This window comes from Melanostigma gelatinosum (assembly GCF_949748355.1).
Source record: "Melanostigma gelatinosum genome assembly, chromosome: 4".
Lineage (NCBI taxonomy): Eukaryota > Metazoa > Chordata > Actinopteri > Perciformes > Zoarcidae > Melanostigma > Melanostigma gelatinosum.
The window spans coordinates 7158950-7279110 of NC_136637.1; the positions used below are offsets into that span (position 1 = coordinate 7158950).

The 120161-nt window shown below is 44.0% G+C and overlaps 2 protein-coding genes across 2 annotated transcripts; both read right to left on the bottom strand.

Moving 5' to 3' along the window:
- Nucleotides 1–3887: 3887 nt before the first annotated feature.
- On the bottom strand, nt 3888–25490 carry znf644b (zinc finger protein 644b). The gene is made up of 7 exons (XM_079267587.1): nt 25401–25490; nt 22882–22931; nt 8134–10833; nt 6652–7185; nt 5144–5257; nt 4830–4920; nt 3888–4181 (listed from the first exon to the last, which is right to left on the bottom strand). Exons 3-7 carry the CDS (start codon nt 10817–10819, stop codon nt 4004–4006), a joined length of 3603 nt encoding a protein of 1200 aa, XP_079123713.1. The 5' UTR covers nt 10820–10833; nt 22882–22931; nt 25401–25490; the 3' UTR covers nt 3888–4003.
- A 23317-nt stretch (nt 25491–48807) lies between these two features.
- tgfbr3 (transforming growth factor, beta receptor III) lies at nt 48808–109314 on the bottom strand. Its single transcript, XM_079267397.1, has 17 exons — nt 109116–109314; nt 105557–105727; nt 92192–92364; nt 81249–81386; nt 75581–75764; nt 72819–72981; nt 70981–71128; nt 66953–67142; nt 66420–66706; nt 65060–65215; nt 63419–63568; nt 62728–62916; nt 61476–61769; nt 60763–60892; nt 56965–56997; nt 56186–56293; nt 48808–52406 (listed from the first exon to the last, which is right to left on the bottom strand). The coding sequence occupies exons 2-17, from the start codon at nt 105615–105617 to the stop codon at nt 52288–52290; spliced, it is 2523 nt and encodes an 840-aa protein (XP_079123523.1). The 5' UTR covers nt 105618–105727; nt 109116–109314; the 3' UTR covers nt 48808–52287.
- Between the last annotated feature and the right edge of the window lie 10847 nt (nt 109315–120161).

The window sequence follows — 120161 nt, forward strand, 5'->3', positions numbered from 1 at the left end:
AAAACACAAAGCAATCCAAAGTTTTCCAGTGTTCCCCATTTCAATGTTATAAATCAAAAAGCAAGTGTTGCAGGTTTTCTGTGTTTTCTGCATACAGGGGTTAGATTTGCAGTTTTAATGGAGCAATCTCCAGAGAGGAGGCCCCTTTGATACCCATGGCGATGATAAGCATGCATTGGCTGCCTACCATTGGACCCCCGTGGCAGATGGCGAGTGTGGGTCCTGCAACAACACATTTCTTTATGTCAGCCTTGTCCCTCTCTCTCTCTTCAGCCAGTGGAATAATGAAAAGCCCAATTCTGGTCATGGCTAACTCAATCTCATTATAATCTCCCTTTTTTTATTCATTCAGCCCCTTGGGATGCTGTCTGCCAGCGATGTGCCTTTCAACCTCCAGAGAGAACATCTTTTGAAACAGCCAGGAGACCTAATGAAGTCACAGAGTGGCACAATTATTTCCCAAAGAAGGAGCATTAATGTACTTCAAAATTCCCTCCGGAGACGCGTGATGACAATTGGTTTGTACAGCTTTGATCGCTGCTTTAAATACTGCCCAAGATAAACTGCGGGGTTAGCCCCCTTTGCCACTGGTAAGTAGAAAACCCAGGAGTGGCTATCAAGCGGCGGATACATCAAATACTCAGCCTGGAACGCTAAAAACGGGAGTTTAAAACAGCACATAGCCTAAAAATCACTTCCTGTTGGGAATAATGGTGCAACATCACAGTCAAATCTCTGCGTTTGGCCCAAAACCATTGCAACAAATAAAATAGGCCCGTGTGTTTGAGGACAGGCGGCAACCTCCGGTTCTGCCGAGTGGAGCCAATGCAGTGTCTTAAAACTTGCATTGTCTTTACCGGCCAGCAGTGGACGACTCCTCCGATTGCATAGAAGTTCATGAAAAAATGACTCTACTTCTCACTTGATTTATTACCTCAGCAAACATTGTAAAGTAAAGTTTATGGTCTCAATCTCTAGTCTCAAGTCTTCTTCAATGCATCATAATGTTCATTTAGTAAATCATGGTCCATTTAGAGTCAAATAGACCATAAAGCAGGCGGGCTTACTGTGACTGACAGGTAGTTGCCGCTACCAGAGACGTATACGGCGTCTCTACGTCACTCCTCAGTCATGCCAAATATGGTCACTTTCTGTTCAGCGGTTGCAAAAAGTCAAGATGGCGACGGCAACATCGCCAAACTCGAGGCTTCATAACGGCAGTCCACAAACCAGAGGGTGACGTCGCAATGACTACGTCTCCCGTGTACGGTCTATGGTTGAGGGGCAGAACTTTCTCTTGAGATGACAAGATGCATTTACAAACCCAGTTCTCACGCAAAGCCGCCGTCACAATCCACCAGAATGCATCTTGTTTTTATTGTGCTGAAATCTTTGTTTGATCGTTACTGCAATAGACATACTCCCACACATCACGCTACTCAAATAGCGCCGCCAGTATAGACACTTTCGTCTTTTCTTCATGATGGCGACGTTTGAAGGTTCCTTAAAAAGGGACAGTTCACCCCAAAATCAAAAACACACACATCTCTAGATTGTTTTGGTGCGAGTTGGCTCGTTTTAGAGATGTCAGCCATAGAGAAGTCTGCCTTCTCTTCAATATTACGGGACTCGATGGTAATTGCATGTGCAGTTTTGTGTAGGCACTACAGCTAAAGGACAAATAGTTCCAACATAAAACTGCTCACAACAAGCTCTGTGGATAATCTGGAGCCACCGGGTCATGATTTCTGAAAAGAAGACACTTTGAGCACCACAAACCAGGGTTCTAGTCCTATTGTGTTGTTCTAGTCCTATTGTGTTGGAGAGAAGGCAGACATCTCTACAGCCAATGTCTCTAAAACTCGGCAGGTCACACCAAAATAATCTAGATTGATAAATAGAACTTCAGGTAAGAGGAAACTTCTGTTTTTTGCTTCAGTTTCTGCTGCCCAAATCATAAAATGCATCACTTCCTTTGCCCCCCCCCCCCCCCCTTACAACAGACACTGGAAGTTTGGAGCAGCAAACGTGAAGTCATTACCGTGTTTAAACTCAGGCAGTATTGTCACATCCACGAGTGACTGAAGGAAGCATAATGATCATTTATTGACATGAACATGTGAATTATTATTTTAATACAGATATAGCAGAATAAAATGGAAAAACACTGAGATCATACATTGGGATAACACATGGGAACCGTCTTTGTCCTTCCCATGTGTCTGGTTGGCTCTCCATATCGAGTTTCCAAAAATAAGCCTAATGAGATTAAATGTGATGAGCAATTCAGCGCGGCCGTCCTTTCATTACGATTCCACTGGCCTTCTCATTCACCCTGACCTCGACTGTCCAACCACTTCTGCCTCTAGGTTCTCTTCTGTTTTCTAAATCTCAGACAGCTTGCTCGCTGGAGTCAACCTTTGGTCCGCTCCACCAGCACCGCAGTAAATAACCTCAGCCGCCCTCGGTACCGTTCTGCATATATCCTCGTTATGAAGGGGCCATGGTACCTACATTGCATATTTGATAGAACAAAACATGGCATCACTAATAAATGCTTTAGTTTATCTGGCTGATCTAAGAATAATTCACGTTATTTAAATTTAGTGACACTTTCAAATCATGCAAGTTTACTATTAATGTCACTAATTTCTATATAAACATCTACAAAATGTTGCATTTGAATCTGAGTCTAAAAGCCTGAGTTGGGAAGTGAGATATTTTATAGAAATCCATAATTCTATATTAGGGAGCACTACATGTCTACACATTTTAAAAAGTTGAATATTTAAAAAAAACAAAAAACTAAAAGATAAAATGATATTTCTTTGATTTAGTTAAATCCTTACATTATAGTTGTTATCATGGGATAGGCATTACTGAAATAAATATATACATTCATATTTATATTGGTGCTATAATGTGTATGCATGGTTTCTTTCTAATACTGAACTTTAAACAAAAATAAAGTTGTTATCATAATTGTGAAGTTTGACTCAAAGAAGGACAAACTGTAGCTATGATCTTCTAGTCTTATAAAATCAAAATAGTAACCGACCCGACCAAGAACCAATTTTGAGCTTTCGGAAATACAGAGCTGCCACAATGAGAAAAAAAGAATTCCAACAACACGTTGTTGTTATAACGGGAAAAGGTTTCCCGTTATAACTAGAGAGTATTCCTCATTATAAAAAGATGTCGCTATCGCGGCTGTAATGAGAGCCGGATTTCAGAACCTGCGCTGATGGGTGAAGGTTAAGCAGGAGAACAGTGACAGAACAAGCTGTCCCAACATAATGAATGTCGCTTTGATTAAGAGAGATGCTCCCTCTGATGCAGGCGCAGGGAGGTGAAATCCCACAAAGCATCCGCGAGCTTGCGACAGCCCCGCGTACACCGCTCAACAACGAGAGCGCCGTTTGATTTGACGTCGTCTCTAGAAGAAAGCGAGGTGTGAACTCAATTGCATCACTCGTGTGTTTTGCCAATATATGCATGCTCCTTTCAACTTTTGGTGTTGTGACAAAAACAAAAAAAATCTCATAAAAAGAGAAGTAAGCTATTGAGAAATGTTTCTTTTTATAATGAGAAATGTTCTGTTTATGACATTAAAAAGTTACAAGAAACTGAGATATTTGGATATTTTGTCATTATAACAAAATGCTTTTTAACAAGGCACTTTTCTTTATCATGACAAACACAGGAGAACAATGGTTTTTCTAACAATGGCAGTTCTGCGCTGCCAGATCAGCTTCAATAGCGTCAATAAAGATAAATCCCACAACTTGGATCAGCTCAGTTTATAAGGCAAAGCATAGCATTAAATATCCTTTGTAATGTTTTTGCTCATATATACAATATTATCAATAAACTACTATTATGAAGTAGTCTAGATGAACTCTTATATATTCCCAAAAACAGGACTAGTCTAAAACAATGTGTTGATGATGCGGAGAAAGAATGTGCAAATTCAGGCCGCTGGAAGTTGTCGACGGGTAAAACTCTACTCCAGGTCTGGGCGCTCACGAGACATCCTCGTGTGTATTTTGTGATGAAGACCCAGAACCTCAACCATCCCGGTCCCTGAGTGGGGCACGCTGGTGTGCAGCAGGTGCCTCTGTAAGTGCTTGATCCAGTCCTCCTGGATAGACAGGGGACCCTGGAAGACCAGGTCACAGAACCTGCAGAGAGGGAGAGGAGAAGCCGGTCACTGCTTCTAGAGTCGATGCACAACCCTCTTCTTCAGTGTGGAAGGCTTCGTTTTATTGCATCGATTTTATTACGAGTATCGGGCAAAGGTACATTATAATGTTATCATGATGTGGTCAAACATAATCCAGTCAAATAATATTGACGAAGACGTGGAACTATAGATTGAGACCATAAAGTTATGTTCACAATGTTTACTGAGGTACTAACTCAAGAGAAGTAGAGTCATTTTCTCATAGACTTCTAGACAATCTGACTTCTTTTTGCAACCAGGAGTCGCCCCCTGCTGGCCATTATAGAGAGTGCAGGTTAAAGGCACTTCTACATTGGCTTCAATATTCAGAACCGGAGGTTGCCGCCTGATGCCATCATCATTTCAACAGTTCTGCCAATCGCAATGTGGTTTCAAGCACTTTCTTTAGGGAGCGAGTGCTTGGAGATGCCCAGCGGCAGCTACTCTAACAGACTTCTTGGGTGTCCCAGATAAGGAGTGGCTGGTCAGAGTTTTGACTGCTGTGCTGCCTTACATCTCCTCATCTCTTCCATTTGGGGCCTTGATATGAGATACATAACTGTAGGGAGCTCTCTCGCTTACGTATGTAACCTTCACTTGCATGTACCTGCAGGAGAGCGTGTAAATCTCAGCATTCAAGGAGGGTAGCATCTTCTTCTTCAGCCCAGGCCTCGGCCTCTTCGGTTTATAATCGTAGCCTAAAAAGACAAAACATTGCTTGATCTGAAATGCATTATGTAATCACAGACAAGAGGCATAAATAAATAATCCCAATATTGATATTCACTATTCTAGTCAACATCCATCGAGAGACATCACACGTATTCAATTTAATCCTGTGCTTCCAGCACACCTTTGGTTGCACGGCTCAGGAAACACACATGTTGACATTTTGCGACACGCGGATCGTCATCGTCGTACCTGGTCCTTCAAATATGGCGATCCTCTTCCTTTGTGCATAGGCTGGAAGATGACCAGGAAGGGCAGGAAAGGCGCCGTTACACTGAATACAAATCATATTCGAATCGCATTCCCCTGAAAGATGAAAATGTGTAAAAAACAAAATTAAACTCAAAGAGAACAGGGCAAGTGGATCAAAAGCATTTAGGTTTAAATCATGTGATTGTGTTTTTCTATTTGATTGGATGATGTTCTTATTACAGTTTAGCTGATCTTTTTGAATCACAATGACACTATAATTGCAGGAACAAAGCATTGTGGGAGGGTGTGCGAGATCACGCCGTAATTTTATTATCAAGCAAAACTGTTTCTCCCAGTGTGCTCCTCCGCCTGCTTTCAGTCTAAGCATCTGATTTGCACTCTCCTGTTTGAAAAGTGTTACATGGTGAAGTTTAACACAATTTTGTGTCTTCAGGGAGGGGGGGGGGGGCGTATGTTTTCACATACACCGGAGTCAGAGGATTCATAAACTACTCAAGAATATCACAGACGTGTTAGTCCTCCGACGGTAGTAATCCCAAAAGATCTCTCAAAATTAAAATGATTTCTCTTTCGTTTTTTTTTTGTTCCCACTAAACTATCTAAATATTGATCAAAAATAAGTTCTGTATTTTCATGTAATTTGCGAGTGATGATGCTATGTGAGCGACAACTATAGTGATGAAATAGCATTACAATTTACACCCTAACGGCGTCCGAATAATTGAATCTAAATCAGCTTTTCAGGATCGTACACGCAGAGAAAGACATCTACGGGAGAACATTACAGCTCGACAAAGAGCAACGTGATGTTTACATCTCCATCTCATCTTTATCTCAGTACCCGGCAACGAAAGTTGGATTTGGACAGACATTAAACAAAATTGTGGAAACACGGATGACGGGCTTCCAACTAAACATCAAGAGGATCTCATGATTTTTTAATATGAACTTCAAAAGCACTTTGGCAACATTGAATCGACCGTATTTGTTTTTTCCATAAAAATCAAATGATTGTGAACTATTGTTTAACTGGCATCCAGCTGCAGTATACAGCTGTCTGTGCAGAGATACTGGAAAAATGTATAAAATATTGATGACAATCAGAGGCCTGAACGTTAGCGTGTGCACAACACTGTGATAGAGTGAACGTCCCTGTAGTAGAACAGAGCTAAACGTGTTGAATGTGTGTGGGAATAACACATGGATGATCTGTTGAGTAGTCATGATCTTCCCAGGTAAAGGGTGGGGGAGCTTGTATTGAAATGCTTCTTATATCTTATGAGTGGTTTTGCCAAATATCTACAAATAAAGTATACTTTACATCAAACCATTTTCCACATTGTTAAGATTAGTTTGCTGCTGTACCACCGCTTCCTGTGAGAATCTACTTGCAGAGACTTGTGATGCTTAAACATGCAGAACCAGCCATGTTTATGAAACCGTTGGAACATGAAGTTGCTGCTGTGCCCGTGTATGAGACTCCATACCATGAGCCCAGTTTGGTTCCTCCGTGTAATCTGTGGTGAAATCAGGGAGCTTCCTGGTTGCGTGGGCTTCCTGGTCGCTTCTCGCCGAGAGCTCCATACTTTGCTGTCTCGCCTTGAGCAGTTCAACTAAAGTGCTTGAGGAGGCCTCAGTGCCTCGTTGTGCTTCTACCTGAAGCCTCCTATCTGAGGAGGCCTCTGCTTCCTGTTTTGGTACAAGGCTGTCCAACATGGGACGCGGACTCCTCATCTCAAACTGGATTTTCACTGGGATGCCCATGCGCATCAGGATCAGGCCATCGCTGCTGATCCGTGAGGGGAAGTGGCTCTTGTTGAGGACCTGGACGATGTTCTGATGTTCCTGTTTGTCCCGCAGCAGTTCGTTGAGGATACCCAGCGGGGACTTGCCGGTGCTGGTAACACTTCTACCGATTCGCTTCAGGTGTCCCCTCACGTGGTTGGAGAGGCCGGTCTTAGTATCGAACCAACCCCAGCACAGGGGACATTTGTGTGCTCCTTGGGTTTCTGGCTTAACAGCTGTAATATCAGATGAGATTTGTTTAAAAAAAACAACATTGTAATGAAAGAACAAAAACACTAAGCCAATATTCATGATAGACTGTTTTGGATTGCTCTGTGATGGACAAGCCTTAAAAGGTTCTATAAACGGGATTCAGAGCATTAATATAGCAGCAAACAACTAATTGCTGTGTAAATATAGAGCGGAGGAACGTCCACTTGAGCAGAGTGTCACTCTCCCTCTGTGTGTGTTGTAATCGGAGCTTCTTGTGCTTTGTTTACATAGCTGGGACGTGTCCCATTGGTTAGCCGACGGTCACCGCTCTGCACTGATCATATGACGGTTGCAGCTGATAACGCCGCCCCAACCGACGGTTCCCCCTCAGGTAAACACACTTGTTTGCACTTGTTTGCGCTTTTAGCACCGTTAGCTTCTAGCTGCCGGCTCAGCCGTGCCATGTTGTGCAGCATTAGATGTGCTCTGAATTCCGTAATGACAACATTTAATACAACAGGAGCACGTAATGCAGCTGTTCATCTGAAGCGCCTATAATCGTAATGGAACCAAATGACAATCTAAAAAGGGGTTGCTCATTGTAAACATACAGAGAATTACCACTGGAGCTTTATAGTGAGTTTCTCCCAATGGAAATGCAAACGCATTGAGAAGCGGGTATAATGGCTGTGAACATTTGCCAGTTAGCACATGACACAAATTGCATCTGAGGCTGACGAGAATGTCGTTAGCTTTGCAGGTATTTGGTCATAAACCAAATTATCAACAGGGATATTTCAATCTGAAGTGGTGTGTAAGCGCGACATGTGACAGTACACGATCTTCCACAACCCTGACCTTTGACCTCCAGATCCAAAGTTTGGATCAAATTTGAATACAAAAAGAAGCCCTTTTGTCTTGACTTGTTCGCTCAACTAATCTCATAGTAAACCAAACACTGATACTCGTACCTTTACTCATTCTCCTCGTGCCACTGGGGATCCTTCTGCGGATTCGTGGCTGATGGTCCCGCAGTGCCACTTGCTCCGGCGAGACCATGTGCCGAGCGTTGTAGCTCAAGCCGACTCTGTGGAGGTGCCCTCGCACGTGATTGGACAGGCCCACTCCAGACTCAAACATGGCCGGGCAGTAGGGACAGCGCCTGTGTTCCGCCCCTGGCGTGGGGGAAACATCAGCGCTGTCCCCCATGGACATACAAGGCGACTCTGGGGAATCGCCACACGCTGTGGTTTCGATATACTCCTCCTTGATTACGAGTTGCTCTATGTCACTACAGTCTTCACCTCCATCCTCCTCATCCTTGAGCACACGAGGGCTTTGGTCTTTGGCTGAAAAGCTCTGCCTCTTTGTGAAGTACCTCCGAGCGTACGGGTTCCTCGCATCCTCAGTTTCCAAGTAGCTGCCTGCAGCTCCACTGGTGTCGTCACTGCTGCCCTCGCAGCCTTTCTCCATCTCCTTATCTGCAGACCGTTTCTCGAGCCTCTGGCAAAACCGTGCCGATATAGTACCATTCGTATTGTCAATAGTGTTACGCAAGGGCGTTGGCATGTTTCTCGCTGACGGAGAATAATGATTCGCTTGCGCTTGTAAGCTCCCGCTTGCCGGGTCGTTCTTGCCACCCTGACAGAACATCTGGTCTAATTTAAGATTTCTGGCTGATAGTAAGAAATCGGCGGTCGCAGGACAGGTTGCCTGCTTTGAGCTGCCAAAAGCCTTGCAGTCATTGTTTGCAGAGTCTTCCTCCACGCAGGTGAGATCAGTTGCCACATCTAATTTATCTACTGGCTGCAGGAGTAGTTTTCCATGCCTGTCGACCCTCCACAAAGACGGTGACAGCCTGTTTTCGGCGCAGTCGACCCGGCACTTCAACTGAGGAGAATTTACAGTTTTGTCGTTGGACTTTTGAATGTAAAACTCCCCTTTTTGACGAGAACGCTGGGGGAAATGGGCTGTTTCTCCAAGAGTCGACTTATGCAGATTTGTTCCGGGCTGGTCGGCGACCTTTTTATCATTACCAAGCGAACGCAGACGCTCCAGCTCAGAATGTCTTTGCAATACTTCATCGTCTTTGCTCGGGAAGAAACACGCTTTGCGCCGAAGCTGAACACGGTCCGCTTCCCCGACCTCATTAGCGCGAGTCATTTCCCCGCGGTGAGGCCTGTGCGTGTCGAAGTGCGCGACGCTCAAGTGTGATTCGAGTGCCTGCTGTGTCAGCGTAATGTAGTTACACTCCTCACAGAAGTAGTAGTGCTTCAGATTATCGCACGTCTTGGCGTGCTGGACGGAGATTTTAGGGCAATCGCAACCGGATGCGCACCGAGGGCAGTGCACTGTGGCGCCCCCGTCTTCCAATTCGGCGTTTTTGTGATCTTTGATTCCCTCCAGAAGTTGTTCCAGCCTGTCTCGGTGAATAATGATGTGCCTCATGAGGGAGCTGCTATCAGAGAACAAATGCCCACACTCCCTGCATATAAAGGGCTGCGAGACCTCACTGTTCACCTGATTATGCTTGCCTAAATGATACATCATATGTCGATGGAAATCTCTCCTCTCCTTGAAATTAACATTGCATGTTGTGCATGAAAAGAAAAGCGGATCTCGTTCGACTTGTTCCGTCCTCAACCGTTCCACTTTTGAGCTGCAATTGTCTTCATCTTCAGGGTCATTTTCCTCATTCCAGCCTCCGTGTGCTGCCGTGCTATAAATATGGTGCTGCGAGTCTGACACCGTGTTCCCAGAAAGATCTTTGAGTGGCACCACGGAATATTTAATATCAGATCGGGCACCCAAAGAATCATCTTGGTTGGCGACGTCAACGTTTCCAACATCACTGCAGGAACAGAAACGTCTGTATGTGTGATTTAAGCTGCTGTTAACCTTTTCCAGAGAGCCTGACATGCTTTTTGCATGTGTGTTGTGCTTCCTGTCCCCTTGGTGCATCACTCTGGTCTCCAGCCTTCTGTCATTGTGCAAGAAGAGCTCCCTTGCTGAATCCCACCCGACCGCCTCGGCGTCGTCGTAATCATCCAAGGAGCTCTCTGACCGTTCTACGCCCCGGCGAGATCTTGTTTTCGTGGTCTGCTTTGTCAAAGGTTGGCTAATGTGCATTTGCTCCGTGCCGCCTGCACCCGACAGTGTGGGACAGGCCAGTTTGGACTCATTCTCCTCCGAGTGAGACAGTGGCGTGTTGACACCTGGCTGTGTGGCCAGTGTTTTCACGACGGGCCCCGCTGTGTTCTTCCAAGCGTCTGATTGAAGCTCACTAGGTGGTGGTAACACCTCGGGGCTCGTGTCCTTCCCCGCTTGCCATGCGGCATCCAGGACATTGTTGGATAAAACAGTGCCTTTGTTCAGGACACAGTGTACCTCTGAGGTGGGGTGTGAACCAGGTCCATTAACAAGTGCTCCTGAAGGCAATGAATTGCCTGCATGGGGAACAGCGGGGACCCCGCTGTATACAAATGGATTCGGCTGGGTTCCATTTAAAAGGTTTTCGTGTTCATCCGAGGACAGACCTGCAGCATTGTTCTTCGGGGAGAATGTGTGACTCTGTAATGGCTCCTGAGTTCGACCTGGGCTGTCAGACACCCGTTCCACGTCTTTGTCCTCTCGTGCATTTCGCCCCAGATCAGACATAGCACCAATACGTTCTGAAAACATGAAAGAATATCACAAATTTATCAAGTGCACTTCATATTTCTATTCATTTCAAGCCAGCCGTGCAAAGCCGGCATCGCTTACAAGCCTAATATTTATTTTACTCACTCCCGTGTTCAACCATCCGAAGACAATTTGCAGGAGGAAATAATGCAGATGCAAATTACAAAATGAAACACTCCTGCACAACAGGTTTAATAAAGTCCAGCTTATTTTTTTCACACTGATAATGTGGTGCTGTTAAAAAACAAAAAGTACTTTTCTCCATAAAACAAGAGTGGTATTCTGCGCCGCATTCTGATTTCCCCAACACCCTCTTTCGCCACCTCTATTCACAACAAACCCTGCTGTTAGCCCTGAATACCCTGGCGAGGATGCTTAATTATGTGAGCGTACCTCTGGGACACAACCTGCCCTGCTTCTCCGCCTAAAGTTCTCAGTCGTCTGCTAAAATTGACCAATTTCCATGGGAACAAAGTACACCTCCAATGAGATCATATTGCGTCTTATCACTCTGTGATGGTGCCAACACGGATCCCAGCATGAGACTGTTGTTACTCGAATCCTGACAAATTGGCAGGCACACAATCTGTCTCAAACACAAACACAGGCCCGCAGAAAGAAAAGATTACGCCTTTGCGCACACACATTTAAATCATTTTTTTTTTTTTAACAATGATTTAATAGGATCATAATTAGAATGTGATTGAACGTGTGTAAGCTGCATCTTGTGACAGATGACAATGTGCTGTCCGGAGTTCATTCAGTTCAAAATGTGCGCTCAGTGGGTTTCGACATCCAGGGCGGGTCGCTCTCTACAGGAAGCTGCGTTGCTAACGAAGTGGTAAATTCAGTGTTAATGAGTGGCTTCACTGTTACCACCTCCGAGGTAAAACCTTCCGAGCTCCATGTTCGCCCCATCTGTTGTGGTGTAAAAAGGTTGGAAGGGGGAACAGACGCTCTCCATTTAAAACCGAACTTCGCTGTTACCCCCAAACGGCGGGGTGGCAAAACCATCAAAATATCTTGGTTGGAGATGTGTGCAAAGCCTCATTAGCAGCCAGCTCACACAACACTCGTCTATATATAAATATATATATATATATATATATATATATGTCTATATATAAATATATATATATATATATATATATATATATTTATATATATATATATATATATATATATATTTATATATATATATATATATATATATATATATATATTTATATATATATATATATATATAACGAACAGGGGTTCAACAGAAAATGCAATTCTTTATGAATTAATTTGCTTCTATTCACTTCATTTAGTCGATGTTAAGAGGCTGACTCTGCCTTGCCTGGAGATATCTACAGGGATTATGAGCTTTAATACAGTTAAGCTGTATGCACAGATCAATCTGCTGTGAGCCTTGACCAACCCCGGTTTGCTTTCTTCGGTTTCTGTATATGAGATTTAGGAGGAGCGTCGTTATCATGGTGTTCTGTTAGACAATAGAGAACACAGTTATGCATCAGCACGTCTTTTGACTTTTTCGTTTTTTAAACTTTCTTTTCTCTGTTTGAGAGTTGTTTTTCTAAAAAGACACTGGTACAAGATAGTTGCCAGTTTATTAGGGTCATCTGTGCAATCTGATGTAATCCAGCACAAGGAATAGTTCCATCTTGGTGAAGTTTATAAGGTTCGTCGGAGGCGTTTCTACTAATCTGTCCAGGGTGGACAGTATTAGGGCACAGTGTGATGCAATCCAACAGAACAGATGTGTTCAGCTCTGCCTCTGCGTAGCTTGTACAGTTTAGTTTAGACAGGGTCCATCAGGCTGTTGCATTGGATTGCATTAGGTCGCGCAGGTGTACATGATAGACTGCCGGCTCATAACAATAAAAGCTTTAAGTCAATCACTTTAAGTCATGCAGTTAAACATGATCTTGCGCGGCGCGAGCTGGTGGGCTGGGAACCGTGCCATGTACTCACATCAGCGTGGCTTTGAGTCTGGCACACAACCTCGGCGCATGTCGGGCCCGGTTCTCTTTCATCTTCCAGTCATTCTCTGCTGCGCACAATCTCATTTCATAAAAATGCCATACACTTTGCCTGGAAAAAAATGCTTGCCTGAATTCATTTTAAGTTCCTTAAAAGCAAATAACATTTATTTTTACAATCGTTAAGCCGTAAAGTACACTAAATATAACCCTCTGACAACAGTTAGTCAATGCCATTGTGGGACTTTACATGACATGGGACAAGTGGCCTTTGAGCAAGACCAAAAAAAAGAAAAGTGTAGCTGCTATATAGTAAGAAAACATGCATGACACGACAAGATAGGGGACTGACTGAGGCAGAAAACAAATGCTGGACGATGGAAGAAGTTAAAGGGACAGTTTGGGTCTTTTGAAGTGGGGTTGTATGAGGTACTTATACATAGTCAGTGTATTACCTACTGTAATAGTACTGCTGTGGTCAGCAAAATGTATTTTAGACTTTGTATCCAATATACACCCTCTCCAAAGCCACAAGACTCCATTGAAAAAACAAACAGTAATTTTACCTCGCAGAACATGCCAAACATTTGCTGGTCCCACCCTCTTAAATGAGAGTCTTCGTTGCTTTTATTCGGTTTTATATAATTGTAAATGGAATCTTTTGGGTTTTGGACTGTTGGTTGACCAAAACTAGCCATCAGAAGAAGTCATATTGTGATCCAGAAAATCGTAACGGTCATCTTAAACAAATATTCTTAACAATATATGACAAACCGCTAAGAAAATAATTTAGTTGCAACCCAAGACAAAGTCCTGCCGTCCACTACAAACATAAACAATGAAAAGATATATCCACAGTGACATTTCTTTTCATCAATTATTTAATGCAAACAACGGAAACAGCCAAACTTAAAAGTCTTGCGAGGACAACACACAGATTGAGTTTGGCGCTGTAGGCTCGTAAGGGCTGCGAGTGTCTGAGCAGATTCCTTCTCCTTGTTCGACTGATGGCGCGGGCTGGCAGCACAGTGGAGACAGAGCTAAGAACCAACTGGGACCAGTCAGCCAAGCCACTTCAACCGCTGGAGCTGTCTGTATGGATCAACAGCCAACCTCGTGTTCCTCTGCCATCGCCTCTTGCTGGAGAAATGTCTAAACAAGGGGAGCCGCGGTCCCTCAAGTACCGCACTACACAACTTCCTCGGCTAATGGGATCTATTGATTTATTTGACACAATGTGAATTTATGAAGCTGCCTCTTAAGCGTGAGAGTATCAAAGCGAGGCTCAAAAAACAAACAGACGGAGATTCGGCTTGACATTCCGGTAATCCCAAGGTGAGTACGTTCTTCTCAGAGAAGGTGCCACAGCGGGGGGAAAAAGAAAAACAATGTCACGTTCTTCTTCTCCTCTCTTTGCCCCTGCAGTTCTACCCACAGTATGAAACAGCAGAAGAGCAGCAGGAAATTAGCAAAATACGGCAAAATGCAGATCTCGCTTTCCTCAATGTGACTCACGGAACACCGTGAAGAAACACGGCAACAGCAGATTTCACGAAACACCCCAAATGTCTTAAATTTGCACGAGAGAAAATAAAGAGAGGGGCTTCACACGCTGCCTTTGTCTGGATTACGCACTCTTTTATCCCACTGAATTCTTGTCACCCAAAGGTCATTTCCATAATAATGGACTCCATTCTCCCTAATGGGATTTTGGCTGTGATTATGTGTGCCAGCGTCTTGTGCAGACACTATCAGCCCTGTCATCCTGAATTGCACAAATGTAATTACGCAAAGCCTTTGATAACTAAACAATGTAATTTACTGCTTGAGTGAAAATAGATACCGAGTTATATGACTCAAATTATACATTAAAGGAAAACGTGTGAGTGCCAGAGGTGGTGTGTTGCAAAGAAAATGGTGTACTTTATTGTAAGAAAGTTAAGCGCTAATGCATGCTTTAAGAATAGTTCCACATTCATGGGATATACTCTGATTCAATAACATAAAATAGCAATAATATCCATCTGCTAAATATGAAGTTGCAGCAGCCAGTTAGCCTAGCTTAGCATAAATACTGGAAACTATTGAAAAAAAAAGAACTTCGGTAGAAATTTCATCTTAAAGAGCCAAAGCGAAACAGGAAGCTTCACGTTTTGTTCCAGGAGAAAATCTCATTCAAAACCCCATTGACATTATTTAACGACACTAGTAATCAGAAATCCAGCCTTGGAAAATACTCATACCAAACATTTGACTTTGTGAAAGTCATGAAGGTTTCCATTGCTAATACCGTGTCTAAAGTGTCTAATTCAGTGTCAGAGAAACGGCTCGACTCACCGGCCAATTTGCCTTGTTGTGTCTCATATAGATGAGTTCATTCAGTACAGTTCATTAACAACAATAAGGTGTCATCATCAAGGTATCATAGCCTTCAGAGATTTACTCAGAAAAGGAAAATCTCCCTGCATTTGCCACTTTGTCAGGTGTTCATTTCTGACCCTGGTTGTAGCAGATGAATATATATATATCTCGTGAATATGGACAGAAAGTTTCAAGGAACGTTTCAGTTTTTCTCACAGACTGATGAATGAGAGATTACATTGAGTTACAGAGAGGGAACAGTTGATGACCTCAAGATATTGGCTAGCATGATCTGTCAAAATGTAACAAAATCCACCTATCAGCAGCTCTACAGCTCGTTAAGTAGTTGTTGTCGCAGTATTTTGTTACTTCGGACAGAGCCAGCCTAGCTGTTTCCCCACTACCGATCTTTATGCTAAGCTAAGCTAACCAGCTGCTGGCAGTAGCTTCACATTTAGCAGCCAGATATGAGAGCGGTATCGATGTTTTTCCTTAGCAAGAAAAGGAAAAAGAGCATTTTCCAAAATGTCTAACTATATTGTTTTAACTAATAAAATGTTGAAAAGTATAGAAAAAGGAAGGTACACGCACATACAAAATAAATACGTGCACTTGCAGTGGACATTAAAACAAAACACCTGGAGACAGGACGAGGGTTAAACTGGTGAGAGTGGTGCCTTCAACCACAGGTGACACAGAATCTGCCCCCCCCCCCCCCCCCAAAAAAACAATCCTTCGTCCGACATCCAACACGAACGACACATATCCTAACCACCCTGCCCCCAAACCTGCCCACAACAAACTTCCCATTGCCCCCCCCCCCTCTCCTGAAAAAAAAGAAAAAGGGGGAACGAGCGAGGTGGCTGTGATGGTAGATTTACTGATGAAAAAAGGTGAAGCGAGAACATTGGGAGTGATAAAAGGGGACAGGGAGCGAGTGACAGTTGGGTTAAGACAGAAGTCATGTTCAATAGCAGGTAGAAACATCAAACAGGGAGTTCACAGGAAACCCCATGCAACCTTGTCTTGAAGGAGGATTTTCTGTTGTGTGGAGTAGATTATATCTGTTCAAGCTGCTGACACGGCCTCATTTGCTGCCCGTAGTGTTGGAGGGGGATTAAACGATATAAACTTTAAAGCTTTAAACAATACCTTTCAAAATTAAATGGATTAAGGGAGAGGTGTCTGATGGGGATTTCCCAAGGCTTTGTTAGTTTTAAACTCTACTCCTTTTAAAGAAAAAAGAAGAAGAAATTTCTCAGGCATGTGACCGCTTTAATGAGGCTGCTCTCACGTTGAGGAGGGCAGCGGGCTGCTGAAGCAGATGGCTCTCATAAACATCATATCTGCTCTGTTTAGATACACGACTTCTCATCTCCCGACGCCGAGAGGAAAACAAACCCCGACCATCACCGCCAGCGCTACCCACTTGCCCACTTTTGGCACGCTGCGCCAGCTCGTCGGAATGGAACATTTCCATTTTTCTCGCGTCTTCCCCCCCCCCCCCCCCCCACACAGACACACACTTCGCAACAATATGCATGAGCTGCGCAATTGATACACATAACCTCTAATCTGTTCTAAGTATACGCAGAGGAGCTGCAGAGACGGCGACGCCGGGTATTTTAGTTTGCCGCCAGTTAGGGTGTTGACTTTTATTAAATGTTACGATTAGCATATAACCAAAAGTGTACAAACACGAGGCAAGACAGAAGTTGTTGCTGGGATTGGGCGGATGCTTCCCTCTTCGGTTGAGATGCGTTAATTAATACATATCAAACTTTGTTGCTGCAGACATGTGACCATTCAGATGAAAGGGAGTCGGTGTCACGCTGCTCTCCAAATTGAGGACGGGCTCCACATTGCTCAGCAGACATCAGTGAGCTTAAAATTCGGAGGCATGTCAAGTATCGCAGGTATTAGGATGAAACCTCTCATTATCTTTCTTTAAAACATAATGCGAGTGCACCGCGGCAGGAATGGGGAGAGGTGGGAGGGGTAAAGCAGGGAGCATGGGCCCCGCAGTCACTAATGGCAACCGTAGTGAGCCCCTCAGCAGGCACCTTGAGTTCTATTATTAGACCGGGACAAACAACTCCAAACAGCAGCTGGATCAAGTGTGTCGTGTGCAGCCTCTGATTTGGGTTTAGGGAGCTCGGAGTGGCTCAAACGAGCGCCGGCGTGAACACGCAGGGGTCAAAGAGATGAAAAACGAGGCCGTCAAGAAGTCGCGTGGAATGCGGAGGGCCGACAAAAGAAGCACCTATTTAGCCAACTCCATCGGGGGGCAGCTTGAGCGCCGCGGCCTTGACAGCGGCGGGATTCCCACTTGTCATTTCCCAAGGTCCGCGGACACACACACACACACACACACACACACACACAGACGCATGTAAGGCGATTATTCAGCGCTGCTTGTCAATTGTACCTTTTCAACCCAGATCAATGAGTCGTCTTGCACCAGGGGCCCGTATCAACGCCAGTCATTAACATGTGAGTGCCACTCTATCAGCCCCGGCTCCAAATAAATCAAAGGGGTCGGGCCACAGAAGAAAAGGGGCTAATATTTCCTCAATAACCCCAGAGGGACACCATGGAGAGATGCAAATTGCCTCCCAGGAGACCCCGGGGGATGTGGAGGAGAAGCTCGCTGGGAGGCAACGGGAAGCTAATGAGTATAATGGTAAATGTATACAAGGAGACGGAGAGGAGAAAACCTCCTCTCTATTCATACCAATTAATGCAATCTTATCAATGGAGGTGTACTGTAGGAGGAGGGCCCGTGTCTAACCCCTAACCCTCCTCCCCACTTCCACCTCGCGAGCGTCTGTATTATTCAACGCGGGGCCAGGCTGCGGTCATTAGCCCTGTGGGAGGCTGGGCCAGGCCCGGGGAGTTAAGGAGATTTTAAAAACCACTCACTCCTCACATCAAAACAAATCGGGCCGAATCAAAGGGGCTCAAAAAAAGAAAATGTCCTTTCTCGGAGGGGGCGAGGGAGGGAGTCCGCCATTGTTGTGAAAGCCGGCTTCTGCGGCATCAGACGCACGTAAAACACAAGATAGCATCGGGCAGAAGTGGCTTCGCCAGTCGTGCCGCGTTTGAGGGAAAAGGATTAGCAGTGATTAGAACGTCGTGGCATGAAATAATGTGAATCCAAACCGTGATAGTGTTAAATGTCTTTGCATAATAACTAGACAATGATGGCATCAATACATTTAATTGATTAAATGGAGCTTAGCAACTGTGATATTTCAGCTCTCATTCATTATTTTTCTTTCCTTTATCATTAACAGCATGTTTTTTCAGCTGCTTGTTTGAAAGGAACGCTTAGCTTCGCTGAAACTGGAAATGAATTTCCATGCAATCTTAGCCATTATAGGTTAGGTTGCAATAACTGCTGATACCGCATCAGAAACCTGATCAAGCAAAGCCCCAAAATGTGTATTTCCTTCAAACAAATGAAAAATCCAGGAAACATTATTGTCAAACAAAAAGAAGCTTGTTCGAAGAACTTTCCTAAAAAATCTAAATGTTTCCTGCTGCAGAAATCTGTTTCACTGTGTCTCGTTTGAAATGACTGATGTCTATTTCTAGATAATTCATGAAACAAGTCAATTTGTGTAACCAGGAACCTGGTTAAAAGAATCTCTTTTTACTGGCAGATGTCTACTTGTTGTTGCTATCAATAAACAAAACGTCTTCATAATCTGGAGACTTTAGTTGCGGTGCCTGAACGCACCTCAGTTTTTGTTTTTTAAACAAACATGTTACCCTGTATAGATCAACTGCATTCACACAGCGATGCCAGCCAATAATCCACTAGTAGTCTTAAACTACAAACTGATAAACGGAACGCCACAGATGCATAAATACGTTTATTTCTTGCGTAAAAACACAAAAAGATAAGCTGCGTGACTTGTTTCCCCGTCTCTTACTACGATAACTTTACTTTAGTCACCATGTCATGTTAACTGACTGACACCTTCATTTAAAAAAGGTAATAAAACGCACTAACTTAAAGGTGCACTGTGCTGTGCTCAATGGCGCCTCTAGTGGTCACAAACTACACAGGGGAACTTTAAGTTGCCTCTGAATCGATCCGGCCGCGCGGCTGAAAGGAATTGAAGTGGAATGTAGTTTAAGGAAGCATTTGAACTCGCTGAAAGGCCAAACAAATGCCTCGAAAGCATAAAGAAGAAGCGGGAATCTATCATTTTGAAGGTCACTTCTCAAGGCGGAGGAACGTACCTGACGGCGGGAAGATTTGCCTTCGAGAGATCACCGAGGGGACTCAAATGAAGGTTAATCACGATATAACTTTCTACACGTCTAATCCTGTACTCCACACTTCATTGAGCATAGCTGTAAAAAAAAAGCCCTCCGTCAGCATAATTGCGCCTAACCTGTGCCCCGCGTTGCTCCGATCTCGAGAATATCACATCCAACTCTGAGAATAAGTGGGGAAATTAATGAGGAAAGTGCTGAGCTCAACCTCAGATAGGTATCAGAGGAAGGGTTAGCCGCCTCGCAGCTCATGCACAACAGAAGCTCGCTAATCCGAACCCTCGGAGAAAGATGCTGTTTGGACTTGTGAAATGTTCTGAGGGGATAAATTCTGATTTGACATTCTGATCAGATCCTAAAATAGAATAAATATGTAACCTGGGGATTTAGATTGTATTATTATTTTACTTAATTTACTTCTGCGGCACAGAAAATACAAATTACGCAAATATGTAATCGTATTATGAGTTTTATTATGGTAATAATAGATTCGAATATGCTTTGGTCATAACTGAATGTTATTTTTTCCGTTATATATTATATGCTATATATGATTTCCTTTTATGACAACCCTGTTAATAATAGGTTTTAAATAATAAGCTACCCCCATCATTCCTTTTTATTATTAATTAAATTGAATGATATTACACACTGCACATTTTACTGATGCTGCTTTCCAATGCATCATCCCTTTGAGCGGTGAGGGCTGAGCGCATCAGTGATCATATTCTGCCCCTTAGTGGAGGAAACGCTCCATAACCGGAGTGCCGCTCGTCTGCAGAGGCTGAGCAGCCGGCTGCATTGAAGACATCTGCAGCTCGTGAAGAACCAAAGCGGTCTCACCTACCCGGCCCGGCCCCTTAGGTTTAAGTAGCTGAAATTCTTTAAAAACTAATCCCAGTCACTGTAAAGAGCACAGTGCCACATGATTTACAGAACTAAAGACAACGGGAATCTCAGGTTTGGATGTTGCCGTGACATATACTGGTTTCAAAAGCTGCTGGCTTGAGGGGTTTTGTATAATCAGGCTGCGTCGAGAGTCAGAAAACAGAGAATGAACCCTGATCCCTGGAAATTCATCCAAAGTATGCGTTTCCGCGAATCCCTCTCAGTTGAGCTGCAAGTTGAGGAAGCAAAAACGATCCCTCCCCTTCACTCCGTACTGTTTGCTACTGCGGCAGCAGACCGTGAACGTCAGCTGACGTGAGCTGAAATGCAAAGGAAGGACAAAAGCTGATATTTCAGTACGAGCGTTGAAATTAGATGAGTTAGTTGTGTAAAACCCCGTCTTTGTTCCAGGTCATTCTAGTGGATGATCCTCCCTCATGCAACACATGGATTCAAAATGCATGACTTCATGAGATGGAGCAAATAATAGAAGGCTCCAAATGTATAAAGAGGTGGAGGCCTTGTTAAGGCATGAAGGTTATCCATACATGTTTTACTACATGCATGCTACTTGTATGTATTGGGTTTTGCTAGAAAAATATGAAAAGAGCTAAAAACTGGATAAAGAAAGTTTAGCAGTATTGCAGCTACACGGCACTGTATAAGAAGCTGAACAACAGCTGCAGTACAATGGTTATTTTCATTATCAATGAATCTGATGATGATCTTTTTGATTAAATTGTTATTGTTTTGTTGGTTTTGTGTCTTAAAATAATAACGAATGTCCATCATGATGCCTCGAGACCAATTAGTACTTGTTTTGTCCAACGAACAGTCTAAAGGCCGTTACACACCGGGGACGTCATCAACAAACAGGAAAGTGAAAATGCAAATTTGCCACAGTTGCAACACTTTCAATAAAAAGGTTGTAAAAGATTTGTGAAGGCAGACGACCAACTACCAGAATCCTAATGACCCAGAGCAGCGTCCTGCAGTCGGTCCGAGGTAAACTGGTGTATAAGCGACTGAAAGCTATTTTAGTTTTCTTTTGGTGAAATGCTGTGAGTGAACTTGAGTTCCCTCTGGTAAACAGGTACGCATTGCCTATGTCTAGGGCTTTTATTGTGAAAGATAAGATCTGGTCTGCGCTGCCTTTATCAAGGTTGAAAGCAGTAATAAAGTTTGCTGTCTTGGTTCGGGCGACAGAGCCTGCATGTTGTTGTTCAATGTACTCTACGTTTTAAATATGTCTGTTCCGCACAACGCGATTGGTTGACGCCTTTATTTCTTCGGGTAATATTTGCGTTCTGTGTTAAAGTACTCATGACAAAAACAACTGTTTGAAAATACACATTGAACGGGAAAAGAAAGTCCACAGTGTGTGAAGACCTTTAAACCTAAAGATACTTTACGATCACTGGAGACAAAGAAATGCAGCAAATCTTCATATTGAGGAGTTTCATATCGAGAATCGCAGGTATTTTTGCTTGAAAATGACTCAAACGACTAAAAAACTAAAAATATTTAAAAAAAAGTGGCATCCACAGGAAGTGTAGCCCGTGTAGAGATTCTCATTTAAAGGGCCAACACCACAGAGTAATCATAAGAATACATCCATAAAGTGAAGAGTAACTCCTTACACAGCTTTCTGTGCAACTCTGTGTTGTTTAGTCAATGAACTGTGACACAATAACTATTTAGTCGTTTTTTTTTTGCTAAATGATGCGTGTAAATAGAAATGTGCATCACCTCAAACAACCTCTGAGCAATACTTGAAGCCCCTGATTTAAATGATTAAAATCTCGATGGTACAATTACAACGCGGCGACGGTCTCGCCATCGAAATCCTCGGGAAGCGACTCGCATGTTGAAACAACGACCGGAGCATCGTAAACACTTGTGTGTCAGTGATTTTGTTTCACACCGGAGAATAATCAACAGCCGGCTTGTCACTCCCAGCAACCTGCCAAGTGTAAGGAGGGGAAGCACTGACACATGTAACTGACGTCTCAGATTTAATTTGACTGGTAATCACACCCAGCCATAGTTCCAGAGCGTTTCACACGTCTGAGCTACAGTTTCAGGTGTCAAGCTGGCGAGGAGACGTACGACTGTGCCTCTGAATGATCACACCTCGTCGGAGCGGGGCCACGTTTTAGCTTTACGCTCCGCCATTGTGATTATAATGATGATAATGCTAATAACAAGAACATTAAGACGCCCCCGCACAACATGGATTTTCTTGGCTTTTCAATTTTTAACGCCAATCAACGCTCGCTCAAATACCAGTCATTTCAGTTCAGCGGCTATTTGAAAAAAGGAGTTCTGAACGCGCGCGTCACTTCACAGCGGGGTCACCTTGTTGTGATTCTTGTCTCAATCATGAGCCACGGGCTGACAATAGCACTTCTGATAAGAGACGATATTCTGCTAATACCACCCGCGTTTGAGCGGCGTGGATCTGAATAATCACGCAGAATGTTTAACGAGGTGAAAATGAAATGAATGTGTGCTTACGAGTCTATGTCGAAGCACCGGTTCCACCGCATGGCTCTGAGAAAACACACCTGTAAAACAGAGAGAAAGGGTTCTTTAACTACATAAATGAAGCTGCTCAGATCCCCGTGACTTTCTTTCAAAAATAAAACAGAAAAAAGATTTCATGATTACATCTGATTACATCACAATATGAAAGTTCCTTGTCGTAGTTTTAACTTACATCAAGAATATGTTTTGCCAAAGTAGTGCCTTGACGTGTAATATGGAAACTACAGCTGAAATAATTTGTCAAACAAATCAACAAAAATATGTACCTACAACGATTCTGATAATGGAACTATATTTAAAGTAAGAATGACAAAAAATACCCCCACAAAGCAGTGACTCTTATGTTATCGTGAACTGACCTTCGGACTGATATTCAGAGAAAAACAAGCATTCACTGACGTGACGTTGAAGTCCGGGAATTGCGACGGGAGCTTTTCACTGTTTTCTGACAATTCAATTTGTATTGAATATGAGTGAAAATGCGGGAAACGGAACAGCTCAATGCGTTCTTTAATCGAGAGAAACAACCGCGACCGTTACTCATTTAATGCGGATGACTTAAGGAGTGGAAGGCAGTGATTCAGCCAGTGTGATTCTATCCCCCGTCTCTGATATATTGCTGCAGACCTCAATGTTCTTGGTAGACCCACCTGATTACTAAAATATCCCATCTCTGCAGCTGCTCCTCAGCTGGGTTGCTAATTCAGGCCAGTGTACTCCCATTTAAGTAGTCCCAGGTGTCTTCATTTATAGCTGTGTAAGCAGCCGGCCAGGCCGGCAGAGAACACAGAGCTGTTTGCTATTCAGGAACTTCAGGCATCTTGGTTAAAATATTTGACCTTGTCAAGTGACACATAATCAATGTGTGGATAACACGCCTCGACCATCTCATTTATTTAGTCGAGCGGTTGACTCCTTCACTCTCGGCGGTATGCTAATGCAGCACAATCGACACCGGCCCGTTAAGCTGCCACTGACTCCCTGCTATGGAAACGTAAGCTCGCCCTCAGACACCTGCAGGGAGCGATGGACACTCGCTTATGTGCAGGAGGCCTACGCTTTGCAAACCTCCGTTCCCGGCGCTGACATCAGGGACGTGAAGATGCGATGTCTGCGGTGGAAAACATGGCTGTCATTAGCATCTCCCACCCTGCTCGTTATCTCGGCTGTCAGCTCGTTTGGTAATGATTGACAGCCGTCACAGAAAATCACTTATTGCCGTATTTTTCGGTGTTTGGTGGGCCCATGTGTTACGTTCACTTGATCACGTACAACGTTGTTTTCCCACTGGGGCCTGCTATTGCTATGCATGAGGGGGACAAACTGGGGCTTTTTCGGTCATTTCTGATGGCAATAATTGCAAAAAATAATTCTGCACACATACAGTACACATGTACTTTGATTACACTCGCTAATTAGAACCCTGAGCTGTGTGTCCAGAAATCACTCCCTTGTTTATTCATTGCCTACTCTCCATAATGAGCAGTCATTTTGGACACTTGCTGAGCAACGTCACGTGGGTTATTGCTGACCGGTATAGTATAGCACGACTGTAATTCCAGCATCTATAACAAATGCATTGCATTGTGGGATTGTTAGCGGAAAGTAGATAGAAATAAATGCCATGGACACAGCTTATTTTCTTTTATTTTCGGTTGTGGGAATTCACAAAAAATAAGGGGACGGTAAATATAAGTGCACTATAAAGTATATAGGGGCTGATTTTGGACACATGTTTAGTCGGGTAGAAGTTGGTCGGAGTAACGTCAGGGAACTAAAATTCTCCGACAAGCCGTTGTCTTTAAGTTCTTAGCGTTCGCAATGGTATCTTTATTTTATGCCGACTCTGTAGTTTTGTCATTGAAGAACTTCCGAAAGATTAGATGGTTTGTTTCTGTATTTCCAAGCTTTTGTTTAGGCTGGTGGTGTTTTTGCTGCACTTCTGTCCCTGCAGCTCTATCGCATGTCGACTTGCAGGTGGATTACAGTTGAACTTTGCTTTGGCCACTGGCACCACTTTTGGCGTTTAACAACTTCCATACAATATGGGCATTACAGTGAGCCTCACTCTCACAGTCTCTCTGTTTCTAATGGGCCATAGAAAGGCTCTTTTCCGTGTTGCCACAAATTGACTGTCCAAACAGTCAATACAAACTGGAAATATTTAGCTAGATAGCAAAGAGCTGCCTACTCCCCCTGACGTTAGCTGGGACTATACTATGCGACAGTCAGCTCGCTGCTCTGCCCACAGACTGAGCCTCAAAGACGAAACTGTAACAGCGACGTCTCAGAGAGACACTCTGTGAAGCAAACGCGAGCCAATTGAAGTTGAGGTAGCAGCAGCTTTCCCCAGTTCTCGGTCACTGCAGTGCTTTTTTATTCCCTCACATCAACCCACGACAGCGACACATCCCTGACTAATGACCACACCTGGCCGCGACGTATCCCTGCGCACATCAAAACCGGACAGCGGGCGGTGAGGCACTTACCTCAGGACGACGAGTCGTGTCCTCAGGTTTGTCATTGCACTTGACACCGTTTGCCCGTCTTCCCCTCGTTCAGACTGTCGCCATTTTGCTTTAAAAAAAAAGAAAGAAAATCAGGCAGGTCGCACGCTGGTCCAGAGGAGAGGGATGTTCACGGCGGAGGTGGAGGAATGAGCGTCGCCTAAACTGCACACCGAGTCCTTTATGTCCACTTCAAAGTGTCTCCCCGCCATTCAACACTTACACCAAGTAACTAACTCACGCGACGAATGTGAATTAAGAGGATTACAAAATGTATCAACACGACATCTTTTTTTTAAAAGTTTGTGATGGGGGGGCATGACCTTGAACTGAATGCAATCGAGGTTTGGCCTACTTTCTCGCACTGAGACACACAGGCTTAGCCTAGTTTGTAGACTGTCAATAAACCAACATTTAAACCAACATTTAATAAACCAACATTTAATAAAAAATATTATTGCAGTTTATCATTTATTTAAGTTAGCTTATATGACTATAAACAGGGAAAATAAATTGCTCTCTTCTGGGTTTCACAAACCACAACACTATAGCGTAACTGGGACACAAAGGGTTAAATTCACGTGTTTGTTTTTTTCCTGCCCAAGTGTTACTTTCATGATTCCACGGGAAACCATCAGGCATTTCAAACCTCGTCATGTCAGCCTCGACGTGTTTTTATTACAATGATCATTCCTGGTAATGTTGTTTGACCTCACATGGTCGTCATCGGACTGGAACACAAGCTTTAGGCATGGGTAGCCTCATTTCTGATTGACGCAATGATGAGCCAATACGTTTAATTGTATGTCCCTTCCATCTTATTAGAAGACGATCAAAATGTCTGGATGCATTTTTGTCAAAGGTTAAACTGACTGGAAAGTGGAAGCTTTGTGCATTGGCACACATTGCCACTGTGAGGTTGCCATCACTCCTCTGTGAGTCCACCCAAATGCTACGACAGACCCTGTTACTGTTACACGACGTTCCAAACCATGATATACTTATTGTGTATAACACTCTCTGTGCGTTGGGGAAAACATATTGTGTGTGTGTGTGTGTGTGTGTGTGCAGTGGTTGATTGGAGTGGTAATTCTCATATTCATATACATATAAAACATTGATTGAATTAAGCAAACAACCAACACATCTTTGAATGTGCTTTGCGCCAGTGACTGCTATTATCAACACAAAATAGTCTGCAGACAACTCTCCAAATCTGCTGAATATTTATTAAAGTGGGCAAATTATGACTTATTTATTTTTGCTCAATTATTTAATGTGTGGAATGCAGATCATTCATCATTAATATTGATATATTGAGAGAAACTGTAGAACAAATATTTGTGCATTAATATTCATCCACCGCACGCCAGTGTGTGTTAGCGCGCACTTTAGCTCCTCGTTCAACAGAGATGCGTTTCTTTCAAAGCTGTTTCCAAGTCACTTACTGTATTTGTGCTTGCCTCACTGTGATCTGAGCTTATCAGCGCACCCGCCCAGATGGCAGACAACACAAAGCAATTCCGAGTGCGTTGTCTTTCTGCAGAGAAGATATAGAGATTGACACAAGCCCTCTGTTTTCAGAGCATGAAGTAATTCTTTTAATGGCCTGCCAACTGTGCACTCCAAAGTTTGATTTTGCTCCGCGAAATGAGAGCAAAAATCTCGAGCAATTTATTATGCTGTTTGTGCTTCGCTTCACTGGTTATCGTCTGCAATTTATTTCCTACCTTGGGGTACTGCGAGCCATTTTTCTCCATTTTTCCAGTGGCTCACTTTTCCTTTTTTTTTTCCTTGATCCTGCATGCTGCTGACTAAACTCCTGCCTCCAGCCATGGTGTTGGAACATCACAGAAAACTACATCATTATACTGAAGCTAGTTAACAAAGAGAGGCAGAGAAGTTTAAATCACGGGGGCACAAGCCAGTACGAGGAATTACAGAGTTCACTCACTGGGGCGCAGCGGCCTCTCTCCGGTTGCTCAGGTGAAACGGCTCACTAATGAAAGGCTGGTTCAGGGCTCGGTTTGAATTCAAGGTCGGCACCGGACCCGCTCCCCGCTGCTTGAAATTCATTTTCCCGATCATAAATGATGCCTTCGTTGAAACGTGAGTCACATGTCTGCATCGGCTGAGCACCTTTTTACATTTCCACTCATTGGCATGCGTTATATGCCAAATAGCTGCATGTGCCATAGGAAGGGGAGCCAAATCTGATTGGCTTAGAATCAGACGCATTCTGATCCAGGCAGACCCACAAATAACTGACAAGAAAGATCATACGAATAAAACAAAGTCAAAATATTGCAGGATAAGTAGACTTTAATATTTAGACTTTAGGTTCCCAGTGTGTGTGTGTGTGTGTGGGGTCAATTATTTTCAAACTCAACACACCCAGTTTGTAACGCAGTCTTTCTGAGCCCAAACTTCAATAACCATGAAGATGTTTTATTTTATGTATTTATTGTATCCAGCCCGTGTCACTACGATCAAAATGCCTTTTCCAAGAGAGACCTGAGAGCAAGAAACACTCACGAGAACATAATTGGCAAAACAAAAAACTACACAATAAACAGGAATTCAGTAATTTAGTGACAAGAATCGTAAAAACAACCATTAATTAATAAAGATTTAAAATCTCCAAGGCGGAATGCAAGACTCTAGTCTGAGGGCAGTTTGCAGTTCACTCTGTTCAACTGTGCATCGTAAACCAGTTCTGCCAACATTGGGGAGCAGGAGGGATATCTCAGGTGATGAATTACTGGATCGTGTGCTGCACTCGTTTTCCTGTTTGAATGAGCGAAGACTTGACAACGCTCCCTCAGAGCCGCAGACACATTATAATGAGGAGTAATACTCTTAAAAATGCAACTCTAACATGAACCACGTCAAGTAGTATGTCCTGATACTTGAACAGCCCTTCCTCCCCTGCAGTGGTATAAATCAACCACAAGGTGGCAGAGGGAAGCCTGCTGTGTCCACTCCTGCTATGCCTTTTGAAATGAGTCTTAATACCATTAAATCACTGCTCACAAATTGTATTTTGATATGCAAAACGCTTTTTAAACGCATATTATATGCTGTTTTAATCCTTAATATCAGTAAATATGGCATATTAGGGCTTTTAATATTCTTAAGAGATTACCAGGCACTCGTTGCCTGTGTGCTTATGCAAGGCTTTCAGCACCATCAAATATTAATTCTTCTAAACTTGCTCTTTCAAGAGGACTTCTTTGATGTTGATGTAATTTTTCATCAGCTAAGCAGATCTCAGACGGCGGCGTCTGTTGGAAAGCAGTGGGCCCATAACTCATTGATGAGCCACGTGGGGCGCAGATATCCACATCCCGATGCCCGATGCGAGATCTGAAGCAGTTCTCAGATGTGGGATGGGTTCGGCAGAGTGGCGCGGTGCTGGGCTGCTGGCCGCAATGGTGCCGCGGAGTTAAGGGCTAAGTAGAGGGCGAGGGAAAGTAATGTGTGTGTGAACTTTGTAGTCATTTAAAATGCTTAAAAGTCTTTATTTAAAACTGCGTAGACGTCAGGATGAATGAGAAGACAATCAGGGCCTCAAAGACAAAAGCTTCCTCTCCAAATCTGTTCACAACTGAAGGTGAAAGAAACATTTACTTTGTCACCACCACGAAATAAACAAGCACCACTTTGATTTGTGTTGCTATGGCTGAGCGAGAGAGAAAGAAAAAACTAATCTGGAAGAATATTACAGAGGCAATTATGGCAAAAGAAAAAATTGAAGGTTATCATTATTAAATTATTCATTTTTGACAATGTCGGCCCCTCGGAGTTGGGGAATTAATCTCTCTGTAAACATGCTAAAGCAAGCTAGATTGACACAAATTGCGAAAGCCGGAGCCCCTCTTTTGAGCGCCCATGCTTTCCCTTTCATGTTGCCTCACAGTGGGGGCCGAACACTGCTAATACAAAAAAGAGTGGGCAGACCTTGGGCGAGTAACACGGGCGGATTAGTTTTGCACACTGGAGAGCGGCGGCGCTTTGGAGTTCGGCCAACGAGATTTGTTTGCTTCGCGCAACATATCTGAGAAAGAGAAACAGAGAGGGAATGCTGAAAAGTTTTCACCGACGTGTTTGTTCTCTTCAAAGCGGGAGAGAGAGATCTTACGAGTCCGTGTCAGGGCGTGGTGCGTGCACGCTCATTACTGCAACGAGCCCATTTTGCCTCCCGTGATTGCTCTGTGAAGAGAATAGCGGATGACCCCTGGCCCTGTTGTTAAGTTAATGCTTTTGCACGCGAGGAAAAGAACTGGTTTGTAGCCTTGTTATCCCGGACTAGATGAGAACACGCTGGAGCTGGTAATCACACGGAAGAACAACAAGGAATGTTTGGGTAAAGTTCTTCACTAATGGGATAATTGATTGACAGTCTTTGAGCTTTCGCGCGGCTGATTTATTTACTGTTGCACTTGCATGCTGCAACGCTTTCAATTTAATTGAGAAGCAATTGGGTATGAGGGCAAACACTGCCATGGGGGGTATGGGGGGGGGGGGGGGGGATCAAGTGATGGGACTGTTTTAATGATTCCCCCAATGGAGGAGTTAGAACCACAGTGAACTGAGTTTCTTTGCACTCTGATCTCACAATGACAGCACGCTGCCATCATCGTTTTCTGTGAAACATCCCAGTTGGTCGGATATATATCTATATATATAGATATATAGATATATATGCGTGTGTGTGTGTGTGTATATGTTGGGCAGCTTGTCAATTCCAATATCAAAGATGAACTCTTGTTTCCCAGACAGGCGTGGTGCCGTTTCACTGCGAGCGTGGCAGCATGCGATGCCCTCAGAGGCCTACAGGCCAGATATTCGCCAACACTTCGGCGCGGTGAAGCCGAGCAGCTTCCTGTACATTCAGCCACTGTAATAAATGTGCTACAGCGCTCCGGACGGTCACAGAGCCGGCGTGGAATGCAGACGTTTGGCTCCCACTTGCAGTCTGCACTCCTCCTCACCCACACACACACACACACACACACACACACACACACACACACACACACACACACACACACACACACACACACACACACACACACACACACACACACACACACACACACACACACACACACACACACACACACACACACACATCCCTCTCACTGTCTGTCTGTGCTGGAGGGCTTCGATCGAGTTCAACTACAATCTGAAGGTACACTGCACTGTTTGTTCATGCATTTCAATCGGAGGAGGGCTCGGTGCACTGTGTGCATGAGGTGCACTGTGTGCATGAGGTGCACTGTGTGCATGACTGGAAAGAACACTCTGGAAGAACTGCCTCATTTAATGTTTTTCGTTCTGAAGTTTTAGGTTTAAATTTACTTCTTGTTTCCAACCAAATCTGTGTAAGAGAGAAACCGGGTGTTCGAATGTGCAATATCTGAAAAAAAAGATAAAACACAGTATAATGATATAATGATCCGTGAGGCCACTATACTGCTCCTGGGTAAATTATTTTTCAAGCTGCCAAAACCCAGAATTATAATTTACTGTGACTTAAAACGCTACCATTTCCTTGTGCCCCTTTTATCAGGTATTATACATTATTAGACAGACTGTCCATGCAATAGATGTATGCACACTATGCACTAACACACTTTCTAAATGTGTCAATCACACTAATAATTCCAATGCTTTCTCTTATTGTGTATGATTTTACCACAGCTGAATCGTTTCCCATCATCCTGCTGTAAGCTCACTTTGTTTCCACTAGAGCAGGGGTCTCAAACTCCCGGCCCGCGGGCCAAATCCGGCCCGCTACGTCATTTTATGTGGCCCGCGAATCCGCCAGCAAAAAAAAAAAAAAATCTTTATTTTTTATTTTTAAGTTAGACGAATAATAATAAAAATATCCCCATAGTCGAAATTATGAGATAGAAAGTCATAACTAGAAAGTCATAATTCTGAGATAGAAAGTCAAAGTTATGAGATGGAAAGTCAAAATGATGAGATTGAAAGTCAAAATTATGAGATACTTCAACAGTTAGAAGCAGCTCTTTGACTGGAAATGTCTTGTGAGTACATTGAAGACTACTTTAAACTGTGAATGCAGAGCGTTATTTAACAATATGTTACGAGTGGTGACATTTACAACCGGCCCTTTGTGGGCGACCATGATGCTGATGTGAAGATGAGTTTGAGACCCCTGCACTAGAGGGTGCTGCAGATGAGCGCTTTCCTCTCAGTCGCGTCCTTCTGCATCCTTGCAACGGTTATGAGCAATAAGACCAACAGAGCCGAGCTCTGTGCTGCATTAAGCATAATAAACATGTCTATTATATGGCAGTGTATACTGAATGCATACATTAATGTATGCATCGTTGAATTACCTCCGTGCACCAATGCATATGTGAGCAAGTCCGTTCAATGCATCCATGCATGCACAAATGTTTGCTTTATTGCATGCTATATGTGCATGGCAAGCATGTGTGTGTGCGCGCAACAAAGAGCTGGGCCGGCGACAGCGTGTGTGTAGGTGTGTGTGTGTGTGTGTGCACGCAGCTGAACTTTGCGGCGATGAGCCAAAGTTGTATAGCGTAACCACGCTGGCCTCAAAGAGAAATATGATGTGTGTGTGTTATCTCATCCCACTTTGTCCTGAAGATGAGCTCACCGTGACAGCTTCACCTCCTGACAAGTCTCCCCGCGTCTCCTGTGCGCACTGACACGCGTGGACACACACTTGGAGGCCCTGGTTCCAGCTGATCCTGACAAAGTCTCTGTGACAAAGTCGGAGTTGCGCTCCACTCATCATCTTTTATTAGAAGAGGATTTGGACCAGTCGTGCTCTGGGACAGCTTGGCTCCCTTCTTTTCCTTCCATATAACTCTCCGAGCTGACGGCTTGTCCGCTGCCCCTCCCCCTCCCAGATATTACGCAGGGGGGGGGGGGAGCTCAGCCTGACGTTGCGCAACCCTCTCTGCTGGTTCCCATCCAACACAAACCTTCTCTGCCTCTACAGTGTTACCGCGGCCCTCTGCGGTGCCAACGAACACATCTCAGGCAGCAGCAGAGACCACACTTTGTGCCATTTGTAACCTGGGGGGGGGGGGGTTCTCCGAGCAATGAACACAAGTGACAGCTTCACAGCCCCCTCATAATGAACGGATTTCAAATGATCAATAAACAGGACCTGTATTTGTTTGTGTTGGAACCTGAGCCACGCTGCTCCACGGCCGTTCATGATGCTGTTGAATAGAGATCGCCGGCTGCAGTCTTATTAAGAGTTAATGGCTCATTTGAAGGTGTTGAATAATGCCACGCTGGAGGTACACCAAGCACAACTGGCTTGACTGAAATGCTAGTTTTGGAGCCTGGACTACATCTCCCAGCTGGCCATGAGGAGCAGCTGCAGGAGAAGTACTGTAGATGTGCTGTGTTGCCTTTTTAGACTTTTTCTTTTAGCCCTTTGGAGTCTCCCAGTGAGGTGGTGCGAATATAAACATCTTATTCTGGTTTCAGAAACCCGGTTAAGACCGTATAAGATACATTTGAGAAACCTGGATATGCATTTTTTATGTTACCCATTACTCCATAAACTAAAGTAGTTAAAGCTGCTGTTGGTAACTTTTATTAATATCACATTTGCTCAAACTGTCACGATGTCCCGACAGTACCTACATGAGACAGATAATCTGTGAGGAAACCAGGTTTCTCTGCCGGCTTTTAGTGAATCCCAATGGCTTTTCCAAGAGTCCACCAGATCAAAAGAAAAGCCTCCAATCAGAGCAGAGGAGTCTCAGCTGTCAATCACTGTTCGCAACGCTCATGAACTCCAATCAAACTGTCAAACTAGGCAGCGCTGATCAAACATGGATCAAGATCACGTTACTGTATATTGTCTATTTCTCACCTCAAAGTTTTCAGAAGCAAATTTTAGTTTGCTGTTAAGCTGTACAAAGAGAAAGTTTGACCCGCCCTCAGTGGGCGGAGTTTGTTTTTTTGGCTCGACTATTTTCAACATGGCGGCCAACTTTCACAAGCTTTTTCATTTTTCAGCTAAACGTATACTAAAATATGTTTCTGGCAACATTTGAGGCAAGAAATAGACAATAGAGTAACTGATAGGTTGTTTTTCTGCAGATGTGGAGGAATCTTGCAAACATATCAGGATGAAGTGACAGTTAGAGCAGTGATTCTTAACCCATGGGGCCACGGCCCACGATTGGGCCGCGAGCGCCACCTAGAGGGCCGCAAAAAACTTTCAGTTTTGCATCTGTGGGCCGCGGGACCGCATAGGTTATCAATTGAAGACACCAGAGATATTACTGTTATCCATGAGACGCTCAGTTACAATGTCCTCTCCCCTTCCGTTCCTACGGCTTGTTTACGTAAACTACGTCACAAAACATGGCCGTGTTGGGTATCCCAGCATGCCCAAAATCGTCAGCTTTGCAAAGAAAGCATTGATTTTCTTTCATTTCTTATGGATTTTTCCCAAAAGGAGCCCAAACACACACACTGTCCAAAGTCGCCATAATCGACGGAAAAAGACACATTACAGACCCGACAATGTGCCAGCAGATGTTACCATGGCGCTAGTGGCTTCAGAAAACGCTAGTAGTTATAGTACAAACCTTATCTTCCTCTTCTATAAGCCGTCAACCAACGTGTAATCTTGCGTAAATGTTCTATTCTCATGCTCGATCGTGCGCTCGGTCGCAGCCATTACGCACAGCAAGTCCGCTACTTACATACCACGTCTTCGACCTTATATATATATATATATCGATATATATAAAATTAAAAGGAAAATAATATAATATCAAAATATAAAGGGAGAAACACCTTTAGTGTGTCAGAATATCATGTGGTTACCATGTGTCCATTTGGGTCTCCAAATGTCCTTTTAGAGCTCCGCCTGGATCTCTTCATGAAGAAACACTGTAGAATGGTCATACTTTGTCCAATCTTCTTCAAATTTGAGGCAGTTGTTCACTGATAGTGTAGTTACAGCCCTATACTGTCCTTTACCTGTACAGATACAGCCACAGGCAGTTATTTATACTGAAAGATATAAAGAGATTTTTATTTTATGCGGACAAAACTTCAATTTCTACTGACTCCAAAGGCCCACTGCCTGTTTCTGTTTCTGGGTTTTCATTCTAGAAAGACCGGGACACTTTGTACTTGAAAAGTTGGGCCCCGAGGTCATAAAGGTTAAGAACCCCTGAGTTAGAGCAAATATATGCTCAAACAAATAGTTGTTTTTTTACCAACTGCTGCTTTAATGATGTGCTCTTTGGCCATAGAAGTCTGTTTGCTACTCTGTAGGTAGTAAGCTAGTTAGCAAGATGTGCTAACAATTGCGGTTTAGATACAGAGCAGATAAACACACTTTTTAATCACTCCCTCACACTTCTGCGGTTTTGTTTTGGAGAACTTCTAATTCGCACCATCTTTCTTGATAACACTCTGGCTGGATGGAGGTTTGTCTGAGGCTGATCATCAGACATCCTAAGCAACTCTTTGGCAGCGTCCAATGCGAGGATGAATTATTCCTCTCTGTTCCCACTCCTCGGGGAGTCGCTTCCTCCACACATCTGTGAATCCCTCTTCATTTCTCCATATTTTTCTCCTCCCTCTGACCTGATATGTGATTTGGTGTCTGCTCACTGGGCTTACACCAGGCAGCCAAGTCTCTCCAGGGCGCAGATGTTTTTCGCTGCTCTGTGGGGAACAGCAGGTGGCCGCCGGACTGCAGGTAGACGACCGCAGCTTCCAGAAGAGGAGCAGTCTGGGAAAATGCCATGCGTCGTTTCACAAGACATTTACAAAAACCTTAACTTATACCCAGAAAGGCTTTTGTTGTCATTTTACTTTCACTCTTTTGTTTTTTAATCTTCCTCAGTTAGTTGTGGTATAATAAAACGATACACCTTCCTTCACTTGTTTGCAACTCATGGAAGTCATTGAAAACAATTTGTTATTCTCTTATTCAATTTCCTGTTTACCGTGCTGAATGTGATACCACATGTGAGAGTAGTCTGTCTGACAAACTGAAGACAGCTGATGTGATTTCCTTTGCTTAACACCCTTCTAAGTCACATGAACGAAAATGGCCTCAACCTGGAAACATCTGCGGGGGGGGGGGGGGGTTGTATGTACACCGCAGTTTGACAACAGAACCCGAAATCTTAACGATTGCCCACGTGATTGCGTTTTACCCCTGTGGAGATATGGTGCGGCCCTGCGACCACATGGGCTTCGCCATTAACCACGCACTTTATAGCCAAGGAGGCCCCCATCTGCTCTGAGCCCGCAGTCTGCGTTTTTACACTACATTTCTTTGGCACCGCAGCGTATCAGAAGCTGTGATGCAGACCTGGACTATACCAACATAATGTGAGGGGTTTTTATACGCCAAAATCCTGTTTGAATATTTCAACTAAAAGAACCCCCAAAAAGCGGATTTTTTTAAGTCCATGGGGTTGAATTAGTAGTTGGCAGAGATTGCACATCATGCTGTATGCACATCAAGACCGTTATTTCTGCACATGGATTGTGCAAAGAAACGTATCAAAGTGGACACTTTTTAATTTTAAGGACTAAGAACAAAGTGTCAAAAAAAGTTCACAGTTCAAACGGATCAGAGGGAATATGGGGGATAGTCGCTGAATGTTTGATATAGTCCATGACAGAGACTTTGCATCTGCGAGTAACTGACCACTGAAGTCTCTGGATCTACAGCGGAGCGAGAGATGAAGAGCGGGAGTGATGCTCCTGCAGGGCACCGACGGAGATCTTGAAGGACTGCAGTGGACTGTGCATGTCCCCCATGACGCGGACAACAGAGCTACAGCTCTGTGATGCCTCAAAGGGCTGCTTTGAAATCTCAAGTACACAAGTCATACACACATCAATCTGTGGGCCCACACTATCAGGAGAGGTCCCAACGTGGGCCAAAGCAACATCTTAGTTCGTACGCTGGCAGCTAAACCCTTTGACCTTTTGAATTCACTATCGGTGGTTGTTTGATGATCAGATTTAAGTTCTATTTTAAAGAAATCAAAAAGGATTGATAAAAAGGGAAAATCTGTATCACTCAACTCCAATGTAAAAAAAAAAATCCACATATATATAGGATGCATTCATTCAGTGTGCATTCAAATATATGTTTATAATATGAATCAGGACAGTCTGGTTCCAGGATTATCACCAAGTCATTGGCTTGTTGGTTAGGACAGATGACCAAAGGCTGAAGTTTCAGTCCAATCTTCAAATAATGCAGAGTTCACCTGATTTAACTGACAACAGAAGAAGAAGGATAACAAAAGGACATTTAACTCGACGTCATAATTCCTAATTTCAATAATTAAAAGGTACAGTGTGCGGCATCTAGTTGTGAGGGTGCAGATTGCAAACAACTGAAACTTCTCTCATGTGCGCCGAGTGTACAGGAGAACTACGGTGGCCGGTAGGAAAATGCAAAAAGCCGCCATGTCGAGCCAGTGTTTGGTTTTGTCCGTTCTAGGCTACCGTGGGAACATGGCCGACTCTGTGGAGTGGACCAGCTCCCTATGTAGATATGGATGGCTCATTCTAAGGTAACGGAAAAACAACGGTCCGCACCTTTACATTTTACACTGAAAAGCACAATTAAATCGGAAAATGTGTATGTTAAACTCTCTTATTTTGATTACAAGCTTAGTCTCTTGTATTTACACAAGAATGATTAATAATGCAAAGCAATAATTATATAAGTACTTCACTGACCCACTCATAGCATCTTAAAAGCATTCACCAATTCAGAGAAACTATTATTACTGAAACCCATTTTTTTTGCATTGGATCCCCGGCTGGACGGCTCTTCTGTGTGGAGTTTGCATGTTCTCCCTGTGTCAGCGTGGGTTCCCTCCAGTTCTCCAGTTTCCTCCCACAGCCCAAAGACATGCAGCTTCGGTCATTTGACTCTAAATTGCCCGTAGGTGTGAATGTGCGCGTGAATGGTCGTCTGTCTCTGTGTGTCAGCCCTGCCATAGTCTGGCGACCTGTCCAGGGTCTACCCTGCCTTCGCCCAATGTCATCTGGGAATGGTTCCAAGAAACAGCTATGCGGTGTATATGTCTGGGGCTTTTATTGTGAAAGGTATGAACGGAAGGAGTGGATCTGGGCTGCCTTTGCATTTCAAAAATCACACACACTTTGTGGCTTTAAAGTCAGTTGAACTGCTTCCCGGCAGCATCTGGAGACAGACATTGCAGGAAGCACAGCTCTTCCTCCACAACAATCATCAAAAACATATTTTGTACATTTAGCGCTGAATGTTGTCATGTACAAATGTACAAAAGAGGTCTAAGGTTGTCACATGACATGTCTGGAAAATAAAGAGAAGACCATACTTAGCCCACTGGCCAACGGAGTTTAGAGGACCTTCACGTCAATGGTCATGGCAAACACACAGGGGAACAGCAGGAGAAGATGCTGACAGCGCGGAGAAAGAGCTAACATGATGAGTGCCTGGCCGACAACAGCGGCGAGGCAAAACATAGAACTCAAGAGAGCCAGCCAGTCCGCACTCACACAGACAGTAGAACCGATGAATGGAGGCTCAAGCAGGCTACTCTGTCAAGGTTGAGAGGAAGGGCCGAGGCTGGTGGGAGAGAAATTCAGTCACTTAAATATAAAAGGTATACCGAGCTGCCAGTGGAGATTTTACAACGACAAGACTTTTTTTGTAACTCACGGCAACTTCTAGGAGACTCACCCCTTTCATGGTGATGAAGGTCAGTACAGTTGATGTTTTAGGGCCAGCGAGTGGCTCCGGCTGAAGAAAATGCCGGCTTGGCCATTCAAATATGGACAGTTTTGTCTCATGACCAGAGCAGTGGTTGTACAGTAAAGCTTGTGGGCAACATAAAGCCTTCTGAAGCCTCTGAATAATCACGTTGCATGAGTTAACTTCAAGTCGTAAAAAGTGTAATTTCTAATCATTCGGGCGGTACGAACATCATTCATTTGCAACGATACAAGGCCAGTTGAAAATGTGCAAAGTTTGCCCTTTAAGTCTCATTGGCCTCATTCAATGAAATGCTGTGATCGCACGTCTAATTTTGACAGCTCAACTCATTTTGATAAGAATTGAATACATTTTTTTCTGCTACATCAACTATTAGTGGGGTTTTTGTACATCTAACTCAAGCTTCTGTGTTGAGGTTCGGCCTGGATTATGACATGCAGCTGGTGCAGGCAGACCGGAAGAGTTCAGTGACAAAATGAAAATGCAAGAGCTCACCGGCATGGGAAGCTGGTCTGAACAGAATTAACGGCGAGTCCACCGGTGGACAGGAACCGGGAAAGGTAAGAAGTGCAGGCAGGCACATATTGGGGTCGACAACCCGGCAGGAAATGAGCTGGTTATAATACTACAGGGCTGATGAGGGGAAGTGGAAACAGGTGAGTGGGAGGAAGTGAGAGTCAGGTGACTGGGACAGGTGGGAGGGTCATGTGGCGGCTGCGTGGGGCTGGGGAGGTGGCTGGAGACAGTGGAATAAGAACAGCTGGGACAGACTCTCTGCTGCTCTGGCAGATATTATTCTGGGTATCGCTGCGGTGACGGTACGTCATCTGTAACACATATTTGTGTGAGTTCCATCTATTTTATTTTTGAAGAAGACCCAAGTCTTTCACGAGCCTCGCAAAAACCGATACCAGCAGTTCAATTCCACTGCATCAAGTATGGGGTATGACCTAATATACACCAACACATACAAATTAGGTCAAAAGAAGGATGGAAAATTGAAAAGATAGAAGTTCTATTTCTATTCTAGTCACTGTGGGGAACTTTTAACTGGTTATGAAACAGCCTCAATTCAACACTGATGCCTCTATATGACCTTTTATGGTCATATAGAGGCATATGTTTTATGTTATTATGTCGTTTTGCTGTGTTGTTTTTATGTCGTTGCTATTTTGGATCGTCTTTGGTCAACTGTTATTATTTAGAAATGTGTCTATACATAAATTTGGATTTGGATTCATAGGTTTAAAGAGACCATCAGCGAGAAGATTGTGTATTTCTAGTTATTCTTAACGCTTGTCATCGGTGCCACAAGGTCGGATTCCACACGAAATCCGACGAGATCAAACACGATCATGCAGCTTCACCATTGTTAGGAAACAACGACTGCTTTTCTTCACAGCAACCGCCAAAATGTAAGAGAAAATGAAAGTTCCTCGTATCAACTTTAAAACATTCCAAAAACATCCAGTTGGGATACTTGCTTCACAGTAGCAATTTTGATAAGGCCGACTTCGTGCGAGACCTGCAATAATCCTGTATGTGACTTATTGGACACGGGGGATTTACGACATTGAGATTTGCTCTTCGATGCACACCTACTGTACACGGTGTTTCACTTTCCTTTGTTTTCAGACTGAACTTTTGTGCAGCTGGGCTCCAGCGGACGACAGGAACCTCCACAAAGAAAACGTGAAACCTTGAGACGGTGACACTTCCATAAACAGAGGTCCCTGTGAATCATTCGTTTCAGGCCCCTGGCCCCCGAGTGTTTTTACTACGCTGACCATATAGGGTGTCGACTCTCTGCAGGGCAGCGGAGCGTGGCTGGATCTGTTTACGCCGGAGCAATCAGGCCATCAGGACTTTTAGAAGAATCGGTGGGTTTCTCAGCAGGCGTCAGCGTGCCTCTTGACAGCTTGCAGAGTAAAAAGAAGCAGGCGGGAAGAGTTGGTGTGTCTCCAAAAGCTCACAGAGGGGGGGGGGCTCATCACGAGAGCTGTTTACGCAATCCCATTGCTTGTCTGCAGGATATTATTGATCTTCGGGGGGGAACTCAAGAGCACGTCAAGCCCAGCTGTCAGACCGTATAAACGAGTAGATTCGTAATGAGGAGCTCGGGCAGCTTCGCTTCACCCACGGTCTTCCTGCCAATCCCGGAAGACAAATGGCAGCGGGGCTGGGTATTGTGTTTTGGTGAGAGAGGGGAGTGCTTGCACTACCAGACGGAGACGAGGAGGAGAGACAAACCCTAGCCAGAGTCTGTTATTAAGATTGAGATGAAAACTCCTCAGGGAGTCTTTCTGGTAGCGTGTCTGTGGAATGCAGCTCAGTTCGGCCAACATAGAGGGCCCCTTTAAGGGATGTCTACCTTTGACGATTGTACTCTGATGTTTTTCTTCGCCCGCCACGTGACCGATATTTGGAAGAAAGAAAAAAAAAGAGTTACACATTTTCCCTTAAAGCTACCCTAAAAACAGGCATCAGCGTTCACCTTTAAGGCACCACTTGCTGCTACCAGGCCAAATATGAGCGATGCAGCGCAGAGAAAGGATAAAAGTGAGCTGTTCTTCCCTCTGCAGTTACACCATATGTTAAACATATATGCTCCGGAAGGGGGACAAAGTCACTGTTGCTGCAAATGGCGAGTAAGTCTCAAGTCTTGGCTAAGAGCCTCCGATCCACTTGATTTAAAGAAGTCATCATGTTTTTACGGAACCTAAAACAGTTTGAAATGTTTCAAAATAGGGTTACAGTATTGTCAAAGTACAGAAATAAAGATAGCAACCATTCCGGAGTCAAATGTGTTGCATACAGTCCGTTTTCTTTCTTCACATCTGAATGTGATGATCCGACATCATCTGTTTCTTCCTGTATTGGCCGCTGTTGGAATGATTGAAGGGGATTTTATTTGCACACTTTTCTAATTATTATACATTTTTTTAAATAAGTATAGTTTTTCAGTCATTTGGAACATATCACGTTGAGTCACTGGTGTTAATTATGATTTTTCTCATCAAACCTTTTTTTTCTTCACTAAGGCTCTGGTTCCCTTCTCTCAATATCAGTTGCAGATTTTTTTAGCGGCGCAGCCCACAGCTTCTCTTTCTGCGCTGTGTTAAACTATTTTCTTAAACTACACCTCTGCTCCATTCACCTTTCAGCGCTGCCTCGGGCTGCAAGCGTGATTTCTATGCACACAGTCTGCACATCTGTTTTCTGGATGACAGCTTTCACTGATCAGCTGGGGCTTTCACTGGACCAATGGCAGGAAAGTTCTGTATTTTTCTCTGATTATTAGAGCTGAGGGCATACATCTGGTTGCATTTAGGAGCGGGTACTTGGACCTGGCTTGTTTGGTTTGGTTTGCAGTGCAGATTTGCACTCTGGAGGCCATGGCGAGGCGGTTCTATGTGCAGGATTCTGGATGGAAAAACAAATCTCAATGAGGTCTGGCCTTCTCCCTCTCCCTCCTGCATCTCGCGCTGTGTGTCGCTGGGCGAGATGGCTGCTTTCCATCGGGAGGAAAATTGACCAGAAATCAAAAACATACCTTTTTTATTCATTGGTCAAATTTGAGATTCTGTGGTCTATTTAGTTTCCATAACATGTCTTCTTTCAAACCAGTAGGAATATATAACACCCCAAATATACATTTAGGTGTTGTCTTAACTCACTTCATCTATTTGTGTAATTTTACAATACACATCTTTAAAGGCAGTTTTCTCAAAGTGAGTTTTTTCTCAAACTCTGAGCCAGAAATCTCTGCTTCAGTACTTACAAACACCAAACTTTCCCTTTTGATTCCGGTCTATATTTTGAAGATTTATGCAGAGGGGTTTCTTCATATATCATTCATAGCCTGATTTATATGACCTATTAAAAATGTGGACAAAATTGGAGATGATAGTATTTTCTGATTTATGGAGTGAAAAAAAGAAATATACAAATTCCTCTGCTTAAAACATTTGACTCTAACATGTCAACAAAATGAAAGAATAACTTTGAAACTACGGCTTTAGCCTACGTTTAGAGTTCTGTTGTGGAAATGAATGCAAATTAGCACATATTTAATAAAATAATGCCTCATACATATTCAAACATTTTCAGAAAACTTATACTACAGAAGATAATTGTCTTAATGTAAGTAATCGACAGAGGAAGTTCTCCCCTGTGTCAAAGGTTCTTTTTTGTGTTTTTGGAAGAATATGCTTTCTATTAGAATCATTTGATCTCATACTTGCCAATAATACTCAACCATCACTTCATGGCAAGAGGCCCGATCAGTCATTTCGGTCATGGAACAACCCAAACATCCCCACAGTGGAGACAACCAGTCAGTATCACAGTCTTACAAATCCATTTATTTGACTCTATGCAAGTCTACGGTTGGTTAATATAATGCCTTTCAAAGAGGGATTTTCAAGCAGCCAACACAAGCTTCTGCTGCATGGACCGTCTGCTCCCCAGCTGATGTGCTTGTTTTGGCTCTCATCCAAATGAGCACTGCCAAACGTTCCGCTGTTAAGCACAATTATTCACCAAACAGAGGCATCACAAGAAATAGTGCTGGACCTAATTCAACGATGGTCAAACAAAGCAACATGCATCTACCACACAGCATTGCACCATCAGTGCATAACGACACAGACACTCTGGCGTGTGATATGAAAAGCATTGGCATAGAATCAGTTCAGACCAAACATGCTAAAAAAACTATTTTCCACTCCTCCAAGAATATTTGAATAATATCACAAGAAGCTGTTTTACGTATGAATAGATCTCACCGTGACTAATATAACATGAATCATACACGTAATAGTATTATTAAATATAGGTATTGCTGGGTGATAGTTAAACATAATAACCTCGTGAAAATAATCACAATTACGTCAATGATAATAAATTGATAATAACAAGCACATACTAACTCAAATTCCTCAAAAATGTGGATTATTTTTGCAGTAAAGTTCCGAATTAAATGACGATGATTAATGTGACTGAAATAAATAGAGTAAGACTGTATTCACTCAGATAATATTCACATGCAGTGGTGATGTCTCTGCACAGTTCCACATCTAAAAGAAATATTTTACTGAACTCTCCACGCTTCAATTTAGCAAAATCGATTAATCAAAATCCTGTCGCATCACATCATCATACAATTCATGTGGAAAGAGACAATTGTCGTATAACAGCTTTAACAGATGAACAAACATCTGAGCTTCAGTGTACATTCGCTACAGTAACTATTATTATTACTGAGGAAGCTGTAAACGCTCTGAGACGTCAAATAAGGAAAAACATGAATTTAGTTTGTTTTACCAGGCTGCTGTTCCTTGACTGGTGCCATTTATTTCTTCACTCGTTTTGGTTTCTTCTTCTTCTTCTTTCTCTGTGTTTGTTTCTCCAACAACTTCTCGTGTTTTTTCCGGATGCTTTCAGGCCTCAGATCTCGAAAGAGTTCAGCTTTCCAGCAATCAGGTTGTTTTTGCAGGTCAACTCTTGTGAAGTCCAAATGCAAAGTGAGAAAGTGCAAAGATCTGCTGACCTTCAGTAACCTCGGTCACGTTCTGTTTCCATGGCGACTACTGTAACCTGTAAATGTATTTTCATAAGTAGCCTAATTAATGATAGTTGTCCCTTATCATTTTCCATTGCCTCAAAACTGTCATAAATGAACAGAGAAGATATTGTACCTTCTGCTGCCAATATGTGCACTCATGTTCACAGTATATTGATCCGTCTCACGCAGGAGTGTAAAGTCAAAATAAGAAAGAAATCAAGCCGGAATGAGCTCTTCTAGTTTGAAGTCCAGACAATCTGCTGCCCTTCATGAGTTGTTCGTAGAGGCGGATATTCTTCTGATTGGGGATATTTTGTATCTGTTCTATGGTGTTTACTTGGATATATATTATATTAAAGCGTCAGTTTCCATTCAGAAATGACATTGTAACACCATGTCAAGTTCCCTAAGTTATGTTTTCACATTTATATCTTTCCCGTTATATTTTGTCCCTCACCTCTCCCTCTCGTTTCAGATAACTTCACTTCTTGACCGCGAGTGTTTCCACCCAGTGTGATCACCTCTCCCTCGCCTGATCATCTTCATCTGTTCCCAATCTCCTCCTCCTCAGATTGTTCAGTCTATGTGCTCCCCTTCCTCTGTGCCAGTTTGCCTTAGTACCTCTGTGTCTAACGTTCCAGATGTTTCTGTGATTTTTGTTGCCTGGTTTTTGACTCTGGTTTTCTCTCACTGCCTTTTTGCCTCATCGTGTTTTAGATGAGTTTACCTGCACTGACTGCCTACCTGTGTACCAAACCTCTGTCAGTAAAGACTGCTAGAAGCCTTTTTTAAATTTCTTTCTCTTTAATGCGTCTATTCACTAACAAGGACCACACCAATAACAGTATGAGTTTAGAGAAGTTTATTGCATCGTGGAATGATTGTTAGATTCAAGAAGCGGAAGGAGTCGAGGGATGAATAGATATAGGGTAGGGGTAGAGGGATGAAAGGGAGTAGGGTAGAGGGATGATGGGATGTGGGGCAGGGATGAAGGGATGAGGGGTAGAGGGATGTAGGGTAGGGGTAGAGGAATGATGGGATGTAGAGATGAAGGGATGTAGAAACGAGGAGGGTTTGTAGGACGGAGGTTAGGCGATCGAAGGGGTTGATGTCCGGCGGCTGGCGGGAACAGAGACTGTAGGGTGGGGCAGTGCAGAGTTCCCCGTTGTTCCTGTAATCCTGCGAGCGAGAGAGAGCGAGAGAGAGCGAGAGAGAGAAAGAGAGAGAGCAATAGGACAAAAACGGGGTTGGGGGGGAGGGATGTGAAGACAAGAGTCGAAGAGAAAGTGAACGGGTTCGTTGTGCTTAAATACTCTGCAGAGGAAATGAGCTGTGTTCTGAGCGTGGCCCTGTTCCTGAACAAAGTCTATAAAACTACTTTTTTTAAGGCAGACAGCGTCTGCCTTATCACATGTATCTCTGGAAATAATGATCAGAATGTCACCAAATGTGAACTGGATGTTCACAGACAGCTATTGCATCCAATAAAGCAAATGTTTCATCGATACCTTTGTTCATCTTTGAAGTGTATACAGTGAAACAAACATTCATTATCAGCGGAATATGAATGGAAAAGGCAGTTCCAAATAATACCCGCTTGTATTATGACCACCATGAGACCATCTGACTCGAGGGGAAGAGGTTCCATCAGGCCTGCTATCAGGGCTTCCAGTTCTTTGGCAAAATCCAAGTCGCCCGACTCCGCTGATGCAGCTCAGCCAATCAAATATGAGTATTCTGACACGTTTCCTGATTAGAGTGAGATGAGATGTACACACACACACACCGTGACACACGGGGCTAAAACAAGGATCAGTGAAATTCATTTTTTGAAAATGAATTACTTTATTTTAAGATGCACATTTTTCAAAAGCTTTCTGTTATGTCAGTTATTCTTTATTCCAGCCCTTATTGTACTTGAAATGAGAAGAACATGTATTTATGTATTTCTATGTATTATTTATAATCCATCCAGTTAAATTAAAAAATGTAGAATAATAATTGTTAAAATATAATTGATGTGTACTTTCTTTATTTGATTTGACAGTTGTTGACTACACATACATGTTACTACTACTAGACTTCTTGAATATATATATATAGATATATATATATATATATATATATATATATATATATATATATATATATATGCCACTAAATAGCGTGAGTTAGATATTATTGTAATGTTTCGGACCTTTGCCCGAGGAGATTTTCTCAATCTGGACCTTTTGGAATTTTAGTTGAAGACCCATCCTTTAAGTCATGTTTGTGCACCTATATGCTGAAATTCACGGTAAACGCATTTAAACGGCACAGATCGGGAGCGAGCGAAGGACTTTGAAAGTTAGCGGAAAGATTAACGTGACAACATCCGGTTTCTTCAGACGAACATCCGGTTTTCAGAATAAGATGCCAACAAAATATGAATTATATTCACATGAAGTATAAAACATGCTACCTGCATCTCGTGAACCAAATGTTATTGCCCTTTTGTTCATATAGCAGTACTTTTAAAATAAAAGTGCAAATACACTACTTTTGAATTCATTCTTGAACTTTGCCATAACAATGCGATTAATCGCAAAAAATCCATGCGATCCATTAATCGCGACTAAATATTTTAATCATTGCCCAGCACTGCTATATATATATATATATATATATTTAAAAATAAACAAAAACTGCAAGGTTGGAAGGCAGACACTCGAGGCTCACTTCGCACAACCCATGCAAACATTCTGGGTTTGAGGCACTTTGGGGTTGAGGCCACAAGTTAGCCAAGTGTAAATGAATGATGTGTCTGCACAAGCCACGTGCACCGCTGTGCTCCTCTAAAAAGTTAGGACTTCAACCACACAGGAAACACACACTACCAACCACCTCAGGAAACTGTTGGGTCGATGCAATCAGGCTCCTGCTGTGTGAGGGAAGATGTGGACCGGTGTGAATCGAAAGCGGATCTGGATGAAAGGAGTAGTAAATGATGTCTAGGCCCAAAGTGAGTTTTTAATGGAATCTTTGGACGCTGCCATTGTCCCCTTTCATCGTTGGTGCCTGAAGCCCTCCACTTGAAAAGCAGGAATACAGACAGTTTGTCGTAACAGTACAGCCAGTACTGAATGCTGCATGGGTCATTTTTCCAGTTTGTTTTTGTTGTCCGTTTAGATTTGTGGCTTGGGCAGCAAATGAGTCAGTACAATTAAGTGCATAGGAAGGAATCTGTTTGTGTGTGTGCAACGGGTCCAGGTTGGAGATGAAGGAGAAAGGGGTACAGAGGGAAAAAAAAGACTTAACATTAATTGAGAGGGAGATGTTTGTGGTATAATGCTAGTTATGATTGAGCCTTTTCATTATGACCAATGTAATTTTAGGCTACAGAGATTTTTTCTTCTTCTTCTTTTCTTCCCACTGGAAACACGCAAGTGTTTCCAGCAGTAAGTTCGAGGGCCTCAGATGTCTAAAAAAATACACACATGCTGTACCCATGTGCCACAATGAAAACAGGGTTTGCAATTCAGCAAAATGGGAATGTTTTATGGATTCTGGCAGCAAAATGAAACATAGCGCAGTCATATGTTGGTGCAGCATAAGAACCAGCTGTGATGGGAGGCTAAAGTTAGCTCGGGGGCTATACAGTTCAGCATGGCTAAAAAAGAATAGCCTTGACAGGGAAAAGGATATCAACGAGAGCCGATAAGGACGTCAATGGCTAAATATGTTGTTTTCAACTTGTTGAAAGTGAGATCTGAGGGGAGCAGTGCCTGTACCGTATCTGTATAACTGTGTGAATGTTTGCAATCCTTTGGCCATTGTTGCCGAGTGTTCTTTACAGTAAGAAAATGAATCACTAATGCCTGCTTTAAAAACAGGAACATTGGCTGTCCATTCAAGTTATTTAAGAAAAGATTACTGGAAGTGGTAACTCTAAAGGCATAGTTCATTTGATAAGATAAGATAGCACTTCCACCCGTGAAGCTACAGCCAGTTAGCCTAGCTTAGCATAAATACTGGAAACTATTGAAAAAAAGCTTCAGCTTCCATATTAATGTGAACACGCTTCCGTACTAGAGAGCCAAAGTGAAACAGGAAGCATTGTGTTTTGATCCAGGAGTAAGAAAATCTCATTTTTACGCTGATAACTAAAAAAATCAGACTTTGGCAAACAACTACTAAACGTGGTTTGACTTTGTGAAAGTCTTGAAGGTTGTCATTTCTTACACATATTCACTTCTGATGCTGTGAAGCAAGATCTTCAGAGTCTGTCCAGTCCCTCGCAGGACGTGCTGTTATTGTTCCGACCTCATTGCAGTTATGTGCCATGGGACAGGAAGAGGCGCTGTGAGGGTTAGTGCACGCACCCTGTAAATATGCTCTCATCCCCCTCCGCTGCTGTAAACCAGCCAGAACGTCTCACTTAACTTAATTCAAGTAATCGTGTTCGGAGCAGAGGTCTGCTCTAAATTAGTGCAGCCTCCCCAGCGTCACTGTTTGGAGTCATGTCAGCTAAAATCAAAGAAACCCCAAAAAGCTAGTTTCTAATGCGATCTTGTATTTGTCATGCACTATATTGTCTGGGGCACAGAAATCAGTGACTAAATGGATTAGCTGCGGAGTGTAAAAGCCAAAGCGCTCCTTTAAGAATTCGATATTCGTCATCGGTTTGGACAGGAGAGCGTCGCAGAGCGAGGAGGGCGAGGTGCACTGTGGGGGAACCGAGGTGTGACATCACAGAGGCCTCTAAAGGGGATCACACGGAGCAGTCGACCCAGATCTGGTCTGGCATGACGGGAGACCTCCTGTCCTGTAATCGCGCTGCTTTACAGCCGTCTCCAAGGAGCTGTGATCAAAAACAAAGATGGAGCACATGCCCGGTGGGGGAGGGGGAAACCTCCGCATGGTCTGTATCACGCTATGAGCTCACCAGAGACGAGTCATGACTTCACTGCAACGGAGCCATGCGCCAACACATCATTATTACAGTTCACTGTTCTAAACACAGGAGGTACGCACGCTGTGGAAATCATCAAACAACACTCTCGTATATTATTACACAGACTTTATTGGACATAATGGGGTATGCAGCTATCGTGCGTATTTACATCATATAAAAAGTTTCGAAATCCTGAAAGAAAATAATAACGGCTTATCAAAGTTTGACACATTTACAACGCTCCCCTCCCCGCGAAAACAAAAAGTCAATCTTGGCAACGTGGGAAAGCTCAAACTCTTCATCATTTCCTTTTAGAATGAAAAATAAATGTGAAACTGCAATAAAACCACGCGGGGCCCCCTAATCGCCCCAACTGCAGTATCATCTAGAAGCGTCTCAAGTTCAAACATACAGAAAACACACACACACACATAGCGCACACATTACACATTCACAGAGAAACATGAGGTAGTCAAATGGTTAGAAAAATACAATCGATAACTACATACATGGATTTGTGCTCCGATTACAGCTGTTTTCAGGTCAGCATTAACGAGAAGTCATATCGTGATCTACTACGATAATACTGCTCCCTTTGTCTGATACAGCATCCTTATTTCATATTGCATACTTTAAACACATTCAGGGTCGTGAGGGGCGCCCCAGCATGCACTGGGGCATGAGGCACGGAGGAATGTTGATATTTGAGCAGCAACTCTCGAGAATTGCACGGTCAGTTTGAGTAGAAGAATATCCCCAAATGTTCTCAAATGGGAAGATTAGATCCAGAACATGAGTCGAGGCTCGGCCACTGAACAGTGTGACCGCAGTCGATAAGAGAAAGCCCAAAACTAGAGGAATGCCAGAAAGCCTTCTTGCCACAATGACCGCTGATTACAGGCTGCGGCACATCTCCACTCTGCAGGACACGGATCTTTCCCTGCATGCAGTGGGATACAGTGCGGCGGTTCACAATGATGCTGCTTAATAACGGCAACGTTTCACTGCTGCATATTTACTTAATGACTGAGGTTTTGGCGTGGACACACCTGGCAACCGGCCCGATAAAACAAAACAAAACCAAGTGGTTCTTATGCTCAATAACAATTATTTCTCGAGTGTTATTGAAAACGGTTGAGTTTCCAGAAACACAATAACAGTTGTTTGCTCTCCACCCTCCATTCTTTTTTTTCTCATGATTTAAAGGGGGTTCACGTCATTGTGACAACAGTTTGTGATGTGGGGTTTGTTATGCGACACTACGGTAACTGAGGGGGGACATTAAAGGGAGAGTTCACCACTTCGTATGTGGATGTCCGGTCTGTGTTGATGGTAAATGTCGTCAATTGAAACAATGACTTGAAAATGTGTTAATATTAACGACCGGACTATATCAAATGTAGGTGAATATATCAAAATAATAACAATAATTCTTATAATAATCAGTTAAAGTGTCACAAAACATGCCTGTGAAGCTTTAATTAATAAACGAAATAAATCCCGCATGAACATGTGTTGCGTTTGAGCACATCCATATTTCACAGTACACACACACACATAGAAGACAATACATTTCTCTTGGTAAATATTCCAAAATATAATTTTATACACAAATATATATTTAGACTCTGTTCCCTCTGTAGAAAGCTTTACACATGTTTACATAAGAAAGAAAAAGCGTTGAGATAACATACATTCCGTTACAGGAAGAGTTCAAAGTTAGTCCCACACAGTCCGATATGAAAACACATACAGGTTAAAGGACGGCACTACAGCACACATTCATATCATTCTGAGACGGTGGGGAAGTCGAGGAGTTGCAGTTTAAAAACAACATGAAAATAAAAGTCAATAACAACGAGCTTCGTTTACAGCTTATTCGACACGCCGTCAGTGCCAAGATGTATACAAAAAGATAAGAAACCCCCATAATCTGTACACTGTCTGGCTTTATAATGTCACACGTCGGATAAGAGGACAATCAGCTGAGTGCGTACAGAACAATAATCATCATTTCATGCTAGGGTAGGTAATGCTGACAAACTAGCAAGCGTGCGCTACATTTTTAAAGTGACCCAACTGGAAAAACTCTTTTCTTATGAGAGTAGCTAGCGGCTCCAAAAGTGGCTAAAACCAGCGAGAAATTCGTTAAGTCTGCAACACGGACACCCCGCCCATGTAAGAACATTACCAACCCTAGCTTTAAGTTATTATTCATGTTTAAATGCTGTTTACATTTTCTCAAATGTGAAGACGTGATGCTTTTCTTCTGTTCATGGATGAAGACTCGAAGTAGCAGCTCTACTGTAAAGGGCCGACAGTAGGACCCAAACTCCATCAGCTCTACGAAGCCATGCTTTTGAATTGAGTTCTTTAATTTATACTGTATGTTGAAGTATATCCTTCATCCTGATTCTTATTTCATCATTTTAAAATGAGGGATTGTATTAACTTGCATCTCACACTGATTGATCTCGTCTGATCCAGAAGTACAAGACCAGCATTTGCACAGACTCCGCCTCCTAACAATTTTCAGTATTTACAATATCAACAAAAATATACAGGTGTTAAAAGAATGGTTTGTCATTTTGGGAAATCGGCGTATTCACCTAATTTTGAGCGAGATACGAGGATTGATACCACTCTGTGATGTCTGTAGGCTGAGGAGGTGATTAGCCTAGCTGAGCATAACAACTGGAAGCGGGGGTAAATAGCAAACCCTGGGGAACAGTTTCTCTTGAAGTAACTTGATTTGTTTTAAATGTTGAACTATTTCTCTGAGCTGACTAGAACTGCCGCACAGAAAGCGCTGGTGAAACGCGTCTCACCAGCCCGTGTGTATGAATCCATGAGGAGGGAAGTATGCGTACATTACAAAATGTGGCATTTTTTAAATCAGCATGTCTTTCACATTTTTCTTTCACATTTTTTGCCGTCTATTCTTCTGTATACATTCAATACCTACACTTCCTCGCATCTTTTAATCAGTATCTCTCTCTCTCTCTCTCTGTCTGTGTCAAGATGACGACTTTCGTTCATACTGCACTTTTGTCCGCATGGTAATAGTGGTTGCTTTGTTGCTTTGCTCCTTTGCCACTGTCAGGGTTGCACGTTGTGAAGTGTTACAGTCCAGCCCTTAACGTCTCACTTACTAATACTGACATCACTGCAGCCTGATTGCTGTCCTTGCTACTGGAGTAGACCTGCCTGCTACAAACAGCATGAATCTCACCATTTAGGGTCAAAACAAAAGGCTGTGATTTGTGGTTAGAAAAAGAAAAAGAAAGCATTTGGATTGGAAAGAAATGCCTGAAATCACATTTCTTTCTTGTGGTTTTTCAAACTAAATATGGCGGTGAGGCTGCCAAGCTGGGATTGCTACTGTTTCAGACCAGTAACACCAGGACAGCATATTTGTCTGCACGCACAAAAGGAATTTACACAAGGATCAACGGTGTTATTGTGTGTGTGTTTTTTCAAAATCATACTATTTTTGTTTCTTTCCTTTTTATCACATCTCCTCCAAAAAAATAGTTCCTTGCGTGGAAGGAGATCAACAAACCGGTGACCCGCCGGGTTGCGTCCTGGGCTACGCCGTGCTGCTGCTGGAGCAGGGTGTGCTTTGTGTGCTGCCGATACTGTGGGCCGCACTGCTGTTCTCTGAGGCCGGCTGGGGCTTCTGGACCTGCTGTGTGCCAGCTGTCTCACCTGGACAGCGAGAGAGAGAGAGAGAGAGAGAGAGAGACAGGGAGAGGGAGAGGGAGGGGGGGATTGTACCGAAGGAAGATAGAAAAAAAAGTATGTGTATTACAGAACAGCAGAGAAAGGCAGGAACATGACGACTCAGTTTGGTAAAGCTACAAATTGCAGTCCTCTGAGAGGCAGGAACCTCCATTGTTCTCACTGTTTAATCTCCTACTGTCGCTACTTGACATAAACCATAAACCTCACACTATCTAAAAATAAAATTCTTTATCCCGATGTTTTGGGCAAAGCCTTGTGTAGATTCACACATTTTTATAAAAACATCCAGTTTTCAGCGCAGCGAATACGCAAAGCCACGCAACTCTGGACTTCGTTTGCGCTAACGTTTACCATCTTCGAGCATAATCCGCCACACATTCACAAAGTGTGTTCCAACGCTCAAGACCAGAGAAGCCTCACCTTCACAGAGCCCAGAATCCTCTCTGACAGATGACATTTTGAACCGGAGAGAGAGAAAGAGGCGTTCATGGAGTTCATTTTCTTGAGTAATGTGGATTCAATTAGCCTGGCTTTAGTCGACAACGCAGAGCAAACACAAGACAGGACCTTCTGACTGGAACTCAAACCACTGACTGCCTTATTGTTCTATGACTAAATAAGCATTCATTTGGTAGACTCTCGGGATCCGACGCTTCAATTGAAGAGGCTTAATGAAAGTGCTTACAAATGTTTACGAAAACATCTCTGACAGACAATGATTCAGCTTTTGAAAAAGAGCCAAGTCTGTGTTTAATTTCAGCATTTGGACGCAGTTCTTACTACAGTATTTTCCTTTTTTGCTTCCTGGCGTGTTCTCTTTGACAAAGATTTTCCAATCGACAGTTTGGTTCATACTAAAAGTTGTGTGTGTGTGTGTGTGTGTGTGTGTGTGTGTGTATATATGACAGGCATATGTGTCCGCAGGCGATCTTATATGGCGCTCCCTCTTTCGGGGCCCCTCAGTCCTGCTAATGTTTACCAGAGCGGAGCTGCCAGCATTCTTTTCTTTTGCAGGACCGAGAGCTCTAGCAAACAAAAAGGGGCCTCGGATTCACCTCATCTGTCTGGGGAAATATCAATCCCAGAGTCCAATATTATCTCTGTGGACCGGAGAGATAAAGGCTGCTTTTACGTCACAGAAACATACTGTGTATGAAGACCCGTAGTATCCACTGTGTGCAGCGTGGACCAGCAGCGGCACACTGTCACCACGCGGCTTGAGGAATACTACGGTTGAAGTTTGGACTCTAGAATCAAAGATCGAGACATCTTGTATTATCTCTGACCTGCCTCTGTCTCACATGAAACGTCGTATCTGAATGAACAAGGTGAGACAGAAAAATGGAGAGCGATAGAGAGAGAGAGACATTTGAGAAAACAAGTCTACAGCCATACTAGCGGATTTGTGAGGCTAGATGCTAATGTCAGCATGCTAACACGCTCGCAGTGATGCTAACATGCTAATATTTAGCAGGCACGATGAAAACCGCTTATATCGATCAAAAAGCTTGGGCAGAATCAGTCTTATTTTCGGTCTTTTCATACATATGGAAAACAATCAAGACCATGGTGATTCTATTTCCTTATTGTATTTTACACCCCTGATACTGTATTTTATGAATATGTTTGTTTTCACGCTCCGCTACTAGTTGGGCTTTGATAGCCGACGGTTTATTTTCCTGTCTGTTAAAAATGTAGAAATGCACCGAGACCACTGTACAGCACAATATAATAATAATTTGAACTACAGTAAGCTATGCTTGATATACAGTAATATGTTGTATTATAATGTATTTCAATTATACACAGGACAGTCATTTAATTTGGACAGTAATTTAAAAAGCAACTGTACTGAATTTTGAAATAGTTGATCAAATTCAGCACAACTGTCTGTTAATCGTTGGTTATAGTAAATAATACGCTTACAGTGATCAATTTGATCGAGACAGACGTGAACACTGTAAGAAGTTTGCACTGTATGATGTTTACCTCGATCACTATCCTAGTTTAGCCTCTTAGGATGCTAACATGTGCTTATTAGCACAAAAATGTTGATTTGGCACAAAATTGCAGTTTTGAATCTGAATTAAAAGTGATAATTTATTCTAAGTGGAACAAAACCCCCCCTCATGGTGGCGCTAGAGGAAAAGTCAGCGGATCACCAAAGTCACTAGAATCCATCTTTTGGGTGCAATGAATGTCCTGAATACATTTTCTGTCAATCCATCCAATAGTCGTCATTGAGATATTTCCGATTGAACCAAAGTGGAGGAAGGACTGACCGACGTAGGGCGCTAGTGGGGATTTCAGAGCAGATAATGTGTGAAATTTCTCCCCCTGTGAATTATTCAGCCTGTTTTCACAATCGGTTAGAATTATTCGTCCGTATGTTATTTCACCATTTGAGCAGATCTCTTGCCAGACATGACTGCAGCCCTGGCAGAAAGCAGAGCTTTCTGTGCACGCCAAGATAACGAGCAACATGTCGAAATAATATATCGTGGGGCGCTTTTCTAAAACTCTGATTCTTTTAATTGCCTTTTATGGAATTAAACCGTATCGGATACAAAAAAAAAAAAAAGAAAGTTTCTTTCTCAAGAGGCCATTGTCCTCAGAGCCTGGGGGGGGGAAAGACCCAATTTCGTTTTCATGCTTCATCACTCTAGCTTAAAATACACTCTGGACTGATATATTTCTGGTGGTTGTTTTGGGGGGGATCTACATTCTTAGGGTTTACATGGAACTGCCACTATTGCCATGTAAGGTCATTTCAGCCAAGGAAGTGTAACACGCCCAGCTAAGGCCTATTTTGACATCAACAGGAACATTTTGTAAAAAGTCTTTCCAGTACTACCATCCTCACACCTGTTTCTCTGTACATATTCACTTCTGATATCTTTGGAAGAGCAGCCAATGAGGCACTCTAGGAAACACATGAAGCTTCAATGAAGTGGCTTTCTAAAGCGGAGCCAATACCAATATTGTGATAAAGATAAAAGGCACTAAAAGCTGATCTTTTCTGCTCCGCGAAATCGTGTTTAACAAAACACTTATAGATGTGACTCAGCATGACTGGAACAGTTTAACTCTGACGAGTGTCCGGATCTTTGCCATGCTCACAACTATCATTTACTGATCGGGCCACTCAACGCTGGCTGAATGTGAGCTTCAACTTAAACACTCACGTTGGTGTATTTGCTGAATGACCTCACTCAAACATCCTGACCCCATTTATAAAAGACGTCCATGGCGATCAACAGGTCAGCGGTCAGGCCGAATGAGAACAGAGCAGCTTTATGCAGCGGTGAACTCCAGAGGGCTGCTGGGAGCACACTTCCTCCCAGGGGTCAGCTGGGGTCGGTGGGCTGGGGACGATGGGGAAGATCTTGGCATCTAATGGACAGATTGTGTGCCTTTTCCTGTGAGTGCCGCTAAACCCAACAGGGGGGAATTTCCAACTCGTCTCCTGCCATTGTACTGAGAATATTCGCCGACCACCCCGCAGCTCCCAAAAACATTCAAAGGCAGGAAAGAGAGGAGCCCTCGCTGCTGACCAACAGGATATATTTACAGTAAAGGAGCCAATCTGTTATTGTGAACCGGCCTCTGTCAGCAGCAGGATGTTTGGCATTCCCCGCGGCACATTACTGGCAGTGAGACACTCGGACATTCCTCTGCGTCTTATCTTTTCATTAAGGCAGAGAGGTGAGCCGGGGCCGTGGAGCAGCAGGTGAGGCACCTACCTGTGTGCGAGTAGATAAACCACAGGGCTCCGGTCAAAAGAGCCCCGATCACGAAGGCTGCAAAGGCGATCCCCACCACCGTCGGAGTGTCCAGCACGTACAGCGCGTCTGTGGAGGCAAAGCGGTGCACGGTTCATACACGGTGAGATGTTTAAAGTCTACGGAGCCCCAAAGTGCCCAATATCCAATGAATGAGAAGACATTACAAATAAATAATAACACGAGTAAATTGTGTGATGAGCCAATCATTTCTTAAATAATAATAATAATGAAAAAAATAACCGATGCAACATTTCTTAAATCATTTCAAAATGTCTTGGTTCATCTTAAGCGATGTTTCCATTCAATTGTCAAGCTGATTTGTTTTAATGGGGCCCGTCCTAAGCTGGTATGAGCTGTCCAGCAGCAGAAAGAGCTGATCAGTGATGTGAGTTAATGTTTGCTGTGTCAGAATTTATTCGGTAAAAGTAGTTCCATACACCATTTAACACATCAACTCTTTTTCGACAAAGGCAAAAACCAACGCGAGCGAGCGTAGGCAATCGAGGACATTTCATCAAATTTCTGCCATTTTCACGCAGCTTTTCTCATGCGATACTTTAAAATGTGCTTAGAAATATGTCAATGGAAACACGGCTAATTCCTCACCATTTCATTGTTCGTGTCTTATTTACTTATTTACATTTTGGGGCTCCATATAATTGACATACAAAGACGCACATGTAAATGTAAAAGACAGAGAGAATAATATATTGGGAAGCTTTTGTGAAATAACTTACCGTCATCGGGACGAGCTTGTGGCCTTTGGGTTACTGCAAAACAAAAACAAATCGGGACAATTCAATGGCTGTTGACCATCATGTCTAGTGATGCACATTATACATTTGAATTACTCAGGCCCAGGCTGGAGGATAAGAACATTGCTGATATTGTCCTGTGTTGATAAGCAGCTCTCTGAGGAATGTGACACAGAAACCTGAAGCAGGACAAACGCTGGAGGACAGCAGCTATCCTGTAAGCTGACAGGGTTCGTAAAGGATGAACTTACTGACTCCCTCTGACCGCTGTATTTCAAGCCATCTGGAAGGCTTTCAAAAGTGAACTTGGCTGCGATGATGTCTTAACAAAGAAAATACAAAGGCGCTTGTGTACGGGCAAACTCGAGAGGCGAGCTTGGCTCATGTCCAAGACTCTGGCACAATGGGTGCTATTCTTGGACGGGACACCTTTTGAGTTTTCATATCGCATAATGGATGACGACAGGTCATCAGAGGGGACTTTAATATCAGAGGGGACGATGGCCAGAGGACGTCCTTTTCTGTAAAGCCTCATCACACCGCTGCAGCGTTATCTGTCCCGTGGGACTTGAGCTAAGAGTGCAGAGAGTGGTCAGTAATGCTGTCAGCCCCACGCATAGCAGAGAGCCTTGACGACCGGAGGCCACCAACGTCTTAAACTCGACCTAAAGATTATGTTTAGTGTGGAGAGATTTACATCACTCTCGTCCATGTAGCTTTTCTAATTGAAGCCAATGGGGAACAATACTCTGCTGGACGTCTGTCAGGTCTTTAGCGCCGTTCACTACTTTAACAGAACCAGACAGCACCCTCGGAGCTAAACTCACAACCTATGTTTGCAGCTTTAAGCCGTTGCTGGAGCTGGAACAGTTTGATATCTCTATGAACGGCATTTGTTTGTAGAAGTCTTCTTGCGGTGGAATGAGCGAGCATGTTTTTGTTGAACTCTGACCTCTCCTCACAGGGACGTGGCCTGCTTGCTCGTACTTCTAAAGCCTGTTGCTGCAACAGAGTGCTGCAGGAATGAGTTCCTAAAACAAGTAAATGAGTCAGCATCTTTGCACTTCCGGTTACCTCGTCTCACAGTCGATGGGTTTTTTGAATTGTTTTTTGGTGAGGTGCCTGAAATAAGGTGAAGGATTTTAACGTTGTGTTTCTACGACATAAAATACGTCAGTAAATGCCCCACTTGGGAATTTTGACGCTTTTCAGTGTCTTAGAAAAGGCGGTTGCTAACACCAACTCGTCCGCCATTACAGCCTTGTTGTGTATTCTGGCGCTCATGAGATTGTGGTGTATTTGTTTACAGCCTAACGTTAGCTTTTTACTTCTGCCGATTGCATTTACACTTCAAAAAACATAAAAGTGGTGTTCTTTTGTGAAGATCGTCCTGCTGAACAAAACGTGCTAGTATCAAAAGTATCGTTTGTTCGCCACAGAGCTTAGGTCCTGCAATAATCCAAACTCCAATGGAAGAATCCCATTGACTTTTTGTCGAGACAACCAGTGCGATGCTAACTTCTGGGTCACATATTTCTCTCATGGCCACAGTCTGCTGAAGCCTGAATCCAAACTGCTGTCCGAGTAGAAACATTATTGTCTTTCGAGTTTTTAGAACGATAAGTCTTGACATCAAGCCAGTGAATAGAGCAGCCCATAGTGAGAACAAAAAGACCTGATTCAGCTGATTTTAAGGTGATACATCATCACAGATATCTATCACAGACGAGCAACACCTTCATTTACAAAGTACATTTCAAACACTCGACTTTAGACAATAGACTTTACTACAATAACCCTGTTTTCTTTTGAAGCGGATTACATTACTGTTCAATGTAATGTATTAAAACCAGACTATTTATAGGTTTTCCGTCTTCTTCCTTTACTCTTTGCAGAAGCACTGCTTCTACTCGTGCAACAATACAATCAACGCTGCCAACCTCTCACATAAATGATACTTTTCAACCTTTCGTGAACGTTACCAGATCCAGTAACATTTATTGTGAAGCAGTAAATCCACTTCTGATGGCAGCGCTTTGAGGCCGTTATGGTTTGACATGCTCCAAGTTGGTCAAAAGTGGCCCCGTTTAATTTGTCGATTGAGTGGAGCTCTTTGGGATACTGTCCAGTGCTGAACTGTGGCCCTTGAAAAGCAGCTTGTTTTGTTTACCTTCCTAGCACAAGAGATGCCTTTTAAATAGAGTTGTGTGTTTATTGCATATTTGTGTTTACTTTATCTGTTCCATGGAAAATAAACCCTGCAGAGCTGGCATAGTAATGTGGTGGGCAGCGCCTGTTCTGGACCAGTGTACCTCACTCACTCATTACTGGAGGTTTCACAGTCTCTGTTCACCGATAGCTTCAGCAGCTTCTCGAGCATCAACACTGGAACTTCTGTGCTGAAAAGTGACCATCTAATACCGGCCCAGCCTTGAAACCCTATGACCAGTTCAGATGTAAAAGAAATCCACCCACTTCTGTTCAGCAATGTTCTGTGCAACTCCCTCACCACTCGCTCTACAGCCGACTGTTACCGGATTTTTGAGGCTGATTAGGAGTATTTATCGATAAAAAATGCAAATAATAACCATAATAAATCCATTATGTGGCCAACATAATGTACTGAGCGTATGGCTACAGCTAAAAATGATTTCATTCCGGATTAATTGATTCTTCTTTATCGTAATCCTGCTCGTCAGTGCTGTCTGGGCGGCCAACTATGCAAGTGATAAACTCCGCGTCTTTGTCACTTCTCGTGAATTTTATCAGTTGATGCATAAACCGATACAACATATCCACACCAAGCTTAAATAGGCCAGTATCGGCCGTGCCGATACATCGCTCAGGCTCCAGCTCACACTGATTCAAATGATGTGGTGTATATTAAAACCATGAGTCAATGCAGTCGACTCAAACTGACCACTCGGCTGATGTTGATGTCATTGCTCAGAGGGGATGCTGATTCGAAAAGCTCTGGCAGTCCACCAGAGATCGGGCACTCATGATATCACCCCATCTCAGTTTAGGTCATAATTAGTCAAATGTGACCGTGGTTACCTCAGTCCTCCCCCCACATCTGCAGGCTGCTCCCTCCCTCCGATCCCACACTCACAGCCCTTAGAGACGCCGCAACACAATGAGAGGCTAAACAAGTGATGATCGAGGGGCCTTTAGGCTCTGGCTGGACTCCCAAAGCCAACAAGAGGACCTCCACTCTCCTCTCACACACACACACACACACACACACACACACACACACACACACACACCTCTAGTGGAGAGGGGAGGCTACAGTGACGGTCCTAAGTGAAAACAACTGGATCTTGGTGCTGTATGATTCCTCTTTTTCCACCTCTCCCTCAGCATGGACTGGTCCAGAGCAGCCGAGCTACGCCTCAGCATTAGCACCATCCCCTTTACTGCAGTCCACCACATGCTAGTATGTGCACGCACACGCGCGCACACACACACACACTCTCTTGTGTACGGATGTTAATGTAAACAGACACGTGGGCGCATACACAGTCACACACTGCAGTTAATGGTGACCAGATGTGGGGAAGTGATGTGCAGCGTTTTGTGGTTTCGGTCTAAGTATCGGACCGAGCTTTCTCTCGCTGCTTTATACACTTTATACTCAAAACAATGTAAGTCAGAGCTGAATGTAGCGCTGTTAAAACCAAAAAACCAGAGTCACAAGACATTTTCAAACCCACGTGCATGTTGAACTCGTGCCATCTGAGTAGGTGTAAAACGTGTTTTTCTTTGCTCTCAACTAACCTGTCTCCTCTGATTGACCACTTCCATCCACCACGACCAGCGGCTTGGTAGACGTCTTGTGGTTCATCATCATCATCGCCATGACGTTGTCCCCAGAAAGAGAATCGCAGGGCTCCCTGGGGTGTAAGCACTGTGTGGACAGAATTTACTTAAACTTAAAACTTACAGTGATGGAAACCCCCCCCCCCCCCAAAGAAAAAAGACACACGTCACTCTGTAATAAAAGGATTGAACGCGCTGCGATTCTTACAGGGGGAAAAAAGTAAAAACAAAAGCAAACATTCACATTTCTGTAAAAAGGAGTATACACTTGGAAACCAAACAAATGACAAACTTATGAGCATGAACCCAAACCTGATCGGAAATCTGAGTATAAAAATTAGATTCGCTGTCACAAGTCAGCCACAACTTCTTTTAGGTGAAAAGAGGTCCAAAAAACTAAAAGTAGAGGTAAAATGAAAGATGCTTATTTAGTTCTGCAGCTGGATACTTGGCAAAACCTTCCATTGATTCATGTTTCCTCCTTAGCTTTGGGTGCAGACCTGATACTGAACGGCTCGGGCCAGCCAGAGTAAAGATGGAGCACTACTACACCAAGATCTTCCCAAACAAAAACACTGCAAATCCTTTATGCCGCAGGAGAGACAGCATAGTAAAACCATCGCATAGGCCAAAGAATAAAGAAGTCATTTGGAGAAGATTATACTGCATACCGTTGGTAGTCTGTGGTTGCTCTGAGAACTCTTGGAGCACAGACACATCTTGCAGTGCAGGAAAAGCAGAGACCTGTTGAACGTTGAGTTGAAGATGAAGCTGAAGCTCTTCTTCTCCGCCTGTGTGTGAGGGACAGGGAAGCCCCTCTCAGGATAGTACTTGACGGAGTCGTCCGAGGGGCAGACTGTCTCGATGAGAGTGTAGTCTGAGGCCACGCTGGGGTTGGAGTCGGGAGAAATGAAGCACGATATGAGGAGGAACCCCAGCTCCGGATCGGTTGCGGCTGATGTGACCTGGAGCGCAAAAAACAAAACGTTCATTCTTCAGATACGCATCATTTGACAAAGCAAGAATACAATGCTGCTCTGATTAACACTAGCACCATCATTTATACTTCATCTTCTACTCCAGTTCACAGAGAACATTTCCATTTTAAACCCACTTGAGTGCGGTGTTGATCTTCTCATCTAAAGCTACATAAGCTCATTACCCGAACTTTCCTCCTGTTCCTCTCTGATCAATAGTTTTAGACAAAAATGGATCAAATCACATCACGTAATGTGGAAATGGTTGCAAACCCAGTTTCCATCAGCTCTACCAAACCTTTAAGCACCTTTCAGCTCCTTGTTTTGGATTTAAGGCTGCATCTTTAATGCTAAAATCACTCTCATTAATCCCACTATACACCAAACAGCACCAAACAGCTGACAGAAACCAATAGAGACTAGCTGGTGAACACGGTGAAGCGTTTCCATCAACAACCTTCCATTGAGTTATTATTCCTCCGTCTTTTGGATCATCAGTGGTGGCGTCCTCATTGAGAAGGCCTCGCATACACATACACAGAGAAGCCTTTGTAACCAGCTGGCTCAGCGAAGCACCTCCCGCTGATATCATCATAAATCATCTTGTCAAATGACCTCAGAGTACGAGTCTTTGCCATCTCTTACACGACCTCCATAATCGTGTTGTGAAAGGAGGATTTTGAGGCAGACAGACAGAGGAGAGGAGACAGAGGAGAGGAGACAGAGGAAAGGAGACAGAGGAGACACAAAGACTACAAGGGGGTGAAAGTGACTATTGGCTTTTTAAGCCGCAACTAGACGAAATACTCATTGATTTTGTGGATGCCACACTAAGAGATCAAAGCAGTTAAAGTCCCAGACAGAGAGCACAGTTGTCTCACGCCGCATTAATCTGCAACACGTACCCTGACATAAAACGACGATTTATTAGAAATACAAGGCATACCTCCACAAAGACTTGCTGCTTTTGCGAGACAGTGTAGAAGGCCTGGCGGGAGGGCTTGTGGAACGGCAGCTTGTTGTACAACTCCATGCTAAATGTCATGTTGCTCGCCGGTTGCCTCCCTGGTCCTCCTGGTACAATCCGGGGAACCGTTGCTGAGGTTTGCCGGCTCTGTCGGTACGTGCAGTTGAACTAGGAGGAGAATGAGACGACGCCGACACAATTATCAGCAGGGATCTGACATCTGATGCCACTGATTAGCACCTTCACCCTGTGTGGGGCAGTGTATGACCACATTAAGACGGATCGGAAAATGGGGAAGGAACACAAACTGTATCAACAGGAACAACAAGTGGGAGACGAGGAACGGATGAGACAAAAGGGAAAATACGTTCGTAGAGGGAATAAGATGACTAATTCTGGCGCATTTACAGAAATGTTTTTATTAATGTGACCTGTCCCTTATCAAATAAACCAATAAATAAATAAGAAACTTCAAAATGGAAAATCTCAGGTCCATAAAACAAACATTATGGAAAGACAGGGAGATTGCAAGATGAGGCTTTACGTGCACCAGGGGACAGTGGGAAATGGAGTTTCCTCCAACTCTGAATGATTTACATAGAGATGCAAATGACTTGTCAACTTTCACCCTGCAATGAGCCGCAGCTCTCAGAGTCACAGTGATTCTCACCGCTACGAAGGACTGATGCTCTGCCGGCTCCGTAAACGTCCTCTCTAAGTCCACCGGGTCTCTCGGGAACAGCACGTCTCCAGATTCCAGATCCTCAAAATCCAGCGGCCTGCCACTCCCATCCTTGGGCTCAGCATGACTTATCAAAACCTGCAATCCACAGAGACGCACGTTACTCACAAAACCTAAGCAGCGTCGGTTAGTAAGTGAAAGGAAAAGCTTCACGAGAATCCTTTCCAGATTTCTTTTTTTTCCATTTTTCCTTTTTTAAAAGCAGATCCAGTTGTGAGTTGTGTTCCGTAAGGCAAAGACACAGCGCAAAGTCACACAAAGACTCTTTGAGAGGAGTTACCAAAAAGACATTCTGCAACCGATGAGTTGGATTTAAAATGTGGGAATGTCCCGTGGCTGCAGCAGTGGGACTCATCCTGGACAAAAACATAAAACATGCTTACGGAAGAATGTCAGGGGTCTGACATGGCTTCAAAAAATTAGAAAATTCAGATTTAATGATGTGAGGGGACAATCTCAGTGACGCTGACCATGTTTTTCTTCAGTCTGCAACAAATGAGTTTGTTGACCTGCCGTTGGTGCCACTGCTGAATTAAATCAACATGTCACAGGACAGCAGAAACAACAGCCACAACACATTATCTTTGATGTGTAGGGACCCAAGACAATGACACATGTATCTCTTTTGACTAGAGGTCAGAGGTTATCCCTGCATCCAAGCGCTAACACAAAACACAACCTTGGACGTGTGCCCAGGTTTTCAATCTGCATTGGACAGCAAATGTGTTGTTCCAAATTTCCCCCACAAAAGATCTCAAAAGGTCGGGGAGGAAGCGATTCATCCTCGCTTGTTCGAACAAACTCGCTGAATGAATGCATTCCACAAAAATGAAGACAACTTGGGAGGTTAGATATGAATGCTGAATCCCACACTCTTCACCACTACATGGAAATGTACTTTAAACTCGTCATACTTTTCCATTTTCTAGTCATCCAGAAAAAGAAAAAACGATTTGTGGAAAAAGTGTTGAAGCTTCAAGCCTCTGAGTGGGCGTTTCCTATCAGCTCTTGACATCTGATAGCTGGCGATGCGAGGAAACGTGGCGTCAACTTCCGTGATGCTCTGCTGACTGGAGGACTTCTCATCAACCATCAGCGATTTAAGACGTTTGTATTCCACTCAGAAAAGGGTTTCTCAGAAAAAAAAAAAAAAACTCACGTTTTCATTTCAGTTGAACTTTAAAAGGGACACAGTGTAGGATTCTGTGGCATCTAGTGGTGAGGTTGCAACCAACTGAATACCCTCCCCCCCCCCCCCCCCTTTCAAGCGTGTCGGGGAATTACGGTGGCCTTCAGCTAACATAAAAACATTGGTTTGTCCGTTCTGGGCTACCGTAGAAATATGGCAGTGCGACATGGCGGACTTTGTGAAGAGGATCCGCTCCCTATGGAGTTATGAAGGGCTCATTCTAAGCTAACGAAAACACAATGATTCTTAGTTTCAGTTGGAAACTCTTTTTTTTGTATTTATATTGTAAACTAGGGGGCAACTTTAAATGTTTCAGGTAAACCAGCTGTATTTGCATGACTTGTTCTCGACTGAAATGTAATAATGGGTGTTGTACTCACGGAGTTGATGTGGAGGGCCATTGGGCTCCCCTGCAAGGGAAACACGGTGGTCAGACAGCCAGTCAGAGGCGTCTCCAGAGTGTAGTGGGTGGCATTGACGGTTGCTTTGCAAGCTGGGTCTTGAAGAGTGAGGTTGGCATGAATAAACCCGTTCACCTGAGGAAACGGCAAAAATGGCAACATTGGATAACCATCAAAAATAAACTTTTCCTTTATTAACTCATTTTCAGAATAAAGGAAAGCGGTTGTGTGAGACTTTGAGTTCCCAGGAATAAAGAAATCCCACAAGGTGGTCTAGCTCCAGCCCCAGCTTCTCCTAATTACAGTCTATGCCAGTTTCCATTCTGTGATGTGGGCTGACTGCGCCAGCCCCGCGCTCAGACGCCAAATGTTGGGAAACGTCGTGCTTGCTTCAAATGTCAGCTTTTGTATAGCAGGGACGATGGCGTTTAGTAAAAGGTAATGGAATAGTGACAACATTTCTCGTTGTACTTACCAGTATTTCTTTATATTTTACTTTTGTAGACCTGAAACTTAGTTGAACTGATCTCTGCAGCTGAAGGCCCTCATATACAACAACATGTGACCTTTAGATTTGTTACCACACTGACCATTGTTGTGTAATAAAGTGGACGCTTTAGACGCTTTATCAAAAGCCTAACAACATGGAGCTTGATGTTGGCATTTTCTAATCACAGTGCAGAAGACATTCATTCAGCCCCCTAATTGGTCCTGACGCTGGCATTCTCTTTGGCTCTCCTCCATGTTTGTTGTTTTCTGTTTTATCTTGTCACAGTTTGTCACATCAAGTCTGTGTCGCAAGAGCAGAGATGTTAAAATAAATAAATAAATAAAACCCAGAGGCAAATGTGACTGATCAGACCCTGAAACACTTTTCAGATACATGAATCGATGACACTGGATTAAGTTTGGTTGGGAAACAGAACGTTTCCTTTCTTTTGTTCTTTGCTTGAAGTGTTATTGAGCATTATAGAAAAAATTATCTGTCTGTCTATTTTACATTAGAGGGGACTGTTTGCTTCTGTGCTGGAACACATTTTTGCTTAATTAATTAGCTGATTGACAGAAAAAGTATTTATTTAATACGATTATTATTATTATTATTATTTCGAATAAGAAAAACGTAACTTCCTGGTTAATTAGCTCCATATGCCCTAATCCTCTTACTAAAATGAATAAATTAATACTTTTGATAGTAAATCAAATTTTCTGTCGTGCATATTTGGACATGTGTTATGCTTGTTGCATTATGACATAATCAAATTAAAACTGGACTTAATGCCCTATAATATGTTTCTAGGCAGGATGCATGATGGATAAAATCATGCTGCCCACTCACTTGCAGGCTTTCTTTCGCGATGCTGACCACCATCCTCGTGTCCTCACACTGTACGCTGAGGCCGACGCTCAGAGCGCCCTGATGCTCCTCGGGCGCCGCGTTCTCCCAGGGCCGGTCGTCGAGGGAGGAGGGCAGAGGAAAGAAGGGCCGGCCGTCGGACGCAGGCAAGGGGAAGGGAAAGGGCAGACCGGGGCGCCGGGCTACAGCTCCAGCTCTTGGGTGGGGACTGGAGTCGCGCAGGATGGAGAGCTCTGGAGGCAACATGCTCTCCAGAGGATCCACCACATCTGGAAGTCACACATTGTTAGAACCTCATGAGGCTGATTTTACAGGCCGGGAAATTACACGGGACCACGACTATAAAACCGTCTCACGATTTCACGCCAGTCCCTCTATAAGGACTGTAAAATGTGCAATACTGGTCATGAAACAATTACAGCAGCTGCTAAATGTCTGGCTATCATTTACCTGAACCCACCATTTCTGTTTCTGCTTCAGATTAATTCAATTCGGAGGATGTTTCTTCAGCTTACCTGTCTCTCTGAGTCGGATGTTGAAGTGGTTAGCCACAGGAGTGCTGGTGTAAGAGGTGACTGGACCGTAGCCTTGCTCCCTTGCCCAATTGATCAGGGCTTGTGGCCCAGACGGCAAGTGCTGCTTGGGGGATTTTAACACTTGCATCAGCTTCTCCGTATTAAAACTGGCACTCACGGTATCAGAGGCCTGTGGAGAAGAAAGCAGAGTTATCTCGTCTTATCGAAGAACAAATTGTCATTTCTAAAAGACCCTGTATTTAACGTAAGCTCCTTTAAGATTTTCAGGAACAAAAGACATGATTTACTGCTCCACAGGTATCCAACTTGAAGTACAGTCCTGCTCTCATTCTGCGTCAAGTGTGAATCATGTGCACGGGTGAGAGGTAATGGGCGTGTCGGCTCTCGATCAATGCTGAGAAGCAAATGTGTTAGTGGGCTCCTAAAAGTCGTGTCTTGCCCTGCAACATAACATGCAGTACTGATTCATTCTCACACCCATTTCCCACACATTCAGGTCTCTTGAGCAACGCTGAGGAGAGGCAGCTCTCTGACAGAAGCAAGGCCTCCTTTTTACGAGGCTGTCATATCACACAAACTGTTGTCACGCTCCCAAACACTGGTTGCACAAGCACTGCGTCCCATGTGACTCTGCTGTCAAATAAAAGTCTTAAATGTCAGCTGTTTGGAGAACAAAAACGGGGCTTTGTGTTCAGACTGACCATCTGGCTGTGGTTTTAAATGGATGATAATGTGCAGCAACAAGCAAACCATTCAAACCCGCGTCGGAAATACACGAGGGCAAAACTGCCCCTAAGAAATATAGATAGTTGTTTAACAAATGTAATAACAACAATAAATAACCACAAAGAAATAAGAATAAAATTGATTTTTGATGTTTGTTTTTTGTTCAAAAAAATCGAAGAAAACACTTTGAATCTGTAGACTACTGCCTAATAGTCTTATTATCGCCATTTGATGACAATTGCTCATATACTGTAAGCCTAAATAAGTATATTTATTATTTTGAACAAAGGTCAATTTTGTTTTAAATGCCCCTGGATTTCAGTCAGTGGGGGAAAGATTGCCCCCTAAAGAATATGTAAATGTCCTACCCTGATCCGAACACACATTCACCATGTATGTTGGTAACTTGTGAACATGTATTAAACGTTTAGAAACTTCTGAGCGAAAAGAACTGTAGTAGATAGACACTACAGAGTAAAATTAGCATTGTTTTAGGTCAGCGGTTCCCAAACTTTTTAGGCCGCGCACCCCCTTCTACATCCCGACTGGGTTCGCGCACCCCCCCCCCCCCCCCCTTAATAAAAAAAAAAAAAAAAGAAGCAACAGAGCCTTTTAAGCCTTCATAGCCGCATAAGAATCGGACCAATGAGAGAACAGTTTGCTCGCGCGTGGCATTTGTTTACAAGATTTAGTCCGCTGTTAAATGTTGCAGTGTGAACACAAACCGAACAAAGGAGCAACTGCAACAAAGCAAACGAACTGAAGGTGTGAAAACGCCCTGAAACACTGCAACAAAGTTTCAATAACTTTCAGTGACACAAGGCGTCACTTTTAAAGAGCAATACGGATGCGAGCACACACGCACAGGCTCAGAGGCAGATTATCACATTTCATTTACAATTAATGAGCGACTAATGTAGCCAGGATGTCTTCGGACAAAGCATCGATGCGGCGACACAGTGTTGTTGGACACCGGGATCATGTCCAACTTTTTTGCTTCTTTCTCCCCAATCATACATTCCACCATCTCTCTGGCAGCTGGCGAGCTCACGTCTTCGGCGATTGTGTGCGGTAGCCCCTTTCTCGCTATTCTGTAACCAGATATGAACCCCGTAGTGCGTCATTTATAGACCAACACATGAATGAGACTGCAGTTGTTTTTGGCTGTTTTGTAACTCCTCCAATTTCAATATAAACAATGTAAGGGGCTTTTGACTTGCACTGGCATGCTTGGTGTTCAGGTGGCGACGTAAATAAGAGCTTCAGACTGTTAGCCAGAACCTCACTGCACACCACGCACTGTGGCTTTGGGGAATCTGCGTTGCCAATCCAAGTGAAGCCCAGACACAGATACTTTTCATCATATTTCCTCCTTTTTTTCCCAGTCTGATGCTCACTCTCGTTTCCTCTTTCTTCACCTTGACTCCGCGATGGGCCGATGTGCTCCCGATTTGTCTGTGCTGCACCTCTCCGTTCCCCTCGCCTCCGATTCCTCTCTCTCTCTCTGTCCCTCTCCTCTTTTACGACTGATAGCTTCAGATGTCCCACCTGACAGTTTTTAAATTAAAATTACATTTTTTTTTAATATTTAATATTATTACACCATCAGACCGCCATTACACTTTTCCTCTCGCGCACCCCGTAGAGGCAGCTCGCGCACCCCACTTTGGGAATCCCTGTTTTAGGTGATCAACTTTCAGTTTGTGCCTCCATCTTTTTCACAATGAACACGGTCTTCCTTCGTTAAATGAGCATTATGGTCGTTGTAGTGCACAACCGCTGATGCCACTGATATCAAACTGAAAAGGTTTTTTCATAATTGATGAATCACCATGGACACAATCTTAGTTTAGCGTGGAAGCATTCTAACATTAGCACTACACACAAAGTACTTCTGAGGCTGATGGGAATGTTTGTTGCAAGTTTCAGATGACGGTGTTAGGAGAACAGTGCATGGATTACTAAAGTTAGTATCAAAATTCATGGAAATCCATCCACTAGTAACAAAAATGTCTCCCTCATATTGGTGCTGGAAACCAGCAGCTCACCAAAGTCAGAGGGGTTCATCCTCTGTGGACCATGAATGTCTGAACAAAGTTATAAATCCAACTGATAGTGGAGACATCGCAGCCCCAAAGTGGTGGCCAGACAATGCCAACCATTAAGCCATGACAGAAACTGATCTACATTCCTGACCCAAAGTGCTTTTTTGTTGCACAGGGGCAAAGTGTGAAGTGGGTTTAACAACACACAGATCTGTTGGAACCTCCACCAGAGGCATTACAATCAACTTGTGCCGCACGACAGGCTTTGACTTGGCATCACGCTCACCCAACCCGACTGACTCACTGTACAGCGGTGACCCGGCAGCTGTGCAAACACGCTCACTCCTCAGCCCTGTAGGAGTACACGCGTTACACAGAGAGGAAACACAGACCCCCGTGCACACCGCCACTGAAATCAGGACAGGCCGAGCAACAGCAAGCTGACGGGCAACGAGAGTCCATCATCCAAACCGTGAAGTATTCTGATAAATGCACAACATTAGTGGGTCTCCTTCAGTTTTAATGCGCTGTAGAAAGCCAAGGTTTAAAATTCCATCCCTGGAGCAATTTACAGTGTTTGGACGACTGCCAACTCCCCGTCAACATAATCTACAGTTGAACTACTCTTCCAAAGTGTACATAGGTGTCATATTCTTATAGTTCCTCAGGGTCCTGGGAGACTTGGGTAGCACTAATGAAGATTAAATACCAAAACTGTAGACTCCTACTCAGCTTTTATTTAGTATAAAACCATATTTCTCAGGAAAGGACATTCTGACATATTGCAGTAATTAGCCAGTGTTTGTCTTTTGTGTGTGGCGAGGAGCTCCTAGCAGCTCGCAGCTTCAGAAAGTGCCTAAAGCGAGCTCGTAGTGCACGTTGTGACTGACGGGGTGAGCAGCTGAAGTACAGCAGTAGCTTACGCTCTAAAAAAAACATGTGTGACACCCCCGCCGCTCGCTCTGAACGTGATGACAATGCCTGGAGGTGCCACCGTGAAATTTCACAGTTCCCCCAGAACCCGTTATCCCCGCCCTCTCCTGCAGCGGGGACCAGGCGCCGCCGATTCAACGCACGAAATATCTAGTGTGACAAAATTCTTCAGTCATCGGTGCAAAGCGATGACATTTCTGTCTGCGACATGACATGTGAGCCACTGTGATGTGCGATAAGAGTGCATGGAATCTCAGTGGGGAAGATGAGGAGCTATTGTGCGTCGTCACGCTGCTCGCTTACCACCACATACAGCTTTCTGATGACACTGTGAGCCTTGATGACCCAGTTGACGGACTTGGTGCACTTGAGCAGCAAGACGACATCATGATGCAGCGGGGCACCGTCCTCCAGAGGTCGTAGATCAACTATGACGTCCACCTGGAAAGCACTGCAGGGAAGAAGAGGAGAAAAAAAAATGAATTTTGGACGGTGAGGTCTACGTGGTGTTGTCGCACCTCCAGCGTCTGGCCAACGAATTTAAAAAAGCTGGACGCATTCCCAGAGAAAAAAGATGCAGACATATGCACGACAGACCAGATAGCACTGGAGTGAGATACAGCGCACTACATACACATTCCCAGATCTAAATAATCACTCCACTGGGGGAGTGAGGAGTTATCTGGCAAACCTGGACTTGGAGACGCAGTTTTGAAATATCCTTCTCAAAAAGAACACTGTTAAGTGAAGAGTAACCCCCCCCTAGGGCTGGGCGATAAATCTATTTAATCGATTAATTCGAATGTGTGCTTTAAGGCGATGTGTTTTATTGAAAATCGAGAAAATCGCCCCCACCCCTCCCCCCCGTTGGGTTCCCGTAGTAGAGTGCGCGCGCATTGTTTCCAAACTAAAACAATGTCACCGCCGCCGCCGCCGCCACCTCACAACAACAACCCAGCATTTTGGAGACATTCACCAACTGTACTCCGCATGAGAAGAAGAGTGCCCGGTGGAAAGCCATCACGGATGCAGTCGCGATGTATATCGCAAAAGATATGGTGCCCATATACACCGTGGAAAAGCCGGGGTTTATTCACCTTCTCAAAGCTTTGGACCCCAGGTACATGCTACCAAGCCGTAAACATTTTTCTGACGTTGCCTTGCCTCGGCTGTACAATAGTACACGCCAAAGGATCTCTGCGGAGCTGGAGGGGATGTCATTCTACTCCGCAACAACTGACCTGTGGTCCAGCAGGTTGACCCAGACACCGATCCACTTGACTGGTGGAAGCGTCACCAACTTAACTTTCCAAGGCTAAGTACTTTAGCAAAGAAATACCTCTCTGTGCCAGCTACAAGTGCCCCCTCTGAGAGGCTTTTCAGTGTGTGGGGGGGGCATTGTTACATGCCACCGTGCATGCCTGAAGCCAGAGGTAGTAGACAGGCTTGTCTTCCTGGCAAAAAATATTTAGAAAAAACATGCACTACTGTTTAATACTGTTGGTTATGTTGTGAATGCACTTGATTTTGTTTACATGCACTTATTTACTGTGCAAAATATGTTATGTTGATGTTAGATCAGATGTTGCACTTTTGAAAATGTGAATGTTAAAGGGTCATATACATTTTATTTCATGCTGTGTTTGTATCAGTGTATTCAGTTAGAAAAGCTTACTGTAAAAAGTTACATTTGCACAGTTGTTTACAATGGAAGGCTACTATTTAATGCCATTTAATGTTATGTTTAATTTAATTTTATATTTAAATGATTCAGGCAAACAAAAGAGTGACCAAATACTTTTTGTATACTACAGGCACCTTTCTACAATGTTCAGGTTTTGTTTGCACTTTATTTTTATCAACCTACTTGGGAAAATCATCACAAAATAAAAGAAAAAAATGTTTTCAACAGCTTCTGTCATCTGCAAAAAAATTTGGGGGAAAAAAATCGATTTAAATCGTGAATCGGATTTTTTGTAAAAAAATCGGAGATTTTTTTTTTAGGCCATATCGCCCAGCCCTACCCCCCCCCCGCCTTAATGTGAGCTCCCATCCTAAACAAACTCCTCAGAGCTTAGTGAGAGCATCTTGACCTTGAAAATAAACTCTGACAACAGGTTTTCTTGGCTTTGGCCGCTCACCTGCTGGAGTTGGGGGCTTGGAGCTCAACGATGTGGACCTCTTGGTCTTTGTCGGGGCCAGATAGGACGCAGCCCTTTGATGCCTGTGGCTCCACGTAGCCGCCCAGGTAGTTCAGAGACAGGAACTTGGTATCAATCTTGCAGGTGTCAGAAAACAGCGGATCTGAAAGGGGAGAGATTGTTTGTGTTACTGGTGGGGGGAGGATCCGCGAGGCTATTTTGATCTCCCATGAGGAGAAATACAGCCTTTTTGTGAACCCCCATCGTGACCGGGAGGTCAGAGCACGAGGTCGGCTAAGGAACAGCCCTCCCCCCGCTCTGCTCATGGAGACTTCGGTAGGGTGGATGTTTGCTTTCTTCGACCCATTGGTTGCAGCTGACTAACTCCCTGCTCCCTTCGCCACACAGCCCTGCAGCTGGTATTCCCATTGTTTCAGCCCCAAGTGGGCCCCGCCCTGTGCCGGATGAGGTCGACCATGCTCTGGTTGGCATGACCCGTCTACTTATCAACAGAGAAACATAGTTTCTGGCTTTTACGTGGGAAAAGCCAGCAATGTTTTGAACAGAACTCCTCCTCAATAACAGGACAATAATATTCACAAACACATTTTTATATCAGTATCGTGTTTTTTCCCTCCACTTTCTCGACTGTTTGAAAATTCGTTGAAAACTGCTGACGAAGTTTTAAAACGTTACACCCCTTCTCAGCACTCAGAGAAAAACACAAGACAGCTGCTTCCTTATTTGGCAAACAGAGCCTCGGACAAAGTGTAAACTGAAAGTTGGCACCTTCCTTTCCGGAACCCTTCAGCTCTTGAAAGAGCTAAAGGTGAGACCTTGAGCGCTGGTTAGGAAGCAGAGTGAACGATCTGTCCATCTTCACGAGACACCACTGACGGCGCGGAGGAGTGGAAAACTACGGCTCTTCGCTTGAAGTAAACACTGTGGCACTCTGGGCTTTTGCCAAACCGCAGCCCCTCTAATGACACAAGTCAAAACGCTTGCAGGCTGAGCAACCGCTCTGTGCTCCGCAGCAACTAACAACACAGAGGGAGAACTTATCAGTGGCAGCGGTGGAGCAGTTACTTCTCTCCAGACATGAGCCGTGTTTTATTTCCATGCGGTGAAGGATTCTCATTAAAAGTCAAGATGTCCTGAGCTGATGCAATGCGAAGTTGGACGTGCTGTTCAGTGCTTGGGCCTGCCAGCGGAGAGAAAAGTCCACGTGAGGAGATCAATCATAAGCCTCCGATGATCTATTACCTGCTCACCTCTGCTGGGTTGTTTTCCACCTGACATTTGTTCAACCTATGTATGCCCTCCAGCAGGTTGTGTACATTTTTAGGTTTGTATTTATGGAGCCATATTATATTCGTGAAAACCATGTAACACTACACCACCACTTAGAAAAAGAGACAAATCACAGACACTTCCAATCAGCCGGTGTGTCTGAGACCCAATTAACACTCCAAAGTCCTAAATAGCAACCCGACTATTTTACAGTTTTACTTCAAATCACTATCCTGGCTTCCTATTTAGCTTCTGTAACTTCCGCATCTTTATTTGTCTCCCACTTTCACATTACCGTATCTCACATACGTACATAACAAGAATTACAACCACAAGGTTGTAATCCTCCGCTAAGCCTCCGCTAATCAGTCATGTAGCAGTTTACATCTATGTCTATGTATCATTGTCATCACTTGATCATTTTATCCTGTTCGACATTTGTGGGAATTTGTTTTAATTGGCATATCAATTCTTGAGTTATGGACAGAAACATGCTTTGTGACCTTTGACCAGCAAACTCGACTCAGTTCACCCATTAGCACAAGTGGATGTTTTGGAGGAAATACCTTTTCGACGTTCCTGAGATATTGCCTACACGAGAATAGACAACCCGAAAACATAATGTCATCCGTTCTGTTAAAGATGCCCTTTGGAGTTTTTGACCACTAGTTGTGTTATGGAACAATATTTATTTATGAGTGGCGAGCTAGTCAAGTAGAAGACAGCCAGTTAGCAAACACGGATCTAAATATTTAAAAAAGTCTCTGTCTCACAAGGAAGTAAATGTGTTCAATATGTTCGTTAGACCTCAAGGATACAAACAATGTGTTGTGGGAATTAAAACGTAAACATAACTTTTGGTTGTTGACAAGAAAATTCCACAGTGCACCTTTAAGTTAGGCAGTGCTTAACATCTTCAGGAACAACTATGAACTACAGATATGTGTTATTATTTTCAACTCACTTGTTGTTATGCAGCAAGATGCTCCAATACATAACCCCCCAAACAGAGAAACCTGTGGTGTAGCTATAAAGAATCACGCATCAGTGGCTGTACTGGACAGGTGTCCAATGATAATGATAATACATGAAATCAATCAACTAATTGTTTTGACCTCTAATAAAAAGAGTATAAGGAGTATCTAAAAATGCACGCAGTTCTTAACATTTGATGTAGTTCAGCAGAAATACTCAAACACACAGTCCATGCACTTCCTTTATATTCTCAGGCTGCACCAGCTCTTGAGGCTGTGAGCAGCTCTCTGTTACCACGGGTATCCTGTTAAACAGTAAAAGGGCGAATGCCCGTTGAGCGAATGAAATTCTTTTCCCAGAGTAGTGCATGTAAACCTTCAGCCGGGGTTCAAACACAAAAGCTCAGTAAAGTTATGGGAGCCGAAGGGGAATGGGGGAGGCGCGCCTCGGGGGCCCAAAGAGCTATGTTGGGAATTTTGGGAATCTAGCACACTCACCTTCTCCGACTTTGATGTAGATGTCTCGAGTCATCCTGAGCTCAGAGAAAGAGGTGACCGCCCTGTACTTCTTCTGGGCCCAGTTGAGGAGGTGCTCGTTGCCATGGGGAAGGGCCTCCTTCTGGATCTGGCAGGAGAGGGAGAAGTTTCCCGGCTGGAAGTGGACCTCTGAGCCCTCAGATACCTTGAGGAAGGGGAAGCGCAAGTGTTAGAGGACAAAGGAGCTCCTGTGTTATCTCAGCTCTGTGCAGTGGGATAGTAAATGATAACTGCATGTTTTCTATTCGCGCTTAAGTGACGTCTAGCATCTATTTCCGTTGATTCATTTCCTAAAATATTCCGTATTTCACTTAACAGTTTAACATTTCAAGATTAGAGTCGACGGTGACCTCTCTGTTGAGAAGGATATGCACTGAAGAAGAAGAAGCTTCAGGCGGACTGAAAAAAAAGAAGAAAAAAAGCTTTTTCCAAATTTAAACCTGCTCTCTAAACATTGGTGGACGCCATCCTTCACACTCACATCCCAAACAGTTATTTCAAAAGCTTCTACAAATATGCCCCGCATATTTTTACACATGTTCTGCCACACAATATGGTGTCTGGTTTCCAGTGTTCGCTTGTAGTGAGTCATCGCAGAGGTGTAGGTCTGCGTCAAAATGGCCACAGGGGTAGAAGACACAAATATTTGACGCGGACGTACTGACTGACTGACAGACAGACGGGACGGGTCGGCCATAACAGGTCAAATAGTGAGGGGGAAGTCTTAAACTACGGAGGGCACAGAACGTTTGTCTCAGCCGTATTGAGGAGGGACCGCCCCTTTGCCACTCATCGGAGCTCAGCCAATACGCTTCATTTCAGAGTGATAAACATTCACGTGTGCCGAAAGACTCGACCGAACAACCAAAAGGAGTTTGAGCAAACGGTCTACAGGTCTACCTCATTTCTATGCTTGTTTTTCTTCCTCCCTAGGTATCCTATCTGTATGCATGAGCTGAGCCGGTGCTGGCAGGCCCAATTAAAACACCAAATGCTCCTGGATCCAAGAGGAATACGTAAGACCACTTCTTTGCGATGATGTTATGCAGTTGTCCTAAATCGCAATCGCGCTCAAGCGATAGTAGAATAATATCCCTTTGGGGTGTTGAGGCTTTTCAGACATAACCGTTCGAATCTCCCTCATGCACAACATCTGCCTGACCTCTGGAACGCTCCTCTCGGTGTTCCTGGCATCGTCACCAGAGGCAGTAATACCGGGGCCGAGGAGACGGGCTCTGTCGAAGAACTCAGGTTGGTTTTTATTTTTAGTGCGTTTACGACGGCGAGAAAGATGGCGAAAGAGGTGGTGCCCTGAGCGGGTGAGGAGGAGGGGTCGGGGTTACTTCGCTAACCTTGCCACGCTCAGCAGAGTTTATCAGTTTAATTGCAGGAATACGACTGTAATTAGTCACAAAGAATTAGAGGGGAAAGCCTGAAAGCCAAATTAGTCTCTCTCTCTCTCTCTCTCTCTCTCTCTCTCTCTCTCTCTCTCTCTCTCTCTCTCTCTCTCTCTCTCTCTCTCTCTCTCTCTCTCTCTCTCTCTCTCTCTCTCTCTCTCTCTCTCTCTCTCTCTCTCTCTCTCTCTCTCTCTCTCTCTCCCTCTCCCCCTCCCCCTCTCCCTCTTGAGGCCTCAGAACGGTAGCGCACAAACTCCGACCACTCATTCTGTATTCCTTCTTCTAATAATGTATTCATCCTGCTCCCAGCTGGCTGCTCCTGATTTGCGCCAACGCCCGTGGGAACCAAAATTGCAAAAAATGAGCTGGTCACGCCCACTTGTGTTTGCGCTCAACTTCAGGAAAATAGAGCCCTTAAAGTGCTGGAAATGATAGAACAATTTCTTTCATGGGCTTAAGTGGAATATATACTGTAAATATAAATATACTACCGCATACTAACGTACACACGTTAAGCCAAAAAGGTCCAAGAGCAGAGTTCTTCTGAGGCGCAAGCGGCAGCCCACGGCCAACTAAAGCCGAACGCTCATCTTGTGAAGACCTTGTAATGTGTTCTGAAGTTAGGAAATACATAAAAACTGGATGTAACCTCGACTTAAAAGGAATTCCTCAAACTTGGCAGACAGTGGAGCACAAACAAAGAATGTAGAGGAGAAGTTGGTTACAAACCACGGGGGACTGAGACTCTTGCTTTCATGTTCGTAATGACAGAAACTCATGTAACTTACGTTTGTAAAGGTATTCAAAAGGAAGGAATTTTACTTCAACCACTGTTGGTTCAGTCTTATATCCGTTTAAAGCACTATTCCAATGTCTTTCACATTCTAAGATAACATTAAACAGTATATTTCCCGCCCTTTCTGCCTATAAGCGTCACCATATTATGGCCATATGAGCAGTCAGGAGCAGGAGAAGCCATGCCAAATGTTTGAGATCAATCATCATGCAGCTGTAATCCTCCACTGAGGAGCGACACCCTCAGCCTGGGAAATTGCAAAAGGCTGTTTAGAAATTAGGAGGTGTTGCAAACAGAGGGGGGGGGGGGGTGGGGGGGGGGGGGATGCAAAGTGCAGAAAGGGGGTTGACAGATGATATGAGCGTGCATAAACTCTCCGGTGGTATTAATGTGATAAATGCTTTCGTGGCTGATTGGATCTCGTCTCTTCTTGATGAGATGCTGATCACGCTGCAAAACGTGCGCGTGTTCGTGTGAACTGGCGGGCTCTTTAGTGGGGAAAACAACAGCATATGTCTCAGCACCACTCGGGAGCGATCTTCAACCCATTCCTGTCTCCAAATAAAAACCAATAGCGGCTATACCCAAGGTTTCCATGAACGGAGAGAGCTCTTGTGAGAGGGCGAACAAGCTCGTACTACGAGCACTGAACCAACGAGAGAAACGCGGGAGCGTAAAAAGCAACGCGTGGCAAACAAACAACAGGCAACGCGAGCCAACAGCAAAGCTTCACAGTCTTGTTCCATCCAGAGTCACAAAACATTTGATCCAGATCGAGTCTTTCAAGCACTGATGCTACACAGCCCTCCTTCCCTAACCATCAAAAAATAAATATATGCACTTGGCCACAAAGTCAACACAGCTCACTCTGCACATGCGTGTCACTTGGAGCCCTAGTGTCCCTTGGTAAAAATCTAATTTGGCATGATGTCAATGTTCATATTCCATCTTCACTTCTGACCCACGATGATTCCTGCCTGCTGCTGATGGACGCGGAGTACTGCGCGGAACATGTTTTACAACAAAAGTCTGGATTCTGGCATTTTAAAAGTCTGGTGGCCAACAGCAACAGTGCGCTCAGCGTCTCTGAAGCTTTTCCAGGCAGCCCATCTGGGACCAGGAAACTAAGACTGGCAGGCCCGAATCAGAGTCCAATTAGGCCCGGGAAACAGCCTCTCCGATGGAAAGGCAGAGCGAGGGAGGTCTGACTGTGGGTTTCTGTTCTGAAGTGTTAAGCTCAAAACCAGCTCCTCTAGGACCTCACCACAGCGACTTCTCCACCTGAGAAGGTTAAGAGAAATAAGTGGGAACTGGCAAGGCCACTAATACAGTGAGATTTCTTTGCATGTGTGGTCGTGGTGCATACATAGTTTTTCATTTAATCACATGACTTTTTTTGCTGAACCCTTCCTCCAAAAGGAGCAACCGTAACCAGGTGCTTTAGATTTCACCACATGTTGGAGCGGTGTGCAGAGGGCATCGCGACTCACCATTTAAATAATGTGGAGGGTGGTTACAAGAACATATGTGAAAGGAATAGATCGCACCATGTGTTTACCGATAACACCATTCACTGCATTGATCATCACTCTGGGAAGGATGCTGACTGTTGTCTGGGACATCATGTATGTGGCCATCAAGTACATATTTAAAACCTCTTTCACACGGTTCTCATTTTATAAACAAAAACATAGTGTCATCCAGATATGCCGTTTTCAACTAATCCATGGAGCTAATGCTAGCTCAATCAGCTAACTAATAACGTGAATAACTGTCTGTGAATAACGAGAGGATTTTAGAATCCGTAAATGTTTTTCTCCGTGTCGGGACGTTTTGCGCGTGAGGGGTAAGCAACACATCCCTGGGCCCCATGTGGAACTCATTTGTGTACCTGATACTGCATTCTTGGAGAATGCTGTGGTGTTGACATACAATTGAAAGTAATTACTTCTGGGAAGCCAAAAAATATAGAAAAGCCTTCAGAGCATATACCGGTAAAGGCAAAGAGAAAAAAAAAGAGAAAGTTTTCACTGCAATATAGTATCGTTAAGCCAAGGCTGAGGCTTCTGGGTCACATTTCGCTGTGATGTTCTCATGTAATACACAGGCTTTGAACACGGCCGATGAAGCACTCCATTTTTACATTTTTTATTAAGTTTCCCAGCAAGGCCCCCTGGTACCTTTACTAAAAATGGCTGGCTCTCCAGGGGACCTGGCTCCAACTGCACTGACATATCCCTCTTCCTCCCTGTGTGCTCCGATCCAGACTCTGTTGAGCTATTTTCAGAACTTTAAAGTGACACAATGTACCTTTTAAAAGAAGGAATAAACACTTTTCCTACAAATTAAAAGTTGAGTTCATTCAATAACTCAATACTCTCAGCTGCTACATCCTTCGATGGTCTGGTGTGATTAGTAGCTTATGGCGGCTAATGTTAGCAAACCTGACCTGAGTGAGTCAGTTATGATTGTCCTCGACTTGTGCTCCACAGAAGACCACAGAAAAGTAACACGGAGGGGAAGCTACACTCACAATGCGCCGGTGTCCTGTAACTACCGCTTTGAACCACAGAGGCTGCTGTTCTGCAAAAAGCCACATTGTCTCACTTTAATGACGGCGATGAAAACTGCCTTTTCTTGCTGATGTGTCTTGTTGATGTTACACATCTGGATCATCTCAGATCGGACACTAAAATGCAACTGTTGACATTCATTATTTTACAAACAAATAGGCATTAGGATTCCTGGATTTCATCAAATACCAGTGGGTGAGGGATCAACTCCTTACTCAGCAGAGCTTTGGTGGTTTCGTGTTTGCTGCCACACATTCCCCGTTGTTAGGGTTTTCGTGGTGTACGGTTACGCCCTGTCTGATTTGAACAGCTGCCAAGCTATCAACAACACTGTTAACGGGAGGGAGGAAGGGATGGGGGGGGGGGGGGGGTTACGGCCCGGCGGTTATAGGGCGGGAATAAAGCTGACAGGGCACATTACATCTTTTTATAGAAATACATTGTACACCACGGTGTGAGGGAGTGATATTGGTTTGGCAAAAATAAATGTTTTTAAAAACTCCACAACTACATACTGAATAATTTCATATGAATCAAAGAGTATTCGTAGTTCCACAATTATATTACAATCATACAAAAGAAAGCGCTAAGAATTTGTCTGCACGCTTCTGAGAGGAGTGCACAACTGTCGCTAAATAAGGATGCGCTGATGAAACGCTGTGTGTGTGTGTGTGTGTGTGTGTGTGTGTGTGTGTACACAGAGACTAATCACCACAATAAGCGTGCGTGTGCGCACCGTTATCGGGGCGGAGCTCTCAGTGAAGCAGGCTACTGACATGGGAACACGGTTCAGCATGTGAGGAAATGAATACGCACTTTTAGGAAGTAGGATTTAAAAGGCTTCGAGTGATGCGGGGACTCACATGAAAGGTACGTTTAACGCCCAGGGTCAGGTGCTCCGTCTTGATCTTCCAGATCAGCGGCTGGGGGGAGTTCAGCACTAAGACCAGCGGCTTCTGGTGGCGCAGCAGAGACTGGATCGGCTTCAGGTGCAGCTCAACCTGGTAAGGCAAAAGAAAGGGATTGAAGTCACATAAAAGGCACAACACACCAGTAAAGAAAAGGTAGAGCGTGGAAGAGATTTAGGCCTAAACAGAGAGAGAGAATTCCCAGCGCATCACGTCATCCCAGTTCACACGGCTTGCACTGCGCAAACCGTCAACGCTTTGATGTTCTCGCGTTCACTGAAACACGAGTGAAAGCACCAGGCGGTACAGTCACTATCCTGGTGTAATTGCTGCGCTGTGATGTAGATTGTTCTTCTTTATCGGGCTTTGTGGTTGTTTATGCACTCCCTTTGCTGATAAACTCACAGAGACGGCATGCTGTGTTCTCCCTAAAAGGCGCTTGCTTAGCTCCGATACGAAGCCTCAGCGGGGTCTGAACTTTCACACAGTGGAGTCTTTGTTGGGGGGGGGGGGGGGGGGATAGTAAGTGGCGGGTCCCTGTTACTATCTCCACAGCACGCTACTATGCCTTTTGGTACTCAGCCTGCCATTTAAAATGGATTTTCACAGTCTGGTAGAGAGACGGGGAAAACAAACTTGATGTTTTGGGACATAAACTGTTGTTTTCTTGTTTCCACCATTTGGACCAAATCTAGTCAGGTGGTTAATGGCCTGAGCGTGCACTCAACTTACACTTACAAGGATCTGGCTTTCTATCGCCCCCCTTGCTGATAAGCACAGCTTTTTAAATAGCACTGCTCAATTGGTAACATTGCCATTGACGCCAGAGTTGTTAAAACATCCTCCATCGTTCTCTCCCGTTTTGATGAGCAGTGATGCTCCAGAGGCTACGGTGATCGCTCCGACACTCGTCTTTAAACTTCCTCCCCTCTGTGTTCCCAGACTAATCCCATTAGCCCCGTCCTGTGTGTCAGCGGTGAAAGGCTGCAAATCATTAATTCCACCCACAAGGATTCATATTACATAATAGAACCACCCATACGGAAACTTAAGGAGTCGCAGCTCGCGAAAAACACTGGCCCGACACTTTCCTCAATCAATCCAGCCTCTGAAGCTGATGACGGAACCAGCGATCTGTGATGACGGTGTTGTGACGTTGATCTTTCATTCCAGGAGTTGACCAATGAAAATCCGGACTGTTGCCGTTGGTACACCATTTTCTGTCAGATTAATATGTTCTTTGTATGCCGACGTCTGTCCTATTCACACCAGAGACTCTGTATCATCAACACATCAGTAAGTCTTCCCCTAGAATCTAGGGCCTAGATCAACAAGGTGATCACGGAGCTGGCTCAATTAGTAGTTGAACGTGAAGTGATTTCATAACGAGCTAGCTAATCAGTGTAAATTACTGAAAGTTAGATAGTGAACAGTATTCTGAATCATCCAGCTCTCGGCATAATAATAAAAAAATGAATATGCGTAGTTTCCAAACCAAACTCTTCCCTTGTGATTGCTCATGGAAAAAATTTATAAAATGCATGTCAACAATAATGACCATGAGGCAAACTCTGTCTGCTGATGAGGATGCTGTGATATGATCGAAAGCTCCAGAAGCACAACTGAATGAACCTTCGGGTGACAATGCAGCGCAGGCCATAAATAACGGCCTGCAGTTCCATTCACAGGCAATAACCACCATTCAAATGTCCATATTGTTCAGAAAAATTATGAAATGATCTTGTCAGTAGACAAGACATGAAAAAATACTGCTCTGTGTATCTCTATCTCTCTCTCACTCACACACACACACACACACACACACACACACACACACACACACACACACACACACACACACACTCCTGCTCTCTATTCCTTCCAGTAAGTGTCGTAGTGTAGTGTGATTTGTATCTCCTGGCAGATGCTCTGCGTTCAAAGACCTGTCACTGTGATGCTGCATGCAGCCATTTAACAAGAGACACCGACAGCACAGACAGGGCGAACACGAAGCATCAAAGCCTAATTACCAGCCCTCCACAGATGTACGCCCCGGAGGAGAGCGACACAAACGAGTGTTTAGTGATGTGGTCCATGAAAGTGCTACGCAAATCATTAAAAAGTCCTTCTGAGAGAGGAGAGTGGAAGAAATTACTGGATGTTGATCCAAACACATGGATCAGAGACTCAGAGCTCTCTCGCTCTCTTTTTTATTGTTTTTGCATATTTGCTCCCCCTTAGTCCAGACTCTGGAAAAAGCGAGTACATCGCTCCTCTGAGAATAACAACCAAGATATAATCATACCTGGCTTGGCTTTGAGGCCCTGGCTTTGAGAGATGGAAGAGAGAGGCAGAGGAAGAATGGGAGCGAGCGAGGGAGAGAGATGTAAAAAGAAGAGGAATTTTAAACTCAGACAGAAACATTTCCAGGAGACGTGAGTCACCTGAAAACACAGGCATAAACAGAGTGATGTGGAGAGGAAGTGCCAAGAGGCACCGACGGTGAGGAAGAGAACAATGCTGCCATTATCTGCCGTTAATCAAGGTTTTAGCGAGTACACAGTGATAATACCAAGCTTGATCAGTTCTGACAAGAGCTTGGGTTGCACAATGGATGCAGCAGCTGGTGTGCATCTCTTCTGCCCGCGGAGATGCCGTCACGAGGTCTGGCAGGACCGGCAACAGACCTTGGACCTGGTTGCACGATCATACCGGAACATAGCAGTGTCCGCATATGCGTGTCCACCTTTGATACTTCAACGAAGCATAATCTGTGTTGGGTTTTCACCAGCAGTAACTCAACAGGACTCAGACGGCATGTCTCAGGTGGGCTCCAGTCCTGGTTTCCCTACTCTCTTCCCTTTGCTCTCCTCAGGAGACGAACTCCAGTGTGGGGGGGAAGATGATGTGATATGTATCTTTGATAAGTATTCAGGATTGTGCCCACATGCTGTCCACACCTCACTGAGATCCGAACCCAGTGCGAGCCAGGCAACCTCGGCATGTGGTTCGGCTGATTCGGATCAAAGTTCGAGCGAGACCCGATCTCTGGGTCAGAGATGGCAAACGTCCCATTGAGAAGACAAGTGTCCCCGCGGCCTAAGTCACACAGCCAGGGTGTGGAGAGACGAGGTGCAGAAACACCAGGCATCAGAGTGCCTCTAATAGTGTTGGCGAGGATCAGGTGGCGCTGAGTTGTCCCTCTTGCGGCTACCTTCAGGAGGCCACGCCTGATTGATTATCAGGCTGGCACAAGGATTTAGGGGGTCCAGTGTCCATTACAGTTACGGGGGGCAGCAGCCAGGGATGGAGGCTTGTCCACCCTATCACGTTACTGAAACTACACTCCACACAGGGGACGACAGCTGTAGCAGCATAAGCCGGGCCTGTCACAGAGCATACCATTAGTGGTGGTAGCATGTGTAAACAATGGCAATGTTAAAAAAGAAACAACACATCTTCAAATTTAAGCTCTAAATCAACAGCCGACTGGAGCCACAACCCAAAACGACGAATCCCACGCTGGCCTTAATTGTATAACAAAGCCTCATGGGTAGATCTAGAACGTGCCGATACCCGTGACGCTGTAATTATAACGCCTGATCTGTTTGTGCTGTCTTGAGCATGTGGTTGCAATTTCGGGACCTTGCAGGCCAAACTAAATCACACTAAGTTTCAAGTGCGCTTCACCAACACTGTGCATCGACGTTGCGATACTTTCACAGTATTAACTAGCAGACGCCCTGCAGCCGGGGCTCAGTGGCCTTGCAGCTTCCTCTATTGACGGAGCTGATTAAGCGCCTGATGATCCCGTGTTGATGCAGAGAAAACCCCAAAACATCCTTTAATTAGCCAAAAAAGTGGGACTAATCTAGGAACACACACACTCTCCCTCCCAGGAAACAATAATCAAAGAGAGCACAATGTATTCCGTGGCATGAAACAGAGACGCGCGGCGCAATGTCTGAATAACAACGACTGGGTTGCACATTTTTAAATAGGAGACACTTAAAAAGAGAAGTACAGAGAGGGCTGGCTGGGAGCTGAGAAAGGCCGCCTGCCTGGGACCAATCACAGCGTGTTATCTGAAGCCTGCGCATGTGCTTGTGTGTTGTCTGTCTGGATCTTGGTTCTTTCTGGATCACTGAGGTAAGTGGGAGCCGGACCGAAAACCCGTTGACCGCTCTTATCAGTGCCACCCACATATTTGAGTGCGACGGGGACGCTACATGGAGCCTGCTGAGCCGCGATGGCAATCAGTCTGCACGCAGTTCAAGCGCACAAGCTGCGAGAACACAGCCTGGAAAAGATGTCAAAGTGAGACGGGACCTGCTGGATAGCAATCTGTGAGTGATATGGCAGAATGGTAGGACATGCTGAGCAAAATAACTCAGCATCCAGGCGGGGGGTTCGGGGGGGGGTCAGGAGGATAGACCGAGATTACGCTCTGATTAAAGTTAAACAGGAAATAAAGTCAATTCTTTGTGCAACTAAATTGTATTAATGCATATTGTACTTTTATTTATTCATAGTTCCCCCCCCTGTGAGTTCACCAGGGTATGAAACCTGAGTTCCATCAGACAACGTGGATGCTGTGATTTCATTGGTAATGTCACTTAAATTTCAAAAGGCCACACAGCCAGGTATTTGGCTGATCTGGGCTGATGTTCCATTTGTGATTTGAACGCTTCCTCCGTGACTTCAGATGTTCCACCTTTTATATAAAATGTATTCACATCTGGAGAACTCCAAGGAGATAAAAAAAAAACATTGTCCTCGTGAGCAAAAAATAGTACGACTGCATGACATTCCGTAAGCCCTAAAAGCAAGTTTAAATAAAACCGTTGCCTGCTTTGTGTGTGTGTGTGTGTGTGTGTGTGTGTGTGTGTGTGTGTGTGTGTGTGTGTGTGTGTGTGCGAGCCCTAGTCTTATCTGACACTGTGCTCTCGCCAGCTGTTTGTGCCCGGTGAGCTCCTCCAGCTCGTCCAAAGATATCTACGAATTCCAGCCGATAAAACAATCATCTGCTCTGCCTCACCCTGTTTCGGAGCCAGTGGCCGTGTTTGATGTTTGCCTTTTGGTCAGCTGATTGGAGAGAGATGGCAGATTGGCGCTATCACCCCTAGTGTTTATTTTCTGCCCCATCACCCGGCTGTTTTGAGTCGCTTGTTTTCTGCTCCACGGTTTGCAGTAACTGGGGAACTAGGTGTTTGCCAGAGTGCCAAGCTCTGCATCAGCGCACATGTGGTGGTGGGAGTTTGTTAGCAGGGTGCAAAAAGGCCACTTGGGCATGTGACAGGAGGACCATATAGAAAAATGTTCAAACTTGATACCTACACCGTTGAAACCAAAGTTAGGTGGGGGGGGGGGACACACTTCAGGATGAGGTCATTGTTTTGGTAGAGCTTAAGTGGCAAAGCACCAACACCTTCAGGTCAACAGTCAACCGGCAAAAAGATATTTTGCCTCGGAATCCTCAGGGGTTTAAAGCTTGGCTGAAATTTGAGCAGCGAGTCGAGTTAACAGCAGAGCTCCCCTTGACTGTAACTCTCATTTCTTCTCTCTCTCTCCAGAAGATTAGATCTTTTTTTATACTAATCCTGGTTGAATTGAATTGTTTGAAAATGTGAAAATGATTCCCAGCATTACTTGAGGAAATCACGACTCACGCAAAGCCCCAACTTGGCACTGCAGCCTTTACTCTGACTTGCCAGGCCCGAGCAGTGACTTCACTCGTCCTGTTCCAGGATACTGGCTCTTAGCGTCGTGGTCTTATACTGAGAGGCCCAGATGGGTATAAGACAGAAAAGGGGCTTCTGTTTCTTTGCTCAGGACCATTGGAGCTGAGGAAACCATCACTCTGTTTTTCAGACAAATGTGAATAACACTTCAAATAATAAAAAAGAAATATTGTACAGGCGAGCCAGTGTCAGTACTGGTCATTTTATGGTTATGAATCTGTGAAACAAACAGCCCATTGTCTGAAAGAGACGTCAAGTATAAATCTGGAGTATGTATGATTCAAAAAAAGAAAATTGTTGGTTTGAAATTGCAAACTGGCCAAATAAAGCCAGCCCACAAATCTCCCTCATTGTGGTCTGGCAATGCTCAGTGGGCGTTGTGTAAGTTGGGTCATTTAAGACTAAAAAACAAAAAGGACCAATGGACTATTTGACTCGTTATAGTAGGAAAAGCACAGACTCTGCACTATTATGTGTCCCAGTAAGCTATTCCAGTGAGACAGCACAACACCAGCGCCTCTGTTAAGTGGAACGCAGCAGTCATTAATGGTATTGAATACACTCTTCTGGAAACATTACACTTCTCATTGAAATCAGTTTCTAACAAGACAAATTTAAAATGTTCTAACAAGAGCCTAGAGCCAAGCTAGCTGCTTTGTGATTCCGTAATTAGGCTTTGAGATAAATGCTAATGCTGGCATGCTAACATGCTCACAACGACAACGCTAACGTGCTGATGTTAAGCAAGAATAATGTTAACCATGCTCACTGTCTTAGTTTAGCATGTTAGCATGCTAACATCATGCTAATGCTGGCACGCTAACATGCTCACAACAACAACGCTAACATGCTGATGTTAAGCAAGAATAATGTTCACTGTCTTAGTTTAGCATGTTATCATGCTAACATCTGCTACAGCTGGTGTTATTTTGTTAAAGTCTTTGAAGTTTTTCAAGTATTGCACGAATGTAATTTTTAACCTGACAATGGCGCAAGACAACATGTGAATGAGTCAACAAAGTCGTCACTAATTCATTATTTTATGTTGATACAAGAGCCTGACAGCTGTTCCACGTTATTTTAAATCAGCAACACATTTGTTAAATAAAATGGGCACTGATGATCATACTTTAATTTGCGATGCATCAAGAACAATAAAAGAAAACTTACTCATGACTCCATTAAAGCTCCAATCATACAGCGTTCCACCTAAATCGAGCACAGACGGCTACACTTTCACCTCAGCAGCTTTGAGCACATGGCTTGTACATCACTAGAATACTATCCAAAATATTATGGTGGGTATTTCTGGCTTTGGGCCACTTGAATGAATGATTAGCATATTTCTTCCTTCTGTTGTGTTATGCTACGGTGACTGCGGGCCCTGTGAGGGTGAGCGTATCCCGGGCGAAGTCACTACTGAGGTGTTCTGTTGCACTTAATAACTCAGCTGCGGTGTGTGTGTGTGTGTGTGTGTGTGTGTGTGTGTGTGTGTGTGTGTGTGTGTGTGTGTGTGTATGTTGGCCCGGAGCCAAAGTGTGTATTCTGAGTCAGGTCCAGCCGTGCATTTCTTTCTGTGGATAACAGCTCGTACCCCTCAGCCAATACCCGTACTGAACGGGTTCACAGGAAACAATTCATTGCTCTCACGTCTTCGCTGGAAACACGGAGAAACTGCAAGCCGCCACCTTCGCATGTGAAGCAGGCCTCACACGTCGCAGCCCCACGACCATGTGATCCCTTTTGTCCGCATTAGTGCGTGTACACACCATGTGCAATGGCGGATTTATTCCCCCGACCTGGTCGAGACACTCTGACAATGGGACACATCGTGTTCTCCAGCAGACAGCCAGTCACAGCCACAGGCACCTCTTGTGCTGCAGGCCGACGTTCAAAACATCCAAATACAGTCTGCTCCGACACCGCTTCCTCCACCCATCAGCAGAGGTGAGGTGGAGGAGCGCTCTGTGATAAAATCTACAGAATCACACACTGACCAGGCAGCTCTCTGCTGACTTTGAGAATAAGCAAAGGATACACATGTGACAGCAAACACGGGAAAAGACCCATTACCGAAAGTGAACTCAATTTGGACGCTTCCAAATCTGACAGCCAAAAGCACTCAGATAAAAGAAATAGTTCAACAGTTTAGAAAATACCCTTTTTGTTTCCTGTTGCGATTTCCCGTGTTTGTACACTAAATACAAAGAGACACATCCAGCTGTACACATAGACGTACCGTAGCACCGACATCAGGGATCGGCACAAACGGAGCATACAGAAGGACGGAGGAGGAATGGATTATGCAGCGAGAGTGGTTTGGGAAGTTTACGGGAGCGGTTTATTTCAGTGGAATACCACTTTAAGAGAAGTGGACGTGAAGTTTCATGGTTTGTTTTTAGGAAGCATGTTCAAGAAACCTTCCACTGGAAGAGATGAACCTCCTTACTTCCAACTGTACTTTCTTTAAAGTTGCTTCAGAAATCGGGACTATGTTTTATACTTCAGACTGACGTTGATCAAAGATAAACAATAAAGTGCACTGTGGTCCTTTTTTCACGGTCTCTTACGTGAGGGCATCCTTGGCCAAATGTGGCCAAGGATGCTCACTAAACATTTCAAGATCGCCTTTGTTTTCAATTTGTAATTTCCTTTTATCTACTGGATTATCACCTCCTCCTGTCTCAAAAGATCACCGATCAGGGCCGGATTGTGTCAATGAGAAGACAGCGTGACGCACTCTGTGCCCTCCAACACAGTCTTGTCGAAGGCTAAGCACTTCAGGAAGAGGCTGCTTGCGTCCGAACAGGCCGATCTGTGCCCACGACCCAGGTGGAAACCCACTCAAGGACCAGAGTGTGGATCTTATCTTATCACCAGCAGAAAACTCACGGAACAAGCTCCTGCCGGGCCACGTAATCTCAACCAGAGCTGGGGTGATCTTCCAACCACCAAGGCTGTGGGCAGGGGGGGGGGGGGGACAGACAGCTGGATGTCTGCCTCCTCCGCAAACATCCTCACTTGACCACGGAGGTGACGGGTTACCAACAGCTGGAGAAACTGACTTGAAGAGATGGATTTCACAGAAGGTTTTACTGGACTATCTATTACGCTATGAGCGGTCATTTACGGAGCTGATCATTATATACACCGAATGCAATTAACGTTGTAAAATAAATATGCCCCTTCATCATTGTTTTAGATGCATTCAATTCAGCAAAGAGCCAGAAGAAACAAAATTTAAAAAGTCAGGAGACCAGAGTCTGCCTTCCCTCTGCCTTAGATCGTAATAATGTAAACTATGTAGAAGACAAACATATTTAACTCCGGACAAGATAAACAAAAGCATACAAATAATCCGTTTCGCTGCCTTGTCAGTTGACTGTATTCGTGAACCCTTACCTGGTCCATCACGACCATCAGAAGGGTCCCTTGAGAGCAAGTGAAACTGGGATTTAGACAGTCAGTCTCAAGGGTTATTGCAGCTTCAACAGCAGCAAAAGATATGGTTGAGATTGTTTGACTTTCTTAAGTGTCCTTATGGAACAAATTCAAAACAGAAAAGCACTCAATAAGCTGTCCCATAAAACACCACTCAATCGGTCCAAAAATGAAAACCCGGTTTAGTGTTAATATCGATGTGTCCAATCATAATCCATCTTGACACAAATATATATATAAATGTAGCTGCTGTAGATGAAACACAACAAAACACACCAGTAGTCAGACTTATGAGGGCTGAATAAATGTATGAAAAGTAATAACATTGAGACATTTTTGTTTTCGCAATACAAGTTGCATGGCTGAAATTTCCATTTTCTAAATCCACTGTTAAAAAATATTTCTCAATCGCATGCGGAATTTATTCTCAAGAGTTATTTTTGTTTGTTTTGACAGTGTCTTTTGTCTTTCAGAGGGAAGTGTATGTTTGTTATACGTTTGTTCACTTTTTCCTTGTGTGTTGAACAAATCAGTGCATTCTTAATAACTGTGACTTGTTGGGTATTTATTTATGCAAAAACAACGCACCATAATTCAATAAATACCGATATTAACTGCTTGTCTGTAGGACAATGAAAAGTAAACTTTGTAACTTTATTCACGCAGGGAGAATGGTTGTAACATGGTACCATGTTAGGCCTGATTGCGTTGCATCTCTGCAATGTCAATGCTGAAACAACCTCCTACTCAGCCCTGCATGAAGATTGTAATCAAAACATCCGTCAAACCTCAAATGTAAAAGAAGCCCCGTCACTGGTTCATCTCCTCCACATTACATCGCGTGGCGTCAACATGAGGGATTACAACAAAAGACAAATCCCTCTCATTGCTATGATCACAGAACTGTTATCATTTCAGTTCAGAACAAGCACAGCCTCTGGAACCAGAGAGTCATTGCTATATTTACCTGCTGATGCAGCAAACTCAAACACACTGTTTCTGTGTATTTGGCCTTGGGGATGTTTAAGCCTGCATCAGCAGCAAAATTGCAATGGCAAGTGTATACACGCTGCTTTTCACACCGCTGTGACTGAGGGGGATGAGAACGTGGGACTGTTTTAGGTGTTCGAAGGCAGTGGGCCCGTGATTCACCCTGAAACTATGGCTTAACTTTGAGGCGTCCCGCCATGAGACGCGCTGTATAACACCTGAAGACAGGGAGTTGTTTCAGAACCCGTGGAACACTATCAGGAGATGTGCTGACAGTTTGAGTGAGCGCACCGGGGAGATCTGCTCAAAAACAAATAAGCGGTTGGAAAATACCTCCGTGCAGACATTTAAATGACAAATCAGTGTCTTGTTTTTTCACCCCCGAGAAACTCACGTGTTCAGTAAGGTAAGCTCATCTGGTCATGAGGTCTACTGTACCTCAATTTTTAAGCACATTTTTTGAAGTGTCGCGAAAAATAACTAAGAATTAGGTGCGACTGGTATTGGCCATGCTTCATGTTGTCCCGGGACAAAGACCAGCATTAAAATAGGGTCCAGGTTTAAAAATACCGAAGAAAAAAACCGCTCATAGTAAAAAAGTTTTTAGAGAAATGTTTCCCCTACGTAGTATTTTGGTTCAATCTTGAATGTTTTTTTATTGAGGGGCTGATTATGGTGGGAGACAACATGACTCCAAGTTTAGATCTTTTACTCAGAATGACTCACGTCTGGTCCCTCTGGGGCATGTCCTCTCAGGTTGACGATGTGGACCTCCTGAGGGAGGCCCATGGTGCCCCAGCTGGCGCAGCCGGACATGACGGTGAAGCTCCTGGACGTGGCCTGCACCGGGTGTCCCGACCCCACCGGCAGCAGCTCACACGGGCTGCGAGACAACGGCCCTGCGGTGAAGAGAAGAGTGTTGACTTATTCATGTGAATTGTGTATGAGCTCTGGTGTACATGGTCGTAATGATCTCCTCCTAATAAGAGTCAGTCGTAAGTGGAACTTAAAAATACTAAATGTTAATCTTTCTGCTAAAGTGACTATAATGCCATTCGTAATGAGGTTTTATAAGTAAATCCTCATTGTGAAAAGCAACTAATACCAACACATTTTACTTAAACAAAATAATTCAGCAGATGCACTTTTCCCCACTCCTCTATAATGTAGGTTTTTCCTCTCGACACAATGTAGCGTCTCTCAGTCTGACCACCAATGAGCGGAGTAACATATGAGACATATAATCAACACACTGCATTCCAGTTTTAATTCTCTTAAGGCAATTAAGTCTTCACTGTAGTTCACATAACCTTGGAAATCCTTTTTGTGAGGACAAAACAAATAAATCACTTATTTTATTTTGATGAACACGATGATCATGACTCTAAATAGTAAATCCACTGCCGACATATTATTATTGTTCCCAGTATGGAATTTTGGCCAATAACTACGTCTGTTAAGGTGGAAATCTTTCTCTACTGTGACTGAATAACATTCACATCACAGGTAGACAGATACATTTGTTTCAGTTGTAAGCACTTTAAAAGGGAACTAAACATCGTCTGCGTACAGGTCTTGGGTAGTGCTGATGTGTATGTGAATAGAAGCTGTATAAAGACTTTAGTGTCTCTGCACAAAGTCAGACAATTGTCCTCAAGTGATGTCACTTGAGTCAGCCTTGATTGAAAAACAAATTGGTGATGTGGAGTTCGAAAGAAGTGAGCTTACCGGACTGTAGCCTACATTAGCTGCTATTATTATAACACAGTCCAACCCGGACTGTCGGCAGTCCTTTTGCATTGTGGGTAATGTAGGCCACAGATTTTGACAAGGGAGAGGAATGCATGGAATAAAAACAAATGATATCTCTGGTCCTGCTGCACAAACATAAACACAGTTCTTAACTAAAACGCTCAGCTGGCTGCTTCTCATTTTGGCAATCCTACGAGTAATGTCATCGGGTATCAAATCTGATTTGGTCCTATAATTGTATCATCAGTGATCTTTATTGGCCATGAAATTCCATAAAAGGGGGTGAGGTATCATCTGTCTTTTGCTCTATTAGCAGCCACCACTATAGAAAACAGTAAGTGAGCAAAGCAGCACTCAGCAGGGTGCACGCACACCGACGCTCAGTCAGTCGGGTCTCTATCAGATTCTGTGTTTTGTCTACCGCACAGTCAGCTGTAATGAACAGTGCGGTGACCTGTGAACGCCTGGGCTCCTTGGCTCACACAAATAATTCACCGATGTTTCCAGGACGGCACTCAACGTCCACAATTTCTCTCACATGATATGGAACTTCCGTTTCAGCCACGAGCTTTCGGGTGGTTAACAGCTCTTTCGAGCTTCTTCATGTTCTACGTCTGTATGATGGACTCCACTTACTCACATTCAGGGTGTAACACAAGTATACACCCATCTTACATGAAGCCAGGGTGGCACAGAAACACAGCGCTGAGGTTTGAGCGAGGCACCGAACAGCCCGTTTCCATTAGAGCGTCATGTATACTGCGAGAACGTCAGCGGCAAAGTATTTTTTTCTTCACAAGGTCAGACCTTGTGTTTTAGCCCACAGTCCTGTGCCAGCCGAGGCCCTGCTCACATTTCAAACACATTACGCTAAACGCGCAAAAGGTTGCCAATAGCAATCAGATGGAACATTTGGAAATGATTAAAGTCTGAGTGAAAGACAGTTAGAGAACAATGTTTAATTCTCCCCCGACTGACTCCAAAAAGACAGTGCCTCAACAGCGGGGGGGACAGCAAAGGGGGAGACTTTTTTTGTTGTTGTTGTTGTTGTTGCTCAGAACACACAGATATTGTTTTTCTCTCTTCCGTGCGTTGCAATAAGCCTATGGTCCATCGGCATAAAGCCAGTGTGGATAGCTCCCCTCTCCTTGTGAGAAAAAACAACAGGCTTTATTGAAACCATATTTGTCTCTTGAGACAAATCCCGAGCCCTTGACAGATGTCTCAACCTTTGTGCCGCCTCTTATTGGGAGCATACATATATAATAAAAGCAAGCCATGGGTCTTTTTATTGTGATAAAAGGACAAGGCCCGTTAATGGCAAAAACCTGTGGTGCATCAATATTTCAAACCCCGCTTTAACCCCCTCCCTCCCTTTTCCTCCCAAAGGACCGACGTCAAACCATGTCATCAGGACTCACTCCCACAAACACGTGTGAGGGCACTCCAACTCACTTTTTCCCCTCACACACGGAGAATAACAAACAACTGCCAGACAAAGAAAAACGCAGTTCTTTCTGGGAGACTGCCAACACTTCACAACACGCATTGAGCAATGAAAGGATCTTTTATTTATTTTTTTATGCTTAAAAATACAACAGAAAAGGGTGGCCTGTGGGTGAAAAGAAATGTGCCACATGGATAGAAAAGTAGGGCATTCAAAGTTTAGAGTCTAAGAGAGGCATGTCTGTCTCTACAATAACTCATATTTATGACATTATCCAGATATTCATGGTCCCCAGAAGATGATCCCTGATCATGACTACAACTGATGCCAAAATCACAAACATCAGGGACACGAGACTATTCCTGATAAATACATTGGATGGGTTTTGAAATTGAATGGAACGGTAAAGACCGATCAGAAGATCGCTGATCGATATCAACCGATACTGCTTCCAGCAATCTGCCCCAAAGATCCTGATCGAAACCCCCTCAGAGTCACCTTTAAATTGATGTAGCTAACGTTTTTAGCACAAGGTTGTTCACATCCTTTGTGGATAAGCAATATTAGCTTATATTTGGAGTCGTGTTTATTGGCATCTGAGGAATAAAAGTCTGCCGTTCAGTGCTGGGCAGGTACAGTGAGCCCGTCAGTGCTATTACCCTAAAAACAGCTGCCTGTTGCATCGAGCTGGTAACTACGATCATGAGAGCCGTGAGACTGAACTAACAACAGGTAAATTGCGGCGCAATTAAACAAAAAAAAACATGAAAAGCAATCATATTTCATACATGTATATTTGTGTTTCATCAAATAATCATGTAGATTGAATTGCTGCTTTCAAATGAACCATGTTTACTTTATTAGATCAGGCCTCCATCACTCGTTCCACTATCCAGCTCCATCACATATGGTATTACCATAAGCCTACAGCCTCAATGGACAGAAAAAAAATAAGTTTAATCTGAGAAAAAAACGCTTGCAAAGTGTTGGCCGTGCCACAGCTTTGTATCTTCTGTCACCTTGTCTGTCCCTGTCTCCCCCCCCCCCCGCTTCTGTCTCCCCCTCCTCTCCCGCCATGTTTCCTCGGCCATCGATGGAGGACAGAGTTTGTCCTGTCCAGCTGCTACGAGTGCCTTTTAGCCGGCCAGGCCAAACGCCCACAGCGGCGGAATGAGAGACGCTGTTGTTTGGTCTGCCTGAAAAACAAGTCCAGCCAGACACTCTGACTATAACACCAGCACCGCCTTAACCCAACAGATACTGCCAAACGGGACGTTAAATGGGATACTCCAGCTGTAACAGTAATCTCTCCGATTTATTGAACGTCGTCAGAGTCATGAGTACCAACTGTCTGAAAGATGAAGGGCAGAGAGTGTAACCCTAACCCTACAAATCTGTTGTGTCCATCTAGACGCCTTTGTAGCTTGCAGCTCACCACTCCTGGTACCTCAGTTTAAAATATGGTGGTAAACTTACTGGACAACTGTATTGTGGTAAGCTACAGACGAATACCTCCAAACCTCAGCTTGATACATGAAAATGATGAAACGTGATGCATTACCAAAAAGGTGATTGCACGTTTTGGGCTTTACGTTAATTTTGCAAAAACTGGAATAAGGTGGTGCGGCGCTTCTTTTCCCCGAGATCGGCACAATCTGATCCGTGGTTTCCATCGTGGCATGAAGACGAATGATCCGACACCTTCATTATACTGTAGACAAATCTCAACCCAGCCAAGCAAAGCAGACAATCCACAGAAGAACACAAAACAGGAGAGCTCCACCTACAGATTTATTCACTTTTAATTCATTCTGTTGACGGGCATGGAAGAAAAAAAAATACATTAACATACATTTCATTTAATTTCTGTAGAGATCTGTATTTTTTGTGCTTGTTATATTTGCAAAGTTATGAACTTTTACATTGCTTAACGATACTCAGGATCTGGTATAAAAGTAAGTGTTGGATCCCGTCACACATTGTAATAAAGACCCGACTGTATAATCATTTCACCTGGCTCACCGTGCAACGTAGAAGATAAATGAACTGAAAAATAACAAAATGTTCTCAAGAAACGTTTGTGATGCTTAAACTGTCCTGTATTTGAAATGTTTTTTTAGTTGAAGTAGGAGTCAAACAGGTACTGAAGTTAAGGGAAGTGCTGAGACAAGCTCTCAGGTTGAAGCACTGAATAAAGTTTCCCTTGGTGGTTCACCCCAGCACAGTTCATGACCCGTGTGACTCATTGTGCACAAGACGTAGAGGACATGGACATGAAAGACTTGTGACTGACACCTTAAAGTACCTCTTGTCCTCCCAACCACCCAAAACTAAACGTTTATTTCTTCAGTTGTGGGGGGGGGGGGGGGGGGGGATCTGCACTGAATATACACGGACTGAGTCTAAGAGCAACACCGGATTTGGCATTACAAGACCACGTGCACCAGGAATATATTTTCTGTAACAAGATATTATCGTCTTTTAATTATTTACATTGCCTAAAATGCACGCAGGCTCGACTGTGATCGTGTTGGAGGTAAGACAGGAAGTGAACGTAGTAAATCCCAAAGGAAAGAGGGAGCATTGTATAAATACTCCCTCTTGATATATTTAAGCAATGAGAGATCCAGACGGTGATGTCACTACTTCACATTCTTTGGCAGCCTCCTTTTAAACTATCACCTCTTTTATGAATTTAAGTGCTGATATTTCTTTCAGTGATGTTGTAATCCAGTCTACTCCAACATGTGCCAAAGGGACGGGGAAATACTTTCATTTCATTTTGTTGTACTTCCAGTGAATATGTAGGCGGATGTCCTATTAACACAGATTGTCTATTAATCACGTGGTTTCTGTGATCACGCCACCAACTCAATGGGTGGAACACAAACTATTTCACTGAGAAGATGAACATAAAAATGGAGGGAAAAAACTGAAGAATGTATCAACATCACATATTATAATTATTAGATAAAATAAGAAAATATTTGTTCATATTTGTCTGAAAATATTAGACAAATATGGACGTTTCTGTGTAAATTGTCCGCAGTGCAAATATTGTGTAGTTTAGAAAACTAACATTACAACTTGGAAAGCAGTGTTTTCTTTTCTCTGCTTAAACATTATGGTTACAACTCTGGTATCAATATGAATTATTGATATAAGATTATCATCATTTGATCTGTAAAATGTTGTAGTTTACTATCACATTAGACAAAGAAAAACGAAGCTGGAACTGGTGTATATTTAGCATATTTTGCTTAAAATATTATAATACAAAACTAACCAATTGTCAAAATACTTGATGAAAATGAATGATTCATTTCAGATTTAGACAAAATAATTCACATTTCATTATGTATAATCCAAGCTTCTGCCAGTTTCAAAGCTCTACTCGATTTAGAAATGTAAAAAGTATTTTAATCTTTAAATTTCAAATTTAAAGATGACTAAAGTAGAACCCTTTCTGTGAGATGAATGTATCAATGCAGTGCTCTCCTGTCTCACCGGAGACAAACACTTTGTTGCCTTCCACCCTGCGACGCTGAGCCAAGACTCGGGCACAGGAAGTGATGTCAGCCTGTGTGCCAGTTTGGGACAAATCTGATATTCCCACAAAGCCATTTCCGTAGATAAACAAACAGAACCTCCCGTGTGTGTGTGTGTGTGTGTGTTGAGTTCCCAGTATTAGCATGCAAGCTAATCGTGTTTCTCCAGATTCATAAGAAAGTGAAAGCAGTGCAGATTACCTCGCACATGTCAACAGATAACAATGTTATAATTTCCGATTGGAAAAAGAGCACAATAATGAAACCGACTACCTTTTCCAATAATGCAACGATATAATAAGGCCCATTTAATGAGAGCAGCACAAAGGGGCCTCTTTGTTTCTATACATCTCCTCCCGATACCTGAGATAAGTTCCCATATGAACCACAGGATTAAATGGATCCTCTGGTCTCCTTTCTGTTTTACTGCAGGGCATGATTCCCATGGACTACGCAAACCAGTTTAGGGAACGTAATATATGGCCCACTTTTGTTTTCCTAAGGGGCTTTGGACTAAAAGAATCGCTGGCTCTGCAGTGTTGACATGAGCGCAGCCCACTCACCCCTGAACCTTGAGCCACTACTACAGGAAGTGAGTAAAGCCCTTTCATAAGGGCAGTGTAGGTTCGCTTCATTGGGCTGCCTCTGAAGAGGATTTATCTCTCGAAGGCATAAGAGGAGGAAGCTGGAACGGGATGAAGGGAGGTGGGAAAGGGGTGAGCCTGAACTCCTCTGGGGAAGTCGTAAACTCACCCATCAAAGTGTGGAATCTGAATTTGCATATCCTGAAACCCTGTCAGGAACTCAATAACACCCGAGCCCGCTCCATTGGTCATTGGCCGCAATCTCGTCGGCCGGCGTGCAACTGACAAAAACAGCTAACAGACAATTTTAAATGGATTCCTTTGTATTTATATGGGAAATGTGGAGCAAACGTAAAGTATGGATATGAAGATTTTTCTTCAGTTTGTAAGTTTTGTTCATACAATACATTACATTACATCCATCAGTACAGGGACCAATGCATTGCACGAATAATAATAATAATAATAATAATAATTCAGGAAAAATATGAATGTTCTTTCCTGCATTTATATACACGTTTATCAATGTATTCAATTATTAATAATGTGGTTATCGAACTTTCCATGATTATAGTTTCCAGAAACAAGATGAAGCATCTACAGCCATGCTTATTGGTTTATCTGCAATTGATCTAAAACAATAAATGAAACTATTCAGTTTGCCAAAGCTACAGTAGTTGATATGTTACATGCAATGAAAGGCAGTTAAAACACTCTCCTGTCACTGACAGTTAGCCGTGTTACTAGTCATCCGCCCTGACAGATGAAGTGGGCACCTGTTGGTAAACCATCACCATTAGTTGAAAAAAGAAAACCTGACCAATTACGAGCGGCATAAGAAGCCCCAGGCGAGCACGGCAGATGGAAGCGGGTACATTTCCCTGTACCTCTAAATGTAGACATAAATCAGAGAGCTCTGAAGAGATGGATGACAAGGCTAATTCCCAGAGGAACACAGGAGCCACTGTGTAAAGCGAGACAGCTGAGCATGTGTGCATACGACTAAAGACTTCACTGGCTGTGCTGTCACTGTATGTCTTTACTGATGGGTGCTGACATGTGCTGTCTGGACCGATAATATCAAAGAACAAAAAAAAAAGTTGTCAGGAAACAAGAACTGCTCGCGTCTCACAAAAGCAGTTAAGTAGTCGAGTGTCCATGTTCAGTATCAGTCAACGAAAGCTGTACAGTTTGGAGTGTAACGTTAAGAATGTAAAACGTGAAAACAACTACTCTGCAAAACAAAATACCCCCCCCCCCCCAGGCCAAAACCACTGTTACCGTGGTTAGCGCTGTTCGCTCTGTAAGCACAGTTAGCTTCTAGCCACCGGCCATCAGCTCATCAGTACTTATAGCGGTACTGAAAGTACCCGAGCAGAAGTACCTTCCCGGTTTAAATGGGGAGAAAGAGAGAAATGGAGGGCATCTCCCTCATCAATCATGGATGCCGGCAAAAGCCATGTTCTCCGACAGCAGAGCGGTGGGGGGGTGGGAGGGTTCATCTGCATTCACGAAGATTCAAACCCAGTCGGGGATGCAGGGAGGTGTGACCTAGGGTCGCTTGTGTTGTCCAACTTCAGCCTCATTCCATTTGTGTCGGATCGTCAACCTCGCCAGAAACCCTCAACGTGCAGTGTTTAATATCAGTGATGGAAAGTCAATATGTTGGACAGGCGGGGGTGAAAGGCTAGCTGGAAGCTTGACGGACGCTTGTCTAGTTACTGTCTAAAGTCTGGAAATTCCAAAAGCCACAGAACGGAAAGACGTTTGAAATACATGGCGTAGAGCCTCCACAACACTGTAAATCACAATGCACTCACGTATGCAAAGAGAGCGGGATTTAGCCATTTCTGCTGGAATTTAACATCCATGAGGGAGTGTGGAAAGGATTTCGCTAAATCAATAACGCCAAGCACATTTAATGTGTTGATTTTTTTTTCCCCTTTTTAAAACATGAATCAAATACAACCCCCAAAAAAGAAGTCCTTCCTGTGATATCTTACAAAAACATCATCACTCAGATGCGATCACGGGGGCCTCTGAGAAGCAGCAGGTTGTCATCAACAGAAAGCAAAGAGCGAAACAATGGCGGCCCTTTGTGCCAGCGTGAAGGAGTCGGCGAGGTGAGAAAGGGCAAGGCGGACAGCGTTTTCACACGAGCTGGAAGGGGACTACATTCCTCCGGGGTCCTTCATCTTCAGGAAAAGGGGGGGGGGGGGGGGGGCGAGAAAGAGAAGAATGACTTGTCAAAGGCCGCGCTGCCGTCGTGTTTTAACACGTACAAAAGGACGCTGGGAAGGCCTCTTTACTGGACAGCTCACAAATGGAAAAGTGTGACTACAACAGTTTGAACAGTCACCAGACAATAAAATACGCTATGAATAGAAGGTCAGTAACTAAAAAACACAAAGATAGCACATGATGTATGCGATGCTGAAGGAGGGCCACACATGTGCAATACAGTGATGTGCTCCTAAATGGTATCTTATATAAATAGTTCTTTTTTTTATTGTGCAGATGCTTCAAATAACGACAGGGCTGTATTCCAGCTACCATAACAGCCTATTAAATTGCTTCTTAAAGGGCATAATGTCGCTAAGGGTTATTCTATTCCTACAACAAACAGAACCATCAAATACCGTCTGTTAGAAATCTGCAATCAAATTTTGAAAATCAAGTGGAAAAAGAGATAATTTCCAAGAGTGTGTGTGTGTGTGTGTGTGTGTGTGTGTGTGTGTGTGTGTGTGTGTGTGTGTGTGTGTGTGTGTGTGTGTGTGTGTGTGCGATCAAACCCAAATGTCTGTTAGGGCAAAGTAAAGAGCCTGCAGCCATTTTTTGGACTGACACTCTTGTTTTTGCCAAAAGAGTCATTCCAAATTTGGGACATGGTGTTTCAGCAGCACTCATCTGGTGGAGGAGTGTGGAAGGTCTGCTGAAAGACACCACCTGGAAGCCTCCAGCTAGGATCCCATATTAGGACTTATTCTGCAGATAAAGAGTCGTGCGCTGAAAAGTTGGCACCTCTGCAGCCTCATTAGGGAACTCGACTTCTAATAAACGCACACTGGTTGCGGCTGAAAAATAAGAAATCACACCTCATCCAATATGACGCGATAGCACAAGTTTTTTCCACGCTGCTTCCGAAGGTTATCTGAATAGAGGGAGTCCAATTTTGTACAATTACTCTCTCTTTCTTCAATGAAGTCACTCTGGATGACTCTCCCACTCAAACGCTCCCCAGCTCGAGTAGCTTTTGCTTTTCTTTTTTATATAGGGCTGTGAAACACAATGGAAAACGCACGATCACCACAGCTGTCTCCCATTACTGGCTTTGACCAAAATTATTTACATGCCTGCTTACTGGAACTATGGAGAGAGGGGGGGGGAGAGAGGGAGAGGGCGCGAGTGAAGGGGGAGGGATTGGGTTTACTCCAGCAGATTTGCGTCAGCGTCCTCTTAACGGGAGGCTGACAAGATATGAAAGCGCTGGACGGAGATACGAGTCTCTCTGTGAAGACCTGTCTGCTCATTGCGGTGCTCTTCCTTCAGTGAGAGGCACAGAGAACCAAAGTCAATACTCCACAATCGAACGTACACACTGCTGTTAATTAAGCTGGGTAATACCGGGGAGGCCTGTATTCTATAAGCAAAAGACACAAACAGGGCCGTGGCGATAGTGCTGTTGAGATAAAGGCCTCACCACGGGGGGGGGGGGGGGGCAGACCTGTAACTAGACCCGCCAGACTCCCGTTGCTACGTAAACATCCCGACCGCTGGGCCTAGCAGCCTCTGCCTCTGTGCTGCGCTGCTCTGCGGCTCCTCGCATGAATCGCGAGGCAACATCTGGTTTTTTAGCGCGCTGGAAGGGACTCTTGTCGGTTTGGCACGCTGTGCGTGTGTGGAGTGTGTCGATTTGGACCAGCCGACCCACGCCAGCGCCTGCCTCTCTCCACCCCCCCCACCCCCACCTCTCACATTACAGCGGTCGCGCAATGCATTTTTCAGACAGTCCCCCTCTCGCTGGCCCTGTGAAAGCATTGTGCGTATGGAGACGAAGCTTTTGCTCTTCCGTAAGGGGGGGGGGGGGGGACTTGAAAAAAACCTTTTGGCATCACAGTGCGGTGTCTGCCAAGAGTATACAAAAATGAAGATGGAAGAGAAAGTTGTTTACGTTGCTGTAATAAGTTGAAAGTATACGCGCTGTGATTGTGAGCACAATTCAATTCCCTTTTTACAGTTATTGTTTGATTAACGCTGTAGAAACTATGTGGTTCCACAATGAGCAGCTGAAGACAGATCTGCACTAATAGCTCTATTCCACAGCCCAAATGTGCGTGATATATTCTCCACAAAGTAACTGTCTTGGCAAGCTGGGGAGAGGCAACCACAGACTGGTAGTAAGGGATATGGAGGACAAAGTTATAAACAGCTAAAAAAAACAACAACAAAAAAACACGGAGTGAAGCAGCAGAACGGAGCCTTGAAATATGGACGTCAAGGTGCTCTCGGCTCGACTTTTAAGAGTTATGGGAGGCCCAGATCCTGGATAGCGTTACGCTGAGAGAAGACTCATCGCAGACGAATCTAAACATTACGTAAGAGCCCTCCTGACAAGTTTAGAGGGCAGATGTGACTGTTTACACAGATGCTGCGAGATGATAGAAATAGACAGAAAAGGAGAGAGAGACGTGAAAGATAGGCTGAAGAGGTAGTGTGAAAAATAAACAGGACAAAAATGGGCTTATTGGACTGCCAAGAGCATCTGAAGATGTGTCCGTAAATCAGTGAGTACACTCGCTGCCAGCGCACTTCGGGGGAAAGGGCATTTGGTTGACTGTCTGTAAATATCGGCCCCTTGTGACACTGTACAACAATGCGCTGAGCCGTATGAGGAGGAAAATAGCGGAAAACTTCGTACGTGACTTCATTGTGTTGGAGATCCTGGCATTGTGGTGGAAATGATGTTTGCTCTACCCACAGCGCATGCCGACGGCACTGCCATTGTTTGAGGGAAAAGTCAGCTCTCTGGAGAGCAGAGAAGAACGTTTGAAAAAGAATCACCGATGGCGGCAATCAGACTGAGGGCAAGAAAAAAAACTGAGCGCCAGCTCGCCTCCTACCGGGGGGTAATTATTCCCGTCCACCACGGAGAGACAACACGGGATGCTGCAGAGTAAAGCTGGAGCGAGCTCAAGTCCAAAGCCGTACATCGTGAAACCGCTGCTGAGTTTTGAAGCCAGCGTGGTGCTATCATCAGGTCAGATTCTATTTGACTGATACTTTAGGCCTCAGATTCAGCTGTACTCTTGCTCTGTCCCAAATCCATAGTAATTGTATACAATATTTGCTGAATACAAATGTCTAATTGACTGATTTTAGCAGGTAGTATACAAGAAAAAACATGGACACAGCTTCTGGGTTCAGTGCTAATCACTAAATGTTAAGGCGCTAACATGCTAAACTAAGCTAGTGAGCATGTTAAGCATTATACCTGCAACATACCTACCGGTACATGTTGGCATTGTCATTGTGAGCATGCGCCATTGCCTCCTGCAGCCAGAGACATTCTCAGCAATGAACAGAAACAAGGAGTGTGGAATCTTAAGACGATAGAGTTGACTGTGACAAAGTAAAGTAAGTGTTCGGGTGTCACAGATAAAAGTCTCAGCACTCTGGGAACCTGTTGCTCAGAGTCACAACTACCTATTTAGAGTAGAAACGGTCATGAGTAGCATGCGCACTCCTCAAAGTGAGAGGTAAAGAATTTCTTATCATTTAATTTTAGTTAAAGTTCCTATGGGGTGAGCTGTGTTAAGGCCACAACCTCTGGGCACAGGGAGAAATCGCCCCCCCCCCCCCCCCCCCCCCCCCCCCCTTGCAGCCATGCTGTCTCAATCGCCTCCAAAACACAACAGCAGGTTCTACAGTGTTCTGCCTCCTCGATGGCCAGCAGAAGATCTGAAATCCCCCAGCGCTTCAAACCCTTTGTCCCCTCAAAGTTGCATTCCTCAGCTCATCGATCAGCTCACTGATTGGCTGAAGTCCAACAAGCCCCACCTGGGCCTATGCCCCATTGTCCTCAACTTCACACCTCTCTCTGCCACTTTCACACAACCCCCACTCCTGCACATTCCTCAAACCCCATCTCACAGACACTTAATGTATGAAATAAAACTTAAAACCCTCACAGCTGTGACATCAGCAGAGCCTTGCAGTAACTGCTATGACACACTGATAACGTACATACATTTCCTGCAGTCGCCTTTGTGGCGGTTTTCTCTCTCTCTCTCTCTCTCTCTCTCTCTCTCTCTCTCTCTCTCTCTCTCTCTCTCTCTCTCTCTCTCTCTCTCTCTCTCTCTCTCTCTCTCTCTCTCTCTCTCTCTCTCTCTCTCTCTCTCTCTCTCTCTCTCTCTCTCTCTCTCTCCTTGGTTTGCCGGTTTAAACTGCTGTCACGTTGAGAGACATTTGGCAGCATCTGAGCCTCCTTCCAATCAATCTGACAGGGATGTTTGTGTTCTCAGATTGAACTTGTCAGCGCTTTCTGAAATGTAAATCCCCCTTACTCAGGACTCTCTGACAAGCACTGTCTAGAAAGGCATGCTGGGAGAAACAGTGGAAAATCCCAGGGTACGGGCGAGGTTTCGGTTGTCTGACAACACAGCGTGCACACTCAGTGTCTTTTTATTCCCGATACCAGAGCTTTTAACTTTGACTTTTGGCTCCTACCAATGAGGATTGAACTGATTTGAGAGGAACTTACCTGCAGATGCCAGGCAGCACATCGCAAGAAGCAACAAGGGAATGGGGAATCTTCTCGCCATCCTGCAGCTTCCAGTACGAGGATGCTGAGTGAACAGACACTTTCTCCTGCTTTTCACGAGGGCTTCCTTCTCTATGAAGCAGTCGACAGGAAGTCAGCGTCAAGCCGCAGCTGCAAAGTGAACAAAAGTAGAGAGAAGTCAAACCAAGGAGAAGGGGGGGGGGGGGGGGGTTGTGTTGAGCGTGGCCACACAGCGGGGAGCTGGGCTCAGCTTAATGAAACCCCGTGGGTGTGATGAGATGAGACGAGAGAAGCAGAAGTTTGGAGCCCAGGGGATTAATCCAGGAGGGTTAATTGGGGGGGGGGGGTCATGCATCCTGCGACCACCTTCCCCGCGCCGCCCATGGCCGGTCAACAGTGTGTGAGGAGCGTGGGACGGCTGACTGGCTCGCTGGGTGTGAAACACTTTGGAACATGCCACAGGTTATTACAGCGCTTTAATTGAGAGCGCTAGGAAACGGCGGCCGCTCCGGTGGGGTCTGGAGTAAGCAGCTTAGCACCATGGCGCTAATCAGCATGACGCCACAAGCTTTTACTGCAGCAATCTGACCTCAGACACAGACTACATGACGCTGCAATAAGTCCCTTTACTTTTATACAGTAAGGATGTTCAACAGAGTTCCTCTTAACTGATCGAAACAAATGAATGTGTAAACAAACAAGTGACATGTGACTTGAACTGACGTGAGTCATTGCTTTAAGGCCTTTACACACATGGGGCGATTTTTTGTCACAATTATTTTTGTTTTTCCGGAACATGGTTGATTTTTCTGAGCTTTCCCACGTCGTGCAGAACGCATTGAAGTGCACCTATATTTATATTTACAGCGACACATTTTTGTGTCGTTTCTATTTGTAAAGGCCTTTGGTGCCATCTGTTATTACAGCCCTGTTATTACGCCATCAGTCATCTAGCGCTGCGGTTACCACTACTTGTTGATGTGAGATTTCACATTCTGGTCATTTGACATCACCACTTCTGATTTTTGGCATGAGATATTTTTGACCCTGCATCAATGCAGGGAGCAGTGAGGTTCACAGCAGCAGAGGGTTTTCAGACCAATACATTTGTACATTTCGACCCTATTATATCCAACATAATACTTCTTAATTACAACAATCTACGCCCAGCAAGGATCAAAGGGGGATTATTGAAAGATTAAATTGGTACAAATTTATCCCGGTGAATCATTTTCAACAGTATGTTTTTGGGCTCAGACTAATTCTTGTTACAGAGGGGTTGTAATATATTTTTTAGGAGAAAAGTCAAACTTCTTCCTCTGAGTGACATCTGATTCTAAAGACAACACTGTAGCTCGAGTTGAATGTCAAACCGGTGTAGTTAAGGCATCTGTGACAGGCACACTGCCACAACGGAACAAACAGCTGTGCACCTATATCTGACTCGTGGTGAACCATAGAGGCTGTGTGGGAAGTGATGCACAAAAGCACTAAGGTGCAGCGCTCTGCAGCGCAAGCGAGCTTGCACGGGACAAAGGGGCCTTTCAGAGTGCGGAAGCCGGCGGGCCGGGTAAGTCATTTTGGAAGATCGTGACAAATATTGCACTTTCAGCGAGTCAAGGAGAGCCAGTGCCCTCTGTTTGATCAACACCTCTACTCAGCCTTCATCTCCTCTCTGACTAAAACGAAGCAAAACTGTGCTGTCGGTGTGAGGCGAAGACCAAATCAAAAGGAAAAGACTGAAAGAAAGCAGTCTCCTACTCTGTTAGTGAGGAGTGGGGTCGCAAATTGAAATACCTGATCCAAAAACTAACGAACTAACTAACTGTTAAAGTCACAGTCAGGGCCACAAAGCTTACCGTCTCCTAACTTGTTTTGGGTCGAGTGTGCAGGTTTTTTTAAACGTGCCGCTGGTTTTGTTGCAGCAACAGTTCAAATCACCTCATGTGACTTCTCTTTAACACCGGCCGTCTAAAGCTGAGCAACTATTTCATCCAGGAGGAAGATCTGGAAAGTACATCAAAACATGCAAGACCCCGAACACACCGCACATTACGGAAACCCAGCTGCATACTTGTGGTCACTTCGATGTTCAAGGCCCGGCTCGTATCCGTGTCATCACGTGCGCATATGCTGCAGTTAAGTGTTGGTCGGTCCAGAGGGCATATACTGTGTTACCGTAATCACAAAGCCATGAGTGAGGAGAGCGGTGGCACAAAAGGCTGAGGCAGCGTGTGTGTGTGTGTGTGCGTGTGTGTTACATGCTGCCTTTTGTGGTACAATATTAAGACTTATCGGACACTTTCATTTCGACGTGTATGTGGTGAATGGACCTTTAAATGAGCTCTTCTCTTACAGGCTCAGGACAAACAAACCACCAAACCTCCCACTCCTTCCATCACAAACAGCCCCTCTCTGACTGTCTGGTTAAGCCCTTTAGATCTAGAGAGCCTGTGGCCACACGCTACGGTCCACTCACACACCGTGCCGTGTGACACCCTGGACTGCCTTCGCACCCTCACACCTGTGCATGACGAGCACCTTTCTGAAATGAGTCACACCATGCAGACGGACATGCCTTTGACACGCGTGAACAAGCAACACGTCCATTTTGCTGTTGTCAAAATGCTTCATGTATGTGACTTTAAAGTATTAGTATTGATATGCGATGTCTGTCGATTGACAGAAAATAAATATGCAACTATTTTCAGAATATATATAGATATATATATATATCTTCTCCAATGTGAGGACGTAATTTGAAAACATCACCGTGGGCTTTGTTTTTCATTGTTTTCAGACAACACAACTCAGCAAGAATTCATCGATTAAACGATAAATACTCAGCACACTAATTTATGAACAACAATTGCTACTTGCAGCTCTGTATTAGACCGAAATGCAATTGATGGGTATAGATGGCAATGTTGCATTCAAATGTTTCTCCCTCAACTAATTTACAGTAAGGCTAACCGGCAATACATTAGTGCAGCACATCGGACAGATAACATTGTTAATTCGTGTAAATGTATCTGCACTGTGCTTCTCCAGGGTCCAATTACCAACATTATCCTCTGTCACAGCATCTGTGAGTGACATTAGTGGTAGTAAATACACAGCGATTCACCAGCTTCCGAAGTCAAATAAAGTCCCAGTGACCCTCATCTAAAAGAAGTCACGTTTCATCCCACAGGAGCGTACATCTCCACATGAAGGGAACACCTCTGGACACACACACTCTGTTTACCTGTGTCGCGTGTTTATTTCCCGCTTTCTAATAAAAAAGGTAGACTTAGCTAATAGCCTGTAACGTTAGCTTCAAGGCGGAAAGCTGCATGTCAACGCATTCAAGAGACAGATGTCCAGCTGGATTTATGGGCGGTTGAGTACACACAGTTAGTTGGAGAATAATATATATATATATTTTGTAACAGTATTCACAGACACCGTGCACACCGTTATCTCTAGATAACCCGTACTATTCTAGAAATAAGGTTACGTGTGAACTGTTCAAAACGTTAGCCCCTTCAGAACGTACCATGAAGAGTCTCCAGAAAGTGTAGCAAGTAAACTTGCTTGAAGTTGAAGTCGCTCCGGTGGATGCGGATATATCAGTCGTTCTTCTCTCGGCTTTTACACTCACACAATCCCGTTATTTCAGGAAAAACGGTTGCGGGCGTGATCTATACACACACAAGCAGCAAAAGTCTGCGTAAACAGCCCCTCTAGCTCACAGCTTTAAACACTTCACCACTATCTATATCTCTGCTTTTCTTTACTAGGGGCTTCATTTGGGAGGCGGGGCGTAGAGGGAGGAGGCTGGGACCGTGCGCGAGATGCGCGAGGCTGCGGAACTTCCCAAAGCGGGGCGCACGGTCTCCTCACGAGCCCCTGCACGAGCGACAGCAGGTCCTTCGGTCACTTCTTCTTCATTGTCATATGACGCACTTTAGTCCAACGTTTAAGAATGCGCGACAGTGTGCTGAAATCTCTCAGCGCTCAGTCCCCATCAGCAGTGTAGACAGATGTGCAACTCATGACAAAACTTTTAAAAAGCTGTTATTGTGTAGGGTTGCTAGCAGTGGTGGCTGGTCAATAGAGGCCCATGGGGCACGGCCCCACCATGAGCCACACAAAAAAAAAAAAAAATTATAATTATCATAAATTATATAAATTGTCAATATTTGTGTTTTTGAACGATGGAATGTACCCAGTAATGTGTGTAAAATATAATATCTGCGCAAAATATATGCCTTTCCTGCTCGTCCTCTCCGCCTGTGTGCTCTCTGCTCGTGCTCTGTCTGTGTGCACGACACTCTGAGAACACGCAGCTTGGGGGGCCTGATCGTTTTGGCCCAAAAGAGACGGGTCTATGAAGCAGTTTAGCCAATTGCTGATTCAAGATATAAATGAGTGACATACAATTTAGCCAATCAGCGCCCTCAAATAGATTCAGCTGTGGGCCAGAACGATCAGGCCCATAGCTGCGCGTTCTCGTCAGGAGAAGTCTCTACAGGCGCCCGCGCCAGCGCGAGCACGACTCCTCCAAGACCCGTTTGAGAGGAGAACTTTGAGGAGATTCTGCAGCCAAAGAGCTGATATCAGATCAGCCTGACCTCACAATCAGACAGCAGACTCGCGGGAAAGGGAAGCAGTACATGTGGAGATTCTGTACTAGCTGTACACCAGACACGTTTGGCTAGCTGGATGACGTCATGCTAATAATTTATTTAGCTTTTTAAAACAACGGGGACGGATCCAGCACGGACAGTTACGGGAGTGAGGGATGAGGAGGTAAGGAAACATGAGAACACCAGGGGTAGGGAGTGAGGGATGAGGAGGTAAGGAAACATGAGAACACCAGGACACACATGGAGCTACATATTAGACAAAGTGAACATCTTTTCTTCTACATAGCTGTCCTCAGTCTCATCTGTTTAACTTGGTCATGGAGGCATCAGCATGTATCAGATATGTTAAATTAACAGTGAAAACTCATCATAGCTTAATTTAACATCAGTATTCATAATTACACTTCATGTTTACTTCTCCTGATCTTTACCTCCTATAACAAGGTCCATAGGGGCATCTCAATAAATGAACATGTTATATTATATTATATAAGTGTTATTTACTGATTGTTTTCGTGTTGGAATACATGTAAAATATTTAACTGCCAAGTAATAATGCGTGTTTGATACTTACTTTTTTTTGCATTAAATCATACTGGGATGTTTGCTGAAATTGATAGGATGGCCCTACCTAGAACATTTTCAACCAGCCGCCACTGGTTGCTAGGTCACTCTTATCACAAGAGGGCCCTCGGAGTGATCTCTATCTATATGGGGGTCCTTGATGCCAGATTATGGCAATGTCTGTCTGAGCAGTCTTTTTACCAATCATTGCACACTTACATAACTCAGCTGTGCACTTGAGCACCTATTGCTGCTGAAAGAGGGCTTAAATATCTAGCTTATTGAAAACAAGATAATGAGAATGTAGGGTGATCCATCTGCATGGAAATTATATCATTTTGGTTAACATTTTAACTGACAAATAGTGGTAACATCCTGCATTTAAGTACAATAAAATGTTTAAGACCACACCCTCTCTACTCTACATAAGTGGGGAGGAGGTGGAGAGGGTGGACAGTATCAAATTCCTGGGGCTCCACATTACTAAAGACCTCACTTGGTCCCTGAACACATCACACCTGGTGAAGAAAGCCCAGCAGAGGCTCTTCTATCTGACGAAGCTAAAACAAGCTGTCCTGCCCCCTGCACTTCTGGTTGACTTCTACAGAAGCGTGATCGAAAGCATCCTGTGTCAGTGCTTTACTGTGTGGTACGCCAGCTGCACAGCAGAGAACCGGAGTGACCTGGCCCGGGTGGTTAGAATAGCAGAGAGGATTGTGGGAGGTACCCTGCTGGACCTGGACACTGTGTATGCTGGCCGTCTCCAGAAGAAGGCCAGAAACATCTGTACAGACGTCACACACCCGGGTCACTCTCTGTTTGTTCCACTACCATCAGGAAGGAGATAAGGACCATCACAACCCGGACTAACAGGCTGAGGAACAGCTTCTTCCCCAGAGCGGTTTCCTCCATCACCCCCCCCCCCTTCTTGTACACAGCGTTGATGTTGGTCTGCCAGTTCAGTCTGCTGTCGATGGAGACACCCAGGTACACCCAGGTCCTCCACCCAGAGACACCCAGGTCCTCCACCCAGAGACACCCAGGTCCTCCACCATGTCCACATCGTCTCCCAGAACTTTCAGCGGTTGTGGAGTCGTTGTCTTCCTCCTGAAGTCGACCACCATCTCTCTGGTCTTGGCCACGTTCAGAAGCAGGTGATTTATACCCGCCCACTCCACAAAGTCCTCCACTACTGCCCTGTACTCCTCCTCCCGTCCATCCCTTATACACCCGACCACTGCAGAGTCATCAGAGAACTTCTGCAGATGGCATGACACAGAGTTGTACTGGAAGTCAGTGGTGTACAAGGTGAACACCCGCAGCTTCTCACTCAGCAGCACTGGTTGGATGGTGTTAAATGCACTGGAGAAATCAAAGAAAGTGATTCTCACAGAGCCACCGGATCCACCAGGTGCGACTGAGCTCATTGCAGCAGGTAGATGATGGTGTCGTCCACCCCCACATGAGGCTGGTATGCAAACTGCAGAGGGTCCAGTGAGGATTTCACCTGCGGTCGGAGGTGGGCCAAGACCAGCCTCTCCAGCACCTTCATCACATGGGATGTGAGGCCAGATGGTGTCGTCTTCTTCGGTACAGGAACCAGGCACGACGTCTTCCACAGCACCGGGACTTCCTCCTGCTTCAGGCTCAGGTTTAAGAGGTGTTGCAGGACAACAGACAGCTGGCTGGTGCAGGTCTTCAGGACCCTGGGGCTGATGCCATCAGGTCCCACAGCCTTGCCGTGGTGGAGTCTCTCCAGCTGTCTTCTCACCTGGCCAGTCGTCACAGAGAGGGGGGGAGGGGGGTCATAGTGTCGGTGGTGGCAGAGCCCTTTCAAATGGAGGGCTCCGAGTCCATGCAGCTCACCAGGGGGGACAGAGGGGGAGGTGGTGGAGTTTGGGAGGTGTGGTGTGTGGAGGAGACAGATGAGGGCTCTGAGCTAAATCTATTGAAGAAAGAGTTTAGCTCGTTGGTCCTCTCCAGGGAGCCCCCTGGTTGTCTGCCTCCAACCTTGAAGCCGGTTATCTGCTTCATTCCAGTCCACACCTCCTTCACGTTGTTCTGCTTGAGCCTCCAGCCTCCTCCTGTAGGAGTCCTTGCACTCTCTGATCATCAACTTCAGGTCGCGCTGGACTCTCCTGAGCTCGTCCCTGTCCCCAGACCTGAAAGCTGCCAGGTTAGACCCATATATGGGTTAAATGCTGTAGTCCAAATAAAATGACTTCAGTTTTAATGCCATTGAGTTACAGAAAGTTTGACTCGAGAATGTTTTCATTTGTTTTCCCTAATCTCAAAAGACAAGAGCAAAAACCAGATGAATTGGTTCTCTTTTCTTCTTTGGTGCCATGTTACCGGTCTCGTGACCCCTCAGATTGAAAATCTGGGAAACTGTCAGGTGGGACATCTGAAGCTATCAGTCGTAAAAGAGGAGAGGGACAGAGAGAGAGAGGGGAATCGGAGGCGAGAGGAACGGAGAGGTGCGTTGGGGAGAGACCGGGAGAAGAAATCGAACGGGAGTCAGAGGAAGATGAGACGGAGGAAGGAGGAAGGGATTCACAGACAAATCTGAAGCACATCGGCCCATCGCGGAGTCAAGGTAAAAAAGAGGAAACAAGAGTGAGCATCAGACTGGGAAAAAAAGAGGAAATATGATGAAAAGTATGTGTGTCTGGGCTTCACTTGGATTGGCAACGCAGATTGCCCAAAGCCACAGTGCGTGGTGTGCAGTGAGGTTCTGGCTAACAGTCTGAAGCTCTTATTTACGTCGCCACCTGAACACCAAGCAGCCAGTGCAAGTCAAAAGCCCCTTACATTGTTTATATCGAAATTGGAGGAGTTACAATCAGCCAAAAACAACTGGAGTCTCATTCTATGTGTGATTAATTGTAAATTAAATGTGATAATCTGCCTCTGAGCCTGTGCGTGTGTGCTCGCATCCGTATTGCTCTTTAAAAGTGACGCCTTGTGTCACTGAAAGTTATTGAAACTTTGTTGCAGTGTTTCAGGGCGTTTTCACACCTTCAGTTCGTTTGCTTTGTTCTGATTCAGGGATTAATATGATACAATGTTGCAGTTGCCCCTTTGTTCGGTTTGTGTTCACACTGCAACATTTAACAGCGGACTAAATATTGTAAACAAACGCCACGCGCGAGCAAACTGTTCTCTCATTGGTCCGATTTCTATGCGCTATAAATCGGCTCTGTTGCTTCTTTTTTTTTTTAAGGTGTGGGGGATTGGGGGTGCGTGAACCCGGTCGGGATGTAGAAGGGGGTGCGTGGCCTAAAAAGTTTGGGAACCGCTGTGTTAAGAGAAGAGACGCGAAATTATGTCACGCAGCATATTCATACAACATTTTCTTGTATTTTGATGACACAGGAAATCCTGTTGAACCAATATTATTCTTTGAACAGTAAATCAGGATTAACATTGAGGAACGATATCAATATGATATGCCAATATTCCTACCAGTGCAGGTCGAACATATATTTCATCACGGGTGGTGTGTTTCCCACGAACATGTGATCCTGCTGCTTTATAAATCACAGAAGCTTTAAATTGTCTACATACGACTCAAGACGATGACCTACCTGTTGTGGCCTGCACTTTGGCAACGTCCAGTTGTCTTTTAGGTGTTCCCTCTTTCCCAGACTTCCCAGTCAGGGTGGACAGTGCAAGGACCTCCTTTGTGAACACCAGAGCAGCCAGCTCCTGGCAAAAAAGGGTTCATGACCGATGAAGCCGCAGGAAGGCCCTCTTTGAAACCGTCACTGTGCTGCCAGCCAAGGCGTGCTGTATATGAGAGAATCAATGGAACACATTGATGTACAGCTGGAAGATCTCTCCCTACCTATTAGGAATTAATAGACGTTATTCACATATGAATACAGTGTGCTTCATTATTTAAAACAGTGCTAGTAGTCTGTACATCCCTCTATGGAGCGGTACCACCAGTGGTGTGGAGGTTCCCACTCTACTAATTCACTTGACTGATGTGTGACACATGTAACCTAGTAAATCCCATCACTTCATTTCTGACACATTTTAACTTGAACAGCAGACGATGGTGGGGAAGACAAAAGGAACGTGGTGTCATTTTTCTATAGCCCTTACACTGTGCAATCAACATTTACTTCACAGTGACAAGTTAAAGCAAAAAAGTTCAGCAAATCACAGACATTTTCTATTCAACAGGCGTGAACTGAGTTTTTGTGCTGTCGCAATGACTTGTTATAACTATTGGTGATATTAGGATCTTAAAACATTTTCTGTAATACAAAACAGTACATGTGGCTGGTTACATTGACTTACCATAGACTTCAGAATGAGATGCCCATCATCTTCCTCAGGTTGGATGCCTGGAGGATGGCCGCCCTTTAAGGGCTGAAAGCACTTGTCGCCTGTATAAAAGGATTACAGTTGTTGAAATATCCCTCAAAACATCAATAATTACAAAAAATGTCTAGAATATATATAGGACCGATGGCAACCTTAAAATATACACTGACTTCATTCTACATTCTCTTCATGGAATAATGAATTATCTTAGTTCTGCTTACATGACCCTACTACCTTTACTGATAGTTATTCTCATGAAGCACAACCTGGTGATTACTTTCACTTCACTGAAGCCTGCTTCTGGTGAACTCAGACTAGACTTACACAAAGTGAGCTGCTGTTGCTCTGTAATGACTCAGCGTCGTTGAATTGACTGAACGGCAGCTTGCGTTACGTTATGAGCGACGGTAACATTAACCCCTTGCTGTTTGAGAACATCTTCAACACCATTTACTAACGTGATTTCAGTTAGCTTTGTCTAATTCTACCATCCTGAAAAGACTTGAAAACACACTTGCAACCAGTCAGGAATATACAGTTGGCAATCAGCATGGCCAGTCTACAACTCATTAAATAGAGTGTTACTATTGGCCCCGGTCTCCCCAGTCCTCACCAGTCCATATGACCCACTGAACCCTTCACAACAGAGTCTGCACAACCTCCTGTGTTTGCTTTCGGGAGTGAAATAACATTATGTCACATCACAATGAAATGTCTCGTGTCTATGCAAAACTGTAGATATTGTCAGTCAACCACTTTTCGCTCTGAAAAACACAAACCACAACAACATTCCTCAGGCTTCTGCCATCAAACCTCTTTTGAAGGATATAGTTTAAACTCCACATTTTGGCCCATGGCTCCATCTTGTGGCCAAAAGGTGTAAATTATAAAGATTATCATAAATCTGAAGTCCTTTTATTTATGAGCGAAGATATTGGGTGTTTCACAAGTGCAATGGTTTTGCAAGCCTCTTAGATGTATTCGTTTTTTTCTATTGTGGTTATTGTTGGATATTCCAGACATTCCCTGAGCTTTAAAGTTAAAGCAACTTTTTTTAAATTCTTCAATGTGTTGAAAACCGACATTGTAAGCCTAAATATGCTGAAATTATATGTTTACTTTTAATGCATGGGGAAGCTACAAGGTCCAAGAAACCAAATATCAAATTATGATCCAAATGACTTGGAGGATTTGTTCCAATCAATGTTATATTCTTCATTGGCTGGTTTTACCAATCCTTACCTACTTATTGACATGTTCTGACAATTATTTAACAGTTTGTAAGTTCAGTCCAGTGTCCTCACCATCATGGGTGGTTATGTTTTATTTCAGTTATTTTCGATTATGAGCAAAAACCTGAGTCGTGCAGGATTTCCTCCGTATCTCCAGCTCACAGGAAGTAAACGCATGCCTAGTTCGAGTTACCCTGGTAAAATGCACAACACCCAATCCTTTTCAATAATGTCAACTCTACATTCAATACCAAGAAAAAGTATTCCTCAAACAGTTGTGATTGTACATGTCGGTCACGCTCATTGTTACGTTTCGCATTTCCCTTGACTTAACCGTACCAGAAAAAAAGCATCTGTGAAATGCAGTAATCTTTGAAGCTAGGAAAGGTGTTACGCAAGTTGTTTTTACTGCATACAATGTATCATTTTCTATAACCTGTAAAAGGGGAACACATTTAAGGCATATTGCACAATTAATGTCGTCATTTTCCAGGTAGATCTGGGCTGGTAACTTTAAATGTGCTCAGTGAAACCAAGTTGTCCGCTTCTGGGTCAGCACGTGAAGTCAACACTCCGCCCACATCCAGGTCTCCGTTCCCGTCGATGCACACGTGTTCCCTCCGCTGTCATTCGGAGAGCCAGTCTGCCTGAGAGGCACCCAAACGAGTGGCACTATTTACAGGAGGGTTGGTGACTTTGCACCGATCAGTCAGTATTCCTACCAATCGATAATTCTCCAGGACCCATCTATGTTGTCGAGTTGCCATTTTGTTTGGAAAAAGTCAACAAAAATGTTTACCTAATGCTTTAAAAACCCGGGTAGCTTCACATTTGCAGGAAACACAGTGGGTTGTATTTTGTATTTGTATTGCAAGAAAGAAAATGTGTTGAGCGCCTTTTCCTGCAGGGAAGCACGTGTAGTTAGTGTGTTGACCAATCAGTTGTAGAGTCTCGTGCAGAGGGGTATAAATGAGAGGCAGTTTCCGTAGAGACGTCTGCAACTGAAGAGTTGAACGCAAGAACCCGTGATATCGCGTAAGGTAATGCTAGCACGATGATGTTATTGTTAACTAAATGCCATGTTTTCCGAACGCAAACTTCTGTCACGGTTGCTGGTGTCAACGTACTACCGTGCGAAACATTTGCGAACGCTGTCATAAGTTGGCAATGAGCCCTAAGGTTAACCCAGCCACATCTCAACAGCTAACGTTAAGCTAACGCTGCTAGCTATGCTAGCGTAAAGTCATTCGTGCCGGCCTTATTGAGGTAACGTTAGATAAAACACAGTCGTACAATTGGTGCAAAAGTGAAAATACTTAGCTGTTGCCAAGATAAATATAATGATACATGTTATGGTTATAGCAGCTCCGACTGTCAGTTGGCTAACTTAGCTAGCAAGCAGGCTAATGTGGTCAAAGTCGCCGGGCAATGTTAGCTAACGTGACGGCGCGTGTCACCATACCGTCCTTTACACAACTCGTCGGACAAAATGTGAACGTACAGATTATTTTCATGCGAAGCGGTAAAAACGTATTGCCCTCTAATTGTTCACGTAAACGTGCTCTCTGCGATGTTGGCTAACGCTAGTTGCTAAAGCTGCCGGTGGGCGTGGTGGTGGTTTCACGTGTTGGCCTGACATTGTCAACAGCGCAGCATGCAGGCACGCTTCAAGACTTTACGTAACTAATACAAATGTAAACAAAACGATGAACCGTTATATTCCGCAAAGCTCGCAGCACTTTCCGCATCTCATTGTAAGATTATTGTAATCATTAACGCTAGCTACAGGGTTTAATAGACTGGTATCTCTTTAACGGGTTTCTTTTTATGAAGTTATGGTTCACTGTCATATGGTTGGTAACATTACAAGGGCACTGGCAGACATAAATGCAACACAGTGTGTGTTATTGTGACGGTTTGATGGGAAGCAGGATACGTTTTTAAAGATGTACCTGGTTTTCTGCTGACTAGTCTCCCTCATCCTAGTTTGTAATTTAAATGGTATTCCACATTATTAGGTTTGCATTAACATTCAGGACGGCTGTCAGCTGTTGGTAGTTTTGGTGACATAATGCAAACAATTAAACCCTATGTGTTTTCAAATGGCCAAACGGAATCAGTGTACTGTGAAATGTGTAAAATTTTAAATGTTAAAAGTTAAATGTTTGCTGTGGAATGTTTAAGTTGGCCACAGTACTTTTGTTAATGTCTCTATCTTTGATGATGTCACTTGCCACGCTTTTACTGTAGGATAGTGTCTCATCAAGGTTTGTTTAACTTTTTAAGATCTGAAAGAAATGATTTTCATTCTCTAGTATTAATTAATTGTTTTCAATTGACTGATTTATCTTTTGGTCTATGCCCGTCACTGTTGTTGTCGGTGTTCCAAATTATGGCAAATAGTCAGGAAATTTACGTTTTTCTTACAGTAATATGATATGCATAAAAGCAGGAAATCGTTGAATGTTAGAAGCTGGTACCAGTAAACGCATGGCAGTTTTACCTGAACTGATTTATTTGAAATGTTTGAGTACAAGTACTTCTCTATTAGCCAAATAAATTTACCAATTGTTTCAATTGTTGTGTCCAAAACATGTCAGAATCATGCTTTCTGTGTGAAATAATTGACTATGTCAAATAGCATTTGACTGCCAATATTGCAAGTTAATGACAAACTCATTACCAGATCATTGTGACATGATGCGTGACACTGTGAGGGACTCCTTATTTCGTCGCAGACGTGTCACAGGCCCTCATGCGCCCAACAAAAGGACAACACTGGACATCACTGGGAATTATTAATGTATGAAAGTATTGTCTTCATTTGTCTTATTTTTAAAGAATAAAATGGAAATAAGAAACAGAACTTGCAATGTAAAATTATTTGGTTTGGGTTTCAAAGGAAAATAATCTGTATGTTTGACAAGACAATGTTTTAAATGTGCAGATTGAGAACCATGGTATTAAAAGTAGTAAGAATGGATTTCAGTTGTCAATACAAATCTGTTTGTTTGTTTTTTACGTGTTTGGTTATTTGGATCCTGAACATTGTTGTGTATCTTGTATTTAAGGTGCTTTTTAAAAATAAAGCAGGAGTAAACTTTAACCATGTTTTACCTAATTATATAGCACAGTTTGATTATAGTACTCTCTGTTATTAGTGCATGGTGTATCCTCTGTTAATGATTTAGTGTTTTACTATTTGATAATACTCCTTGTTGGAATCATCTCTGGTTAGTTTTTCCTGAGCTACGATGCTGAATGGAACACTTCCTGAGAGATGCAGTAGGTGACAGTGTTGCCCATGTTTAGCAGGAAAGATGCTCCTGAGCATCCGCTGTGCTCTTGTGTGAGTGTTGCTGGTTAAATATACGTTAGTGTCATTCTGTGATTCCTCTGGTTTTTCTCAGGGAGCTTCTAAGTGCACAGACCCAATGAAGGCACAGCCTGTGTTCAGAGTAAATTAATTAGAGAGTTGTTGATGGTGTAATCGCCAAAATTCAGTTGTGCTTGTTGGTTATTTTACATTACCCCCATGTGAGGGTTTTCTGCCTCTATGCCACGATCAAACATCGCTCTGAGTGAATAATTAATAGTGACTTTTAAGTTTCATAGCCAGTCAGCAATATTGAGCACACTGTAATCAATAAGCTATTGTCCGAGAGGCGGTAATGAGTGCAGACATTTTTGTATTTCTCTTTATGCTAATATATATGTACATATATATCCATGTGATCACATCCGAGCTGCTGGCTCTTTGATCCTCATTCTTGTCTCATGTTGAACTGGATTAGGATCAGACTATGTTTTGTGACTGAGATC

Excerpts from the sequence above, each read along its gene's own strand:
- tgfbr3 (XM_079267397.1), bottom strand. The coding sequence starts at position 105,617 with ATGGCGAGAAGATTCCCCATTCCCTTGTTGCTTCTTGCGATGTGCTGC. Across the intron at positions 66,707-66,952 it reads CATCCGACTCAGAGAGACAG|ATGTGGTGGATCCTCTGGAG; the intron begins GTAAGCTGAAGA and ends TGTGACTTCCAG. Across the intron at positions 60,893-61,475 it reads GCAACCACAGACTACCAACG|TGCTTACACCCCAGGGAGCC; the intron begins GTATGCAGTATA and ends CTGTCCACACAG.
- znf644b (XM_079267587.1), bottom strand. The coding sequence starts at position 10,819 with ATGTCTGATCTGGGGCGAAATGCACGAGAGGACAAAGACGTGGAACGG. Across the intron at positions 7,186-8,133 it reads CACGAGGAGAATGAGTAAAG|CTGTTAAGCCAGAAACCCAA; the intron begins GTACGAGTATCA and ends CTGATATTACAG. Across the intron at positions 4,921-5,143 it reads CGCCATATTTGAAGGACCAG|GCTACGATTATAAACCGAAG; the intron begins GTACGACGATGA and ends TTGTCTTTTTAG.